The sequence below is a fragment of the Peromyscus maniculatus genome, chromosome 17 (genome assembly GCF_049852395.1).
Source record: "Peromyscus maniculatus bairdii isolate BWxNUB_F1_BW_parent chromosome 17, HU_Pman_BW_mat_3.1, whole genome shotgun sequence".
NCBI classification, from domain to species: domain Eukaryota; kingdom Metazoa; phylum Chordata; class Mammalia; order Rodentia; family Cricetidae; genus Peromyscus; species Peromyscus maniculatus.
In genome coordinates, this window is record NC_134868.1 from 26,529,609 (window position 1) to 26,660,466 (window position 130,858).

General features: G+C 44.1%; 1 protein-coding gene across 1 annotated transcript; it reads right to left on the reverse strand.

The window, feature by feature from the left end:
* Positions 1–11,576: 11,576 nt before the first annotated feature.
* Enpp6 (ectonucleotide pyrophosphatase/phosphodiesterase 6) lies at positions 11,577–107,459 on the reverse strand. Its single transcript, XM_006970896.4, has 8 exons — positions 107,119–107,459; positions 68,926–69,105; positions 44,052–44,163; positions 36,502–36,643; positions 35,898–36,077; positions 32,883–33,020; positions 16,986–17,109; positions 11,577–11,957 (listed from the first exon to the last, which is right to left on the reverse strand). The coding sequence occupies exons 1-8, from the start codon at positions 107,363–107,365 to the stop codon at positions 11,752–11,754; spliced, it is 1,329 nt and encodes a 442-aa protein (XP_006970958.2). The 5' UTR covers positions 107,366–107,459; the 3' UTR covers positions 11,577–11,751.
* Positions 107,460–130,858: the final 23,399 nt, after the last annotated feature.

The window sequence follows — 130,858 nt, forward strand, 5'->3', positions numbered from 1 at the left end:
GGCCAGTGTGGCTTGCTTTGTAATAAACCAAACAGTAAAAGGAATATGAAAGCACAAGGGACTCATGGGAACCTAGGGTTTAACTTTCTTTCCTGTTTGTGCAGTGGTGGGAATTGAACCCTGAGCCTTGTGCATGGTAAGCAAGCACTCTACCACTGAGATATATTTCCCACTCCTTGAGAATCAAAAACTGGAAGAAAGGAAGAGAGTTTGCTGTAGCAGGAATCTTAGACGTTCTTATTAATAAAAACAAACCTGGAGTCAGGTATGGGGGTGACCGCTGGAAGATCAGAGAAGCAGAACAAGCCACAGCTTCCTCACCTGGCCAACTTCTTAGCTGATCCTGTTTCCTCAGACTGGAAGCCTCTGTGTCCTCATATCCAAATGGCTCTCAGCTGAACTGTGCTGCTCAAACCTAAACGCTTAACCAGCCAAATACTTAACCAGCCAAATGCTTCTAGTTTCTGGTCTTCATGCCTTAAATACCTTTCTGCTATCTGCCCTCACTTCCTGCGATTAAAGACGTGAGTCACCATGCCTGGCTATTTCCAGTGTGGCCTTGAACTCACAGAGATCCAAGCCTCCAGAAGGCTAGGGCTAAAGGTGTGAGTGCCACCATTTTCTAGCCTCTGTATCTAGTGGCTGTTCTGTTCTCTGACCCCAGATAAGTTTATTGGGGTGCACAATATTTTGGGGAACACAATACCACCACAGTTTGCTAATCAGAGTAAGAAAAACAAAACAAACAAACAAACAAAAACCCCAGGGCCTAAAGACAAGGGTAAGAGAGTTGAGAATGGCCCACCCAAGGGTTAACTGAAGAATTAGGTTGAGACAAGAGACATAGGGAGAAAATGAATGGCAGAGATTTATTGGAGGTGGAATTTGTATTTTAATTCTGTAGGAGCAAGGCAGGCAAGAGGGCTGTTTAAGAAGATAAGCAGCATCGTCACCTTTGTGCTATGGAAGGGGTTATCCAGGAGAGGCCAAGAGCCAACCAGAGGGCACAGAAAACGGCGGGAGTTAGGTACCAAAGGAAGCCGCAGACCAACTGCTAAAATCCACTAGCTGGACTTCCTGCCTCCAGCCCTTAGGCCTTGAGCTAGTGTGTCCTACTGTGATCCTTCTGTTTGCTCTGAGTTCCTCTTTATTTCTCTTAGCAACCATGGTATTTTGTACCATGAAATCAAAGATTCATTCTGCCCAAGCATGGAAGAATGCAGTGACTGCAGTCTAGGGTCAGTGAAAACAATACCCAGATGTTTCCGTGTCTCTAGCCCCAGAACACATCCATCCCAGTGTCTTGGAGGAAGGAGAGGGCTGAAGAAAATGATGAGCTGGATTGACTTGAGGCAATTTGAAGGTCATGTTAATTTCTTCCAGCTGCCATGACAAATTACCACAAATGGGAGTGCTTAGGACAATGGGAATGTATTCTCCCAGATCTGGAGGCCAGAAGTCTGAAGTCGAGATGCTAGAAGAACCATGACCCTCTGAAAAGTCCATTGCAGAGTCCTCTCTTCCTGCTTCCTAACTAACTTCTGAGATTGCTGGCAATCTGTGGCCAGCTGTGGCTTGCAGCTGTCTCCAGTCTCGGTCTCTGTCATTACCTAAGCACTTTCTCTGTATCTCTGAGCCCCAATTTACCCTTCTGTATAAAGTATATCTGTCATTGGATTAGGACCCGCCCTAAATCATGATGGGCAACTAAATTGATGACATCTGCAAAAAATCCTATTCCCAAATTAACTTACACCCAGAGGTATCTTATTGAGGATAAAGTATGTTTTGGGGAAGACAGTTCATCCCTCAAGGAAGGGTGTGGGCTTTTTGCTATTGTTTTTCTACCAGTTCAAATCTCTTCTGGGGCGCGGGGCAGGGGGGGGGAGGGCTCACTCCACATGGAACAGCATGTACCAGTGCCCACTCAAGAACATTAAGTATGTTATGTAGCTGCAGATCTCTTTTCTAGAAACTGTACCCATCCATCCATTCTCCCAGAGTTTGATGACCTAGGACATGACTGACACTGTCCTAGGGTCTGATGTGGAAAGATAAGAAAGCCACTCCAGACTCCTCTCTGAACAAATCAAGGATTTATCCTTTCAATTTTCCAACAGCCAAGTAAACTTTTCTGGTTAATTTCATGTAGTTTAAGAGTCAGAAATCAATCTTTCTGTTGTTGTCGTCCAAAAGTGAAATGACTCTGTGTGACTGGGAAAATGTAATTATATAGAATCGGAATTTATTTATAAGGGCTTCTGGAAAGAGTGTGGAGCCCTACTTGAAGTTCCTGAGTCTGAGCACACCAGGGAGATAGTTGAAGCCAGCAGGGATGGGGGCCCCTGAAGGAGGTGAACTATGTGCCACTACCCTCCAAATCTCCAGTTACAGGGGCAGCTGGGATCCTGATTGTGCAGGGTTACCCAGAGTCCTCTTGGATTACCATGGAGACAACTGGAACCAGCAGTGATGCTCCTTTGGAGCTTCTCTGGAAACTTCCAGAAGATAGTAAGCATTCAGAGAGTAACACCAGAGCCACCCTGTCTTTGTGCTCACTTCTCTCTCTGGAGCCATCAAGTGTGACTCCTCTTCCACTATCATGAATCCTTAGATCAATGGTTCTGTAGCTTTCCAACTCCATGACACATAATATGTCAAAGCTGAGGGGGGATTCTCCAGGATCATGCTTCCTAATGATAAATTCCAAGCACTAGCCTAATGTAAAGCTTACAATAAAAAAATCCTGCCCAATCTCTCAGCTGTTACCCCATCCTATTAGGATTTTGTTACACTATAACCTGCAGGTAAAGTTCAACATTCATTAAATGAAATAAGTAGTTGTTGTGGAATGTTTCTTTACATTGTGTGAAAATGTGTCACTGTGATTGGTTTAATAAAAAGCTAAATGGCCAATAGGTATAGGCGGGACTTCTGGACAGAGACAACTCTGGGAAGAAGAAAGGCAGAGTCATCAATGGACACAGAGGGAACAGACATGCAGGAGGAGAAGTAAAAGCCAGCCCTGGTGGCAGCTTCTGTGGCTGCGAATCCAGCAGTGAGTGGCTGGCTACCTTGTGATCTCATGCCCCAAGTTGGATGCGGGATGAAGTGCTTATCTAATTATTCTTTATCAATAAAAACTCGGGAGTCAGATTTTGGGGTGAGAACCTCAATGATCAGAGAAGCATCAGAACAGTGACCAGTGACCTCCTCTATCTCTCATTCCTCCATCCAAAGGGTCAAGAACCTCTCTAAGCCCCGCCCTACTACTTCCCGTGTGTCTCTATCTGACCTCAGTTCTCCAAAACCTCTATGGTTAATTTTGGTCAGCTAGTAGCTAGATCGGCCCTCTGAAACCAAACTTTATTGGTAGTCACGGGAGTATCAGAATGCTATCAAAATATCACATAAGTAGTCACCATCTCTGGCTATTGCCCAATGTACCAAAGGCTGATGGTTTCTACTCATGCTGCAAATGGGCTGTTCCACACCCTTTAATAATTACTGACATGACATGGTAAGCATAAGGCATTCATGAAAATGGCTATATTTATTCCCCAAGCCATCAAAAGTGAATTCATGTTATTTTGTATTAATATATTTATATTCATTTGCATGCCATTTAAAAAAATTAATTCCATGGCATTTAAAAAAAATTTAATTCCAAGACTTGAAAGCGAATTCAGGAAACCCATGGTATTTATGTTCAGGACTCATGGAAGGGTAATTTAATGCAAGTGGCCATCATGCACACTTCACCAAAATCCTATGCAAGAGAGTCAAGACACGTGTGAAGAGTTTGGCCATCTCCTGGGAGATGTTTTATTCCTTTTACCCCGAGTTACTGGTGTGTGAGGAGTGGGAATACATGACAAGCACTGCAGTGAAACATCCAGTTTCATCATTCAGACCCAGAGCTCCAGCTATCCCCTAGGTCTGACTGAAACCCTTGCCTTTGTGAGCCTCTGATGCCCAGGATGGGCAAGTATGACTACCCTGTTGCTGTCCTCCAGAATGAGCCATGATTCATCTATAAATGGTTAGCATTTCCTACCTCCATCAGCTCTCTGTCAGTCTAGCCTAGTCCAGACTTTGCTACCACTGACCTTTCCGTAACAGATATCACTGTGACAATTAGGGTTTGAATGTGAAGTCTCCCTCAGACTCATGGTTTTAAACACTTGGCTCACAGCAGGTGGTGCTCTTTGGAGACATCCCAGAACCTTTGGGAATGTTGCCTAGTTGGCAGAAGTGAGTCACTATGGGGTAGGCCTTTGAGGGATACAGCCAAGCCTGGCTGCTGGTGCTGTTCTCTGAGTGCTGCCTACTGCTGGATGCCTTACCACACAGCCAACTCTCAACAGAGCCCCTCCCATGAGCATGCCTTCCATGCCACGGCGCCTTCATTTATTCCTAGAAGATAATTTGTCACAATGATGAAGAAAATAACTCATACAGTGACAGAAGCTACTTCTTGACCTTGTACCAGGTAGGAATATGTACTACGACCACATTTTTATGATTAAAGATGTTCCACTTTCCATTTATAGGAATGTAATACAGTTCTAAATCATCTGACTTCTCTTCTTGGCACCCATGAGCCACCCCCATGCTTAGAAATGACTTATGCCATTGGTGAATTTGAGACTCCCCTTCATCTCCACAAGACCTGTGTATACGAAGCCCTGCTCCTCTATGAGCCTTTGTTGGCAACTGTGTATGATTAAATGGAATGCATTAAAAGCTATATTATCCATTATCTATCAGGCTTATTGGAAGAAACATGGTTTTTCTCCATGAATCTGCTGAACCCTGTGCCTATTTCAGTGAATTCCATTTCTGTGTCTATTTCAGTGTGGAGATGGCAATGATTTGATTAGGGTGCCTTGAACCCTGAAATTCTAAACACTGAAAGAAAAAGAAAACGAAGAGAGATTTCTGTTCCCAAGGAAACTATAATCTGTTGTGATGGAAAAGGAAAATGTATTGTCGACAAATTTATTGTGTAAATGAATATGAGGAAATAGAAATAAAGGTGGTTGTGAGGTGTCACACTTTTCGTTACTAAAGGGGGAAGTGAAGAAATATAGAGTGGGGCTATATGAAGTTGTTGGAGATTAGATTCAAATAGTCTGAGGCTTTATAAAGTAGGGTAGGGGTGAGTTGGAGGGGCAGATTAAAGCGAGTGGAAAATGCAATAAAAAGCAAGTGAATTTCACACCCACTCACTGATACAGCAATGATAAACACAGATAAACCACACTAAAAGTGTTGACTTAAGACAGTGGGAAACCATTGAGAAGAGTAAGAGCAGGCCAATGGCCTGGTCTCAATTGCATGTTAGAAAGCCTCTTGACACAAGAGAGGTGTGGGAGCTGGGGCCTTAAAGGTCCTTGGGAAATGGAAAAGAGGCTATTGCACATTGGTGAAGGAAAGCCTCTGGGAGTGTTAGAGACAAGAGACATGTAGGCGCTTACTGATTTTTGTTTGTTTGTTTTTTTTAATGAAACCATAAGTGTACTCTGGGAAGTATTGAGTACATTTGAATGGTACAGTTGGATAGAGATGGATTTTTGACTCATTCTAGATTGTGATTGAGATGGCGCCTCCCATCCTAAGACAGCTAGAAGATGGTGTCAACTCTTTTGACTTGTTTGTCCCAACATTCTTCCAATGGATGTGCCTGATTTCAAGATCATCCAATGCTCGCTTTCTACAGAAGGTATCTCTCCTCAAGTTTATGAGTAATTTATTTAATTGTTGTGTACTGGGTAGTTGGACATGTAGAAATAGAAAAAAAACCCAAACTTCTGGAGTTATTTGGGTCTTTAAAAAAGAATACATATTTTTGTTCAATAGAAAGGATCATTGTAACATTTCTCTAAAAAAGTAGATCTGCTTTGCAGTAAAGAAATGGAGAAGTGGATATCCAAACAGAGAATGAGGTTATGTTCCTTTCTCACCAATATATATATATATATATATATATATATATATATATATATATATGAACTAAAGATGGATTTTAGACCTGAACGTCATAGTTAAAACTAAACAGTCACAGAGGAATTTAAGGAGGAAATCTTCATGGTTTTAGATTGAGCAAAGCCTTCTTAGGTATGACACACACAAAAAGCACAGCTGACTAAAGCTGAATTTCATCAAAAACTAAAAACATGTATGCTGCAAGGGATGCCATCAAGGAAGTGTGTGAGCCCCAGAATAGAAGAACAAGGGCTTATAAACAATATCTGATATGAAATTAGTAAGCAAAATATGTCAGTTATGCTTGCTGCTCAATACAGAAAAAGATAATTCAATGGAAAAAATGAGCACAAGATTTGAGTAGACATTTTTCTAATGGGCACATTAAAAAAATACCATGTTGCATCATTTGGGAAGCACAAATATAAGCACAATGAGATGGCTCACTCATTAAGATATCTTTAATCTTAAAATACTGGTAATTACAAGTGCCAGCCAGGGTGCAGAGAAAGTCATAGATGATTGGTAGGAATGTGAAATAAAGAAGTCAATTCAGAAAACTATGTGGCAGTTCCTCAGAAGTTTAACATAAAGTTGCCACATAATATTAGGTATATTCATGAGATACTGAAATATATGAACACCAAACATGTATATGAATATTCAAAACAGTGTTGTTTATATCTAAACAGGGAGGAAAAAAATAACATTCTGGTCAATGGATAGATAAATAAATAAAATAATACCTATCCACACAATGGGATGTAATTTATGAATGATGAAGTATGGATTCAGTCCATAATCTTTAAAACATTTTGTTTAGTGAAAGAAGCTATCCACAAAAGTCTGTTTATAAAACATCCAAAAGTAACAAAGTAACATCCAAAAGTAACAAAGTAACAAAGCTGTTGACACCGAGGTTTAGTGTTTGACAATATGTTGTTACCTTTGTGTCAACTGAAGATAGAGTCATTTTGAAAGAGGGATTTCAGCTGAGAAAATGCCTCAGTAAGACTGGCCTATAGGCAAGTTCCTTGGGCATTTTCTTGATTAATGAGTTAAGTGGGAGGGCCCAGCCCATTGTGATGTAGTCACTCCTGGGCAAGTGGTTCTGAGATGTGTAAGAAAGCAGGGTGAGCAAGCGAGTCAGCAGCATCCTCTTCCTCCTCTGCTTCCCCCAGTGATGGACTATTAGTTGAAAGTATAAAATTAAGTAAACTTTGTCCCCCTCAAGTTGCTTTTGCTCAAGGTGTTTTATCACAACGATAGAAACCTTAACCAAAACCGGAAGAGGGGAGGGAATGGATGCTAATCACTAATGACTAATGGGTGTGGAGCTGTGGTAACAAAGTGAGTTGTTCTGTGAAGCTAATTCATTGTGCACTTCAAACAGACAAGTGGTACAGTAAGTGAATTCAGACTCAATAAAGATATTATGTTTTTAAAAGTTAGGATTCTGTGGAAAGGAGAGGGCTCACAAGTCCCCACCCCTGGCTGAGGAGCAGTTGGCTTCTAGGGGAGGGAGAGTCAGTTTTCTTCCAAGGTATGACCCCTAGTGATAAGTGAACCATCCTCCAGTGGGTGGTCCACACTCATAAGTATGTGGGCGGCACAGCTGTACTCGGCGGGTACAAAGGAAAATGAAAAGAGCACGAAGTTTGGAGAGGAGGGGAGGTGGGGGTGGATCTGGGAGGAGTTGAGCCAGAGTAGGAGGTGATTAGAATTAAAGTACATTGTATACCTGTATGAAATACTCAAAGAATTAATAAAATATTACATTTTAAAAGAAAAATTAATATGCTGGATGCATTTTAAATTGAGTCCCCTACCCACATCCCTCCTTCCTTCCCTCCTTTCTCACCCTCCCTTTCCCCTTCCTCCCTTCCTTCCTCCCTTCCCCTTTCCTCTCTCTCTTCCTTCCTCCCTCCCTCCCTCCCTCCTTCCCTCCCTCCCTCCTTCCCTCCCTCCTTCCCTCCCTCCTTCCTTCCCTTCCTTCCTCCCCTTCTCACTTCCTTCCTCCCTCCCATCTAAATTATGAACCTGTGATAGACTACATTTAGCCCATGAACTATGGTGTAATGACATTGTCAACTGGGAAACAAGGAGAGACAGCAAGCCAAATGTGGAGAATTCGCTTAACTGGGGCAACCACAGACAAGAGAGAATATCAGAAGTTTAAGTCTCCCTGTTGACATTTATTCTTTTTTTTCCATTCAAAATATAAACATTTAAAGCACTGTACTAGGTGCTATTTTATGATTTCTGAGCAACACATATTCTCCTTAGTGTAAACTTGAGACCAAGTTTTAAATGTTTAATAACCAGTGGGCATTGATGATGCCTTCCTTTTCTGTAGCAAAAAATTTGTAGTAGCTGACTTTGGTCCATCACAAGTTGCTTTAAAAGGTAAAATACAAATCACACTTGGAAATCTCTTGACATTTACACAAACTCGAAACAGTTAGAAAATTCCACAAAAGAGCTGTGCATCTTGAACAACGTCCAAGTTGGTTTGATAGCACCGTTGGGATTCTTAGAACCACAAGGCAGGGCGTGCAGAAGCTGACTTTGCTATTGCTCTTTCCTCCACAAGTTTCTTCCTCCCCAAGAGTTTTCAGACCCTGCCTCCCACTTTGGTTTTGGAGGGATAGAAGCCTGACCCAAATGGGGTTGGTCAGTGGCCAATGTCAGCTGATGATCCCCGGAGAAACTGCCTAATTATGAAATAGTTCTCCGGGGATTCAGATATCCCGGGATTGAGTCAAAACCCATGTCTCCTTGGAGCAAGCCCAGACTTTCATTATTATGACTTACAAGTGTTGTCTGGGGCCCTATCCCTCTTACTCTGGAAGGGTTTGCGAGGTACTATCTGTGGCTGAACTCAGATCTGATATGGATTCCCAAAAAGTGAAGAGAATTGGGCCTTTATAATTTAAGACTCTTCTAGGCTTGCAAGAATTCCCTGGACCTATTGTAGTTTATGGTTAGGTCTTTAGAACTTAATTAAATTGGATTCTGGAGTTGAGGCACATGGGCAGAGAAAGTATCCCTTAGTCTCCTCTTTAATTTAAAGAACATCCCTTTCATTTCTCTGTGGTAGGTCCACTCAGTTATCCCACTCCTGGGGTTAGCAGTAAAGTCTCAGAAAACTTCAGGAGGAAGGATGTGTGTGTGTGCATATTCCCAGTACATCTTACTTTATAGAACACATGACATTTAGAGAAAGTGAAGGGTAGAGCCATAGCACCATGAACATACTGTATCTCATCAGAGGCTAAGCAGGGTTAATAGTGGGGGGGGGTAGATTTTTAACTGGGGAAAATAATTAGACTTTAAAGTAAAACTAAAAGGAAGGGAATTTCAGCCAACTAATTATGTCATCAGAATGTATGCGTTAGTTTTAGACTAAAGATGTTTTCCCTCAATTTTATTATTGACCTCTACTCAAGATTCCTTTGGTATCTCATTCATTTATTCAACATTACTTATTGAGAAATTATACTTTATCAGACAGAGATCTGAACTGCTGTTATACAACTTAAAGGGTTTTTAAGGGTGAGTGGAGAGAACAGAACAGACCAAGAAAGAAAAATGCAATAGTGTGTGAAATCTTATTATCCCCTCTTGATTTTAATAATTCACTTTTAATTTCATCACTTGAATGTCTCTCAGAAATCCTTCTGAAGAGGAAGTCAAGCCAGCTTCCTGGAATTCAACAAAACACCATTCTTGAGGGGAAAAGAAAACTCTGAACAATGGATATCTGTGTCCACAGCTCGTAGCAGTGCTCTGAAAGTACTAATTTGCTTTCAACCACACAACAAAGGCTGATTCGCCTCCTTTCCAGTTGATTCCATGGTTTGTTGGAGCTTTTAAAAACACATTACATAAATCCTTAGAAATCTTTTGTGAGACTAAACTCAACATTTTTAAGCAGTGATCTTTTGCTCTCTTGACTCAAGGCAAGCCCATCTTTACCAAACCCGGGTGCTGTGGAGAGCTGTTTCTGTCCAGGCAAGCACCAAATAAAAGCTTCCTCCTCCTGAGAGCTGATGTTTTATCTTTTCCCAACACAGTGTCACTGTTAGTGACTCATTTAGTGCCAACTCATTTCGAATGCAAAGCAACAAGATTCATAAGCTCCTCAACTTATGATGGGGTCACATCCCAATACACCCGTCATAAATTGGAAATATTATTCAGTCAAAATGAATTTAATGCAGCATCCTATAAAACCTCATTGTTTAGCCGCACGCGATGCTCTAGGATATTATGTGTTTACACCCAGGATCATGTGGCTGGTTGGGAGCTGTGGCTTGTTGCTGCTTCTGGCCAGCCTCGTGAGACAGTGTCACGTTGCATAATACTAAGCTGAGAAAATGTTCAAGTTCAAAAATCAGATTGCACTCTATTGAATGTGTCTTGCTTCCTCACCATAAAAAAGTATAAAAAAACCTAAGTCTAACCATCATATGTAGAGATGTGTGTGTATGTGTGTGTGTGTGTGTGTGTGTGTGTGTGTGTGTGTACACGCATGTGCACATGCACGTGCCTCTAATTGTTTAAAAATACAATCAACTCTTTTTATAGTCCTCTTCTGGACTCCTGAAATACAAAACTTGCGTTTGATATATCACCATTCCTAGCAATGAGTTAAGATTTCTAATGTTCGTATTATTATTGCTGAGACATCTCTTCCTTTTTTTTTTTTTTTTTTTTTTTTGAGACAGGGTTTCTCTGTGTAGCTTTGCGCCTTTCCTGGAACTTGCTCTGGAGACCAGGCTGGCCTCGAACTCACAGAGATCCGCCTGGCTCTGCCTCCCGAGTGCTGGGATTAAAGGCGTGCGCCGCCACCGCCCGGCTCATCTCTTCCTTTCTAAGCCTATACTGACAATATCAGGTATTTACCTGCCCTGCACCCTGACTCAAGAGCGAAAGAGCGGCAGTGTCTGGAGGAAGGAAGAGGTCATAGGCAGATGAACCAGGTAGGCAGATGATCAGTACACATCAATGTTCAGGGCCTGTGGTTCACAAGGCTTTAGACTATGAGAGATTGTGTAGTAAGCCTCACGGACCCTACAATGTAAGCACTCAATGAAATTGAGAAGCCATTTGTCTTCTCAGACTTTGAGAGAGGAAATCATGGCTTCCGCCAGTTCTGTGAGTTTAGTTGTTTTTTGATACTTGAATTGGTTGGTTGGTGATCTCTACTGGCCTGCTTGCTTTCTGAGACTGTGTTCTTAAAAACGCCATGCACCGGGGTGGAAACAGACAGCCTGTGTTGCTTTCCTGTGACTAGACCTCCTCTTTCCGGAATAGAAAAGACAGTGCAGAATTATGGCTGCAGATCCCAAGTATGAGCACTTGAATGTGAACAGGACACAGAGGGCCTGATTGATAGGGCAAGGCAGGATGAAAGGGACCCAGGAAGACTACAGGATATCCATTTGATGACTGGCTGTTACTGGGACAGACCACTGCTCACACTGTTGGTCTTCAGTAAGGATGTGCTAAGGAGAAAACGTGTATAGTGAAGTGAATGAAAAGATCAAAATAACAAACTTTTAGGTAAAACAGAGTTTAAAAAGTTTCTTTTTTAAAAGAAGGGACTTTATGTATATAATCATCCAAGAATAATATGTTTACAACTTCAATGGCCTTGATTGTGTTAATAAAGCTATTATTCGTAAAGAAAATGAAAACTGTCCCATGTTGGAGGCAGGCCTTACTGCAACAGTGCTTTGGAATGAGCGATATGACCAGTTATGCAAAATATAAGAGGAGAATCAAGACCAGGGCACAGTGGTTCAGTGGGGTGGATGGAGCTGAGCTGGTCTGATCCTTCAGCATGCATACCACCCTGGACCAGGACCCATTGTTGGGCAGTGGGGTGATGCCTGATACATTGCACATGATGTTGTAGACATCCACCGATCTGATGGGAGCAGCTCTGAAGTTGGACTTGAAATCTAAAAGGCGAAAACAGACAAGCAGACAGTCAGGACTGGTCACTCAGAAAAGGAAGGTTGACTCAAAGATGGAGAGATTCTGCTCAGGCTCTGGGAAAGTCAGCTCCATCGGTGCCTGTGGCTAAGTGACTTATAAATGAGGATTATAAATGTGGACGGCTATTGGTTGTGAAGGAACAAACCTGTTTCAGATTATTTGTTTATTATAAAGACGTGTCTCTGCCTAAGGAGCCTTCTGATTGGTTTAACAAAGAGCTATATAAATGACCAATAGCTAGGCAGGGAGGATAGGTGGGGTTTCTGGGGAGAAAGAGGAAGAGGAGGAGGAGGAATCAAGGCACAGAGGAGATGCTATTGAGATGCAAACCAAGTGGGACATGAAGAGTGGTAGAGAGGTAAAAGTCACATGGTAGATGTAGATTTAAAAAAAGTATGGGTTAATTTAAGTTATAAGAGCTAGTGGGACAAGCCTAAGCTAAGGCCGAGCTTTCATGATTAATGATTTGGGAGCTGGTTGGCTCAAGAAAAGTCTGTCTACATCCTTCTATGGGACATGGAGATGAGACTCTTCAAAAGACAAGTGAGCAGACAGAGTTCTTTGTGCCTAAGCTCCCTGTGCCTCTGTTGCAATGGAGCACTCCTGCAGAGGCAGACAGGCCAGCGAGGCTGCTCCATTTCTCTAGAGCACTGGGGAGCCAGTGTGGTCAAAGAAGGTCGACTCTTTTGCTGGGCTCTTTGGAAACGTCATGGATATCTTCTAGATCTTCTAGCCAGCCAGGGGTAATACCTAGGGTGCTTTCCAGAGCAGCCACCACAACTTGAGAATGTCTCTCTCTCTCTGCCATACCAAAGTCACAGTTCTATATGGCCCGTGAAGCTGTATAGTCTCCTGGCGACTGATAGCTCACCAGCAATGGCAATGTTGTTCTCAATATATTTAGAGAATTAACTGAACATTGCTTGGGAGCCTTTCGGGAACAGACGAAATAAGTTAGCTATAGGGAATATGAGCAAACTGGTATCGGAGTTGAGATTCCAGGGAAGACCTCAAGTGACCTATGGGGGTCATGGCATTGTGCCTCTACCCAGATCCTGTGCCAGCTGAGGGCATTAGTGTGTAAATCAGAGGCTGGTCATGCACAGTCCTTTCTCCAGGTGGCTCTCTAACCAATTGGAGTTACTTCCCTGTGGGACAGAAAATGAATATGGAGCCCTTTTCCTTTAGACCCGTGGTTCTCAACCTTCCTAATGCTGCGACCCTTTAATACAGTCCCTCCTGTTGTGGTGACCCTGGACCATAAAATTATTTTTTTTGCTACTTCATAACTATAATTTTGCTACTGTTATGAATCATAATGTAAATATGATTTTTCCTATGTGCTTTCTTATGGTCTTAGATGACCCCCGTGAAAGGGTTATTCAACCCCCAAAGGGGTCATGACCCATAGGTTGAAAACCACTGCTTTAGATAGTGACAATCTGAATACAACATAGACAAGCAATTTTTTTGGGGGGGCTCCAAACAAAATATCTAGCAAAATATCCCAAGCAACGTTAAGGCTGAGTTCAGAGTTGAGTTTTGATCCATCAACAGAGGCCTGTGCTTTTAACGTCCATCTTAGAGGTTTCAAGAAGGGACAGAGAGCTTGAGAGGTGGCAAGTCAGGCTCTCTATCTCAGAAAACAATCAGTTCACGTGTTCTGCTAAAGTGGTCAGATCTACTTAATTTTAAAAGACGCAAGCAAAGCATGAGAAAGTATCTTCTAGAAGCACAGTACTGACACCCATTCTCTTTTTGGAATTGTAACTATGGAAGAAAGCTAGAGACAGATGGCCCTGGCACCCAGTGTGTGAGATCTAGAGCAGCTCTTCAAGAAATGGGTTTTCAACTTTGGAGAATTAAAGTTGAATTCAGTGTGAGGAAGCATCAGCACTCTACAGGGCGTGGGAAATGGCACCTAAATCATAATGCCAGATACAACAACCATTATTATTAATAAATAAATAAAGTAAGTGGCATCAAGAAAAAAATTAGGGTTGAAAATATTCACCTTATAAATGGCTTAGAGGGCTCATTTTCATATGAGGGAAGGAGAACAAGGGTCTGAAATTGCTTTAAAGTATAAAAAAAACCTAGTTTTAAAAAATGAGAACATGGCTACATGGGAATATACAAAGGAGAGGTCTCTCAATGTCAAGGCAAATTATGTAACTGGATGAGGGTGGATGGTGGTGACATAGTATCATCACATGAACCCACCACAACCCAATGGATCAATGGAAAGACTGTCCAAGGATTATGATCCCAACTTTGCCTTGTCCTCCTGACTTGCCATGTGACCTGGATGTGAAGGGTCACACTGCTCATCACATGAGGCCAGATCATCATCTGGCGGTGGGGTGGTGCAAGGTATCCTTCTTTGATCTTTCAAAAATCTGAGTTTGAGAGAGAGAGAGAGAGAGAGAGAGAGAGAGAGAGAGAGAGAGAGAAATATATATAGAGAGAGACAGTGGAGATGAAGTTCTGACATACACCCCAGAGAGGATGCTCGTATTTGAAGTATGATTGAAAACGCGAAATTGTGTCCCATGCCTATGCCTGTCCAGAAGGAGGACACAAGACCTCTCTCTGATCTAGTTCATGGCTTTCTGTTCTCAACGCATGGAATTCTGAGCTCAAGTAAAAAGAATGCGAACTTTTAGAAAACTCCCCAGGAGATGAACAATACCTAGTCTGATTTGGAAGGCTTCCACCAAGTCCCACTAGCTCAAGATGACATTTTGAACCTAGATCTGGATCTAAGTTATTCCCACAAGCTTACACACGGACTTTGGGTATTAAAATTCATCTATTGAAAAGAGAAGGTCCCGTAGGCTCACGCTGTGCCCCGCCACCTTCCACCTTGGGCTGTAGCTCTGAGAGAGGTTTGCTGGCTTGTGACCACTTGCTGATTCCTGCCCCTGTCATGTCCTACTGAATACAGAGTTCTCCAGAACCAGATTAGGTAGTCAGTTGAAATTAGAAAATGGGATTAACCACATAGAGGCTATCTTCAGAATTATTTTCCTTTCTCTCTGCTGGACAGACTCACTGGCTTGGAAGGCTGGTATCTGGGCAGCCGCAATGATGCCCAGCCCTCCTCCCTAAGTGAGAAGCATGACGAAGCAGGAAGTGTGCACCTTTATCTGCAAGTGCGGCTAGATAGCTATTAAAGGGCTCTCTCTTAAATTTCCTTCCGAGTCAACAGTCGGTGTGTAAAGCTGTTTAATCTTTCATGAGAACTGGAGCCTGGAATAATGTGATGGTTTGTGAGAGGCTCTCAAGGAAACATTTTTGCAATTAGCCCAGTCCATTTTCATCAGGGGTTGTCTTTCTGTCTGTAAAATGCCGAGGGCTTTCCATTGGAAAGGAGCTGATGACAGAGGCTTCTGTTAATGGACAAAACATCCCTGGTGAATTTCACTCTAAGTCAGAGCAGTGCTGGGTATTTCATTTAGAACTTTTGATGCAGGGGCTGGATTGGCTTATGGTTTAAAACACACACGAGACTTGCTCATACACAGTCCCACAGACAACTGTTGAGCATTCTTGACCTTTCTTCTCTCTTCTGGGAAAGAAAGTGCTGATATTTTTTGACTGAAAATCCTGATGATTGACGTTCTCCCAAATGAAGGCCATGACCTGGGGATGTCTTCTTTCTGATCTACAACAGACCTCAACATAGTCCTAAAAGCTCCATTCTTAATTCCTCTTGCATTGAGGCTCTGCAAGGCCTGGGCTTGGCCAACAGGAAGCTCTCCTAACTTTAACCGGCCAATGGCCCCGCACTCAGACGTCCTCTGGTCCCTTGGACCTGTGTTAGGAACTCAGCCAGTGCTCTACACACGTTTGCCGTCACTGATTCTGATGCTGACTTTGGGATGTGAGAATCCTATGTGGGGTTAACTGCGGCTCACCACTACTGTTTCTCAGCCAAGCTCAGGCTCTTCACTGCACTTTTGTGGTAGGTGGGGTAAACGGAGACAGACAAAGCACAGAGAGTGAATTGACGTGGCCGGCCTCGCTCGCTCCTCCGATGAGAAGAGCAGAGCTCACAGGTAGATAACATATGATTGGAAGTGAATCGTGGACTTTCTTGAGCGGAAGCAGAAATATGCCTTTGGAATACAGATGTCAGGGGGAGAATGTTTAATAGAGGACTGGAGAGTAGTGGAAAGGACAGCTGTGAACTGGTCACCTGACGCCTGAGAGTCCTCGGAGTGAGTGACTACCCTCTCCTCCCTCACCCCTTGATGTCTCTCTTGGATGCTATGTTTCTAGCAGTGTGCCCAGTAGACTACTTGGTAAAATTTTCCAGTGTGCAGATTCACAGTGCCCCATCAGTTAAGTCAAGTGACCAAAGAGGCTCTCTTCATCTGTCCTTTCTTCCAGACCTTTGGAATATAATCTGACCAAGGAAAGGCCAGTAAATGTACTTTTATAAATATCTCTCGTCATTCTGGCTCATTCTCAGAGTCAATCTCAAGGTCATTTCTGAGCCTGCCCTTAAATACATCCTAGTTTATAGTTGGACTCTAAATGGACCCCCACAGGGGTGGATATTCTAGACAAAGCAGGGCTATTTAAGAGCCAGAGTCCAGGAAGCAATAGCGTCAACCTTGAGACTCACAGCTGTCAGCAAACTGGTGTTTGATAAGCCTTTCTGGACATATCAGATAGCTGTAAAATAACATCTTGATGAATTAAGTAAAAAATGAATCATAGACATGTGGAACACATTTTCGGCACCACACTCAGGATTTAAAATTTACAAGGAAAAGTATTTGGCCACAATTGCCAAACCAAAAAAGAATCTGAAAGGAAGCCCGCCAAAGATGCTTCATGGAGAGCGGCTGGATTTGCTTAGCTTGGCCCATAAAGAGGGTCCATAAAGGAACTGCTCCAGCTTTGTACGAGTGTGGTTAGTCCCTGTTAGAGCTGCTTCCTTGGAACGCTGCCTACGAGTATGCCGTCATCCCCTTGCCTACCAGGTCCGAAGGCCAGGAAGATGCCTCTCATGTCCATGAGTTCATTGTCGTATCCATGCCATCCACGCTGCCAGCCTCCCTTCTTGCCAGTGCTGTTCATCCAGAACGGAAGCACCTCTCGATTCTGAAATCAAGAAAGGCAGTGATAGTATATTTGTTCCTGGACAATTGCAATCAGTGGGCAAACGGATCCCAGTGTGGAGATTTCCTTATCAGTATCCCTGAGACTGGGGTCATCCAGCTTCAGCTAGACCACTTTCTACCTCACGTAGCTCCAACTCTTGGCAGCAGCCTCCTAAATTTCTGAACATCTCTGGCTAAGGAGGTATTTTCTTACCCAGAGACGAACCACATTGTGTAATGAGGTTGGGGACCACTAAACACAGCATGTTAGAGATAGAAGGGATGTTAGAACGTGTCTGTGGTCTAAAAGCCAATTTGCTCTTTATCCCGGGTTCCTGCCAGAGAGCTCCTAAAATCCCTTGGAATTTCCTGGATGATAAGAGGGGCTTTTGTTATCCCTAAGGAACCCCTTCTTCCCATTCCAGGCTCTATGCGGAGATGGCCACTGGGCTGGGGGACTAGGTAGCCTCAGGAGGGGGTGGTCACCTAAGGAACAAACCTCTGGATTAGAAGGTTTGCATGTTCGTTCCTGTTCTCCAACCACTAGAGAGAGTGAGGTTGTTGGCTTTCGAGTCCTGTCATATAACCGATGCAATATCTCATCCCCGCAAAATGACACCCCAGAGTCAACCCTGCCAAGCACAATTCAGACACCTTCCAAAGAATGAAAGCTGTGTGCCCCTCACTTCCTTCTCGCCCGGATGTGTCTACTTGGCTGTTCTCAAGTTGTGTCCTTCAAAGCAAAATTATAATCACAAGTGTAGCACTTCCCTGAGTCTTGGGATCCGTTCTAATGGACTGAAGTCAGATGGTGAGAACCCTAGCCAAATCAGGCGTAAGTGGTGGTAGCTTGGGGACCCAGGGCTTGTACCTGGCAGGTGAGTGGAGTCTTATACTCCTTATAGCCTGTGATGTCTGTTCTAACTCCATGCACTACTGTGGGGATAAAACTGAATGTTCAGGTACTGAGATGTTGAACGGTTGTTGGAAAATATGAGGTGTATAGAGTCACCTCATTTTGTAGGGAAGCAACCAGGACCCCAAGGGCTCCTTTAGCCCCTCCAGTGCCCCTTCCACAACACACACAACAGTCTTGTTCCAGTTCCACACTCAGGGACAACATCATACTCATTCTCCCCTGCTCCCTGTATTTAGTCATTTGAAGATGGCTCCCAAAGTCCTCTTCCCTAGGCCTCCTGTATCTCCACTTCCCTCAGCTACTCTCCACCTGGGGAAGGGTGTCAGGGCCACCATTTCCCTGTCATTTTCTTGGGCTCCAGAGGCCCAGTTGTGGTGAGAAGGAGCTTAAAGTTTTTGTGGGTCCCGAACAGCTCGTAGCCTGTCAAACACAGCCCTAGCTCTTTGTTGTAGACAGACCATGTGCTCCTGACAGTTCTGTGACCTTCCTGATGAGCAGAATTCAGCATCGCAAGTATCTCAAATGCAGGAGCAGAATCAGAACAGCACAATTGCCAGCCGTTTCCAGGGTAAGCCTCAAAGCTAACACTGGTATCGCGTATTTACTGAGTCACCCAGCAGACCCAGGGCTGACCGTAGTGTTTACAATCATCACAACATCCTACTGTGGACAGTCCCACCTTTTCTTGGCACAGAGAGGTTAAATGAAAGTCTCAGCATCACACAGCTAATAAGAGGTAGGGTCAGAGCTGGAACTCAAGTCTGTCTGTCAGTCATCACACGCGTTCTACCAACCTGAAGCCACAGCGCTCCTGGTAAAACCGGACCATGAACTGTCTTCTCCTGTCCTGGGTCTTTACCCACCACATGGGGCAGAGAGAGGAGAGTTTGGACTTGGATTGAGTATGGAGTTGGAGTTAGTTTTCTGCTCTCCAGTTCTCTGGCACCAAGTCGAAACTGTGTCACATCTCTGAACTTCACTCTCCCTGTTGGATGTAGGGATGCTCAACGCTCACCTTGTGGAGTTGGGGAGGCTGAGCTGACTATGTGTTAAGAACTTGGCACACAGTAGGTGCTCAACAAATGGCTGATCTGGTCACCAGATGCCACCAGCTGTGGGGCAAGGCATTCTGGTTGCGAGGTTGAGGTCTCTCTGCTTATTTAAACACAGCACACTGCATACTCCTCTGCTCTCACCCCATAAATCGCTCCTGAGCTTTTCTGCTTTCTAAAGGACACTTCTTCACAGACTCTGTTTCCGGGCTTTCCATCATGCCTCGGTCCTCCTCCTCCAGCTGCAGCTTGTAGTTCTGCACGGACATACTTTAACTGCACTGCTAACTTTTCGTACTGCCTTTTGTCTTTTGGTTTTTAGCTGGCTGTAGTGAGGATCACAACACAGTCCAATTTAGCTTCATCAGCTAACTTAATCTGTTGCTTTTCCCACTTTCTGTCTTCAAGGCAGCAAGGCTGGAAGCCCTAAGTGGAACGATTTGATTCTTCAAATCTCACTCGTGATGGGCCCTGTAGTAGGTCTGTTCCCCATAGCCAAGGGGAAGATGGACAGCCTAGCTTAAAAACTACAGTCTACAAGGCTACCATTTCTCACTGCACAAATAAATACAACGATAATCTTAGTCCTTAAGGTAATTGGGGAATTGTCCAATTACTGATAAATCACAGTTGTTTATTAAAGTGACAAGTTACCCCAAAGAGGGGGAAAAAAAACCGAAAAACTATTTTTACAGATATAAATAATAATAATGAACTGGTCATGTAAGCAGGGACTAATTCTTTTAAACTAAAGAGGTGGCCCAGGTGATATGCAAACACACCTTTAATTTTAAAATAATGGCTTCTGGCATCTTAGCATTGTACCTGCATCCTCTTCTCACGGCACACACATGGAATTATGCAGGGAGAAGGAAAATTCTAGCTCTGGGGGTCTTCCAGCTGCTGATTGAGAAATTGACCTTATCCGTACCCCTACCATGGACTGCCACACAGTGCCACCTAGTGACATGCTGGCGAGGTATCCAGGCCACCTAGATCTGGCCAAAGGTGAGAAACGTGTGTGTGTGTGTGTGTGTGTGTGTGTGTGTGTGTGTGTGTTGTCCGTCCATCCGTCCGTCTGTCTGTCTGTCTGTCTGTCTGTGTTGCACATGGCTGCAGGAGAGGGGGGCCACAATGAGGAGGCTGCAATGAGAAGCCAATCAAGAGGAGCAGATATCCCACAGCTCCTCCTCCATGACAGAACCTGGGGGACATCGCTGGTGCCAGGCCTGACCCCAAGGAGGCTCTGAGACGTGAGGGGCTTTTACACTGCTCGTCTCACGTGGGACAAGACCAGAGGAAAGCGACTGCCAGCCAGAGTGCACAGTCACAGGGCTTTCTACGCTCACCTGGGGGTGTGGCAACCCAGGACGGTCACCAGCCATCCCAGTGTGCTGTCACGGGGACTTGAGAGATTCAAGATTTCAGTTTTAAAACTGGACTCCCTCCCCCCACCCCCTCACCCCGGGCAAACCAGAGCAAGTTGGTGGCGCCGCATTTAACACTACATGTAGAATTCAATGATCATCATACTGCGTGCTCTTCCGGGCACTTCTGGTGCCTCCCAAGCCCCTGCCATGCCCATGGGCTGGTACAACGGACAGGAAGGCTCCCATTCAACATTCTGATCATTTCCAATGGGAAGGATCTAGAACTTGGCAGCACTATACAAGGGAACCCTGGGGAAAATGGGTGAGGGTTTTGGATTTGGACTTGGCTTCTTCCATTGCTGCGTGTACTCCTTTTCCAGCCTGCCACCAAGACCCCTATGATGCGCTAGACTTGAATTTGGGGTGTCAGAGGAAAAATGATACGAGTTGCAGTTTCTAGACCAGGGCTTAGTTTCAACCAAACTTGGCATTAATTAGGAAAAGTGGCATTCAAGTCAGAACCAGTAGGTGAGGTTTGTTCAGGCCTTGCTGGGGGCTGTTGCTTTGCCCTCCACCATGGAGGACTCCGTGGTGTTAATCTGCAGTGAACTGGAAGAATAGCTAGAGATGTCTGGTTGGGAGTAAGAGTGGAGGTGGGAGGGGATGTGAGGCCTGAGAGAGATGTCCTGCCCTGAGTCAGAGTAATGACTTCTCGTGATGTGGACATGTGACTGGGATGGATGCTCTCTGGCCGGGGGCCTGTAGTGTGGCCTCCCTGTGGCCTCCTTCTGGTTGATGCTTTTCTTCCCGTGGAGGCCACAGCTGTGGTGGCCAACTTTAGAAGGGAGCACTCACTCTTCATGCTGGTGGCTCAGAAGCCAGGCTGGGCATAGACTGCCCTGGGCATGTCCTACGTTCCACTCTTGGATGCTTGCCTTCTGTAGGTCTGGGCGCACCAGGGTTTGATCTGACCCATATTGGAGCATGGAAACCTCTGAAAGGCATTCATCCCCCCCCCCCCCCCCCCCGGCATCATTGAACGGTCATTCATTATTTACTGAAGACAGGCTTTGTTTTAACTCCCTGCCATCCATCCCAAGGTCAGATCATGTGTTTTCCATGTGGCTCTGGGTGCAGCTTGAGAAGCCCTTCCAAGAAAGGCCACAGAGCTTCAGGCATGGCATAATCAAGGATAAAGTTGGCTGGGACTCGGTGGAATAGCTGGGCCATTGGCTTTCTCTAACTGGGCTCTGCTCTCCTTGGCTGGGGCCCGAGGAGTACCGGTTGCTGGCTGTTAATCATCTTTCCTCTTGCACCACTGCTGTAAATTTGGATTCGGATCTGGAGTATCCCCAAAGGCCCGTGTGTTAAAGGCTTGATCTCCAGCCAGTGGTACCGTGGGCAAGGGACACAACCTTTAAGAGCTGGGCTCTGGGGAGAGGAAGTTAGATCATTGGAAGAGTGCCTTGGAAGGCAATATTTGGACCTTGGCCCCTTCCTTCTCTCTCTGCTTCAAAAGGACCAAAAGGTGACTGGCTCTCCTCTGCCATATGCTTCCCACCATGGTGTGATGTGTTGGCTCCAAACAGGATCGATGAATCATGGAACCATGAGCAAAAGTAAATCTTTTTGTCTTTTGTAGTTGGTTAACTCGGTTAGTTTGTCACAGTAACAGGAAGCAGACGAACAAAACCACTAAGAGTATAAATCTTTTCCCCCCTCAAGTTATTTCCAAAAATCTTGGTGCAGGGGAGGGAGGATGTTCTAGAAATTAAATTAAAATAAGTGAAACGTGAAGCATTCGAGGTGCATTAGAACAATAATAGAAATTCAACATGCCGTCAACATTCCTAGGTCACGCTTTTCACAAGAGCCTCCCTCTTCCTAAAAGAGAGGGAAACTATAGTTACGTAGTGTCATCTCAGAAGGAGAAGGAAGAGCAACAATGTCCCTGTCCCCGGAGGCACTGCTGAAAATGCCCGTGAGCCACAGCGTGTTGACAGTCTTGGATCTGTGCTAGGGTTAAGAAGGAGTTGTGCCTTCTCCTATTATCCATGTGTTCTGTAGCAATCATCTCCAACTCAAAGCATTTCTTCCTGGATGGAAGAGCCGGCGGGGGTGGGGGGTGGGGGGTGGGGGGTGGGGGAGGGTTGTGAGACTCAGGAAGCTCCCGACACTTACAAGGCTAAGAAGTTCAGAGCATTGGAAGATTCATGACAGGCCTCTCTAAGGTTGCCTACAGAGGCAGGTGATGGCTGCCGGGCGATAGGAGATTGCTGTGGGGGTGGGGGTGGGGGTGCAGCCGTCTGCTCGTCATCTATGGAGCTCCAGGGACACAGTGTCTGAGTCCTTACTCTTTTTTTTTTTTTTTTTTTTTTTTTTTTTTTTTTGGTTTTTCGAGACAGGGTTTCTCTGTGTAGCTTTGCGCCTTTCCTGGGACTCACTTGGTAGTCCAGGCTGGCCTCGAACTCACAGAGATCCGCCTGGCTCTGCCTCCCGAGTGCTGGGATTAAAGGCGTGCGCCACCACCGCCCGGCTCTGAGTCCTTACTCTTACTGGGGTAGGCTTTCCAGGCATGCAGCTGCCTTGTGTCACTTCAAGTCACTTGGGCTGTGCAACAGGTGACCAGCGCTCCTGTCAGTACCCCCAGGAACCTCACTGATCCGTGGAATTATTGCTTTGAGATATTATCAGTGCCCTAAGATGGGAAGACATTCGTTTGCATCCGAGGAAAGGCCACACTGCCCCAGATGCTTAGCTTTCATGCCACTGCTTTTTAAAAGTGTTCGGCAGGGTGTGTTCCTGGGTCAGGTCCCTAGGAGCCCCTGGGGAGCCGTGGTCTTAAACTTGGGTATGTGTTCACCACATGCAGCTCCCAAGAGATGTCCGAACAGTTGCTCTGTTTCGGTCTTAACAGGACGTAACTACTCAGCCTTGGTCCCCTGGCCTGACCCTGGAGAGTCTCTTGCCACACACGCAGCTTGGTCCTTGCCATGGGAAATACCAGGCAGCAGAGTCAGCAGGGGTCACGAGAAGCCGGCTAGAGTGAAGCGTTGGAGAGAGGACTGTGGACCAGGGATGGCTCTTCCTCTTTACTGGGATCTCATTTGTTGAATCATTGGCGGAGGGGTGCGGGGGGCCTGCACTCTCGGTTTCCACACGTGACCCCAGTCACTGTAGTGAGCAAGCTGTTCCCAACATTTTCCATCTGACTTCCTGAAGCTCAATTAGTTGGGCCTGGACAATACCACGCTCGCTGCCATAATCACTCAGAAGCCATGCTTCCCAGATTGTCTTGATTTCCCCAAATATTTTGGAGTAGGGCCTAACTGCCATTCAGCCAGAGGCTTTAGAATTGGGCCTGGCATGCCATAGCCTTTACTAGTCTTCAGAACAAATCTTTCCTCTATGGACAAATATCGGCCTCTTATAGATGCCCGGGCCTGTGCTGGCCCCATCTGTTTTAACGGACACAGGGATCCGGACGAGCAGCACAAAGCACCATGCTTCACGGTCCTTTTCCACGCTCTTGCGCCATCTTGCTTTTCTTCAGCTCGGTAGACACTTTTCCAGGAGAGGCTACGGACACCGGCCCTTGAGAGCTGGCTGCCGACCAGTGAGCTGACATGTCCTGTTCAATCTGGGGCTCATTGAAGCTACAACTGTCGCTCAGAGTTTCACCGCCTTCCCCAGTTGGCATCTTTCCTAGAGCTCTTAAGAATGAGTTGAAGTCTTGACTCAACCCTCCTTTCCTTGGTAATTGCTTAGCAACCCATAAAGCGAATAGTCTTCGAATAAGGAACCAATGCAACAGTCTAGGTGTTTATTCGTCTGTCCAATCTACTCACACGCACTATGGCTCCAGAGTACACTGCAGAACACATCCTTCCTGCCAAAGTCAAAAGACCTCATCAAAGACTCGTTCTCTAGGAACCTCCACTCGAGACCAGAGAGTCCAGAAACAGGCAAACTGGTACCCAGCAGAAGGATTTGTGATCTTAGGAAAGTCCCAAATGAGGACAATTAGGAACAACTGAGTGTATCGAGGGAGAGGGGGGCGTCAGCTGGACTTTGAAGGACTGGAAGGACTTTGTGGGAGTTAGGACAATCCCCGGATCCTGTTGGTTGCTTATGGGGGCGGATTGAAGGTATTTGTCTGCTAGGAAGGGCTTAATTCAAGACAGTTGTCACTGTCGTTGACTGAAAATTTTATATTTTTGGTTGTGAGCCTAGCCTTTAATGGCTGAGCCATCTCTCCAGCCCGACTGAAAATTTTAAAGCAAAAAGTTCTTGATGTATTTACAATGTGAAAGACGTTAAATGACTTCATGTCCCAGGACATTATTGAAACCTCCTTTGTGCACAGTAGGAGGCTCACTTAGCTTTTTAATGACCCTGGCATGACGAAGGAGGGTTTCTCTCACAGTTTCTTCCCACGCGTGGTATTGCTATTTAAAGGTTTATGAGATGAGTTCATCATTTCTGCATCTGTCAGAAAATGAATGGAACTGGAAATCCTGTTTAGTGAAATAAGCCAGATGCAGAACCTAGATTTAATAGTGTGTGTGTGTGTGTGTGTGTGTGTGTGTTACTGTGATAGAATTAGTTTTAAATGTCATCTTAACACAACCTGGAATCACCTGGGAGATGGGCTTCCAAGTATGCCTATGGGGGATTATCTTCATTTCACTAATAGATATGGGAAGACCTGTCCACTGTGGGTGGTACCCATTCCCTAGGCACGGGATTCTAGACTGCCTAAGAGTGGAAAGTGTGAGCTGAGCACTAGCATGTGTGTGTTTATCATTCCCTTCCTGACATCGTGACGGGATGCTTCAAACTCCTGACGCCTCGGCTTCTCCTCCAGGATGGATCATAACCCGTAACTGTGAGCTAAGAGAAACCCTTTCTCCCTGAAGTTGCTTTAATCAGAGTGTTTTATCACAGCAACAGAAAAGCAACCAAGACAGCCATGAAACTAGAAAGAGGGTCACCAGAGGGAGAACAAATTCTAAGGAGGGGGAGGGTGGTGGAATACATGTGACATGAAAACATTCAGAGGGAGAATGGGAACCAGCTAGAAAGATTAGGTGACAGAAGGGAGGGTGTGAACAAAGTCTAATGACACATACATATGAAGACACCATGATGAAACGCATTACGTTGTACATGAGTTTAAGAAAAATTTAAAATACAGAAGATTATCTCTAGTTAGTGAATCGGTACAAGAAATCCTGTTTATATTTATACTTACAACAGGATTTCCTTTGTTGTGAAACTACACATAAATGAAGACCTGTTTTGTTTTTTCTTTCTTTCTTTTTTTCTTTCTTTTCTTTGCTACAGTACTGGGGATTCAACCAGACCTTAGCTTTACTCCTGAGCTAGTGCAGATATGCTGAACTATCCCTCCAAACCCCCTTTCATCATTATTCTTTTTATTTTGAAGAAGGGTCTTCCTCTCTGTAGCCTAGGGAATTTGCAATCCTCCTGCCTCGAAGCATTAGCACCCGCGACCACCACCACATAGCTGGATTACAAGTCTGCTCTACCAGGATAGACCAAAGACTTGACTTTTGGCATGAACTGTGGTTACACCCCATTCCTTCAGATTTGAGGATCCTGTTTACATGCCCAGGAACACTGCACTTGGTTTCAGCTCAAGGCCCCCTTTCGGAGAAAGCTTCCCACCCTGTCACTCCAGAAATGGTCTTTTACGGCATTCTCCCCTCTTCTTTAGAATGTGTAACCTATTTGTAATAACACATTTGTTGACCCCTCTGGCCTGCACACTGAGCTGATTTTTGGCTCTCTCTCTAGGCTGCATCAGGCAGCCAGGGACTCCTGGTGGCTCCTCAGTGGAGTCAGCATGTTATGCAGTTCATTACATGAGTAGGCACTAAGCAAATATTTGTGGAGTTTGGTAGGCCCAGGGGCTTAATGGCTCAGGATGCAAGAGCAGACATGAGTTTGGTGGAAACTTCCCTGAATCATTTCTTGTATTGTCCCTGACTGTCTCATGCCAGGGATATTTGGCAGTACTGGATGTGTCTATTGGGTGCCCTTGGATGGCATCAGACATTGTGACGTCCCAGTCTCTCTGCTCTCTGGCCTAGCACCTGCTGAGGAAGGAGGCGGCAATATGGCTGCCTGAAAATCCAAATCGAGCGTGAGTGAAGGCCGAATCGCTCAGGGTTCTGATGTTCTGCGAGCCAGTGTGACCTCATCTGTTGTGGGATCATGCTTTTATACACTGGTTTAATAAAACGCTGATTGGCCAGGAGCCAGGCAGGAAGCACAGGTGGGGTAAGTGGACAAGGAGAATTCTGGGAAGAGGCAGGCTGAGTCAGGAGACGCCAGCCCACTGTCCAGGGAGCAGCATGTAATGGCACACAGGTAAAGCCAGGGAAAACATGGTGACATATAGATTAACAAAAATGGGCTGAGTTCAAGTGCAAGACCTAGTAGTCAGTAAGAAGCCTGAGCTAATGGCTGAGCAGTTTTAATTAATGTAAGCTTCTGAGTGATTATTTTATAAGCAGCTGCGGGGTCTGTGAGGCTGGGCAGGACTGGAGAAAACTTCAGCTACACTCATCCCCTGAGAGAAAGAAACAATATCCACAGAGGTTTTTTTTTTTTTTTTTTCCCCAGAGGAACTGGCCAGCACTTAGGGAGAGAGAGGAGATGGAGCACGAGTCGAGCGCTCTGCTTCCTGTCCTGAGGAACAGTGACTGGCTGGGGGAACCGTGGGCCTTGACCTCAGTGGTGACTCGTTTTCCTCTTTCTGTTTAGTCCCCTGGAAATACGAACACCTTCAGATTTCCGCTGGCTAAGGAAGGGTGGTCAGACCAAGGACAGATGTTGGAATCTAGCTTGTATTTGGAAACACCTGGAACAGAAGTGACCTCAGGAGTCACTGAGCACCTGGGTCACTCTGGATATTGGTACAATTCCTGTGACAAATTGCATCTGTGTCTCTGTCTTTTCAGTGGCAGCTCTCTAGGTGACCATAAGAAGAAATGATCTCTCAGTGGTTGTCTTGATCCTGTGAGAGTCTTAGTGAAAGGTGCTGGGTGCCACTGCCGTGAAAGCTCCACCTTACACTTTTGTGGTTATGGGATGGTAGCTGTGGGAACCAAGGCATGAGGGAGCGGTGAGGTTCTATTTTATTAGGTCCTAGCCAGCATCAGCTTGTCCTTACTCAGCTTTTTTCCTAATCACTTTGAAATGAGACCCAGTGAGATTGCATTCAGGGCTGAGACTTTGTCATCTGCAGATCTGAAGTGAGACCCAGCTCTGTCCTGCCACAGCACGCACCTCGGACAGGTGTGCAGGTTTACAGGGCAAAACACAAGTCTCTTTTTCTTCTGACTAGAGAGAAGTTTGCAAATGGAAATGTGAGCGATAAACAGTTCTGGTCCTGGGCGGAAACAAGGACGCAGAATGCAGTTTTCAGCGGAGTGTACTCAAGAGAGGGTCATAGACAGTACAGGTCTGTAGAAGAACGTCAACAGAGGTACTTCTGATTTTAGGACTTTTCAGAAAATGACTCCTCAGTGTTAGAGTAGGATCAGCATTTGAAATTTTTATATATGATATCCAGGAAATAAAAAGGCATATATTCAAGAATAGGAATAAAGTGATCATGGTAGGTTCACGCTATGGACCTAAGGTACAAACATGAATGACAGGGATACCCCAGTTTCTCTCAGGACACAGATGATGATGACTTTCTGGAGAAAGAGGTGCTCATATATGACAGACACCATGAACGACATGCGTAAATCTGACTGCGCTGAGAAGCCCTGAGATATACCAGCCTTCCATTTTTGTTTCCTTATGTCGCTCCAGGACCAACGGTACCCACAATCCAAAATGAGGAGAATTAACAGGAGGCAATTAGTTCAGGATATTTTTGTTCTTCAGTTGTTATCACTGACCAATGTTCATTTTTCCCCCATGGATATATTTATTATCTGATAAAAAGGTAAGTGTGCACCATAGAAACTTTGGGAAAGGAGCCATTCAAAATGCATGACTCAGGCATGACCAATAACAACTGGTGTGTAGTTCCATCATTGTTAGTTAAGTCAACAGGGTGGGTCAACACACATCTTTCAGAGGTAGTCTTATTTTTTTCTTGTCCGATTTATCTTACTTTTATTCCTGTCTTCTCTTATTCTACAGCTTTTATTTATTTTCTCCTTTGACAATTTTGTTATGTATACAATATATTCTGGTGCATTCTGGTTACTCTTCCCCCACCATCTATCTCCCACTCATCCTAGTACACACACACACACACACACACACACACACACACACACACACACACACACATTTTGCTTTACTTATCTGTCTATTTATTTATTTATTTATCTATTTTTGGTTTTTCGAGACAGGGTTTCTCTGTGTAACAGCCCTGGCTGTCCTGGAACTCACTCTGTAGCCCAGGCTGGCCTCGAACTCACAGAGATCCGCCTGCCTCTGCCTCCTGAGTGCTGGGATTAAAAGCATGCGCCACCACACTCAGCTCCTGTTTTACATATCTTTAATATCAAGTTTCCCTCTTGAAATCTTTCTTTTTTCTTCCTCCCCTCCTCCCTCCCTCCTTCCCTGTGTTCTTTCCTGCCTTTCTTTTTTTCCAGACAGGATCTCACACATCTGAGGCAGGCCTGGAGTTTCCAATGTGGTCAAGGATGACCTTGAACTTCTGATCTCCCCCTGCTTCTACCTCTGTGTGCTGGGATACCTGGTGTGTGCCGAAATGGCCAGTTTATGTGGTGCTGGGCATGGGATCCAAGGCTTACATGACAGGGCAAGCAGTCTAGGAGCTGAGCTACATCCCCAGCCCTAATTATAGATTTTAAAATCCGTTCATGTGGCTATCCATGGTGTGGATTCTTTTTTTTTTTTTTTTTTTAATGGGGTTTTCTTTGTTCTTAAGCCCACATCATGAAATACCTGGGCATCCTCGCTAACAGGTGACTCGTAGTTTTTAATAACTTAAATTAATGTGTGTGATACATACAAAAGTAATATATAATATAGTGTATGTAACCATATAACAGAAGATAATAATTTTCCGTTTTCATCCAGGGAAGCATGACTCAGCTCCCTTGCGTGTGGGGTGGGGATGGGTGGGGCCCAAGGCTGGGGACAGGAGGAGGCTTTTTCAGGCAGTCCCAGGCATCCCAGAGTGGATTGCTGATCTCCTGGGAAGTGGTGTGCCATGCCCTACGCCTGCTTCTGTAATGCTTTGTTCTGAGACTCCCGGTTTCTTAACCCCAGCTTCTGCATCTCTTTGGTTTTGTGACTGAGGTTCCTTATTCTGCAATTCAGTGCATCTCAGAAGCAAATCTCACCCCAGGCAGGAATTTTCTAGCCACATCAACCAGTTGATTGATGAGACCTTAGGGGAAGTTGCTAATAGTTTCTAGACAGGGGCAGATTTTCAGGGTCTTTAAAGAAACTTCACTACAAGAACTTATTGGGTATGTGGGTTTTTTTTTAAGACCTTGTCTTCATAATTACATACCCTTTCTTACAGAGAGGCCCTCCCTACCAGCATTCCATAATACTCAGGGTTCCACATAACTGCTTCTACCTCTAGTTTTGAAATATATACCAATATTCCATAACAGGAGATGTGCAGTGAAAAGTCACGCCATTTCTTTCCTGCTTTGGGGTGTTTTGAGAGGCCATACAGCTCAGAACTGCAGCAACTATTTTGTGATCTTGAAAGAAAAGCAGAATTACACAGAGCTGGCTCAAGGACTTGACTTCATCGAGTTTCTGGATTAAGCAACCATGGAACTGATTGTCTCCAGACTCAGTTAAATGAGATGGCAAAATTGTTATTGAAGCCATTGTTCAAGTGGCCTGTGACCCAGACTCGGTGGCACGTGCCTTAGTCCAAATACCCAGGAGGCTGAGGCAAGAGGTTAGTGAATTTGAGTCCAGTCTGAGCTATAGAGTGAACTCCCATAGTAAAGCTATGTGGGAAACTTCGCAATACTTTGTTTCAAGAAGCCAAAAATAAAAACAGAAAGGCAAATGGCTCCTGGCTTACAACCTAACACCATTTTAACCAGTACGCTCAGGTCTCCCAGGACTGTTTATATCACTCAACAAGATAGACATCTTTTTCCTGAGTGGACTACAACAAGATATCATATTTCCTTTATGGGAAGAACCTCTGCCAAACTGGAGGGAATCTCCCTTCCCCCCATCAGGGCATTTCCCTTCCTAGCTGGAATGGTTTCATAGTGCCTGTCCACCCCTGTGGGGACCCAAGGCATGGCCCACTGGAACTGCGATGGTATCTCACTAGCTGTCCACCCCTCCATGGTGATCTCTGGCTTTGCCACCCCTACTTATTTCCAGCAAAGTACCCCAAATCACCCCATAGCCTGCCAGTCTCCCCATCCCCCGCACTGTAGCCTCTCAGCCCTTGAACTAGACATGAGGAAGCAAATGGCAGATGTCTCCAGGCATGCTAACACTCTAGTGGCAGAGCACTGTGCATTAATCCTCACAACTTACCGACCTCCAGAGATTCAGAACGGTTCCCCCAGAATTTTATAAAATGCGAGATGTTTCAGAGCAAGAACAAACAAACAAACAAAAAGAAAGTTCTTTGCTGTGACTTGGGAGGTCTTTCTTGATGGACTGTTGTCAGTGGGTCTCTAACCAGGTTGCCTGTGTCCTCCACAGAGGGCCCTGAGAAACACGTGTGTTTGTATGCTACAGACTAGGAATATGAATATATGAATAAAACCGATTGTGTTCTTATTATTATTCTATATTGCTGTGTGTGTGTGTGTGTGTGTGTGTGTGTGTGTGTGTGTGTGTGTGTGTGAGAGAGAGAGAGAGAGAGAGAGAGAGAGAGAGAGAGAGAGAGAGAGAGAGAGAGAGAGAATGATACATGGCAAAGTTATTGTTAATATTCTGACCTGCCCCTTGGGGCCACCCTGTGTCCTGATGTAGAAGGAAAAACTTCTGCCCCTTCCTTCTGCTTTTTCCTTCCACAAGGTGGGCACCCCCTTCTCTCCCCCCTTTCTGTCTCTCTGCCTCTTTATCTTTCTATTATAATAAACTCTCCACGCGGATGTAGCATCTGCATTGTGAATGTCCACCCCACCGCCATGCCCGAAGGGAGTGGGTTGCCCACCAGCATCTGCCCAGCCTGGTCCCCTGCACGCGTGGGATACCCTGGCCCGGCCAGCTGGGGGTTTCCCATGTGTGCATAAATCATAGCAGTCATAGCTTAAAATATTCTCTCTCAGTCCATGTGAACCCCAAACGGGCGGACAAACTAAAGAGCTACATTTTAGTTCCCAGAAGTGGTGGTGTTAGAAGGCGTCTCTTGAATCCCTTTCTGTCTCTAGGTATTTTTGAAGGTTTCCTATGGAGCCCAGGCTGGCCTGGAACTTGTCCTTCTCTCTCTGCGTCCACCTTAGAGACTCTAAATGGCATGGCAGAGGACGGGCGATTCGGTTTCAGCAGAGCCTGACCGGCCTCTGCCTTCTGTTGCCCGTGGTTTCAACCAGATCTGCCTTGTTTTCGGTTCACGGTGACCAGACGTTTCTCTCTGTGAACACCCAGGAATAAGGCAGTCTTGCCCAATAGCTGACGTTCTTGTCCCAGAGCCTTTTCACTTCATGGCCTGCTTGTCGGTCACCCGCTCACTGGCCCAGATGCCCATTTCCACTGATGAGGAACCACTTCCCTCTAACATATTATTTACCTGAAGTCCTAGGCATCACTGCTTCAGCCACCTACTACTTAACCTTTAACCTTGCTGTTCCAGCGAAGCACAGCCCACCTTGGAACACATGTCTGAAGGAATGCTCCCTTCCAGAAGGGACTGGATTCTCAGTGTGACCATAGATTCCTCTGGAAGGTAGGACATGGATTCTGCTGAGCCTGGAGCCCAGGACGACAAGGAGGAGGAAGGCAGGCAGGCCTGAGGCCCATTAGGGCTTGGGCCCAAAGGGAAGGATAATCTCTGCTGTAAAAACCAGCTGGTAATTTGGGGGCCTGGGTCCCTGCAGTTGTTTCCTAAACATTTCTCTCAGGATGGAACCAACACAGGGCTCTCCTGGCTTTTCGCCGCCCTGGAGCAAGGACTTCAGATCACAGTAATTGCCCTGCTTTAAGCTAAACAGGTTGTGTGGAAGCTTGAGGAATTGAGTTCAGGCCAGTTTATTACAATACAGAGTATGTGGAGCAGCCATGAAGTCTAAATCTCGACTCTGGGTTCGCCGAAGCCTGTGTTCTCCTAGACGTCTGGTCCAGCCTTTTGATTTTCTAAACAAGGAAGCCGTGCCGCAAAGGACTCCTAGTGAAAAGCTCTCAATAATTGCTACTTACCCGTGGGCTGTGGATAGAATTTGAACAATGAGGGGAAGGGCACCGATTTTATAATTACCTCTGTTATGAACCACCCTTCGTCGGCCACCAAAGTCAAAGGAGACACGAATTTCCCTTTCTTGTAGTAGAACCTGCTGGGTATCGCTTCTTTCTCGTACACAGTCATGTGTTCCACTGTGCTGAGTTTGTGATATATCTGCAAAGAAAACCAAGAATGAGCTGTTTGAACACTCGTGTTACATCTGTGAGATAGGATATTTATCTATGTGTGTGTGTATACATATATGTATGTATATAAGAGAGAGAAATTAGCTACATTAAAATAAGATACTTTTTTTTTTCTTGAGAAGACTTACTAAGTAGCCTTAGCTGGCCTGGAACTCACTATGTAGACCAGACTGGCCTTGAACTCACAGAGCTCTCAGCCTGCCTTTGCCTCCCCAGTGCTGGGATTAAAGGTGTGTGCTACCACGTCTTGCAATGAGAGACTTTCGTATAGCTTGCAAATGAATCTGGCTTTATCTAGAGAGGCTGAAGGGAATTCCCCTCTAGGGAATATAATGAAAAGTTCTCATGTGTGTGCACCTGTATAGTGTATACACAGAATAAGCCAGACACATAGCAGAAGAGATAGAGCAAAGAGATAATGGGGAGAGATAAAGAGATACTGGTGCAGTTCTGGGGCAGACACCATAAAGAACAGTAAAGACAGATGCACCACATCTGCAAAGACGCACAGAAGACTCAGGGATCTCAGCCGGAGCAAAAATAATGTAAATTGTAGAAAATACCACAGAGATTCTTATGACATAAAACTCAAATAACCACACAACCTTACAATAAATGGTTACATCTTAGTGGTTTTTCTGAGAGGGTAAAACACTCATGGGATCAGGAAGAACTTTCAGGAAATGTCATAGGTCATGCCAGCATGCTACTTCTCTCAAAGATGAGGTGACCATGGCAACATGATCCTATACTCCTATACTGCTTACACACTTATATATATACATATATACATATATATTCTTTCATAAATAATCAGTGACTGGTGAACACATTACAAAACTTATTTGTCAAAATTCTATGCACTAAAATTAAGTGGCAATTGTGAAAGTGGCCGGCTGATGTTAAATACCACCAAAATCAGAGAAAAGATATGTGCTCTTTAAGTTGACATCGAGATTATATCCTACCCATACATGAATCTTAAAAGCAGGAGGGATTGTTTACTAACCACATTGCCAATTCCATAATGAAGATGTAAAGTCTATACACACTTCCAATATTTAGCAGAAACTTAAATATTTGTGGCTAAAATTAAAATCCACCTGCTGACGCTGGTTTGCTGGCCACCAACCAAATCAGAAATGTATTCCTTTATAATGAAATTGTGTTTATTCACTCACACCCTAAAAACAGTCTTCGTCGGGCTGCTGAGCAGAAAGTTGTTCATAGCTCCATGAATGAACCTCCCCTATTTGATTAAAAACGATGTATGCAGAATTATTTCGAATATGTGAAAAATCTGCTGATATACAACAGGTCCTGCAGATTGTTGTGACCCATCACATGACACAGCTGTCACCACACACAGCCTCCACTTTTGAACCATTACCAACTGCGATTGGCTGGCGGCAGTGTTTGGGATGCGCATCCTGCTGGAAGATGCTCTTCTCGGCTCGTGAGTGTTGATGCCCAAGCATTCTGGAGGTGTCACATGCCTAAGTGCCAAATTGGAGACAAAGATGCTCTTCCTTGCCAGGAAGAGGGAAGTTGCTTCCCAAGAACCTGCCAACGTGTAACATATTCTTTCCGTTTTCATATTTAGGGAGTTGCTGGGACACTGTGTAAACTTCATTTCCTGGCTGCGGAGCTCAAGGAAAAACATGGCGGTGGCGGGGGGGCGGGGGAGCATTTCCCTAGTGAATGGGGAAAGGCTGAGAGAGCAGTGGTATCACTGACAAGAGGCCTCAAATCAGGGCAGGCAAGGTGGTAGCAGGGCTGCCTCTGGGCCAAAGGACCATCGCTTCCACCAGGCCCCTCTGGCTAGTGTTCACAGGCAACTGTTTTGTAGCTATGAGGATGCAGGAAGGCGGCGGCTCCCAGGCTCCTCCTGGCTCCCCTGTGGCTGGCGTTGTCCCCTCTACTGAGAAACATAGATGCTTCCTGGCCCACGTCAGCTCCCCTGGGAGTGGACAGATGCTGCATCCATGCACTGGGAGGTGAGGAAGCAATATGAGCACACCATTGTCGGCCAAGAGTGGCACTCATTCCTCCTTATCCTTACCATCCACTGCCATCCCTAATTATTTTTTTTGAGAGGGTAAACATAGGTTACTGACTTCCTGAAAGGGAGTTTTGTTCCTCATCTGCACACTGTGGGAAGTTGACCACACCCTCCTAGGCACCCTCCTGTTTGATGATGGTCTTCCTAAGTGGCACATATATAGTCTCTGCTGAGATCTCAGCCTGCCTTCTGTGTACTCCCATAGGTTTTATTTAGGATAGTGTTCATTGCCGGGTTTCCATGTGGAAGGCAGAAGGGCCAGATTTGCCATTCCCTTGTACACAGTTGATAACAGAGCTGGGATCAGAACCTAAGAGGTGTGACCGTAAAGTCAGGGATAAACCCACGGTGCACATGTGGCCTAGGCTGTCTTCTTTAGTCAGCTTTATATCTCCAGCCCCCTTGGTGAAAAAGAATCAGATGCAGATCAGAGTGGCAGCTTCATTCTGAAGAGCCCGCCTCTAGCAGCGCCCTACACAGTCTGTCCAACAATAAAAGAGCCCTAATAAGGGCATGCTGACATGTGCCAGGCATTGTCTATCTCTTTTAATTTTCATTAAATTCAGTGGAGGTAGATACTGGTATAGAACAAACAAACATAGAAAATGAATGACCTTTATAAAGGTCACTTGGTAAGTGAATGGCAAGCTCAATCATCTGATCCCAAAGTCGGTGCGCCTATCCTGTTACACAGTTCATTATGAAAACTCTAGGAATAAGACAAAGCATAAATGAGGGGCCAATGGGGCCAGGTCACCTCCCGTCCACCACGGTGTGTCTTGCCTCAGAGTGTTTTCCAGGGGCTGGCCACAGGCTCACAACGGGCCCTCGGTCCTTCACCTGCTGCAGGTCATCCAGGCTGACGTACTTGCTTAGCTCAATCACTTTATCCATCCAGAAGATGTCAGTCATGCCATGGTCTGAGAAAATGATGACGTTTAGGTCATCCTGCAGGCCACGTTCCTGCGGGGGTGGACGGGAGCAGTCACCACAGTGATTGAAGAAAGATCCTTTCACACAAACATTCTTGTAAAGACCTGTTTTTAAGCTACTGATTAAAGGAGAACAGAGACTGTTAAAGTTGGAACCCACATTTAACCACCATGTCCAGGTTAAACTGGTCAATAGACTTACTAATATTACCACAAACCTGGCCAGCTCTCTAGTCAAGCCAGGCAAAAACCACATCTGGATGAGTTAAATCCCACTGACTATCCATGGAATAAGGAGTTGCTTGGTGCCCTAAAAAGTACTACATGAAGAAAAGAGAGCCTTACACTGGCCTAGTAAAGAAACTTTTAAAGGAAGTATGAAGGAGCGGCAGTCATGGAGATGATAAGAGGTGACAAGGGAAAATTCCAGATCAGTTGCCCTTGCTTTGGGTCACCTGGATCCACTTGATCATGTGCTGAAACACATTGTCCACTGCTCTGAGAGCATCTTTTCGCTGAGGCGATGAGGGGCCATAGTGGTGACCTTCCACATCGATGCGCTCATAGTATATGGCTGCTAGATCAGCTCGGCCACTCCTGGGGGGGACAGAGTGAGACAACCACAGTTAAAAAAGACCTCTGGCAGCTTGCTCCCTTATGACCCACTGACCCTCTGTGAAGGTATGAGAGCCCCCAAAGGGACCGCCTAGTAGACCAGTCAAAACCTACATGTCCACATAAACAAGGTAGGTAGATACTGAACTAAAGTTTCTAGTCCTGAGCAGTTTGGTGGCAATATTTGAAGAGTGTTTTTATTGGTCACCTCTTCTTCTGGCCAGACTGTATTGCTTTTCGTGTCCACAAAAATAGAAAGATGTCGTATGAGGCAGAGCATAGTCCTTATAACTCCCTTCTCAGGACCTGCTGGAACTGGAAAGTCAGGAAAGTGGAGGCAATTCTTTAAAAAAATACTGTAAAATTATTAGTGGACTTGAAGGGAGTCCTAATAAAATGCTAGATTGTGGGTCTGACTGACAAGAATATCAACAATGAAACCACAGCCACTTTGTCAGCTGTAAATAGATTGATTAGTCCTTAGGATCTACCATCCGCAGACACACACACCAGCCAGGGACTCAGTGAGAACCTGTGGCAGGCTAGCTCTCCTATAGACACAGAGTAAATCCCAAAAGTAACTGTCCATTTATGAACTCCAAAACACCCCCAGGGTCAGCACTGATGGTGAAAATCCAAACCGTTTAACCCCCATGGCTGGCCTAAGGATGGCCAAAAGCTAGCAATATAAACAAGAGTGGATAGCTTATGGAGAGAAGGAAGAATTCCAGGAAATGTTCTCTCGCCCTTCACATAACACTTTCCACTGTGATGTCCCCTCCCTAAGCTCTGGCTTTGCCTATCTTCCCATTAAGCACCCCAAATAGACTGGAGTGGTGTTGAGGGCGGTGAAGATAGTCTGATGGCCTCTGGGACTGAAAGATGAGCCCATGGAAAAGAAATGAAAGGTGGTCTTTTTTTTTCTGTTTGGACCTGTACAAGAGGAAGTATTAATATCCCATCAATTTGCCTTATTTCTCTTGAAAAACGCTGTTTTAGGCACATCTGTATACAGACACAGACACACAGTCACATAGTCACACAACATGCTTTCCCTTGAAACCGTCTTCCCACCATGAGCAATACAAGAGTGTGATCTCAGGGCTGCCAGCACCTTGGATCTTGCTGTCCCCCAAGAAAGAAGCATCCTCGTAATGCTTGGAGAGCCTGGTTTGCCTGGTCAGAGTCACACAGTATCCACCCTTCTTTCATATCTGTGAAAGTTGTCACCTCCTCCAGGAAACTTCCTCTGGTGTCCTGAGGCTAGATCAGGTGGCCCTGGCACATGGCACCATGCTCCCATGACTGTATGCTCTCTTCTGGGCCCTTTTTAGGTATAATTTTCTCCCTCTAAACTAGAGATTCCTTCACATCAGGAATGGGGATTTGTTCTCCAGGTCTCTCAGCTCAAGCCTAGCATTTGGCACACAGTAAACCCACTAAAGTTGTCAGCTAGGTGCATAGTAACAAGTACCCACTAAGGGGGCTGTTGACTGTGGCTGGGTTCTGTGTTGGTTGCAGCATCTGTCAAGAGCCCATGACAAAAGGGAACCATTCCACCCAGCCTGAGTGAACTTTGGAAATTCCTGGTGTTTTATGACAACTGACCAACTCCCAGAGAAAGGTCAAAGGTAACACCAGGAGACACCATCATTGTCACCCGGATGCTCTGTGTGGGTGGGTTGACTTCATTTTCAGGCCTGGAGCTATCGGGAAAACTGTCCTCACAAAAGAGCATTTCCAGATTTGCACAGGAAGAAGCAGACTTCAGAAGGTTCTAGAAGTTTCTCACTCCCTGGCAGATCTCTGAGAGACAGCTGGAACTTGGAAATGTAAACTGGGCCTTTGAAAGAAAGTCCATCCACATCTACTCTATCTTCTAAACTAGGGGAGAGGTTCAAGAGTATTCTCTGCCTGGCACCTTCTTCTTTATGGTCACAGACCCTTTAGTGATGTCGTTATGTTCCAGAGAACACTCTGGGGTGCATATCATTAACAGCTCCGAGGAAACGTTGGTTTCAAGCGAAGTGAAATTGTTAGTCAGATGTTCTTTTCTCTTTTTAGAAGAAAACAAACTGACCCTTCAGTAATAAGCCCCATTGCCACCCTCCTCCACAGTATGGATTGGGTTATGTTAGTATTTAGATTTTTCTCACAAATGGTATCATCATTATTCATACTCTCTAATGTGAGGATGACTAATTCAAACCTCCTGTGCATCTATACACAGTCAGGCACAAAAGGTCCCTCTAGGGCCCCATGAGTGTGGAGGTGGTAGGGAGAAGTCAGTACTAGGCAATGTGATTTTCATCCAAACGCTGAAACTCGCTCACGGTCCATGACTGGGAGGGCCCTGGCCTCTTCCCCCATCACTACATCTGAACACAATGGAAGCTTTCCATAAAACCTGTCCTGGAGATAAGCCTCCACATTTATCTGCTTTATGGACTGGCCTCTTAGACATTCCAGATGTGCTGGGTCATGCACTATATCATCTGTTTAGGGGTCCACACTTCCAGCACAGGCCCTAGATATGGCGGGAAATCCCACTTAATGCATTGGTGTCTTAATAAAGTGAGGTTTACTGTGGTATTGGAGTTTAATGAAATACACCCAGCCCTCTTCATTTTAATACCTACTGTTTTGCAGCGTACTTGTAGTGCACTGTAGCATAGGCTGGCTTCTCCAAGGCTGTTTATCACATTTGAAAATCTCCATGTGGTCAGAAAGCTGGAGAGTGTCACAATTTACCTGATGGCATTGTTTCAGGAAGCTGTCAACCTGAGATGCCAGGAACACTTGATTTGGGGTGCTTGTGTTACATGGAATACACACGCGAGAGGTTTCTGTGCTAAGGTTTCATTGATTCATTAGGGACTGAAGTCTCCCAGGGCTGACAGTTCCTGCCTGTTTGGAGTTTAGCAGATAAATTCTTGGTAGCCAGCTGTTTCCGATGTGGGTCTGGTCTCTATCACAGGTCAGCTCATTTGTTATGAGGTTGGGTGAGGCAAGCTGGATAGAAATGCCTGTGTGTCTGCCAGTGGCCATTTATGGCTTTGAGGTTCAGGAACCATGCCAGAAGGACATGTGGCCATCAAACCCAGTTCCCAGAAAGCTGCAGGGGGCCTCCAACCCTAGGGTTTCAGGGACACCCAATTCTCCCCTCACCTTATAATTCTGTCTAGATTGCTTTGCAATATAAAGAGTTCATAATGTCATATGCATTTTTCTTACTGAAGTAGGCTGGGAAGAGAGAGGAACTGGGCACAGAGAAATGGAAGCAATTTAAAAGTATGGTTAGTTATTGACTGTTAAGAAAGATGATTTAATATTTAGAAAGAAGAGCCCTGAAATGACAGTGTGACCCTTCAGTATCATCCTGGAACACTGTCCAATACACTTTCTTAAAAGTCACCGTCTTTCATTCGTGGTTATCATTCAGGTTCTGTAAACTTAGCTGCTAGCTAGCAGAAACCTGATAAAAATAAAATTTGAATTTTCTGATGGAGGAAACAACCCTGAAGTTATAGTTTGATTATTCTCAATGTTATTGATACTTCTCCATGTATCAATACCCACATCTCATCATTCCCCATGGTAGATATCAAGAGCAACATAGGTTCACGTAAATAAAGCCCTTTGTCCCAATGCTATTGATATTAAAAATGACACCTTTCCTTTAATCTTCTTTTTCTATGCAAAAAAGTCATCGAAATGCAAAGGTAGCATCTTACAAGGATATGGCAGGGCAAGGCAATGCCCGGGTCAAACACAAGTGTGAGCTCATCTCTTCCTGTCTGGACATGTGAAGCTTCTTGATCTGCCCGGACTTCTGCTGAAACACCCCTGGGTAAGAATGCATGGCAAGGTCTTAATGATCTCTCTTAGGGTCTGTCCTATCTGTCCCATGTCCATTCTCTCTGAAAGGCAGTTGAACTCGGTGCACAAGACAGATTCAGAGCAATGTATGTGTGTGTGTGTGTGTTTGAACACTTGTGTGTGGCAATTTCCAAATGCTCCTCAAATTATAATTAGGAATTTGAGATAGAGAAAACCTAAAGAACCTTAGTGCCAGGCAGGGCTATCTGATGGGAAGCCAAATCATTCCACAGCTTTGCCTAAACACACCTACCACAAGAATTAGATTCCTTTGTGCCATATGCACACGCTCGTGCACAAGCTCTTACATGCAAAGCAATCTTGATTGCTCTAGATTGTTCTAATCTGGCTAAGACTGTTGACCGCTTCATTCCTGAAGAGGACAGATTTGATTTTTGTGTGAATAAATGTGTAAGTATTGACTTACAAACATTAGTCTTCAGTCTGCTTTGTAAGAAGGAAGTGAAAGTTGAAGAAAGTGCTTCCTTTTTTGTTGTTCCTGGAGGACCCAGGTCATTCCCACTGCCTTCCTCAGGGAGTATCATCTGGCCTTTCCTTTCTCTCTCATTCCAAATACTACCCAGCTTCGAGACAACAAGCAGGAGTTTGCATCTCTGCTCTTCTCTGTCAGTCCATAAACAGAAAGGACCCGGATCATGTTAGAAATGATCTTTCTATCTACTATGTAAAGAGGTTGTTTCTAGCTGCCTGGTTAACTTTGGCAGTATGAAGACCCTGCCTCCCAACCCCAAGAGCATTAGCCTTGTTCAATCCTGCCCAGGTCTATACTGTCAAAACCCAGAGACATCATCTAGATTGCAGACCGTGTGAATGGCAGCAGTTCTCTACCTGTGGGTCATAACCTCTTCAAGAGTTGCATATCAGATATTTACATTATGACTCATTACAGTAGCAAAATTACAGTTATGAAGTAGCAATGAAAATAATTTTATGGTTGGAGGTCACCACAACATAAGGAGCTGTATTAAAGGGTTGCAGCATTAGGAAGGTTGAAAAACACTGGTCTACAGAGTTCAAGACCATGCACCTAGACTACCCGCCACATGAATGGTATTGAGTTGGGCAATGCGGAGCACCAGACCATAACATATGGAAGCCCAGTGTGAGGCCAACTCTGTGGACTTGCAGCTCTTTGTGGCCTTTTCTCTCTAGAGGAGTACAACCCCTTTGCCAAATATAAACACATATCTTACCCCTACCCCTAGGAACTATAGCAACAATCAGAAAATCTTCCCTGTTTCCAAGATAAAGATGCATCTCCCAGGGTCCTATTACCTTTGTCATGTTGCTTGACAAAGAAAAACAAAAGGCAAAAAAAACCAAAAAACAAAAACCCACAAAGCCAATACTTCTCTAAAGGAAACAGAACCCAATTTTCATTGCTCCAGCATTCTGGTGTTGTGAAAACAAGAATGTCTGCTTAAATTGATGATCACTAGCCTGGAGCTCTCATAGTACTCCTTGCTATTTTGCTGTGGCCTCTGGGTTGGGTACAAAGAGAGTCCAGTCCATTCAGTTCCAAACACGAGATAAATATGGGAGATACGCAAACACACTGATAAGCAGACTGTCCGACTACTTGGAGGTATTTATGTGACAATTACAACCCAAACTCTCCTATCTGCCATGGCAGGAGGATAGAGGGATGGCTAGCACTTGGGTCTGGAATACATTGGAAGTAAGCCTGAGTAGACATAGAGGAATTCTCAAGTTCCGGCACTGTTCCTCTGCCCTGTGTGCTGTGGCAGTCTGCTTTGCATTAACCGGACAGCAACACAATATGCCAGCTCTGCATGCACATGGCTCTCTAGCTCTTGTGGGCAAGAAATAAAAAAAGGCAGACGAAGTAGCAGGCAGCAGCATCTAACACACACGACACACAAAATATATAAACTGTACGAAGAACATTTGCTCATGTGAACTCTGCCCCCCTAAATGCCACCAGGATCAAATGACACGAATAAGTTTGTTTCTTCTTGATGGTTAATATTTTGAAGCCGTTTTCTCTTTAGCATGTCAATCATGCTAAAGCATTTTGTGACCTAAAGACCCTTCTTTATCAATTTCCCACAGGGAGAATGGTCAGAACATCAGCATGGGATGGGGTCCTGTTTTCTCCTTTGATAATCCTATGGGAGTGGCAACCATTTACTCCGAAGGTTGGTTGGGGCAGAAAAGGAAGTGAAAGTGTGGCATCCATGATCAGTCACCTCTGTACTGAGGTAATCTTACACCATGAGGAAGATTCCACTACTAAGTAGATACTTGAGTTACTAGGAGGTAACCTCACCCAGTTGCTCATCTCTGTACCTGAGACAGCTTAGAATGTAATACATAGTTGGTCATCTGTGTGAAAGACAGTCTCAGTCATAGCCATGCATCACTGTTTGGTGCCGGTGATTCATGAACTGGATTTAGGAAGGATGACCATTCACTTCCTGGCTGGAAACCATGATCTTTTGGAATGATGAAGGTCCTGCCCCAATCTATAAACTCTGATTCTAACTGTGTCTTCTGCTCTGACTCCCCCTAGAAAACCCATTCAGCAGCCAAAATGACCTCAAAAAACCTCAAGTCCAGGTCTAGAAATGGGAGCCCCCAACACCTCCTCCCTCCTGATTTCTAAAGCATACTCCCAGCTGGTCCCCCATCTTGGTGACCTGACTGCTTCCAGTTGAATTGAGGCTTTATCTTTGACTTGGTAATCAGTTCCCTGACAGACCTATGTGTTATTCAGGGGAGGGGAACTAAATCTTGCATGTTTCACACTCTGTGTCATTGTTCATGTGCAAGGGAAAAACAAACAAACAAACAAAAACAACTAAGCAAAACCAAAACCATTCCTTGTTCTAATACGCAACGTGCTTTGTACATCTCAAACAAGAGTGTTGAAAAGGCCATTTCCCCAAACACATCTGGTCACAGATCCTTCCTTAATGCAAATACTCCCTGATGTCTTTGAAATATACCTGCTCAGTAAATCATCAGTATGAAAATTCTGGAACTTATGTGGTTTCTCGAGAGTCTAACAACAGAAGAAGAAGGTCCTCGAGTCCTGGGGATTGCTAGCATCTCATTCACCATTTGCAAACAGTGCCGCTGTTCACAGTTACAATCCACTGGTCTCACCTAACAATCACTACATACAACTCTCTGAGATAGTATTACACCTAGGTCCAGGTCTCCCAGACCATTGTAGGACTTGCTGTTCATCCAAGAAGGCAGAGGAAATGGAGAGATTGCCCAGTGGTCAAGAGTGCTTGCTGCTCTTTCGGAGGACCAGAGTTTGGTTCCCAGTGCCCATGTTGGGTGACTCACAACTGCCTGTAACTCCAGTTACACAGGACCTAACTCTTCTCTGCAAACACACATGCACACACACACACACACACACACACACACACACACACACACACACACACACACAATCTGTTTGTTAAAAGAAAAACAAGGAAGAACACCGTTATGGCTGAAGATCTGGGACACTTACTTTAATGAGTCAAGAGCACCACTGATTGCATCGGCAAAATTGATATCTGTTGGGACGGTTTTATATTCTAGGCAGTAAGTTGGTCTGACACCAAGAATCTCCACTTCACAGCCTAACAAGAAAAGATATGGAAAATAGTTATTGTCTCTAACACTTGAAGTAGGGCTATGGACCTATTCCATAAAACAAACATCAGTCAAAATATTTTTGTAAATTTTCATAAACTAAAATATATTCCTGGTAGGTAGCACATTTCATTATATTTTTGCTTCAGTAGAGTAGTTTCTCAATGTCATTCCAATGTAATACTGGAGTCCCATGATAGCTACAAATTGGACAATAGAAACAAAACATATATTCATTAGTATACCAAAATATCTCAATTTTTTCTCTAGATTTTCCATAACTACCATCGTCTAGTCTAAAGTCCCCTTGCCTATTCAAGAGACTTATGTCGAATAGTACCTTGTAGCCAGATAATAATAAAATAAACATTTCCCTATCCAGTTATAAAGACTAACTGGAATATAGAGTGGTAACAGCAAGCCAATTTCACTGAGTTAAAGCAAGAGCTCTGAGCTGGCCTTCCATCTCCCAAAATGCAATAAATAAAAGAGTCAGAAGCTGGGTGTGAATCTGCTCAAGTTTCTATCCCAGACTCTTAGACCAGCAGAAGTAGTTGTCTTCAGGAAGGGACACTTAATCAGAATATCAGAACACAGAGCAGCAGAGGGGTGAGCCAGCCTCAGTTTACATTTGTTGAGCAAATATTTATTGGCGTTTGCTATGAACTAGTGGCCCTGTTCAGGCAGAGGAAACAAAAATGAATCAGCCAGGGTCTCCTTCTCCAAGCAGTCCAGAGTCTAGTCTTATGAGAAAGAGAACAACAGTGTGCTGTGTGAGGTCTGAAGTGAGGTGCCCACTTCCTGGGTGGTGTTGGAACTCAGGAAGGAGCATTATGTTTCTCTTTAAAGTCCTGCTTGCATCCCTGTCCCCGACTCGGTGTTAGAGACACAGCCAAGGTGATGGGGGCTGGAGGGAGGAGGGGTTAGGGTGGGTACCAAGGCGAAGAAAGCAGTGTGAGCCAGAGTTCAGAGGACTTCAAAACAGTTAAGCACCGTGAAATGCCAGACCAGGAGAATCAGCACACCAGATGTGGCTCTAGCTTGCAGCCCGGGGAAAATGATTTCTGAGTGGAAGTGAGTGAAAGTGGGAGACGTAGAATGCAGGGGAGGAAAAAGTCTGCCAGGAAACAGGTTGGCAGGCACTTTTGAGTACGTCTGCCAGGTGGCTCCAGGTGATGCAAAAGGTAGCAGAGCAGCTCCTAGGAAGACTCCCCTCATTAGCATATCATCATTGGAATGATACCATCCAATGATTGGAATAGTCTGTGCGAGACCTTGTCTGTCTGCCTGAGATCTTGGGTTCAGGGAGGGCCAAGAGGTAGGCAGTTCTTCTTTCCTGGACATGCTTACGAAGACGATAATAAATAAATAAATAAATAAATTAAATAAATTAATTAATTAAATTAAATTAAATTAAATAATAAAGGTGTAGTTTAGGAATGAATCTGCCCACAGTTTCTAGAATACTAAGAAATGCAAGGGGAATACTGACCGCCTATTACCTTGAATACCTGTGTTTTGTCTCTCAACAGTTACTTGTAAATTTTGATTGTCGTCTCAAAGCCTTTTGTTCTGTATGTACCCCTTTCTTAGTGCCAGAAACACAGCAGACATCATGTGCCCTTTCAGAGTTGAACCTCTATCTGCAATGTGGCCAGGTGGCTGCTTTTCACGTTTCCAGTATGTGGGAGTGGGAATTTTGAAGTAATGAGACTTTGATCATTCTCTTATAGATGAACAAATGCATGATTTTTGTTCCTGACAGGTTAGTACAAACCACGGTTTTTTTTCTGTTGTTGTTGTATAATCAACAATAACTATATTTGCTAAAATTATCAAGCATGTGTTCTCTTGATACTTTCATTTGATTAAAATTAATCTGGGCTTAACACTGATGTAGTAATATCCTTCACCTGAGAAATTAACTCTTGACCTAGGTTAAAGTAGGATACAAGCTGTTTTTTTTTTCTGGTTAATTATATCTAGACTTCTGTAATAAGTACAGACAATATGTAGGAAAGTGGAGATATTATTACAATATTAATTTTTTTAATCTTAAAAATTATGTAAGTATATCCCAGATATATTGTAAGTTTAGTTCCAGGCCATTGTAATAAAGAAAATGTCACAATAAGGCAAGACATGTGCATTTTGGGCTTTTTTATGCCTATGAAATTTGCATATGCATCATAGTATAATTAAATGCCATGTAGCATTGTTTATAAAAGATATACCATATATAACTTTTAGTTTAAAATTCTATATTTCTGAAAATGATCACAATCACACAAAGTTTTAGAAAATGGTCAATGGATTAGTTTCCACAAAAGTGCAGTATCTGTGAAATATAACAGGATGAAGCACACACACACACACACACACACACACACACACACACACACACACACTCCTGTAATGGATATTTCTTAGTTGAGGACCATGGTTGCATCTTACAAAAGTCTTTGGGAGTGATAGGGGACTACAGATAAATTCCACTGAAGTGCACAGACTCTACACTGAGTGCCATGTGATCACACATCAGATAAAGCGGAATTCTGTAGAACAACAAATGATAATGGGATGTGTTATGGAATATTTGTGCACTATGTGAATATATATTGCTGTGATTGGTTTCATAAAGAGCTGATCGGCCAATAGCTAGGCAGGAGATATAGGCAGCACTTCCAGGGAGAGAGAGAGAGAGAGAGAGAGAGAGAGAGAGAGAGAGAGAGAGAGACAGAGACAGAGACAGAGACAGAGACAGAGACAGAGAGAGACAGAGAGAGGAAGTAGGAGATGAATCTAGGAGCACAGGGGATGCCAGAAGACACTGAGGAAGCAAGATGGGTGGTGTGTGACAGAACATATATTAAAGAAATGGGTTATTTTAAGTTATAAGAGCTAGTTAAAAACTAGCCTAAACTAAGTCCAGGCTTTCATAATTAATAATAAATCTCCATGTTGTTATTTAGGAGCTGGCTGGCAGGCAGAGAACAATGTGTTACAGGGATGGGCAGTTCTTACAACATAAGGGGAAGACAATGATATGGCCAGTTTATCAGATTGTTTCTTGGTCGTATGGGTTAGATGTGAAGTATCCCCATGAAGGCTTATGAATTGTTGGGGGAGTTCGGAACTGTTTGAAAAGGTTCTAGAACTTCTAGACAGTGAGGTCTAGAAGAAGGAAGGTCATTGAAGGCAGGTTGTTAGGGGTCTCTTGTCTCTGCTCCTTCTGATCCCTCTGTTTTCAGTTGCCAAGAGTTGAGATGCTTTTCTGCCACATCTTCTGACCCTCGCCCCATTGTTCCAAAGAGCATGGAACCAAGAGGCCATGGACTGAACCCTCAGAAATCATGGGTCCTGGTTATAGAGCCATAAGCTAATGAAGCGCTAAACCATGGAATAGTAAAGTATAATGAATTCCAAGAAGAATATTACCTATGTGAAAGTCCTTTATTTGAAATGAGATGTATATTTAAAATGTTTAAATATGATAATCTAAATCTAAAACTCAGAATATCAACAAAAACTGGGGAGAGTGCCAGGGAAGGAAGGCAAGTGTTTTGGTTACAGATAAAGCAGAAGATGAATTATGATACATCTCACCCTAGACATTGCTTTAAAAGATATGGACATGCAAAGGGGTGTTGGATGAATAACTACTAAATCACTAAAAGAAGAAAAATAAAGCATCAGATTTTAAACTAAATATTAAAGTTCATAAAAGTAAAAAAAAGAGGGAGGATTCAAGCAGCAATAATGACAAAAAAGGACAAAATCAAGGATTTTAGTTTTCAAACAAACATGAAAGGTATGAAAAGCCAGAAGAAGCCATGACTCCACATAGACATTTATGTGTTTAGATTATTGCTCATGTGTCATGTACATGCACACACAAAGGATTCTTAGTAATGTACGTACAAGACTTTGACCTTAATGGAAATTAGTTCAAGATATAATGAATAGTCTGCCATGATGATTCAGTCTGCAATCCTAGTACTTGGAAGACTGAGCAGGAGCATCGGGAGTTAAATCCAGTTTGGCAATTGGTTATACAATGTTTGTGGCTAGTCTGAGTTACATGAGGCCCTCTATCAAAGATGTAAAAAGACAACAAATAAACAAACAGAATTAATAAATAGAGACACATGGAGAAGTTGGGTGTTAATATTAATGGAATGAACTAAATAGATTTGAATCTTTTTTAATCCTATGAGCATAGGATGTAAAATTTTAAACACAACTGTTAGGCAAACAAATCATATTCTGGTCCATAAATAAAGTCTCAGTGGTTCCCAAAAAGCGGAAAAGTTCCAAACATGATGCATACAACCTGAACACAGGTAACAACATTAGAAATTTAATCATAATAGTTAACTAAAAATAAACCTAACCACTTACAAATTTAAAAGAAAACTGCTATGTAAATCAATGTACAGAGGAAATGAAAACTTCATTGACAGGCTACTTATTAACAACAGTGAAAATTCTATACTTCACAACTTCAAGGAACACATTTTCACTTAGGCCAGAAGAAAATCAAGAATATTTCTCTCACTGCTATAATTTATTGCTCTGAACATGCTTTTCATCAAATAAAAAATAGAAATAAATTTAGGAATCAGGAAGTATGACCCAGAGTGTCTGTATGACAGTCTTTACTAAACTTTTTGCAGGGTTGAGAGATGGATCAGTGATTAAAATTCTGGCCACACAAGTGCAGAGACCTGAGTTCAAATCCCTAGTGTACACAACTACCAGATGGTCATGATATCCTGCCTTTAATTCAGGTAACTAGAAGTGGAGACAAGGGAGTCCTTGAGTAAGCCGGCTAGATTAACTAACATTATTGGTGAGCTTCAGGTCCAACTGAGAGACCTTGCCTCAAAGAACAGAGTAGAGAGCAACTGAGGAAGATTCACAATGTCAGTCTCCAGCTTCCAGATACATATGCATACACACATGCCTATCACACACACGTACAGTTATAAAATATTTTACTCTATGACATAGTACAGTATTATGAACATTCACAGTAGAAACAAAAGTGTGACCAAACTGTGAGCAATGGGCACAAATACTTATTTTCTTCTGTTCTAACCTCTATGAGTATTTTTTAAAAGTTGATTAGCAAACCACAAGTTTACATTACTGTTCACTATGGGTCATGACCTGTGTTGGAACAGTTCTAATAATAACATCCTCTTATCCAGAGGATACCAGACCTCTGTAGATACCAGAAATGACAGAAAGCATAGAAACCTTTATGTAAACCTTTATGTAAAATTAACAATGGGCCACGAATGCCAGATTATATTGTCTAGTGATGTTGTCAGCCACCTTAGTTTGTGTTAATGCACTGTATAATGTTCATATAACAAGATTGCCTAACACCACATTCCTCAAGATACATTCTGTCTTCAGTTGTACTGTAGATAGATTAGATAGATGATAAAGATAGATAGATAGATAGATCAATAGATAGACTGATTGATAGATAGATGACCGATAGATAGGCTTATGACATTTAATCTCTAAATTAGTCATGATAAGAGATTAAAAACAATAATAAAATGGAACAATTAAAACAATATCCTATAGTAAAAGAGGCTGGCTAAAGAAACCTGCTCTACCCCTGGCCAACTGACTTGTGAAACCAACCAATCACAGAGCAGGACAGCAGAACCCTGGCCCTGAGGCCCAGGACTAGGGAAAGAAACACAGCCTGGGTTTGGGACCCGAGCCAGAGAAATAAACACTTTATCCCCAAACCCAGAACCAAGGAAACATGACTTGACTCTGAAACTAGTGCCAAAGAGACACTCCTGGTCCCTAGAATCAGAGTCAGTGAAAGAAATGTGCCCTGGCCTTAGAATTAGTATCAAAAAGCTAAGTAAGGCCAGTGAAAGAAACACAGTTTGGCTCAGATCAGAACCATCTCTGCTCCTGGTCAACTGACTTGTGAAACTAACCAATCACAGAGTAGGACAGTAGAACCCTGGGCCTCAAGTCAACCCCTGGTTGACTCTACCCCAGGACATCCTATATAAACTGCCCTGCCTGGTCAGTTTAAAAAAAATAAGAGCTGTTATCTCCATCCTGGTAGATGCAGCTACTCTCCTGGACTCCTCCTTCCCAAATAAATCTCTTTCTCAAAAGAGTTTTGGATGTGAAGATCTTCATTCACTGGCATAGAGAAGATCCTTGCTGAGACATCCCTCAGTGGACAGAAAAAGGGAAAACTGAAAGAGCTGAAAAAGTAACACTTTTCTCCAGAGCCAGAGGAGATTGCTAAATTTTTGCAGGGGTTCCCCCTTTGCAGTGTGAAGCAAAAGAAGCAACATCTTAGTCCAGAGAAGCAGAGCTCTGCTAGGCAGCCCCCTTAAGTGGGGGCTGAGTAAAGCCCATCTGTAGCAGCTCTCCGGGAGAGGGGCAGGATTGCTATTTCCTGTGGGGAGATCATCCCCCATCACACCAGGTATAGCCTGACTCTCCTGAACATTCAGAATACCCTTCCCTGCAGAGCTCCTGGCAGTTCCAGGCCTGACTCTCCGGAGCAGTCAGAAAAACTTCCCTTCCAGGTCTGAGCTGTCTCTTTGCAGCTCCAAGTGTCCAGTACACCTCTAGGGTAGAGTTGTTGTGAGCAGCTCAAGGTGTCCAGGATACCTCGTCCTCCAGGGCTGAGCTGTCTCTTTGCAGCTCCAGCCATCAGAGCTGTCCTAAGCAGCTCAAGGTGTTGCCTGATTCCCCAAGTAGTCAGGATACCTTTCCCCAGAGTTGCAAAACTCACATTTTGGTGCCAAAACCTGGGACCAAACCCATAGAGTTGCGACAAATTTACTTACACAGAGTACCCTTCTCATTTAAAGGAAGTACTTCCTAGCTTTTCTTCTCCCTATATCTCACACCACCACTCTTATGCTTTGGCTTCTTTATTAAGTAAAATAAGAGTTACATGATTACAAGCACTGAGATACTTCAACAGTCCATCTAGTAACCAAGATGGCTTCCAAGTGATTATCTAGTGGGTAACTGACAGGGTGAATACACTTAGGCAATGGGGTGATGCTTATCCTGAGAAGGACAAAATAAGACATCATGAGATTTTTAGCTCACCAATGCTGTATATATTAAAACTCAATAATAATTTCTTTCTTGACTTTTGCAACTAATGCTTTCATATAGCAGTTGACAAGTACCTAAAATAGTGGGAAGGAATGCTCTATGAAGCTTATATCTCAGAATGGAGTCTTCAGTCACTTCCATCCACTGAGGGAAAGGTTATAAAGCAACATTCTGACCATTTTTACTATAGTCCTGCTCACTTAACAAACCACTTCTAGGAACATATTGTAAGAATATGAAGTCATAAAGCCTGAAAGCATATTTATGTCTAGCAAAAGAAGGGAAATAAACATCATACAATGGCCACAAGAACACATCTTTGTGGCTGCCTTGATAAATCATTTTTTGTAAAGATCCAAACTGAAATCAAGTGGAACTTCCCTCCCCTCAGCCCATCTTTTACTCTAGGAGGAAAGCTCTCAGCAGCTGCCTCTTCAGGAGGGGGTGGTCATGTGACCCAGCCCTGACTTGGAGGTCTACTGAGGAGCATGAGGTGGGGAGCTTTGCTTCCTTATGAAAGGTAAAGAGGTACTGCAGGGGCCAGCCCCTCCTTCTGGCATGGAGTGCAGGTTGTGAAGATAGAATCCTGGACTCATGGCAGCCATCTTGAAAATAATGACATAAGAAGGAAGAAGATTCCAAAGTCAATATACTAAAGCAAAGCGCAAAGTCCCAGGGCATGCACTTTGAAAATGGCACTGACAAGCATCTGAACCCACATGCAATACTTCTCATGTGGTCCAAACAAGTCCCTTTGCTGCCCACTCTTAGTCTGTTCTCTATTATTTATAACACACTTCCTAATTGGTGATATAAAGGGAATTTAGATATCCTAAATATTTTCATATGGCTCATTCAAATTGAACTCACTTTTGTAAAAGAAGTGTCTGTTCTAAAAAACCAAATGTTGATGTTTTAGTGATAACTTTCCAACTTCTTTCTAACATACCAGTGAGAACACCAAAGTTCCATTATGTGGTTGCTGTATTTATCCATTCTCCAGCTGCTGAACACTCGTTTGTTGCCAGTTTTTAAATTGCGGATTATGCGGACATAAATATTTTCACATATGCTTTCTGGTTCATTTAGGGGAGCGTTCCTGTCGGAATATGTCATGAACAGAACTGTCAGGATTGAGTGTTATGGTATGGCTCCGCTCCCATCGGCACTTCCTGGGATAACATTGTTCCACTCCTATCAATATCGGGATTTGTTATTTCTTTTTAAAATTAGCCATGTTCCATGTTAGTGTGTGTGTAGTTAACCAGGAATAAATTCTGTTAAAGTTTCACGTGGATGCTCCCCTTCTCTCCCCCCATAGCAGCCACCACCTCATGTGTCCTGCTGTGGTCACACTAGCTTGCACCATGTGGGGCTGGGGCCTAATGACCGTCCCATAGCTGCTATCAAAGTGGTGATGACACACACATATGTCTGGCTGAAAGAGCAAAGTAAAATGAGGGATTTTGCAAAGAAAGAGGGTTTAGAGTTTATCCCGGAAGTGTTGGTTTTGTTTGGGAAGCACGCCTCTCCTATGGAGAGCCTCCACCAGGGAGGGACCAGAGGGGCTGAAAACTGCACTGGACTTTGAGTAACTAAAACGTTAAAGGGCTGAAAATGAGGGTGGATCCACCCCAGTAGCAGCACTGGCAGATGAACTGAACAGCCATCTGTAGCCCTTCTCCCAAAGGAAGACTCTGAGGCAAGAACAGGCCTGCCCACCACAAAGGAACTCCTGGGGATGAGAGAGACTTCTAGACCATTGTGTAGAGTTGGAGACTGGATTGCCTTGGAGACCCAAAGATGCTAGAGATGCCAGAGCCATGGGATACCTCTGAGGAGAGCTGCTAAGAGGGAATGGAACCAATCCAAGAGAAAGAAGAGTATTGCAGTCAACAAAGATAAAAGGAGTTGAAGATTTGAAGAGCATTTTGATATCAGACATGGAGAGGCAGAGTTTGGAGTTTGCCCAGATGGTTTTTGGTCTTTCTTTGGCCCAGTATTTCCTTATTTTGCTCTCTTTCCTCCATTTTGGAATGGTAATGTATATCCTGTGCCAATATGTTGTATGTATGTGATCTGCTTTTTTATTTTGATTTCACATGGGATTACAGTTAAGAGATTGCATAAATCTCAGAAAAAAACTTGGAACTTCAGACTTATAAATAAGTTTGAAACTGTTATAGACTATGGGAGCTTTTGAAGTTGAACTGAACGCATTTATGGCTACAAGCCTATGGGGGTCAGGGAGTGGACTGTGGTGATTTGAAAGAAAATCATTCCCATAGAGAGTGGCACTATTAGAAGGTGTGACTTTATTGGAGTAGATGTGGCCTTGTTAGAGGAAATGTGTCTCTGTGAGGATAGGCTTTGAGATTTCCTACACTCAAGTGATACCCAGTATGGAACACAGTTCATTTCCTGTTGCCTATGGATCAAGATGTAGAACTCTCAGCTCCTTCTCCAGCATCATATCTACCTGTACACTGATTAAATGTTTTTCCTTTATAAGAGTTGCCATGGTCATAGTGTCTCTTTAGAGCAACAAAAACACTAAGACAATATCCACCAAGATAAGACCCAGCAGGCATCCTAAGATTTCAATAAAGGACATCATCTGAGGAATAAGAATTAGGTAGAAATAAACAAAGGTGAAAGTCTTCATAAACACGAAATTGAGTTTTGAATAATCTTTCTCCCTCATTATACTATGGATGGGATGGTCTAAGAGACATCCATAAGTAGTGGCACATGCTTTCCAGAAGAACATAACATACAGAACATCATATGATATCTGTAGGTTTTCATACACAGTATGCAACATTCAATAAAAATATAAGAAAATAAGTGTTGGCCACCATTCCCAAAACAAGAGGAATAAATTAGACAACAGACTGAACTCTACAAGCAACCCAGATATGAGTCATGCACTTCAAAAGAACCGTTGTACAAAGAACAAAATGGAAGTTCTCTAATACACTAGAATCGTTTTTCAAAAAGATAATTCTAGGATTGAAGATAGTCATCGAAGTCAAATGTGGAGAGGCAAAAGGCAGAAAGACAGAAAATAATGTAAAGGACACATAGTGATAATGTATAGGAAAATAGAGACAGAATGGGAAAGAAGTGATATTTGAGAGAAAATGATTAAGAAAAACTTGAAACCAACAAGTGACCCTAAACACATATTGTAGAAGGGCTATGACTATCATCCCAGCCAGCCGTTCAGGAAGTTGAAGCAGGAGGATCACAAGTTGAAGGCCTGTTTGGGCTATGTTGTACTTTCATTTCTGTTTCTATGATAAACTACCACAACCAAAAGCAACCCCTTTTGGGGGAGGGAGGGGATGGAGACAATTCCAATAGAGTCAATCCATGAGAGGGAGTCAAGGGAGGAACTCAAGGCAGCTAGTCCATCCACAGTCAAGATGAGAGAGAGAAGACAAGCATGCCAACCTTCCCCACTCTTGCTTCGCTCAGGGCCCAGCCCATGAAATGGTACCACCCATATTCAGGGTGTGTCACCCCTGCCCTCAGTCCTCACAGGGATGCATTCCCCAAAGCCAAATCAATACAAATAATTCCTCATTGAGACTCTTCCCAGATGATTCTGAGTTACGATAAACTGATATTTATCAGTAGCCATCCCAGGCTACCTAGGGAGTTTGAGGCCAACCTGGGCAATTCAGGCAGATCCTACTTCAAAACAAAGTAAAAATAAGGAACCATAGTGTGTGGGAAAGCACTAGAATCCAGGAAGGCCCTGTATTCGATTCCCAGCACCACACAGAGAGAGTGCTGTGTCGGGAATGAGAAGAAAGAAGAGATGAGCTCCAGAACTGTTGAAAACTAAAGACGACGAGGAAAGCTTAACATTGGCCAGAGACCACTGCTCAAACAAAGTACTATCGGAGAGACAGTCCAGAAGTGTTGGCATGGAGGGAGAGAGTGGGACGGCAGCCTCAAAACGATGGAGCAATCATCAACCTAAAACTCTGGAAACGCTCTTCCAAAGTGGAGCTACAACAGAGATGTCTAAGAATCAACACCCAAGAGCATTTGGCCTGAGAAATGGCTCAGCACCATGTCCTGCCATGATGATAATGAACTAACCCTCGGAAACTGTAAGCTAGCCCCCATTAAATGGGTTCCTTTAGAAGAGTTGCTGTGGCCATGGTGTCTCTTCAGAGCAATTAAAAATCCTCCCTCTCAGGTCTTGATGCGTGTGTCCAATCTACTGCATGAGCACAGATACATCAGCTGTCCCGTATCTAGTTATGCCTAGAGAAAAAAAATGTTTCCAAACTACTTAGTATGTCTTTGTACCATGTTCAAATTCTAACAGTTTTCAAATATTAAGAACATGACATTTTATTATAAAGACATTTCTTAGTTCAAGGAACAAAGAAGCTTTTAAAAGCTAATATATATCCATGGCTGAAAATGACTAATCTCTCAAATGAGACAAGTTCAGAATCAATATGGCTTCTCCTTGTTTAGTCTGAGTGCTAAGAAAGTTGTTCACACAAATCCATGGCTGGAACTAGGATCCATTAGTGCCAATGTAATTTACTTTTTTAAATATCAAAATGTGATCTAGCATAAACTTTGAAGCAGTATTTCAGTTGACAATTCAATTCAGTTTTTCTTAAATAACTTGAAGAGCAAGTAGTAGCAACTACTTATTTTTTCATAACTTTCCAAATACGCCAGTATTTGAGCCGTGTATCTGTTTGGTGCTGGAAGTTTTTATGCACTGTCAGGAGAGCACAATGTGCCTTAGCGAGATTCTGGGTAAGAGATATTCTTTCTTATGTAAGGTAAGAAAAAGGCTTATACCAGTCAGAATAATTTTAATATCAAATATAAAACTTAGAGGGGGGGTCTATAAAATACTTCATCAAAACTAGTCTTGTTCTTGGAGTTGCTTGGAAACCCAGTTTGAAGAGCTCAGAAGTAGGAAAGGAAGTCATAGTACCAAAGTGTAATGTCCAAAAAACAACAGAACAGGAAGTGGTGTTGGGAGCTGGTGATGAGAAATGGGTTATGACTGACAGTCCACCTTGAGGTCATTCACAACCCAAGTTCTGTAAGCACAGCAGAGAGAAATAACCATCCCTGCAGGGCCAATGGAGCATTATCATTCAAGGTCGGAGATCCAGACAACGGAGCAAGAAGTCCTACCCCAACTGAATAATGTTCTGAATGCAATCCCGAGGGTGCCATTAGTTTGGATGAAAGCCGTCTACCTTCACATGCCTCACAAAATGGACCGGGTAAGTAGTCAACTAGACAAGTCTGGGGCAAGGAAATCCTTCTCTGTCAGTCTACCATGGTCTTGCCTGGATGAGCCCTCAAAAGGAAAAACATTGCACCTTACTGGGCATGCTCAAAGCCACGAACGAATAAACGGCTAACAAAGGAAAGCCAGTGAGCAAAAGACAATGGCCGTGTAATGGAACAGGGTGTAAATGAAACCGGTGGTTTCGGAGAGAGCAGAGTTAATTACTGCTAGGTGGATTTGTGTGGGTGCTTTGTTTTGTTCTCTTTGGTCTTTGTCTGATAGGAATCAGCAGACTGGAAGAGGGTGTTGTGTGGATAGCTCTCTAATCAGGAGTCCGTGGACTCCTTCTGGATCTGCCACAGGCTCACTCTGGGATCTGTGAGTGTGGGCGAGTATTTCTCAACTTCCAGGCTGCTACCTCCAGGCCTGCTTCGTGGTTACTCAGAGAACATGAAATTTGCTCCACTGAGGTCACTACAGGTTACCCAAGTAGGTCTGAGGGAAGTATGAAGTCTTGGACTGTTGCCTCAGGGGTCTGCAGGGAAAGTCATGGCCAAGGCATGGTCTGGAAGTCAGTTTTTGTTTTCATGAAAACCTTGAGGACATGATCTCTCCTTTTCTTCCATCCTTTTCCTCACTATTACTGGTGAACTTTGAGGGGAATTGTCCTTAATTAACGTACAACCATCAAGACCTACTCTTGTTCTTATTAGACCTAGCTTCTTGCTGAGTAGTTGCACCTTCTACTACTGATTGTTCTGATAAGAAAATAAATAGTAGGAACAACAATCGAGGGCCACCACTATATTTGCGCACTTTTGTCCTAAATATTTTAAGGCAGTTTTTCTCATCTTTCACCTATCAGAAGATTATTTTAATATACTTATTTTTTTTTTCATGACAAGACCTCATCGCCCCCAATAAACTATCCAAACAAATATGCGAATCCAGCGTGGACGATGTGTCATGTAGACGCAGCATCCTTGGGGAAGGAAAAATTTTCAAAGCACTACCCAACAGGCTTCCCTCAAACCCTGTTCTTTCCTAGCTGTGAAAACAAAACCCTCAGACAGAAGTGAATGTCCCCACGCCTCTCTGGGGGGCCAACCATCTGATCCCCTAGTTCTAGTGCTTTTTTCATCGCACGCACTGTTTTCTTCAATGCGCCTGGCTTCCTGGCAACTCTCTCCAAGGACCACCAACCCGAGACCATAAACATCACATTTCTCCCAGCTTCCTAGAGCACAGGTCTCGCCTTCCAAGTGGCGTTCCCGCTTGCCAACTTTGACACATCTTGTAACAATAACTCCTGTGAGCTGCATTTTATGTGATGTGAGACAGGTGTGCAACTGTTGAATACATGTCTCAAGAGAGCTTATTAAAGCAGCTAAGCCAATTAACTCTCATAGAAACACGCAGCCTTTTCCAGGAAAATACATCTGAGGTACAGGAGCTTGTGGGAACAAGTCTTTGGAGGGAAGCATGGCCTTTGATCTCAGAGACCCTTTCCCCAGGGCTGGCCTGGTCCCAGAAGGCCCAAGTACTATTGTAGGTCTCTTCTGATGTCAGGGGGAAGGAGGTTGGCTGTGCCGTAGAAGACTGGCCGTGTGTACAAAGTGAGAGCAGGCTGAGGAGGACAAACCAGATGAGAAGCAGCTCATCTGTGACACTTGAGTCCAGGGGCTTGACAAGAAGTGCCCAATTGGGTATAAAAAGTGACTAACAGGAAGCCAGGGTGAGAGGGTAAACATGCTCCACAGGGCCAAGGCTCTGCTTACTAGGCCAAGCAGGTCAGAGCTGGCTTTAGATCAGGAAAAAAGTCTTCTAGACCAGGGTCAGGGACTATCCTCCTCCCAAGGGGAACAAGATGAAGATAGAGTGGCGTCTATGAGAGTCATAGTTCCTGAAGGCCCCTTGGCGTATACTAGAAACGACATCTTCCTGTCTGAGGTAGTTGCGTCAAGGATATCTCACTCACAGGACTGTGAAAGGTCTTTGGGACTCCTCCCCACCAGGGAAGCCATGTGGACTTCCTGCACTATGTGGCGATCCCAACCAAAGTCTCCTTCCCTATGGAGACCCTGAAAGAGAGAAGGCAGGACTTACTTAGAATAAAACAAAACATACCGGGCTAAAGAGATGGCTCAGCGGTTAAGTGCACTGACTGCTCTTCCAGAGGTCCTGAGTTCAATTCCCAGCACCCACATGATGGCTCACAACCACCTGTATTGAGATCTGGTGCCCTCTTCTGGCCTGCAGGCATACATGCAGGCAGAACACTGTATACACAATAAATAAATTTAAAAAAAAAAAAAAAGAATAAAACATCCCAGTGAAGCATTTTCTTGCACAACTCATTTGGGTTCCTGGATCTCTGGCCCCTGCTGAGAGATTCCTTCCCATCCCTCCCAGTTCAGTCTGTGTCCTGTCAGGTACCAGCTCAGGGCAATTTGCAAAGGATTTGGAACCAAATAGGATGGATGATGGTTTGACTTGCTTGCTTCCTGGTTGTATGTTCTCTGAGTATTGATTCTCTCGGCTATTCCCTGAGCTAGGGAGGGAGATGGACAAGGAAACATTTCCCTAGAATCCTTTACAGAGACCCTTCCAGGAAGAGGAATTATTCCTGGAGCACCCAAAGGAGCCGGATGCTCACAGCAGTCCAGCACCTTTTCTTGGGTACCCATGGAGATGGGGCAGCAGACCTACTGTGTTCCTGAGCCCCAACATAACATCAGCATCTGGTCTGAGCCAGATGAAATCGAGGTGAGAATGAACCTCGAACTCACAAATTCACAGGCTGGTAGGATGCCTGGAACCCAGACACAAGTCTGGGGAAGAAGCCATCAAGCTCTGAGGATGATGCCTGGTCTTGCAGCACACGCATTCCTTTCTCGGTCAATCTCAAAGCCTGTAATCCCCATGCTAGCTCCTCCTCCGACTTAGACCAGCACAAGGATGATTGAGCATTATATGGCCCGGGATACTGCAGCTGCAACTGTGCTGGAAACCTCCTGGTCAGATTAGGTGTGAGCAAAAGGTGCTGGAGCAGCAGAGAAAGGCTGTCTGAGTGCTGGCTGTGGTCATGCTGTGTGGAGTGATTACTTTTTGCATACCTGGTGATGTCATCAGACTCTAAGCTGCTTGGTAGCAGGGCTACATAGCACAGCCAGTCTGTATTCCATGCAACAGGAATACAGATCACACAAGAAAGTAGTCATGGAATGAGGACATTAATGAATAGTATACCCAAGTGACTCCGAATTTCTTTTTTAGAGATACGTTTTACCAAGTCATTGCAAGCTATCCCCTGCATTTCCAACATGCAAACCCCTAAGGCATAGCTGTGACAACAGAGGGTGGTGAGCGCAGATGGAAGATCTCTGGTAGATGTCCTCCAATACATGGAGGCATTCCTCACTATAGGTCCTTAGAGGCCAAGTGAGTCACTCAAGAGTATATAGAGTGACATATACTTTAGTTGAAATAAATTTAGAGAAAAGCAATTTGACTGAAAATAATTTGCTCAATACACAAATTAGATCAAATCAGCTTTTGAACAATTATCCCTGAGTTTCCATAGGGAATAAGTTCCAGTTCCCTTTAGGATAATGGTATAGAATACTATTTTAACTAGGCAAAGATGTGGTACATTTGTTTCTGCTGCAGAATACTACTTTATCTGGGTAAAGGTGTGCTACATTTGTTTCTGCTGCATTTGTTTAATGGTGTAAAGATGTGTTGCATTTATTTCACCTTGCCTGCCTAAGGCACCTGATTGGTCTAATAAAGAGCTGAATGGCCAATAGCAAGTCAGAGAAAGGATAGGCGGGGCTGGCGAACAGAGAGAATAAATAGGAGGAGAAATCTAGGCTCCAGAGAAGAAGAATGAGAGAAGAAGGAGGAGGAGAGAACAAAGATCACACCCAGGGCAAGAAGCCAACCAGACATAGAGAAGCAGTAAAAGTAAGATATACAGAAGGGAGAAAGGTAATAAGCCCTGAGGCAAAACACAGATGAAGAGAAACAGGTTAGGTTATAAGAGCTAGCCGGAAATGTGCCTAAGTTAGGCTGAGCATTCAAAACTAATAAGTCTCTGTGTCATGATTTGAGAGCTGGTTGGTGGCTCAAAAGAAAAAGCCTGGTACAGGATAGCACACTACTTGCTTAGGTCCCTACCAAAAATGGTGAGTTACTCACATTTAACCTATGTTCACCTTCTGTGAGCTTGCTATCCTCTACAGATCACAGGTAATGCCCAATACAGTGTAAATATGTACATGTTCCTGGAAGGTGACTAATGGTGTTGAAAAAATGTTTAGAATATTTAGAAATTAGTTGGAACAACTGTAATTGCTTTAATCTAATCTGGATATGTTGGAGAAATTTAACAGCTATGAAATTCGGAGTCTACCAATGATGTCTCGGGAGTTAATTGCATGTTCTGTTTGCAATCCCTATAAAGTTCAATGACCTAAATCGGCAGTGATGCCCACTGCTCTCCTGAAGTCATCCTGCCCATTTGGTCTTTGTACACGTGTCTGTAAAGACATTTCATTTGGTGTCACCTGCTCAGAGAAACTGTCCCAATCCTACCGGATGAGAATGGCATCATTCTTCCCTCTACTATTCTTTTCCTGACTCTGTCCTCTCCTCTTGTTTCTCAAGCTACACATCCCTTTTGGTTTTCTTTTTGGGCTCATCTTCCTCTTTCTGGTTCACTAAGAATGAAATTTTCTCAGGGCCATGTTTGAAATTAGTTGGAACAATCTGAATTGCTTTAGTCTTTCGCTGGGTGATGTCTTTATACTCAGAGCTTAACTGACCAACACACCAACAAAGGGATCCCCAACTCTCTTCCTGAGCTCCAAACCTGCCAATTGACCTCTCAGAGTAGACTTAGAGGCAATGCTCCTCTACCTCCAAGTCGTTAGTCTTTTAATTTCAGTAGAGAATCGCCATCCAGATAGTTCTATAAGCCAGGAACTTAGTGTCACGCTTATCACTGACTGATGCCTCAACCCCAAATCCAATCCACTATTAAGTCTTAGCATTTAATTTGTAAATATGTCTCCCAAGCAGCAGTGCCTTCAATACCAAGTCTATAGTCCAAGCTGTGATCATCTCTCCCCTAAGTCTACACAATAACTTCCTGCATTGTCTATCTCCACTCATCCATTCTCTCTAACATCTCCATTCCATCCTGTACTTTGAGATGTGGAATAACGTTCTGAGCCTAGGCTTCTGCTTGACTCATCCACATCACATCTAGCCTCCCCTCTTTCTTGAAACACACCTGAAGGCATGCTCCTCCTTCAACGTGTGTGCCCCTTCCTGCAAGCACCCGGATTCCTTCTCTTTACTTGTCTCGTTTTCCTGTGAACTTATCTCTTTCTCCAGGGACTCCTTTGATAACCTTCTCAGAGAATGCCTTATCCCTTACTAGATGGACAATATACTTGTCGTCAGGGTTACACCTTTCATAATTGTGCTTCTCTATATGTTTGAGTATTACAGAACCATCTGTAGATGTAAACAACAATCTTATTAAAATAAGAAACACAGAGCCAATGTAAAAGAGAAAGCTGAGAGGTCAGAGCTCAGAGCTAAATTCTTACCTCCTGTAGTGCTCCTAGCTTCCCCGAGAGAGAGCTTCTTCCTGTTTGTCTGTCTTTAAATAGTCTTTCTGTTCTGCCTTCTCATTGATTGTAAACCCAACCACATGACTGCCTCGTCACTGCCTGTAAGTACCGCCCTCCAGGTCTTAAAGGCGTATGTCTCCAATACTGGCTGTATCCCTGAACACACAGAAATCTACCTAGCTCTTCTAACCACCACGCTCTTGCTATGGCTCTAATAGCTCTGACCCCAGGGCAACTTTATTTATTAACATAAAATTAAAATCACATTTCAGTACAAATAAAATATCACCATAACCATCCTCTCTCATCTTCTGGGGAGTAAGCTCATGGCAGGAAGGCATGAGTGAGGACCTGTGTCCATTTTAGTTCCCGGCTGTCTTCTCGGAGCTCATTCTATAGCCACAAGTCACACCCTTTAGAGATGCTTTATAAGGGAAGAGCTTTGCCACGGTTTGTGATAAAGGAAGTTCAGCCCTGGAATTCTCTTTAAGACTTTCTGCTGAACATAAAAGATGCAGCAGAGAGGCTATAAGCTCTTTTGGCCAAGCTACCATCTTACTGGATGTGGTTGGACAACTGTGAAAATGTTAAGGGCTGGGAGACAGGCATCTGTGAGCAGGAGTGCCAGGAAGTGTTACTGTGAGGTCTCCGCAGTAGAAATGGCCAATGCTTCGGAGTCCTGTAGAATGCTCTAGAGGATCACTTATGGAGACAGTCTCACACTTGGAATGGGGAATCTGTAATCTTTCTTTCTTCCTGACACAAACCATCAACGTCAGTGCTGGGGAGCTTGCAAACTTCCTGTCAAAGGATGACGCAATGTGATACCAGCCTGGAGTCTAACAGAGTTTTGATCCAAGCCTACCCTTGCCAGAAAGATTAGTGACAGAGCCTAGCCCGCAGTGGATACTTTGATGGACTTTTGCCATGCTTATATAACAAATAAAATCCATTTTATACCACAGGTATGTACACGCTACTGCATCAAAAACTACTTGCAGTTCTGCTGCGTTCTTGTGCACTACATGATCAATAATTATAAACGCAGTATGTTTACATATACATATATATTTAAAATGTAGTTATTATTGTAAAGAGAGAGAGAGAGTGGGAGTGCACCAAGGCATAAATATGGAAAGTAACACAAATATCTAAAGCTACTTTGAAGGGCTGATTCCCTCCTCTCACCTTTATATGAACTCAGGTCCCCAAGCTTGAGTTACCTCACCAGATCTAGATTGATGTTTCTAGGAAAGGAGACTGTCTGCCTTTTTTCTCCTTCCCTTCCCTTCCCTTCCCTTCCCTTCCCTTCCCTTCCCTTCCCTTCCCTTCCCTTCCCTTCCCCTTCCCCTTCCCCTTCCCCTTCCCCTTCCCCTTCCCCTTCCCCTTCCCCTTCCCCTTCCCCTTCCCCTTCCCCTTCCCCTTCCCCTTCCCCTTCCCCTTCCTTCCTTCCTTCCTTCCTTCCTTCCTTCCTTCCTTCCTTCCTTCCTTTCTTTTTTTCTTTCTTTCTTTTCGAGGTTATGGAGATTAAACCTAGAGCCTGGCACATATCAAAGATGTTCTTTGCCACTTACTTATTTATACCCTCAATTCTCAAAATTGTAGTTTTCATCAGTTTCCAAAAGAAGTCCATAGTTACCAAATGATGGAGCCAACAAAGTACAGACCAAGGCTTTTTCCAGTTCTAAAATGACATTCATTGCCAAGACTAATGCCCAACTGGTGACTGTATTGGGAAATCTGGTGACCATTAAGATTGTTTGTGTGTCAAATCTGTAGTCTTACAGAGCATTGTTTTTTTTTTAAATAAAAATAATGGCAATTTTTATCCAGATGTTTGGTGTAGTGTACACAGAGGCAATGGTGGAGCTATAATGTTGGCTCACACTTTTTTTTTTGTGGCAGATGCTTGACTTCTAATTTGGCCTGTGTCCAAGTGACATGCATCTAAGGTGAACTTGACAGAAGGGTATCACTGTGGCACCATGGCAGGGTAGATGAAGGTACTGTAGGTAACCTGTAACTCTTGACCAACATCTAGCATGTTCCTCTTGATAATTCAAATAAAATCACTGTGATTATAACTGCCCAAACTGGATCTGAGTGGAGTAGAAGCTGCCTACAACACTTTTCTAGAAAGAGAGGGAGAGAAGGCTGGTAGCCATGTGTGTTTTTCTACATAGAAAGTAGCTTATCGGCCAAAACACTTGAACAGAACAGGAAGAGGGAGTGGCATTGAGCCAAGGCACACCCAACATCATCCTAGGGTAAATGGGTGGTTTTGGTCAAGTCTTCTTGGCAGTAGGCTGTTGAAAATTAACAGCAAAGTCCATAATGAAGGGACACAGAATTGGAATGCCAACCCTTAGTAGGCAACTAAAGAATAAACTTAAAACCTGCTGCCACCGTAAGGTAGGACTTGTGATATGAGGAGCTCAAATGTTCTTCCATATACAACCTTATCACCTGCCCCAATTCCCTGACTTCTTCCTCAGGACAGACAGCCATCTACCTTTGAGTTGCTCTTCAGTATCAATTGAAGATTCTTTCTGTCCTTCAAAATAAGATGTCCTTGACATCAAAACGTGAAGTTTGTGACCAACATGTAATTAGTTCTTAACCGTCTTGGAGCCCCAGTGGGTGGGTCCCTGTTGTACTATTTCTGGCTTATTTCAGCCTGGAACTCTTTCCTGAGACTGGTTTCCTCTTGTATAACTGTGTGGCACCGGTGGGCAGAGCTTTGAAGGCTCTGGTGACAAATATTAAATGTCTTAAGATTGGGGCTGAGGGAGGGTGGACTCTTCCCCGTCACTCCATTTTTCACCCAGTTGCTTTATCTACCTGACAGGAAGGCTTGAACTCCTGCCATGTCTAAGTTATTCTTCTAAACACTGACTTAATGGCAAGACTCAAAGTGTCATAACACAGCTCCCCGAAGCAATGAAGACTGTCCAGGCCTCACCGAGAAGTCTGTACAATGTCCCATCAGAAGTGGAAAAGGGAATAGAAGGCAGAAGGAGAACAATAAAAATCCAGGCATGTTTAGAAGACACCCGTGGTGCTTCACTTCATCATGTGGAGACAAATGAGCACTCGTTAGGTCTCTGTCTGAGGCTGGAAGGCACCAGGGAGGAAAGAGAATGGACAACCGTGACCATGTCTCCCTCAGCCCTTTATTGGCAGGGATGAAGGGGGCTGGAGTATTGCAGCCTGGGCTGGGCAGCCTGTACTCAGAAAAACCTCAGCGGGGTACTCAGTTTCGAAGGACTAGACAGTGTCTAAGAAACAACAGACTTTTCGTCTCATTTATACAAAGGCTTCGATCCAGATCTTTGGCTAACCTCCATGTGGGTCATTGAGGAAAGCTCTTTTTAGTCTCTTTTCTTCTCACTGTTAATTCCATAACTGCTAACCAGGCAGTTTTACTGTGTCTATTAGCTGCTGAACTATGGCTTGTAAGGCGTGATGGCCCCTTCTTACCCATAAAGAGCTGTTCTGGAGGAGGAATACGATAGTGCATAGGGAAATGCCTTTGAGATTCACCACTTATTCAGTGACATATAAATTAAGATTCTCCCAGATGAAAGAGAAATAGTGCCCTGTAAGACTACGGTAAGAGCTTTGGAATATGACCACTTTCGGATTTCCTGCCAGCTTGCCATAACACTGGCTTCTCTGGCTACACCTCCCACCATTGATAGGGCTGCGTGCAAACGAGGCGTGTGGATGGGGTGTGTGTCGGGGGTGACAATTGTTCAGGTGGTGCCTTTCAAAACGCTAATTATTTAAGGTCCACAATAAAAACAACAAAGCCAATCATATACCACCGTGGAAGGTGGCTACGCTGTATTGTGGCAATATTCATCTTGGAGGTCCTTAGGCCAGTGACAAACCAATTGTCATAACCTTCTGTGCCTATGCATGCAGCCTCTTGTATTCATTGATAATAATGTTTCTAAAAGTAACCTTAATGTTACACAAAGTGTTCTTTTCTGTTTTAGACCTCAGCATATCCGGCTTAAATCTGAACTTGACCCTTTAGACAAGTCTCCCTAGATTGGCCTATACTTCCTTAATCTAACAACAGTCTTCACAGCCTCAGTTGGGTCTCTATTTTAGATAAAGGAGTACCCTTAAACTTTTATGTTATGGTTTGAGCCACAAATGTTCCCCATAGATTCATCCTTTGGGTGCATGTTCCCATGGCACTATTTGGGGATGCTGCAGAACCTTTAGGAGATAGGACCTAGTTGACAGTTGTAGGTCCTAGGAGTTGGCTTTTGACAGTTACAGTCTGGTCTCTGGTTCTAGTCTTGCTGTCTGATCCCTGGTCTATGTGATGTACATGGCTGTTCTCTGCCATGGGCTCCATCAACCATAATGTTCTACTCAAGTGCATGGTGCCGAGTGACCATGGACTTCAATCGTTGAAACCAGGAGTCAAAGAAAACCCTTGTTCTCTTAAGTAATTTCTGTCAGATATAGTTGGCCACAGTGAGATCAAGTATAACTGATTCTTCCTCCCTTGATCCAAAGCATCTCATGTCAGTCTAGGTGACTGATGGTTTAGGCACAGAATCCCTGGTGTCCCTCTGAATTTATCCCTGTTGGTGGAATAAGCCAGTTAGTTCTTTGGCCCAATTTGGATGCAACGCTGTGCGTCTGGCCTTTGTGAGCCTCCCTGTGGATGCTTGTCCCTGCTCTGTGACAACTCACAAGGTTGCATCACAGCTCAGCAGTGGGGCTGCCTTCTGCACTCTCCATCTGCTGTGTCCTGTGATCCTTTGAGATCTGCAGCGCGCCCTGAGCATCTCTCCATGTGGCCACCTCCAGACAGCATCCACCCAACTCCTGTAGAAAGCCCACACCCTCGGTGCAGGCCATCTGTGACTCAGCTCGGGATTAGTCATTTTTCCCTCCACTGTCCCCCACGCCTGTCAGCAGCCCTCTCCCATAATCCACTGCGCTTTCACAATTCTCTCATCTGTTCCTGCTCCCCCCACCCCCGGCCACCCCAGCCCAAGTCAGTGAGATCTCTGCTGCTTTTCTCTGCTTCCCACCAGCCTACTGTTCATTTTTCCCTGCATTTCCTTTAGGCTTTTACCAATAGCTGGCTCCATGATGATAAGAATCAGTCTTATAGCCTTGGGGGAAAGTGCCATAGCCATGTGCTTAATTCTTAATGATTCAGTGGACAGGATGACCGTATCCACTGGCTTTCCCAGGAGCCAAGACAGGTTGTAGCGTTACTTACTTCGTTACAGTAAAATAGTTTTGCTTCCCAATTATCTAGGTGTATCAAAAGGAGTCAACAGTAAGAGGTGTCATCTAATTCATTACCAAACAGTTGTGAGTCCTTTGATTTTCCATTTTCAATGCTGTGAGGAAAATTAAAGGTGCATGGAAATTCAAGATCTGTTGGATGAAATTCTCAAAGAATAAATAAAAACATTCTTTCTAAAAAGTGTCTAGAAATGGTATTCAGCTCCTTTGTAAAAGTCAATGAGCACACTGAAATTGATTTCTCTTCTATATTGAAAATGTGGCACATGAAATTCAAGCGTACGACACCGCAATAGGGGACCAGGAAATGACATTGTACCTGCGGATGCTATAAAGCCGAAGCATGGAATTTTCAAGATGTGTCACAGAAAATCTTTGTCATTGATGCATCTGGTAGGATTACTATCCAGGATATACAAAGAACTCAAAAAAAAAAAAAAAAGCAACAAGAAAACAAGCAACCCAGTTAATAAATGGGATAGTGACATTAACATATAGCTCATAAAAGAAAAATGCAAATGCGGGGGCGGGGGGATCAGCCTCATTAGCTATCAAAGAAATGTAAATTAAAAATGTACTGAAATTCCATCATATCTCAGTCAGAATAGCAGTCGCTAAAAAAACAAAGAACAAATAAATGCTCGCAGAGGTGTGCATAAAAGGGAATCCTCGTTCTCTGCTGGCAGGCATGTAAACTCATCTAATCCCCCACGGAAATGAGTAAGGAGCCTTCCCAACAAGCTAGAGATCGAGCTTCTGGAAGACAGAGCTGCACCACTCCTGAGCGTTGATCCAAAGACTTCTGAGTCTTATCCCAGAAACACATGCATATCAGTTCACTGCAGTGTGATTCACAAGAGTTAAGTTACAGAACCAGCCTGGGTGTGCGGCAGCAGAGAAAGTTAAGGAACTGAGGAAAAGGCAGCATAGATACATGGTGGTTTCTATGTCATCTGTGGTAAAATGGATGCAACGGGAGACAAATGTACTAAGCAAAGTAAGCCAGCCTCAGAAAGACGGAGATTGTATGTTTTCTCTCATTTGCGGTCCCTGCTTTTTATAGTCACTGAAAGCCATGTTTATATACATTAAATAAAAGTAAAACTATCTAGGGGAACAAAGGAGATTAGTGTTAGAGGGGAGAATAATGGGGTAAAGAGAAGGTAGTATAGTGGGTAGTGAGGGACAGAGGAGGGAATTCATGCAATATAAAATATATACCTTTAAGAAAATTTAAGTTAAATTTTAAAAATTCCTAAATTTTTTAATGTGCCCTTAGAACATAGTTATTAAGTAAAAATCCCATATTTCAATCAGGGCTTGGTCTTCAAAGGACTCTGCTTTATTTTCTTGGGCAGACCTCATGGTGTCTGAGATTTGGAAAACAGGAGGGGCCTGGAGGTCAGCACACTCACCTGGCCAGTAATACATGTAGACCTTCCTCCTGGCCTTCATCAGAGTGATCCACAACGGTTCCGACCCATTCCACCAGAGCGGCAAAAGGCTGTCTTGGTTGACCCCGATGTCGAAGGACTTGTTGGTTCTGGAATCCCACATGTGGTTCCCGATCATCTGGTGGACCTCACAATGGCGGCCTGTGGGGATGAGGGAACACATGGTCACTTTATTCTTTGTTTTTAAACTTTGTTTAATCCGATTGCAAGAGCTTCTCATGCTCATTTAGGAACGAGAGAAAGTTCCACAACGTGTCCTTTTCTTAGATGATGCCATGGGGACGAACAAGACAGGCACCATTGGGTTCAAGGCCAGCCAGGTCTACACACCAGGTTCCTGATCAGCCACAGCAGTGTGATGAGTCCCTGTCTCAAAAATAAAACAGATATCCAATAGCTGATTGAGAGTGGGATCCTTTGCACGAAGCTAAGCCTTTCCAACCGCTCTGTTTTAAGTTACACTGAGGAGACCAGTGAGATGGTTTAGTATGTAAACGAGCTGGTCACCAAGCTTGAGCAGCTGAGTTCGATTCCCAGAACCTACATAGTGAAAGAAGAGAACTGGTTCTCTCAAGTTATCCTTTGACCTCTGGTCCTCTGTGAGCGACACGCGACAGACAGACAGACACACACACACACACACACACACACACACACACACACGCACGCACGCACGCACGCACGCTCGCACGCACGCACGCACGCATGCACGCACCACATTTTTTCATAGCCTGATGGCTGCATATGCACCAGCCTGGAAAGAGTGGATTATTGTGACAGGTGACTTAGATTCTACATCCCTTCCAGTCTCCTCCCACAAATCGGTGGTCCAGCTGTGAGGAACATGATTCTCTCCTTTCTTGGGAGAGACAAGTTACTGCTTCAGTGGTAAACAATGATCCACCCTATAACATATGGAACCAAAGAGTGCAAAACAGACTCCAGTGTGTGGTGGGGAGCAAGGAAACACCCCTCCACATGGAGTGGGTTAACAAAGCGAGGGCTGGCTCTGTTGGACAGAGCTCCATCCCAGAGAAGAAGCCAGAAGTGAAAGTCGCAAGCGCTGGGACTCTTTGGAACATTAGATTAAATTATTTATTTTAGAGCAATCTGTTACATCTTTAAAGTTAAAAATAACACAAACATTGGCGAGGGCATAAAAAATCGCTGCAATCTGAGCGAGTCATTCGGCACGGGGTGGGGTGGGGGAAGACACACTTAAGCAAGCCCTGCAAGCAAGTGTAAGCAGAGTAGTGTTTTCTGTTTGTTGCTGTTATTTTTTCTAGTCTCCCAGGCCCCCCCAAACCCGCCCCGTTTTTAAACAAAAACAAAGGGGAACTACCAAGGACAATGTTGGAACACTGAACGCCAAAATTTCTAAAAAGGGGAAGCCCTCTTTCCCATCACAGAAAGCCAGACATTGCGCAAACCACGCTTTACATGTGAAGTCCAAAGATCTAAAAGAAAGAGTTTTTCCCCAAAGCTGTAGCATAGTATTTCTATCCCCACTAAGGGTTTTGCTTATGAACTAATAAAATTTCAAAGTGAAAGAGAACAGAGACGCTAGAATCATCAAGCAATTTTTCCATGGTTAAGGAATTTGACTTGCACTTATTGAACACACACACACACACACACACACACACACACACACACACACTCCTATCTATCATATACTGTGATAAGCATAGAGAGTCAAATGTGAAGCATGGTCTCCATCTTCAAGTGGTCTTTAATTTAATACCCAGCAGAGGGTCTTTGCATAAACGAGACTGGTTTCCAGGGACCCAGGAAGCCAGGAAGGGGACCAGACTGCAGCTTCCCTTCAGACTCATGACCATCAGTGATGTCCTTCTTGCTAAGGAGAAAGGGGAGTATGGTCTGACTAGTTCATCAAGTAGAAACATCTTTCTTCTTGATTCAAAACGTCTAGTTCAGGAACGTGGAAGCCCATTAAGGAGCACCACCCCACCCCCCGCCCCAACCCTCCAGCAAAAGCGCTTACGAGTTCTTCCTTTAGAACAATGCATTCAGACACTTATCTTCTTTAATGTCTGTTCGCTCATGTTTCCATGAGGCAATCATGAGAACGACCACTGCAAAGGTACTTCACAGAAGATGCTCAGTGCCAAGAAGCACAAAACAATCAAATTCAGTTTCTAAAGTACTTTAAACAACCGCCGGACGCCGCGTCCCTGGGCAATCCCCTCTTCCTTAACCTCCGTCGCCAGTGCGCAGAATCCAGAGTCCAAACCCTCCCACCTTCCTCGGCTCTCTGCTGTCTAACTGAAAAGTTAAGAGGGGCTTCCTGTACGCTGTAGAGCTGTTGTGTCTGGATTGAGAAGAGGGAAGCAGGGAAGGAAGAAGGAAGAGAGAAAGAGAGGTAGGGCCGTGAGAGCCTTTCTGGGGGATCCAGCCATGCCACAAAGAACCACCTCTAACTCAGCTCCGAGGTTGGGTTTTTTGGAGGACTGCCCTTCCTGTTCAAAGGCTGAATGGCAGGTGCCGGGCCAGTCCCCAGGGTTAGCCCTTACTTGCAGAAAAAGCTGCCTTCCTGAAAGCCAGCAGGAGGCTGGACGGCCCTAGCCCATCTGGCCCTCTCTCTTCTCCCCCAGCTCAGCCTCCTCTGCTCCCAGGAGCACAGCGACGCTGGTGGCGTGTGCTTGGAGCAGCCTGATGCCTGACTCCCGCAGATTTCTTTACCTTGCCTCCCTCTCTCTCTTGCAACTCATTCTTGTGATTTTATTGCAGGTGTGTGTGTGTGTGTGTGTGTGTGTGTGTGTGTGTGTGTGTGTGTGTATGTGTGTGTGTGAAAGTGGTAGCTGAGAAAACAGAACAGAACAAAACAAAACACAGTGTACCAGCTTCGCAGCCTACAGAGTGCTTCATCTCCATCTTCCAGCCTGACCCATATCTATTTTTACACATCGGCAGGGTTTGATTTTTTCCCCCGTTTTGTGCTTTCCACGGAGCCTTGCTATGGCTGGCTATCTGGAACAGTTACCCAAAGCATTAGGAGAAACTTTCTGCAGCACAGTTCTCAGTATTTTCCAGTAATGATGCAAAGTCTTATTTAATGTGTTCTGGTGCCATGGCATCACCAGAGGCTTTCTAGCCCTGCACCAAATTCCATATTTCTACTACTGTGGAATTCAACAGCCTTCACAGGACACAGGAGAAAAGAGGCTCTGTGAACTGTATCTGTCACTGGTGATGACCAAAACTGTCTCTTGGCTAAACTTTAACCCGGGCTCCTCTTCCTCTGAGCCTTCTGTTCAACCATACCTGGCTTCAGCTTCCCTCTTGTGGAGTCCATTTTAAGCATGAATACTGCTACTTGGTTTGGGGAGAAACCCAGACCCCCATCCTCGCTTGCTTCCCAGTTGTGATAAAGCACTGGCCAAAGGCAACTTAGAGGAGAAAAAAAAATTGTTTCATCGTAGAACTTCTAGGTCACAATCTGTCCCTAAAGGCTGTCACAGCAGGAACCAAAGGCAGGAACCTGGAGGCAGGAGCTGATGCAGAGGCCATGGAGGGTGCTGCTTACTGGCTTGCTCCCCATGGCTTGCTCAGCCTACTTTCTTATACAACCAAGGCTGAGCCCTCCCACATCAATCATCAATAACAAAAACGTCCACATATATTCCAAATACTAAGTGGGATATATTAAGAATTCCTTATCGATTATCTAAGGGTCAGGTGTAACTGCATGCCCTGATCACCTCACTTGTTGCCATGAAGATCATCTCTTTCTTTTTCCTGTCTGTGGTCACAGCAGGACTAAGGAGCAGCCCAAAGAAACACACACAAGGCACACGAACATACAGCCTAGTCTGTCTGGAAGCGTCAAGGAGAGCTCTTCAGAGGAGCCAGGACTTGACAGGTTAAGTGAGGTTTCCAAAAAAAAAGATTCCTTAGAAAGGAATGAAGAGCTGAGATACAGGTTATTTCTAAGACAAAATAAAGATGCTTGCTTTTTTTTTTAAAAATCACACTCGCTGATGAAAATAAGGATGTGACTCTCTTGCTTTGAACAGAGCGGTACCCTCAAAGCTCTGCTGGTTCAGCACACTGAACAGATCCAAAGCTGGACTCCCTCAAGATCCCGGCAATAAACCAATAATGCCATTTCATTTAGGGCTGTCTAGTGGAGAGGACTAGAGTGGTCAATGGTGAAACCACACAGAGGTCATCACTTCCATCTCCCAGGACTAAAGAGCAGGAGGAAGGATGTGATCATCAAGGACCCTCCTCTAGCTATCAAAACCCCCTTCCGTAGGCTATAGGTTCACTACGAAGGATGAAGTCCCTCCCACACACATGGACAAACAGAATCCAACGGCTTTTAAAAAAAAATTTACACTGATAGCTTTAACAGAAGTCCTTAATATCAGAGACCACATGGGCCGTGTATCCCCTGATCACAGACATGTAAGTTTCAGGGTACCACTGGCACATCTCTGACAGAACTGGAAGGGGCCTCAGGTGGCTTCTTTCCTCCGGGACCTCCTAACACTTGATCCATGGGGTATGAGTTAGTACTCAGTTGAGTTGTCCTCCTTTGTGCAAGGTTTTGTTTTTTCTCAGTTTCAGCTACTCAAAACCAACTGCAGCCTAGAAACACGGAATAGTCTAGAAATAAGCAATCCGTAAGCTTTAAGTTGCACACTCTTCTAAGGCTCACTCTCAACACAAGCACCGCGATACTGAGAAAGTCGATGGATAACATGGTTACTAAGGAACTAAGAAGGAGGCAGGGTGCCGAGCAAGGAAACCCTGAACGAAGGGATGTCTCTCATCACCAGTGGGAGAGAACACACGGGTGTGAGAGTTCATCGCATACCCCCAGCCGTAATTCAGACCGGCTTCCTAGAGATCCTTGAGGAACATGAGTGCTATGCAGTGAGAAAGGGCAGGAGCGGGAGCCCCAGAGCAAGCCCGAGAGAGCTCCCCAACAGAACTGTTATTACAGCTGATTGTGACAGTCGCTCTTTCACGTTAGTTGTGATCGCTAGCCTCTTCCTGTGCCTGGTTTATAAACCACCCTTTCTTCTAAGTCTGTATGGAGGAAGTAGCGTGGCATGTACAAAGTTTAATCCTGTCCAGTGTTATGACAGGCATCCACCGGAGGTCTTCGAGCACAATCCATGCTTGATGCCCCCCTCCCAAAAGAAAAAAAAAAAAGGATGTGGTATGGTTTTTGTGGCTGCTTTTAGGTGATCTATGAAACTATCACCCTCAAGCAATGGGGGAACTCAAGGGAACAAATCAGGCCGGAGGTGAAGTCTGCAAGATGAGCCGTTCCCCTGGGACATCTTGGGACCAGAGGCTGGAGTGAGGGTCTGCTGGTGTGGAGTTTATAACAGAGTGGAGGCAGGGTGGGGGAGGGGAGTGGGGTGGGAAATGGAGCTTGGCTGCTGTTTGCCGGGTAGTTTGGCCGCCATTACCAGTCCTTGGCCACCTTGAATGAGGCCCGTTCCAGCTGCTTTGGCCTTGTGGCGTTCGGCGTAGCTCCCAGACACAGACATACTTCTGACATTTGCTTTTCAGGAGGGGAAACTAAAGAGTCACAGCGGCTGAGTGCTGGGGTTGGGGCACCACATCCGGCGAGAGGGCAGAGCGTTGAGGTCAAAATGAATCTCTCCCTCAACATCTCCCAGACCCTACCGCCAGCCCACCCAGTCCTCCAAGCACTGGCCACTTCCACAGCAATTGACGCAGACACCAAGCTGTCCACGTGGAGGCACACAGAACTCCAGAATACCAGGCAGACTGTGATCCTGTGATCTCCCATAACCAACCCCCCCGCCGCCGCCGCCGCCGCCGCCGCCGCCCTACACACAGCACCCTTGTAAGTACCTCTTACGGGTGGGATGCTGCCAGACAAAGGAGACCATGATCTCAGGTTTCCTTTCCCTCTGGAAAGAGTCCAGCTGTGCAAAGAGAGGCTCCCCAAAGTTCTGAAATCTGGGGTCTCAGGTTAATGCATTTTAGACACTGGTCATATATACACGTTCCCTTACACTGACATGGTGTCAAGAAATATCTTTATATGTCCAATTCCAAGCCAGGCAGCTTAAGGATATGTTATGTAAGTCAGATCGTTCCACATTAGAGCCCTCGTAGCACACATCCTCTAGCATTTGGGAGGCTAAGGATTAAGTTAGACTCTGTTTAGGTTAGTGAACTTTTCGAATAACTTCCTTTCAGCCGAGACATGTGAAAGAATTAACCACGCTTTGCTCCAAGCACTGAACTTACAAATTGAAATTTGCATTACATATCACCCCGGTTGGGAAATAATATCCTATTTTCTTAACTTGTCCGAAGATGGAGTTTAGTATGGCAAAGAAGTCATTTTGCATGAACCAGGCAAGGTTAAGTTGAAACAGGAAGCTCACAGTTTGTACTTCTTTCAAAGTGCCTACTGATGTGTATGCCAGACGGGGTCATGATTAGAGTGAGTCACAAATATTGCAAGTCCAAGATGGCAGGATTTGATTATAGTGTGAAGTGTAAGGACTGAAAAAAAAAACCAAAATGTTAAAAGCGATTTTTCCTTGGAGACATTCACACCCATAGTTTTGAGGTCACTGGACAAGGTGGTCGGGGAGCACTGTTTCATGATTCCATAGGGCCCAGTAGCATCGAGCAATTCCCTAACAATGAAAACATGGAATAAAACTAATTGTTTTCTTGCATAAGAAGAAAACTGAAAGTTTTGGACTTCTGCTTTGAACCTTTTTCCTTTTGGAAGGTTTGTTTTTAATCAAAGCCCGGAGATACAGCTCAGTGATGAAGTCCTGGGTTCAATCCTCAGCACAAGAGAGGGGAGGCTGAAAGAAGTCTGGGAGAATTGTAGGAACCAGAGAGGCAGAGGACACCAGGATGACACAGCTCACAGAATCAACTAAGCAAAGCTCATAGAAACTGAAGTGGCAATCACGGAGCCTGTATGGGTCTGCACTGTGTCACCTGCCTATGAGTTATAGCTTTTGTTTTGTTTTGTTTTTTGAGACAGGGTTTCTCTGTGTAGCTTTGGAGCCTGTCCTGGAACTCACTCTGTAGACCAGGCTGGCCTCGAACTCACAGAGATCTGCCTGGCTCTGCCTCCCGAGTGGTAGGATTAAAGGTGTGCGCCACCACCACCCGGCTGGTGTTATGGCTTTGGGCTTGGTGTTTTGGGGAGATTCCCGGTAGCAGGAGTGTGGCGGCGGGGGGGGGGGGGGGGGGGGGGGGGGGGGGGCTCTGACTCCTTTCCCTGCTCTTGAGACCCTTTTCCTCCCTCTGGGTTGCCTCGCCCAGCCTGGATATGAGGGTTTGTGCCGAGTCTTATTATATTGTGTTCTGTTGTGTTAGGTAGGTAGCCCTGGGAGGTCTGCTCTTTTCTGAAGAGAAACGGAATATCTGGACACCGCAGTACTCAGAAAGTGGCTGAGTTCATTACAAGTGAAAAGGGATTTCTTTGGACCCATTGGTGTCTTCTCAAACAATAGTAAGGGGGTTGGAAGGAGAAATCACTCATTTTGATCACCTCTCCTCCCGTAGATGGAACTCAGCCAACACCTGTACCTTGGAGTCCCACCAATAGCCTTCCTCTGTGGTAAAGCTGCCAGCTTCCTCTCTGAAGGGCTCAACTTCTCTCTCTTTCCCAGGGCCATCAGTTCCCTCAAACTTATGGAGACGGTGACTTGAGACTCCCAGGCTCCTGTCCCTCCAACACTGCCTGGCTGCAGGAGGTGGGACCCCCCTCTTTCTTCCCTAGGACGGGAGGCCTCAAGCCGGAGGGAGTTCTCCAGCTGTCTGGCCTAGGGCAGGAGTCAGCAGTAAGGACAGGGAATTTAATTAACGAAGAACAAGGCAGAGTTAGGTCTTGGATCCAAGCCACGTTCTCCAGTCAAGCTTTTAATTGGTCCACGGGTAATCTCTAAAAAGGATGATCAGATTCCAAATCGTCACCCAAGTAACCCGCGACACTAGCAATTGGTATATAAAAGCCAGCTCTTTTAGGAGCGTGAACTAACAATGACTTCAATCAAGTATCGTGAACCAGCCAATCAGCCAAACCCTCTCCCCTTATATAGAGAGAAGCACGTGGAAGAAAAGTCTTGTTGGTTGTTTATTAAACAGCAGAAATGCCATTTCTCACAGTTATGGAGGCTGAGAAATCCGAGATTGAAGGCAGCAGATTTGGGGTTTCCTCACACAGAGGAAAGGGTGGGGAGGGGTCTCTCTTGGGTCTATTCTTTCTTTCATCAGAACACTAATCATATCTGAGGGCTTTGTCTTCCTCAACTATTCACCCCCAAAGTCTCTACCTCCAAAATCATCTCCTCGGAGGTGAGGGCTTTAAGGGACATAAAAATTATCATGACCCCATGAGACTCTGATCATTGTTTCTTGTGCTAGCTTGCTTTTAATGGCCAGGTAGGTGAGGCCAAAACAGTGGTCAGTCTTGGTTAGCTATTTCGCATGATTTCGGAAAGACACTGACTAGTTCCTTGTGAATTCTGAGGGTTTTCAATACTCTAAAGGGAAATGCAGCACACCCCCCCACCCCTGTAGCCCCCCAGATTTGGGCTGATTTCATTGTTCTTTTATCTGGGAGGCCGCAGCAGGGAATGTGGCCCTGTAGCTTCAAAGCCAGTCTCCGGATGACTCGGCTTCTGATATTTTTTAAGATTAAAAACATGCAGAGCCTTAATTATGACCCAGCTTGTTACACCCTACATTTATCATTATTTTTGTTTTGTTTTCCAAGACAGGGGTTCTCTGTGTAGCTTTGCGCCTTTCCTGGAACTCACTCTGTAGCCCAGGTTGGCCTTGAACTCACAGAGATCTGCCTGCCTCTACCTCCTAAGCGGTGGCGGTGACACACACCTTTAATCCCAGCACTCGGGAGGCACCCTATATATATATTTTTAAAGAAAGTTCATTGAAATGTTTTAGTGTGTGTGTGTGTGTGTGTGTGTGTGTGTGTGTGTGTGTACGTGTACGTGAGTGCCATGATGCACATTGGCAGTCAAGAGGACAGGTTGCTGGGGTCGGTTCTCTCTTTCCACCCTGTGAGTTCCAGGGCTTGAACCCAACTCACTAGGCTTGGCGGCAGACACTTCTCAGCCACTGAGCCATGTCATCGGCCCGTAGAAAGCTCATTTTTGTCAGTGTGATTCATTCAGTTTGTTGATGCTAGATGTTGTGAAGGTGATATAATGCTGGCCTATCTAAGCTCACTTTCTCAGGCCAGAGACTCCCATAACACCCGACTAGCCTCTCTCCCCGTAGTCAGGAGTTAACAGCATTCCTATAGCTAACGTCAGCATCACAGCCCATTGTAGCCATGGCTTAGATGTCCCAGTCAGCGGCCGGCAGTGATCAGACTAGAAACAGCTGTACTTGGCGTAGACACGGGACCAGCTTAATAACATGGGTGCATTGTGTTTCCTGGGTGCAGTGCTGAACGATAATTTGCCTCGGGGCTGAGAGACTCAACTCGGTGCGCAATTCAGCACTTTGGCAGGTGTGGGAAGTGTCTTTTTGTTGCACCGATAATTTCAGGATTTCAGTTAAAGGGATCCATAGAACTGAAAAGGGACATCGTGTATGTGTGTGTGTGTGTGTGTGTGTGTGTGTGTGTGTGTGTGTGTGTGTGTGTGCTGGTTTTTGTTGTTGTTTTAAGTTAGCTAAGGCAGCACGAAGAAGTATGAGAACGGGAATTCAGGACCTGTGAGTAGGCTGTGGCCTCGCGATACTTCTGGGGGCCAATAGACTGAAGCTGAAATCCTATCCCTGTTACTCATTAGCCCTGGGACCTCACCCAACCCGCTGAGCTTCACCAACCTTAAGTTTTCCCATCCCAGAGGTCTTGTCTTTCCTTTCCTCTCCTCTCCTTTTCTTTCCTTCCCTTTCCTTTCTGTTTTCTTTAAGCTCTGAGGAACCCAGGGCCTTCCATAAGCAATGTCTTTACCACTGACCTACGCCCATAGGTCCAATTGCTTAATTGAGAAATAGCTATCGCCACGCCTTCTAGCAGGGTTAAATGATGGTTGGTAGATGTCCAGGGCAACACAGGGCATCTGATATCTGCATAACTGTTAAAGGACTGCCTTATTGAGCAGGGTGTACTTGTAAATGGTATCTAGGAGAGATGGTGATAGGCTGTATGTTTTTTACATGGTATTTACTTCCCAATCTCCCTGAAGGTAAATCAAAGAAGCATTACTACCCACACTTTACTCTGGACAGACCAAGAGAAGCTAGAAGGATGGAAAGAAAATGCCAGCTAGACTCAGTAACTGACCAAAGAAGGGTTCAGCATAGCAGTGAAGGCATCTATCCGCCTGAGATGTGAGAAATGCCTGGCCTGATACTGCCCTCTACTGGTGGTAAAAAAAAATCTCCACTCCTCTCTGGTAGCCAGATTCCAGCTTGCTGAGCCTTGCCTTTTCATTGCCTGTCTTGAATATTCCTCAAGATTGGCTTGGGACTATACTACACATGTCAAGAGTACTGACCCAGATAGTTCCTGGAGGCCAAGGAAGACAGCATTGGGACTTTACTGGTTTTGACTCAAGTCATCATTCTGTGTCCTCACTCTCTCAACCCACCACTCTAGTCCTTCCTGGGCCTCGCGTTCTTTCCCAGGATATTCAATTCTGAATGTGTAGCTTGGTGGCTGGGCCCTGATTTCCTCCCCTTCTCTGGCTCCTTCTCGATCGCCCTTTCCAGATTTTTCCCTCTATCTGTTCTCTCTGCCTGCCAGCCCCGCCTGTCCTTTCTCCTGCCTCGCTATTGGTCAGTTCTTCATTAGACCATCAGGTGTTTTAGACAGGCACAGTAACACAGCTCCACAGAGTTAAACAAATACAACATAAAAAAAGCAACACACCTTAAAATGATATTCCCTAACATCTGTATTTATAAAATCTCATCTTTGATCCTTTTCTATTTTGTTGGACATCCAAAAATTGAATTATGCAATGCTAGAGTTCAGTGGATACTTTTAAGAACCTTAATAAACACTTCTCAGTGGCTCCTCCAAAAGGGGTGCGTCTCTGTATATACTTCCTCGAGCAAATCAATTTCACCACCTTCTCTGTCCTCTTGGATTCTATTACTTTCAACCTACAGCTTTAAAGGCCAAAGAATTAAAGTGAGATGACTTTGTTTATTTGTTTGTTTATCAAGACACAGCTTTTCTGTGTAACAGCTCTGGCTGTCCTGGAACTTGCTTTGTGGACCAGACTGGCCTCGAACTCACAGAGATCCATCTGCCTCTGCTGAGTGCTGGGATTAACGGTGCCTTGTGCAAGATTACATTACTTTCTACTTAACTGTTTTAACTGCATCAAGATTTGGATAAGCCTTTGGTGGTCACTGTGACCGTTGGTGAAATCTGAAGATTTGAATGTGTTCCCTGGGTTTTCCAGTAAGGGAGTAAGTAAGTCCTCTGGGACTCATTCTCAAAAGGCAGAGTCAACATTAAAAAGGCCACCAGGGACATTTTTGAACACTTGCCCATTCCTGTGGTATTTACTGTTTTCAAAGCATGGTGTCAGGTGCTGGGAAAAGCATAAGAATGGAGAGGTGACAGGATCCTGCTTTGGGGGGCGGGGGGGGGGAGCGTCTGACAGTACCATACTGGTAAATGCGGTGCAGGGATCATGTGAAAAATACTAGGAAAGTACAAAGGATACATGAGGGCCTGTGCTGATCACCTATTATAGAGGACCCTGATGATTGTAGTTCTCATAGCTCTGAAGAAAATAGATTGGAAGGAGCCATACTCTAGTGAAAAGTCAGGAATTCAGAAGCTTTTGTTCATTTGGAAATAATACAGGGACTCAGCCAAATTGTCGATCATCTCCGAAACAACACACGGCATGCTAGTGCTTCAAGCCTGTTCTAAGCTAATGAAATACGCAAGATGTAGTGTGCTGGGGACACACCTAATAATAACGGGTGACAGCGGCAACTTTCACTACGTGCCACGCTCTGTGCTGAGAGACTTCCAGAATTCTCACCTGATAGCAGCATTCTGTGGCAGATATTGAACATGCCAGAGAACTAAGACTTGGGAGAAATAAGCTCTGCTTCCTCCATTATTAAGTGGTAAAGCCACTGAATTTCAAGCCCCGTGGTATCTTGAAGTATTTTACCCTGTTTGTAGGCAGAGCTTGAGGCTGAACTCAAACCTTCAATCATGTGGTCTAAGCACCCTACCTGCTTAACACCAAGCTCCACTTCTAAGTCTTCCTCACTTGACCTTGCTGCTCTATGCATTTCTACGGTTTGGAGACCTACGACAGGAGAGCGATGTTGAACATGGTCTTTGAACCACGTCACGGAGTGTGTAACCACATAAGCTTTGCACTGAAGGAGACCCACAGTGCACCCCAGTTTCACAGGTTACCTGCCGGCCATCTCGAATGACTCCTGGTGTCTTCATCAGAAAAGGAAGGGCGTGTAGTAGATGCTTTTGCTAACTCCGCTGCCTTCTTGGTTCCACTCAGTGATGACTTTGAAGCTGGAACTGCACTGACAGGAAGTAAATGATCTACCCAAAGCATTGCTGAGTGACTCATGGGTCATCACGTGACACTCTTGAACAATCCACTGGACCCAGCACTTGCTCCAAAACCTTCCCAGGTCTCCTAGCCTTGCCTTGTGCTTCCCAGAACTCTTCTCATTCTTCACCCTGTGGTATTTAGATTGGGGTCCTGACCTCACTCTAATCTGCCCCAGCCTTAAAAACCTCTCCATTTTCTCTTTGCTTTGTCAGAGGAGGTCAGCGAGTCCCTAGTCCCAAGTGTGCAAACCCTTAAGCCCACACCCATCTCCGTACTTGAACAAAGATCAACTCCTCTTTTCAAAGTCAGGGCACACGACCAGTATCTTAGGTAGAGGTTCTACTGCTGTGATAAAACATAACGCCCAGAAGCAACGTCAAGAGCGAAGAGTGTGTTTCAGTCTACATCTCTCGGGTCACATTTCATCACTGAGAGAAATCAGGGCAGGGTCCTGGAGGCGGGAACTGACGCCGAAGCCGTGGAGGATGCTGCTTAACTGCTTATTGGTTTGCTCAGCCTGATTTATTATATTACTCAGGGCTACCTGCCCAGGGAAGGCACTGTCCCATTGTGGGCTAAGTCCACCCACATCCATCATTAATAAAGAAAACGTCCTGCAGAGTTGCCCCCGGGCATCTGATGGAGGCATTTTCTCAAGCGAAGTTCCTCTTCCCAAATAACTCCAGCTTGTGTCAAGCTGACAAAAAAAAAACTGACGAGCACAACCATACCATATCAGGCATGCTGTTATTTCTTTCAGAATCAGGTGTACAACTTATGAAAATGGACATGTATTGTTCGCTGACTTAATGGCAGCTCTTATTTTCCTAATTGGAGAACTCAGACCTTTCCTGTTCTCTTCTTTCCTACTCCCCCACGGAGCCTAGGTTAAGTGGTAGAACAGCTTCATTTATGCCTTCTGTTCCAGAGGAAAGCATTTTATCACACAACTGGGAAGGAGCAGAATCTTCATCAGACTGTGAGCCTACAAGCTGTCAACACTGGGTCCAGGAACGAGGCAGTCTCTAAGTGGAACGTCTAACAATGACTAGGAAGCTTGAGATGTGTTTTCAATTGGGGCTGCTGAGGAACAGGCATCTCTCCCACAACAAAGGTAGTCTGCACCCCCACCAGCAAACATAGAACAAAGCTGGGCTACATGAGAAAAGGGACCAGGGCAGGCACAGGAGAGATGGTTCAGTGCTGAAAAACACTGGCTGCTCTTCCGGAGGACCTGGGCTCAGTTCTCAGCATCTACATGGTGGCTCACAACCATCCATAACTTCGGTTCCAGGGGATCTTATGCCTTCTTCTGACCTCCACGGACACTAGTCACATACATGGTTCATAGACATACATGTGAGTAAAACACTCAGAATTATTTGTATAATTTCCCTCACTAACCCTCTTGCAGTAGGCACAACTGTTACACTCTTTTAAAATCAGTGAGTAGAAAGAAGCGCAGAGAAGTCGAACGGTCTGCTCCCATCTTCAGGAGAACAGCGGCCATTCTGACACGGAGGGGCCTTTGAGCTGTGTGATGTCCTGCCTCCCCACGGGGCCACACGAGTCCAACCTACTCCACACCAGTCTAGAAGGCGGAAGGACTTTGCCAAGGAGCAGAGCACTCCTGGGAACCGACAGGCTGCGCCCACTGAGCGCTGAGGAGTGGTGTTGATATCCTGAGTACTGCTGCATCAAAGGGGTCTACAGATAATCGACAGAGCCGACCGAAGCGTTTTCAAGGTGACTGAAGAATTATAAGGGCAATTAGCACAGGCCTAGGAACACATCGGAATTAAGAGAAAACAGTAAATACCCCACCTCAACTGGTTCCTTTTGCCCCCCAAAAGCCTCCTTTCTGTTCTTACCATCACACACATTCTATCATTCTCTTTGAGTTCTCTTTGCTCCCTTCCATGAAGGTCCCCTTTCTAGTTTTGTTACCTGCACACCCCCTACACACACACACACACACACACACACACACACACACACATACACACACACACACACACATACACACACACACACACACACACACACACTAAAATGTAGGATCCACATATGAGAGAAAACATACAGTGCTTGTCTCTCTGTGTCTGGTGTATCTCACTAATTCAGTGTTCCCAGTCACACTCATTCTCCTGCATGCATGTAGGAGACATGTGCATGTGTGTACTGGGCATCAGTTGCTGGGGGCCTGCTCCCACTTTTTTCCCCAGGGTACTCTTGAGCAGAGAGAAATGAGGAATATGTAGATAGAAATATAGAGGAGAGAGACAGATAGAAACACAGGACAGCCTCGGGAGGGCCTGGGTCAAAACCCACTGGCCCCTTCTGTCTCTGCTAAAGGGCTTTTAAAGGAATGCCAAGGGGTGGGGCAGAAGACCTCCCCCCCAGCACAGCCAAGTGCAGACCATCTCAAACACCTGGTGACCATGCATGGTCAAGCCATCTCCTAATTCAGCCCTGCTGGGTAAAGCAAGCTCAGATCTCACTAGGAAGCTTTTGTGGGCTCCAAAAGACAGTTCATGGTTAATTTTAACTGTCAACTGAAAGGACCAGGCAGACACCATCACAGGCTGCTCAGCCTTCCTTCAGAGATCAGTCCTCAATTTCAGTTTCCTGAGACTTGAGCAAGCAGTTTCTAGGAGGGCCATGAACAAAAGACATATATTCCTTGCAGTAGCTCCCTTTCTGCACATACTCTGACTGTTCAAGGTTCGGCCAGCTGTTTACTCTCTGGGACCCCTTATCAACTTAGAGCTATGTGCATGGGTCAATGTGACAGCCTGGGTCATTGAACCAGCCCTCACAGTCAGTACGTGCTAGGCCAGCCAGCCCCCATAGCAGCTCAAGGACAGAGCCTGGGACTTGTCCAGGCCTGTCCAAAAATGGTAACTGTAACCTCTAATTAACCTTAGCCAATTAAAAGTTACTAACATGATTGCTACTTGCATAACCCAATTCTGAGTCTGTTCCTATGTAGTCTGTAGACCCCAAGCCCCCCTTGCTTTAAAATCCCTGCCCCATTGCTACTCAGGGTCTCTCCTGCTTTGTTGCTGTGTCAGACAGACAGAGAGTCCCAAGTTAACTCGTAATAATACAAAGACTCTGCTTTTGCATCATATTTGATCTCTTGGTGGTCTTTAGGGGACTCTGGGTACAACACAACTTGATACATGCTAGAATCACCCCAGAAAAGAATGACTTAATGAGGGATTCTCTAGATCAGGTTGGCTTAAGGGCATGGCGGTGAGGGATGCCTTGATCACATCAGTTGTGCTGTGAAGGTTCACCCATTGTGGACGGTACCCTCTCCCGGATGTAGGTCATGAGCTGTACAAACGTCGAGAAAGTGAGCTGATCGCAAACACGCATGCATCTGTTTCTTCCCTCTCTTGCCTTTGGGTGTAATATGACCATCTGTTTAAGGCTTCTGCCTCCTAGACTTTCTTTGTTGGGATGGGCTATGACTTGGAGCTGCGAGCTAAAGCAAGTCCTTTCTCCCCTCCGTCACTTTTTGTTGGGGTATTTATAACATCATCAGAAATGAAAGCATGGCATGTACGGTTCTTGCCTTTATGTTTCCCATTGGTACAAAATCGGACGTTCAGGCTGACGGTATCTGATTGTATTAGGAGATACTGACTACATAGAAGTGTGTGGACTTCATTCACACGGCCGGCTACTGAGAGTGTGGCGGGACCTTCCTAGAATCCCAGCACTTAGGAGGCAGGGGCAAAGATTGGCTTTGAGGCCCCTCTGGGATCCACAGGGAGACCCCGTCTCTTCACCACCATCCTTAGCTGCCAGCTGTTGCAGAATGGAGCAGATTCAGTTAGAATATCATGAGTAGAGATACTTTCCACCATTGATGGACATGTTAGAAATGTTGATGTAGAAAGGGATGTGATCCCAGCATGCGTGGAGGCAGGGCTCATGAAATCCCAGCCTTATCTAAGGAGATATTGGTGATAGACCTCCTCCAAGATGCTGGGGGAGGAAGGGACAGTCTGTTCTCTTCAGGGATTTGGTCCATGGGTGTCTAGCCATGCTTCAGGAGATGGTCTCACACCTGTATACACTCAGGCAGCACTCAATGGACTCATGGATAGGGGTGGGGGATACTACATACTTGCTCTCAGAAAAGGATCCGAGATTTTAATTTTTATACACATATGTATGTGTGAGTGTTAGTATAGATTGTCAAGCCAGAAGGAACCATTTGATGAGAAAAGAAACTGTAAGGGGAGGCTGGATGAAAGAATAAAAAGATGGTAGCAAAATGCTTGGGAAAGAGCACAAGGCAGGCCACCGGGTGGAGGGAAGGGACCAGCAAGGGGTAGAGCATCAGACGTTTGGGGAAGAGGATATTGGGAAATAGAGGATGGGGATAAGGTGTGAATGAAAGCATCAAAAGAAAACTCAACTTTGTACATCATTTTTAAACTTTTTTTTTTTTTTGAGACAGGGTGTCACTGTGTGACCCTGGCTGACATAAACATCACCACGTAGACCAGTCTGGCTTCAAACTTATGGAGACGAGCCTGCCTCTACCTCTGCCTCTGCCTCTGCCTCTGCCTCTGCCTCTGCCTCTGCCTCTGCCTCTGCCTCTGCCTCTGCCTCTGCCTCTGCCTCTGCCTCTGCCTCTGCCTCTGCCTCTGCCTCTGCCTCTGCCTCTCTGGGTGCAGGGATTAAAGGCAAGCAGCCATGCCTGCTTGAAAACTAAGTTTTAAAAAGACAGGACAGTAATAGACTCCCAGGTTACCCAGTGGGCCATAACAGCACTCAAAAAGGAGAATGCCAAGCATAAACGGAGGCAGGCAGCAGGTCTACACAGGATGCTGTGTGAGCCGGAGGACAGGAGAGCTGTGGGAGCCGCAGAACAGTCTCCCTGGGAGCACTTGGAGGGAAGCTAGCCTTGGTTTTGGTCTTCTTGGCCTGGACTGTGAAAGAAGAAATTTCTATTGCTTTAATGTGCACACTCTTCATACACGCACACACACACACACACACACACACACACACACACACACACACACAAAGGGGGAGAGAGAGAGAGAGAGAGAGAGAGAGAGAGAGAGAGAGAGAGAGAGAGAGATATTTTGGTAATTTGTTGCTGTGACTTCAGCAAACTCACACTAGAACCAAAGGACCCATGTTACATCTAAGAAAGAATAGAGAAAATGGAAGAACGCATGGACTAACAACAGCTAAGAACCTGGAGCCCTAAGACAGGCCTGAATTGTATAAACCACGCTGGCTTCGAACTTACAGAGATCTGCCTGCCTCTGCCTCCCAAGATGACATAACGATGGTCCCCAGCCAATCAACAGTTTGGTTTACCAACTTTCAACTTCTTGCTGGTGCGTTTGCTAGAAACCTCACATTAAATTTTGAGCTTTTGCCAATCCCCCACATGGTAGATTTGCTGGGCAGGGCCTATAGGCCAAAGCTCCCTGTCACCCACACAATCAGATAATCAAACAAAGACACCCCCCAGCATGCAGTTACTAAGCCAAGATGTTCCTCTGTAGGGTAGGTGTATCAAATGTATTTCTAAACTCACAATATTTTCCATTTGCGATTGGTGTATCAGGATGTAACCCCATCTGTACATAGATCATTATATAGCTGGTCACTTTGCAGAGAAACCGGTCAGAACTAGGTACCCGTTTTGCTCAGTGGTTGGTCATGTTGTGTCTGGTGGCCGCGAGTCTTCAGCATTAGCGTGACAGATCTGGGGACATCCGCAATGACTGCCCATCAAGTCTTCCTCCAGCAGCAGGTGCTCTGAGCAGCATGTTGTCACAGACACTATCCTTGTTCCCTCTCAGATCTCATCTCCCAGTCCTCCCAGCATTCCTTTTGGCTATAGCTGTTAGGCTCTTGGCTGTCCCTCCTCTGTCCCAAGGGTATGCCCGTCTTACATCCCTTTTGCCCGTCCTGTTCCCTCTTTGTGATGCATTGGTTTCAGATAGCTGCGTGGTCAGCTCTCTTCCTTCCCTCAAATCTCTGCTCACAAGTTTATCTCATCAAGGCATCTCCAGAGCATGCTGGGGGAAAGGCCCTCTCCGGTCATTCCTGCTGCTACCACCCATTTCTAAATTTTCCCACAGACTAGATTACCTCTTGATATTACAACTTTTGTCTTCAGCATTTTATAAGATTATAAGTTCCTTGGAGTTTGACACTTAGCCCTGCTTGGTTCATACATATACACACGGCCTAGAAGAGACTATTTCTGGATCTGTAGAAGGCAATAGATAACTTTTTGAATAAATGAACGATGACAACCCATTAAGTAGGCATAGCAAGCACTCTGAAGATATTGATGGGTGAATGGATGAATGAATGGATGGATGAATGAAGAGTGGATGGATGAATGAATGGATGGATGAATGAAGAATGGATGGATGAATGAATGAATGAGTTGGTCAGGACTTGTCCAGAAGCTGGAATACAAAGCTGAACAAGACTTTGTATTCCCAGTCCCAAGGAGCATTGCACTCTTTAATAAGAATTGGTTATTGGATGCTAGAATCATTCATTCATAGGAGCAGGAGCATCTCCTTACAGATCACTTATTCCATTTTTAAAGGAGCCTACACTCACAGAACATCATCTCAGGAAAAAACACAATGAGGAACCGGTGGAACAAATCCAGCGGTCTTTTTTTTTTAATTCGTGCATTTATGTTTCAATTCTGGAAGCCAGGTCTGGGTTGACATTGTGTCTTCAGCCTTTCCTAATGGTGTTTCCTTAAGAAAATATTATCTCAGGTTTCCTTCTGTGGGGGTAAATTTCAAGACTTAGAAAGCAAACATTTTCTTAAGCTATCAACCCAATTCTACTTAGTCAAATCAAATATCGCCCTAGGTTTGCATTTTAAGCTAGGAAGGTAATTTCTTCATCATTTTCACACACACACACTCCACCCCTGAATTTATTTGAAGTTCTAGAAACCAGATCAGTAGCAGCGTCCCTGGGGTAGCACGAGCTGGAAGCCTTCACCCTGAACTTGTATCTGTCTTGCTAGTCTGTAGGCTGAGGTATTGGGAATAACCGCCATGGGCCCGCAGACACTCATTTCATGGAAGAGGTAAAGCAAGTTCAGGAGAATCTGCATGGGAAAACTGTTGCCACACAGGGTGTGGTGATGCCTGTACGTAAATCCCAGCACTTGGGAGGGTTGAGCAAGGGGATTGCCATGAGTTCGAGGCCAGCCTAGGCCACAGAGTGAGACCTTGTCTCCCAAAACCCAACTAAGGGACAGTAACATGGCTGAGTGAGTAGAGATGCTTGCTGCCCAAAGCTGAGACTTGACATCAGTCTCTAGAACCTACCTAAAGAGAAAAACTGTTTTCACAAAGTTCTCCTCAGTCTTCCGCATCAGGATATGGTGCATATATACACCCACTCATACATGTTAAGACACACATATACACTCACAAATGATAACTATTTCTAAACCCTAAACAAACCAAACGAAAAATTCAGAAAGAAAACTGATTCTAATTGTCCCAGATGTTTGAAAATTTAGGAACAATTTAGTTTGAAGAAAAAGTAGTTCTTATGAGAAAAGATTTAGAAAAATACATCAGTAATTTTACAGGTGAAAGAGAATTTTAAAATAAAGATTCCATAAGTCCACAACTGTGAAGTTAAACATGAATTGCCTGGGCCTGTGAATAAAGCAGCTTTTGCCTTTCCTTGTGTCTTTCTGTGATGAGGGGCCTCTCCTTTCCACGCAGAAGTCAGAGCTTGGTCTTATGGACACAGCCACTTCAAACTGACTAGAAACAGAAGACTTTAGGGAGCAAAACGACAGATAAGTAAGGAAACACATGTGTTCGCCACTATTTCAAAAGTTAATTTCCTGAACTATCCCTTTGCCCTCCACCAGGGTGTCCACTTGATCTTGGGTCCAGTGACTTCACCAGGGTGTCCACTCGGTCCTGGGTCAAGCAGAGACGAGGAATTCAACAGCTCTGCTCCGCTAGGGAAGTAGATTGGAAGTTGACATAATAAATAGTTCCTTGTGTGCACATCAAGGGATCCTTCTCCCATCAGCCCTTGCTTCACAGCCATGCCTCTGACTAAGTAGGGGTGATTCTACCGGGAAGTGGGGTTGGTGGTGGCAGAGGCCATTTGATATCCCCCAAAACAGGATTCAACTTTGTTCCTCAGGGAAATTGATAATGAAGAATAGGGTTTTAAATAGAAAATTTTGGCCTAGGTTTCTAACCCCACAAATCCTACCTCAAGCCAGAACTCCCCCCCCCCCACCCCTTTTCTTAAATTATAACTTGAGTTTTAAGTAGAAGAGGGTGCACTCAGACTAAACTTAGGTCTTGAAGAGTGAATGTCCAGCCGTGGGAATTTATCTGCTGAGGTTTCTGCTCAGTGTAGTGGTGATAGACGTGAGGAGAGGTAGTCACAGGGCTGAGCAAAAGTCAAACATGTCTAGAGGGAAACAGACCAGAAAGGATCAAGATAAAAAGGACCCTGGCAGTAACCTTTGAATATTCTCCTTAGACTTCACTTCCCTCATTGGTTTAAGAAAACAAACAGCATCCAAAGTGTTTTGCTTTATTTTTTTTTTTTAGAAAACAAAATTTGCATCTCTCCATAGCCCAGACAAGAACCTGTGTCTCTTGCTTCCAGTCCATCATGACTCTCATCACAAGAACTTCTTCAAGGAGTAAAGAAGCAAGCAGTTTGCTGCCCTAGATTACATGTGGATGTGGATAGGGAGGAACAGGAGGGCTAAGTCGCTGGATTTGGCAGCCAACAGAGAGATTATAAAATCCGGCAAAGTAAAACATGGGGCAATCTTGTTTTGGCAGAAGTATTGGCTTTTTATTTCATGCTGTTAAAAATTTCATATTCTCCTGCTGACCACGAACCATCTGGAAGTAGGAGCTGAACTAACACAGAATATCTTCTACCTCACACCACGTTGCCTCAGGGAACTGCTGTTCCTGAGGATTTTCCCAGACTCTGCCTTGCAAATGGCTTAAACTCCCAAAGCGAAAAATCTCTTGGGTGATATGAAAGAGCTGTTTTTAAGCTCAGGAGTGCTGGGTCACTCACCAATCTGGAATTTTCTATAAAGGTAAACTGTGGGGCTTCCATGGCCTTGAAAGAGTTAGCAAAACACTTAATTACATCCATTCCTGCTTGGAGGTCCCAGAATGGGTCCTGGGTTGAGTGTGGGCTGGCACTGGGCAGAGAGGGCCAAGGGAATCAAACAGCTGGGTCTGAGGTGGCCTTCTGCCACATTCCTTTGGACTGTTCCTCAGCTGAAATTGTCACTTTAATAGATGGGTAGCAAGGCCTTTCTTTGTGCTAGGTGTGGGGAAAGGAACAGCTAAAAAAAGAAACTGTTTGGGGTAAAGAAGCTACCAATGGCTTTATAGTAAAAGTGAAGGAGGGACTGGAAAGACGGCTGGTAAAGGTTTTGGCGACAAGCCTGGTACCTGAGTTCAATCCCCGGGATCCACATGATGAAAGGGGAGAACTGAGTCCTAAACACACACACACACACACACACACACCACACATACACACCACACACACACACACACACACACACACACACACACACCACACACATACACACACACCACACACACACACATACACACACACCACACACACACATACACACACACCACACACATACACACACACACATCAATGTAGTTTTAAAGCAAAGAGTCTGTATTTATTTTGAGTTTCTGCAAAGTATCAGAGAGCATGATGCAGGCTGAGTGGGAAGTAGAGTGAGTCCAACGCTGCCCTGACTGAGACTCTGTGCCATCCCATGTCCCCAAGATCAAGTGCAAGAAGAAGCCACTAGCCTAAAGCTGCACGTTGGTGGTCTGGGTCAGTGTCCCAGATGTGGATTATCAAAAGAGGCTTGTTTAAACCAGTTTTCACAATTGTACTGCCTTGGCCGTTGGGAATAAGTAGCTGAGTGTCTGAGGTTGAATCCTCTCTTTTATATTCAACACCAGGCACACTTATTGTTCACATTGTCCATTGAGACACACAAAGGAAGGTTTAAAAATGCATGGAGCCATGAAGTTGCTTAGCCTGGAGGAAGCCTGGCAAGGCAGTGATTCTTGTCCTGTGTGGACAGTGCAGGATATCTGTGTGCACAAGGCAGCTTTAAGATCTCTGTCTGAAGGAGAGATGCTTAGGACAGTCTTGCCCTGCAAACCCCGTCCTTGGAACCAAGAAGGAAGAGCCACATGACGCCATGGGAGGGGGATAGGATTTTGTGCCCTTGTTTTTTCCACCTATAGGCTCTGTGATCATGGACAAGTAACTCTGTATCTCAGAGCTAGGTTTCTCCATCTGTAAGGTGAGAACAATTGTCACTATCCTACAGGGTTCCTACGAGGGCTGCATTTGAATGTGTGTAGTACTTACGATGGCATGGAGTACTTATATGCGTATAGCACTTAGCATGACACACCGTCTGGAAATCCTGTATCCTGCTTGACTAAAGTGTCTTCTTGTAACAAAGGAAGACAATCAGAATGCTGGTGAACATAGGCTGTCCATTGTCTTCTAAGAATGACTGTCCCCACTGAAAGTGGCAGGGTAAAAATGCTAAGCAACAGAGGGGTGGTGGAGCCCTCTGTCCCAACTCTGATATACTCACTCCCTGGCAACATGATATTAGAGAAGTTACATGTCTTCTCTAGAATTGCTTTATCCTCTATAAGGATCCCATGTAACTTCCCAAATGCCTATAAAGATCAAGACCGGAGAGGAAGAAATACCTGCTTTTATTTGTAGAAAACATGTTCTTGTGTGCAAAAAATCCTAAGGAATCCATAAGAATATTTGAATTAATTTAAAAATCCATGAAGGTAGCAAGACACAACATCTACAATAGATCTCTTGCATTCTGTATACTAGGAAAATTAAAATAGGAAAATAATTCCATGCACAACATCAAAAGAACAAAATACATAGGCATATTTAACACAAAATGCAAAACTAGTACAATGAAAACTACAAAGTATTGTTGATAGAAACTTTAAAGAAATGGAAAGACATCCCATTTTCATGGATCAGAGGATTTATTAAGATATCTTCCCAATTAATCTAAAAATTCAATACAACCCCTATTAGAATTCTGATTGGCATGCTTTTTTTTAAAATTTTGGTGTAAACTGACAAGCTTATTTTAAATCACTATGAAAACTCAAAACAGACAGACAGACACACACACACACACACACACACACACACACAGAACTTAAAAAAAAGAACAAAATGGGAAGACAAACATAGTGCTCTTAAAACCACTAGAAAGCTGTGTGGCATTCATAAATGACATGATCCTTACATAAGAATACATATACATAAGTGGATTAAAATTGCGAGCCAAAGAGTAAACTTCAAAAAATTATTTTGTAAAATCAGTAGAAAAAGAACTACCACATACTTTGTTTTCTTTCTTTCTTTTTAAGTTCAAAATAATTCACAAAGATAAACAGAGTTAGACATATAAAGGCCTTAGAAGAAAATGCAGGGGACATCTTCAGGATTTTGGGTTAGACAATGACTTCTCAAATGTGACAGAAAAAGTATAAATGGTGATTTAATAGGCTGACAAATAAGACTCCATTCACATTTAGCTTGTACTTCAAGACATTCCATCAAAAAGGCAAAAGACAGCTCACAACTTGGGTTATAAATCATGTAACCCATAAAAATTTGTACCCAGGGTATACAATGAACTCCTACAGCTAAAACATTTCAAAAGACAATCCAACTTTTTAAAAGGATTTAAATAGACATTTCTCTTATGAAGTTATCAAATATCCAAAAAGCACAGGAAAAGATACCCAACACCATCAGTCATTAGGGAAATGTAAATTAAAACCATTTTTTAAATGAAATTTTTGAAAATGAAATATTGCTTCATCTTCCACAAAAAGGGCTGAAAGAGGAAGAAAGGAAGGAAGGAAGGAAGGAAGGAAGGAAGGAAGGAAGGAAGGAAGGAGGGAGGGAGGGAGGGAGGGAGGGAGGGAGGAAGGAAGGAGGGAAGGAGGGAGGGAGGGAGGAAGGAAGGAAGGAAGGAAGGGAGGGAGGGAGGGAGGGAGGGAGGGAGGGAGGGAGGGAGGGAGGAAGGAAGGAAGGAAGGAAGGAAGGAAGGAAGGAAGGAAGGAAGGAAGGAAGAAAAAGCAGGCTTCATGGTTTGCAGGACCTGCTATAAAATGAAAATGTGAGAACTCTTTCCAGAATTAAGAACTTCAGCTAGAAGAAAGGATACTGAAAGTTTGCACCACAAAGAACTGATGAATGCTTGTGGGGGGGGGGATGCATTTATCCTGACTTGAACATTAAGCATTGTATGACCTTCTAGATGGTTCCACTTCCTTTCTTATCTGAATCTCATCTCTGTTGTTGTTGTTTTTGCTCTTTACTCTTTTGGGGTGGGAGCAGCCACCCAGGTTCCAAATAAATCACACATGGAGGCTTAGTCTTAATTATAAATGTCTGGCCTTAGCTTGGCTTGTTTCTTGCCAGCTTTTCTTAACCTAAATTATCCTATCTATCTTTGGCCTCAGGGCTTTTATCTTTCTCTATTCCTGTAGATCTTTTCTTTCCTTCTTACTCCATGTCTGGCTGTGTAGCTGGGTGACTGGCCCCTGAATTTTTCTTCCGTCCTCTCTCATTCCTTGATCTTTCTTCTAGATTTCTTCTTCTATTTATCCTCTCTGCCTACCAGCCCTGCCTATCCTTTCTCCTGCCTCACTATTGGCCATTCAGCTCTTTATTAGACCATCAGGTGTTTTAGACAGGCACAGTAACACAGCTTCACAGAGTTAAACAAATGCAATAAAACAAAGTAACACACCTTAAAGTAATATTCCCCAACACATCTCTATTTCAGTTTGCACACCCTGGAAACAAACAAAAAAAAAGAAACAGCAACCCAAGTATGGTTAGCCATGCAAGAGCATACAGCAATGATGGCGGGTGGGGACAGGCAAAAAAAGTCCAGAAGCACCGAGAAAGACTCCCATGCTTCTATCCATGGTCTTAGAGGATGCCCAACCCTGTTCCCAATTCAGATACCTGCATTTGGTGTGCTATTACTCTAACCAGCTCTGGGACCCGAGTCTTGGCCTCTGTGTCCTGTTCTGTTCAATAAGACAAAGGCACCAGATCCTCCAGAGCACTTCCTGCATTTCACCTTTGGGATGCTGAATGTGTCTGGGGAAAATTTGGACCAGTCTGGGACCACCTGGTAGAGGTGGTGGGGACCTGGTGAGTGTGTCCCAGGTTAGGCCCCCAGATTATGCTAGTGAGTGATTGAAGAATACAGTATTTGAGGTTTTATCCAAAGCATCAATGTTTGTTTAAGATTTCTGCCTTCAAGCATTAAAGCAGAATGTTTTCTCAATGTTTCCACCTGTGAAAGTCAAGCATTTAAACATACAGTTTTTTTTTTTTTTTTTTTTTTTTTTTTTGTGGAGAGTTAGACATGCCATGGAGCCAGAGAGTGTATTTGTTTAATTTGTGTGCAGTATCTGGAAGAAGACAGCAAGTCCCAGAAGGCCCTTAAGCAAACTCTGGGTGTGTCTCAACCACTACACCCATAGATATGGGGACTTCAGCTGCTGCCCCATTTCCTCAGCCCAATATCTTTATCATAGACCATCAGTACCAGTAATACACTGCAAACAACTTTCTTTGAATGCATGAAGCGGGTCCAAGTGAAGTTGTCGCAATCATAACCAAGGCTGCAAAATTTTATGGATTGTTGTCCCCCATCTTAGTTCGGATTTCTATTGCTGGGATAAAACACCATGGCTAAAAGCAACTTGCGCAGGAGCGTTTACCTCAGCTTACAGCTCTTCATCACTGAGGGAAGTCAGGGCAGGAGCCTGGAAGCCGGAGCTGATGTAGAAGCCATGGAGAGTGGTGCTTATTGGCTTGCTCCACATGGCTTGCTCAGATAGTTTTCTTACAGAACCCAGGACAACCTACTCGGGGCGGCACCACCCACAATGGGCTTGGCCCTTCCTATACCAATCATTTATCAAGAAAATGCCCCACAGGTTAAGCTGATATAGGTATTTTCCCAGTTAGGTTTCCTCTTCCCAAATGACTCTAGGCAGTGTAGAGTTGACATAAAATTAGCCAGCACACCCATGCCCCTGGCTCCCTCTGTAGCCCTTAAGACTCTTCTTGGAGTATCACTACTGGATTTCTGACATCTACAACACCTTTAGCACACACTGGACTGTCACCAATGCATAGTTGACAATCCTTTCAGACACATGACTAGCATGCTACTGTGGCTTATTAAAAAATCTCAGCTAATTGTGGCATCATCAGGAAAAGAGGCTTGACTTCAAACTCCCTTTCTTGGCTCCTCCCTGGTCTACCAACTTGTCCCATGTGGGTCACTCTAACTAGGCATGTTGGGTTCAGCAGACCTGGCTTCTCACAGCCAAAGGTGACGGGTGAGTATACCTGGTCCAACCCATTTACAACCCACAGCACATGGGCTGTGGGTCTGTTGCAGATGCTTGGACACATCCTCATGACTATGGATTCTTCCACAGACTGAGCAACTACAGAGGCACTACCTCTGTAGTTTCTTCTTCCAGGGCCAAAATATCCGAAGTATTCCAAACCACAAGTCCATTTATAATTCCAGGGTGTGCAGCTCTTTGTCTCAATGTCTGCCTACAAATCACTCCAAGACCTGACTATTGGACTTTCTCTCCTTGTTCTCAAAAGGGCTGAAGATATGTGTTGGTTACAATTGAGAGAACTGTCCAGGAAGAGTCAAATGCTACCCACAGGACCTGAGCCTCAGACCTGCCCCAGGTCCCTGCCTGTTTAGATTGCGGAGACAATGGCGCTATTCACCCAAGGAAACATAAGAAGGTGTTGTTAGAGGGGCTCTGAACGGAATGTTAACTTGCTGAGTCAGGCCCCATCCAAATTAACTTCAAGTCATTTTAACCCATTTTGTTGGCACAGGATCTCGGGATGAAGCAGGTCCTGAGAACAGACCAGTCTAACCAAACTCCCAGAAGCCCTAGGAAAAGGTATGTTGTCCTATCAATCAAAAATGGGCTGGAGCACACAAGACCAGGGCTAGATCCGCCATGGTTTGTAGACCACAAGGGCTCTATTTGGATACATTTTTCTGGGGGTAAAAATGGCCTGATGTTATTATAATCAAAAGCTTTCGCCACATTTTAAGGCTTTGCCCAGTGCCCCACCACTCCCTCCTTCAGGGAGTGGGTTTCCAGTGGACCAATGCTATATAGTAAGGACTTTCCTCATCACCATGGGAGGCTGAGAGAAACACAGTTTTTGAAAAGTGGCACTTCAGTGTGGAGAGGTCGTTGACGGGAGCTTAACTAATCATGTGCCGGGAGACATTGTTTCTTGTAAATACTTACATCCCTCTCTTCTTCCTTCAAGGCATAAGGTAGCTAGAGCTCTCTAGGGCTTCTGTTGCCCCACACTTCAGCTACCCAGTGTGCTTTCAGAAGCCTCATCGGGGCTCCTTCCAGAGATGGGGTTTCCCTTTGGAATGTGGAAAGATGCTCTTGGGTGTTAGCTGTGTGTTCGTGAGAACTCTTCTCTCTCAGATGCATGGGAAGCAGAGAGAACACAACTCGGCCCTGGAAACTACTCAAACCCCCTTCCCTTAAATTCTTTTACATCTACCACCCCAGCCGGTCAGTAAGTGCTTCCTCAAAGGTAGTCTTCCAACTCAAGTCTCCCCCTTCACGAAAAAAGAATGCTTAAATGCTTGTGAGGGAAAGAAGGGATGGACTCACCGCCGCATGATCCTCCCTTGGGTTTTCAAAGTCTTCCACCAGGCACATGTGTTGTTTTTAAATTTAAAATAAATTTACAAACTCTTCTCTTTTGTATCCCCCTAAGCCACACCTAAATGACAAGTGTGTTTAACCTTTCCTCTTGACTTCTGATGTTTGCTTCTCTTGGTCTATGCCATGACCCTCCTATTGCTGAGCTCTTTATTGGTGTTTTTCTTTGAATATTTGACTCAAATTTAATTTCCTACTTAAAAGTCTTTCTGCTTATCTTACAATATTTAATTCTATACCAGCTTCTCTATGAAAATGGTCAAGATCCTTGTGACTCCCGATAACAGCGACTCCTTCCCAGGTCCGGGCACCTGTCTGCATGTTGTTCAAGTTATTCCGTTTTTAGCTTTAGGATAGCTCTTGTTCTGGTCTGTGGTGGTTTGGATGAGAATGGTCCCCATTGGTGCATGAGTTTGAATGCTATGTACCCAGTCGGAAGAACTGGGACAGGGTTAGTAGTTGCCAGACCGGAGTCAGTCAGTCAGTCAGTCAGTCAGTCAGTCAGTCAGTCAGTCAGTCTCTCTCTCTCTCTCTCTCTCTCTCTCTCTCTCTCTCTCTCTCTCTCCCTCCCTCCCTCCCTCCCTCCCTCCCTCCCTCCCTCCCTCCCTCCCTCCCTCTCTCCCCCTCCCTCCCTCCCTCCTTCCTTCCTGCTGCCTGTGAATCGGGATGCAAAGCTCTCAGCTCCAGCTCCACTGCATGACTGTGCTCCCCACCATGATGATCATGGACTGACCCCCTAAAACTATAAGCAAGCCACCAATGAAATGCTTCTCTTTATAAGAGTCGCCTTGGTCATGGTGTCTCTTCACAGCAACAGGACAGTAACTAAGAGAGTCTGCTATTTCATTATTTCACTCACAAATCAGTCTTTGACATTTTAGGTGTCTTCAAAATCCCCTTCTCATCTAAGCTTGTTAAATGCAATAAGATCTACAAGTTTCTCACTGCAGCTATATCATTTTTAATGTATTTGTGGCACACTATATTAAAGTTAAAAATGATCCCTGGCCCCCCTTATGGGAGGACTGTATATCTCACTATGGGCATCAAGCTTGGCAATGTGATTCACCTCAGTCATTGAAATGTGAGCACCTGTGATTTGTGCCACCTCTGAGCAGAGATTTTAAACAGGCTGCTTCGTTCTACTATTTTCTCTCCCATGAAAGTACTAAGTCTCTTCTAGAAGGTGGCTTTCTTCAGCCTGGGTCCCAATGTGAAGAAAAACGGAGGCAGAGTCAATTCCTTAGGCCAAGTTCCTGACTGAGGAAAAAATGACCGTGTTTCTGGTACTGTCTGGATTTGCTTGTTACTGGAACACAACTTAGGCTGACCTTGCTGATAGTTTGTATAACGAGCACAGCTACAACAATGGTAATTTAACACAGATACATTTATCTTCACAATAAACTCACTGACTTATTTTTACTTTGTCTGTCCTACCACTAACAAACAAACAAACAAACAAACAAATGACATTAAAACCCAAGACTGATCAAATTCTGAAAGTCAAAATATGGCAAAATAGATTAAATTGTGTGGTGGTTTGAATGAGAATGCCCCCTGACCAGGCTCATATATTTGAAGGCTTGGTCCCCTGTTGGTGAACTGTTTGGGAAGGATTAGGAGGTGTGGCCTTGTTGGAAGAAGTGTGTCACTGGGGGTAGGCTTTGAGGTTCAAAAGCCCGTGCCATTCCCTGTCTGTCTGTCTGTCTGTCTGTCTGTCTTTCTCTTTCTCTTCCTGCTGCCTGTGGATCAGGATGGAAAGCTCTCAGCTACTGTTCCAGCAACCACACCTGCTTACATGATGCCAAGCTCCCCACCATGATGATAATGGAATAACCCTCTAAAACTGTAAGCAAGCACCCAATTAAATGTTGCCTTTTTTTTTAATGAGTTGCCTTTTTCATGGTGTCTCTTCATAGGAATAGAATAATAACTAAGATAAATTGTGTATTTTTTTTGTAGCAAATGCCTCACTCTTTCCACTATACCATGTGTTCTAGGTATCCTTCAACAATATATGTTGAAGCTCTAGTCCTCAGTACCTACAAATGTGACCTTGCTTTGGAGAGAAGTAAGGCCTGTGTCTCAGTTTCATTTCTGTCGCTGTGATAAAATATCTTGATGAAAAACAACTAAAGAGAGAAAAATTTGTTTCATTTTACAATTCTAGGTCACAGTCTATCATTTTGAGGATGCCAAGGCAGGGAGGGACTTCAAATATCTAGTCACATCACGTAACTAAAGACCAGAGAAAAATAAATGTGCACATACTTGCTTGCCTGCTTGCTTGCCCGCCTGCCTGCCTGCCTGCTTGCTTGCTTGCTTGCTTGCTTGCCTGCTTGCTTGCTTACACTCAGGTCAATTCCTCTTCTCTTGTATAGCCTAGGGAGTGGTGTCACCCACAGTAGGCTGGGTCTTCCCACATCATTTGGCATTAACAATCAAGACAACCTCCCACAGAGCTGCCCACAGGCCAACTCAGTGTAGACAACCCCTCATTGAGATTCTCTTCCCAGATGATTCTACATTATCCTGAGATGACAACTAAAATATCACAGCCTTTCAGGAATAGCAAAATTATTGTGATATCATCAGAGGAGTGTCCCTTCCACAAGGAAGGCAGCAGATACGAACAGGTAGAATACCATGTGACAACAGAGGCCGAGAGAGCTCTTACAGACCAAACAATACCAAGGATGACTGGCAGTACTAGAAGCCAAGAGAGAGGCCTGAGCCACACGCACCCTAGAACCTTCAGAGAGAACATTATAGGCTTGACAAGCAGATGGGGAGAATTCTGGGAAGAGGAAGGCTGAGTGAGAAGACGCCAGCCCGCCGTCCAGAGAACAACATGTAATGGCACACAGGTAAAGCCATGGAACACGTGGCAACCTATAGATTAACAGAAATGGTCTGAGTTTAAGTGTAAGAGCTAGTCAGTGATAGGCCTGAGCTAATAGCCATGCAGTTATAATTAATATAAGCCTCTGTGTGTTTACTTAGGGGACTGGAGTGGGAGAGATTTGTCCTGACTGCCGGCAGGCTGGGACACAGGAAATCTTCCGACAACAGAACATAACCCTGTCACCGCTCTAATTTTAGACTTCTGGCCACAAAAACTGTGAGGAGATCAATTCTAGTTGATGTGAACCACCTTATTTTTGTAGTCGTTGTTATGGAAGTCCTAGGAAACTCAAACGCTACCAGTGCCTTAATTTCAGGGCAGAAGTCTCCAGAAACTCTCACAAAGTAGGGTTGGGAATGGATGCAGCCTGTCTGGAAACCCTCAACTCTTCCAGCGACAGACAGGTGTCAATCTTGTTTGGTTCATTTACAAGGTCATAATAGGGTAGTTTACACAAAAGAATTACTTTTTTTCTCAAGTTCTGGAGGCCAGAAGTCCAAGACCCAGGTTCAACAGGGTTCACTCATCTGAGGCTCAGCTGTTCCAGTTCAGGAGGGTGGGGAAAGATGCAGCTGCTGCCAGAGCTTTGGGGAAGGAGGCAGAAGAGGCAGAGGGACAGCCTTGGGGGCTTTGAGGGTGCCGGGAAGAAGCAGGCAGTTCGATGTGTCTTGAGACGGGCACACAGTTGGTTCAGTAAGAATACCCAAATGACAGATGTGAAGCGGCCTGGGGAAGGTGGTCAGAGACAAGGTAAAACAAGAGCAGCTTGGAGCCCCTTTTGTAAGGACTCTCGCTTGAAGTGACAGTGGACTCTCTGGAAGGCTTGACAGAAGAGTGACACAGACAGATGCATGTTTTCCAAAGACTTCCCTGGTTCTTTCACGTGACGATAGGACACAGAAGAGCCGGAGCAGGGAAGTGACTCTTGGCAACCATGGGCGTGGTTTCCACCGGACCCTGGCAAGGAGAGTGGAAGAAACACAGACTGGGGATGAACCCTGAAAGTTCAGGGGACTCCGGCCATGAGAGAGAAAGATCGGGAAGATGAGGAAGAGCTAGGAGAAAGGATCTAACGGTCAATCAACAAAGAGGAAGTAGAGAGAACAGAGCGGGGCATGGGGACACATAGATGGGCTGCCAAAGAGGGGGAGCATCGGGGTGACAAATGCTGGCCTTGGGCCAGGTCCTTGAAGTGAAGAACGGAGCCTGGATCTCTAGGATGTCACTTGTGAAAACAGAAGCTTAAGGGGTTGGTATGAGAGAAAGGGACAAGAGAAAAAGATGCCCAGTTCCAGAACACTCACTAGTAGAGGCATTTAAATGTGAGGAGCTTAACATCCAGGGTTAGTGGTCTTGCGTCAGTGCTGAATTCCAGGGCAGAGAGGAGAGGAAGCCAAGGGTGTTGTCTCATTCTCCCCGGTGCTATGGGTGAATAGAGGTTCATGGACTTCATGCCTTACTCCCACAATGGCCTGAATTCTGCAAAAGCCTGTGAATGGGTACTTTTCTCAAAATGTGATTGTTTGAGTACTTCCTATACTGATCTCCTTTGGTCCAAGTGATGGCTGGTTTTAATTTACATCAGGCATTTTCTTTAAACTGTAGGGAAGCCTGTCTCACCATGCAGTCTGTTAGCCCTAGCATGCTGGGTCCTTGGTATCTGGTAAGAATTTACATCACATGCAGTTTCTGGGCGTGTGATAGGAAGCACACTGGCACAGATACTAATGAGGGACACTTAGCGCCCTGGATTTTGCTTTGATCCCCACAAAGGATTTACAAAGCATCCTTACTCAGGTTCTTGCCGCCTCCTGGATGCATCCTGAGGAGCCCCTTGTCCTGGGTCTCAGGCTAACTCTGCTCCTTACCTTCTAGCCGGCTCTCCTGCTAACATCCTGCTAACACTCAGCCCGCCCCTCCCTCGATTCTTATTTGCTGTTTTTAAGTGTAGGAATGACCGCTTCAGCACATTTTCATATCTTGGCAGACTTTTTAAAATGACTACAGAGGACACTTCTGGGCCACTTGAACTTCTTAGCCAAGCGTTTCAAAAACTGACAAGCATTCCATTGGCCTTAGCAAAACAATGCTATGTTACTCTGGATAGCATTTTCTCTGACCCATGACCTGGATTGAACAAATCACTCTTTTTCTCTCCATTAATTTTATGTGAAATCACCATGTTAAAAGTGAATTTGCCTACCAAGGAAACTCTCATTTTCCAGAAAGATCCCCAGTAAAACAAACTTAAGCAGAATGTACTCTAACCACATTGAAACCGTGGTTGCATTTTAACTAACATTAACTTGATCCACACACACTGAACTTCAGATTCAGAATATGCAGAAAGGTAGATACAGCAACATAAGCCATGCTTCTGCCTATTTATGCCCACTCAAATCTAAGCTTCGCCTTGCTTTCTCATAGCCAGACACAGAAGAGCTTATCTGTAATCCCAATCGCCAATAAGGGGGCTGAGGCAAGATGATCAAAAGCTCGGAGCTAACCTGGGCTACATGGCTCAGTCCCAACAAAAATGCTTCCTCGTGCTCCTGTGACTAGAAGAAAATTCTCTTCTCTGACCTGCTTCTGGATCCTGTCTGTTTGTGTTAGTCCAGTTTTCCCCACCCTGACCCCCGACAAGCTCACACCCAAACAGAATACTGTAGCAAAATACCCCAGGCGGAGTGGCTTAAACAGGATAAACTCATTCGCAGTTTGGGGGCCAGAGGTTCAAGCATAAAGGGATGCCAGATTTGGTTTCTTCTGAAGTTTCTCTTTGAACCTTTCCTTGTTGTGGCATAACCTTGCCTTTTCTCTACACGCACCACACACCTGGAGTCTCCTCTTCTTCCTCCCCCTCCTCCTTCCCCTCCCCCTCCCCCTCTTCTTCCTCTTTCTGAGACAGAGTTTCTCTGTGTAGTCCTGGTTCTCCTGGAACTCATTCTGTAAGGTCAGGCTGGCCTCGAATTCACAGAGATCCACCTGCCTCTGCCTCCTTAGTGCTGGGATTAAAGGTGTGCACCACCACTTGCCTGGCTTGGGGGAAAAAAAAATACAACTTTTTTTCTTCCTTTTCTTATAAGAACGCTGGTTATAGTGTAACAAAGCCCTAATCTAATGCTTCATCTTAACATAATCACTCTTTGAAGACCTGATTACAAACCTAGTCACATTCTGATATAGTGTGGATGGGAATGCCTCCTAGAATTTGGGCAGCGTATGGACAACTGAGCTCACAATACATTGTGATATATTTTAGAATATAGTAGGTATCTATTCTCTGAGTGACTTTTTCCCTCAAATGCAGTGTACACCTCCCTTGGTGAAAGACCTTGTTTTAAGACTCGGTGATTACAGCAATCAATCGATTCATCTTCTTAATCACTATCAGAATTTTGTTCACAATCATCCTGTTGGAAACACCTTTGGGGGCTGGGGAGATAATCAGCACAGTGGCTTCTTCCTGTTAGACGGGGGCAGGAGAATCTCTGATTATAAATAACTTTATTTACCACGACATTCCATTGACTACTCTAGAAAATTCTGTCTTGTGCATTTGTTAATGTCTGTATAAAAGCCTCCCTAGAAGGTTGTATTGATCTGACTTTTGTTACTACCATGAAATGTCTGAGGTGGAGGATTTTATAAAGAAAATTAGCTTGTTTGGTTTACAGTCCTAGAGGCTGTAAGTCCCAGATTTGGGTGGTTCCATTGATTTGGTCTTTGTCAAAGTCCTGACAACACTTGGCATCATGGCAGTAGAACACGAGGAAGAAATAAATCATATCTCATGTTAGAAATCCAGAGAACATCCAGGGATCGGGCTCGAGTTTCTATGGTAATTTAATCTTGCGAGACCTCGCCGATTCCATGAGAACTACATTAATTTCTCTCCTGAGAGTGGGTTCCTGCGTTGATCCAAGGACTTCCTGGTAGTCCTTCCCTCTGAGAGCTTACATAGCGTATCTCAACATAACTACACGGAGGACCAAGCCTCCAGCACATGGAAGCCTTGTGGAGCACGCCACATCTAAACAACAGACGGAAGACCAATCCTGAACATCCTGAACTCCCGTACATCACTCACTTCCATTCCTGCATCCAGCAGCACCTGAAACCCAGGAGAGATCTAGGCCCTGCTAATTCATCTTATTTTACACTGGAGTCGAGGACACAGAGGCTGAGGGCAATCAGAGGATTGTCAAAGTCCTTCCTGCAAGGACTCCAAGTAAGTTTTTCTGACTCCAAGGCCAGCAGTGTTTTCCTTCCAACAGTCCATTATCCTTCATTATGTGAAATTAAAAAATATTAAGGGCTTTTGATCTTATGCACACTAATCCACGTAATGAAGCAAGAACAGCTTCTCTCATGAATTCTGAGAAATCCCAACAATCTATCTTTGGGTATGATCTACCTAACAATTTTGTTGGTTTATAAAATGCTCAGATGCTCAAACCATATGCTTAAATAGAATTGTCAATGGGTATATTCTTCCTTAGAAGCAAGCACAAATGGAATTTCTTGACATCAAGTGGAAAAAAAGTCTAAATTTGTCCTTTGGTCAGTTACTGGACAGTGAAAATGATACAGGTAGATTTCATAGTCTGAAAATTCTTCCCCCAAACTGTGAGTTTACTCCTCAGGTGCAGGATGAATCATATCCAAAGACATCTCAATATAAACGTGAGTCTGGCTGGCCACAGCCTACATCTAGTATCATTTCTAAAAAACAAACAGAAAAGACTTTCAAATCAGATAATGTATTTACCATCTAAAAATCTATAGACAGAAGGTATATGTGGCCTCCTCCTCCTCCTCCTCCTCCTCCTCCTCCTCCTCCTCCTCCTCCTCCTCCTCCTCCTCCTCTTCCTCCTTTGGCTAGCTTTATTGTCAAAATTAGGATGAGAGCTTTGTGTGCTTGGCGCTATAGTCCTTCCCCATGGGATAGCTTTCTCTCTGGAGACTAGTAAGAAACACAGGCTGAGGATGTACAATGCTCATGGGATCACTTAGCCCATATCCCCTAGAGACCTATAGCCTGAAAAGAAGTGTGTATATTTGCTTTACAGAGACTTCATGCAAACTCATCCTGTGCCATGTCAGCCATGTGGGTCTGAAAAACAAACGTCCATGTCACTGGCTCCACGTCTGTGTGGGTTTGCAATAGCCCCTTTTTACTTACTGGGGTCAGACTTTACAAACCAGATTTTGTTCTTTCTCCACTGCAACTGAAAAAGCTGCACGTGGCAGCTTATGAATTGTGTCTCCCAGCAGGCTCTGAAAGACAAGTGGAGGGAGGTGGCCAGTATGTGTGACACTCCCCATGCAGAATTGGGTTGGGACACACAATAGCATCTATGTGTAACCCAGAAGCCTGCAAACTGCTTCCCAATGAGCAAGCAAGTGAGCATGGACTGACAGACCAAGGGAAGGCCAATAGTCAGTCCTTTGTTAACTGTTTATCTTAGAGACTGGTTTATCTGTTAGTTGGGGAAACAAATAAATTCCTTGCTGTGTGCAGCCTGAGTTTTTTCTTTCCCATATCTTCATTTCTAATTCTCCAAAGTATATATTCCCTTTAATCTGGGGGGTCAGCTCATGGTGACTTTGTGTATACCTAGGACACCCATACAAGACAGAAATCCCAGGGTTCCTGGCCCCTTTCTGTGACCATCATTTATTGGATTGTTTCTATGTTTGGAACACACAGTTGAAGACACCATTGCATATTTTCAGACTCTTTTGGCTTTGGAGTTCCATAAAGCTATTTAATGAGATATCGCAGTTCTCAAGTCTTGTCTGGTAATGTAATTTCAAAGTTCTCCGTGAGTTCAGAGCACATGGTGAAGTCTCGCAATGACTGCATTCTTAGCCTCCCTGGATAGCTGGCTGGAAAAAAAATTTAAAAAACCCCAAACTTTCTGAACATCTCTTGCTGATTTTGCAAGGTTAGATGAAAAACAAACAAACAACAACAACAACAAAAAAAAAAAACAGAAGTTAAGAATCATTACACAGCTCAGCCTTCTGGAATCACCTTTGACATTCAGGCAATTCCAGATGGAGGGAGGTCATCTTTAGCCAAATCCACTTTTCCCAAATGAGCAGTTGGAATTTTGTCTGTTTCTTTAGGGGTTTGTGCTTACATTTTGCCAACCCCCCCCCCCATTTCATAGATGCTGGGCAATCTGAATTCCACAACAAAAACAATTCGTCTCTGTATCATTTTATAAGGCCCCCAAAAAGGTCAAAGCAGAGGGTGGCATTGCTGGGGAACACTGAAGAGTGTGACCTAAAATGTGTCTTCCAAGTCATCTGGAAATGAAGTTCCCTGCCGAGGGATCCAGAGAGTAATGGTCACTGTCTTACACATTGATAAGTCAGTCTGCAAGAATCCAGACCGCAGGAAAGGGACGGAAGGACTTGGGATAGATTCCCAGAGACCTGTCAGTCTTCTACACCTGAACTTAGAAGATGCGATGTTATTATTATTATTTTTTAATCTATGAAGCAAACAACAATAACCACTTTTTTAAATCTCCAATTTCCGTTTTTTGTTATTGTCCTCTCTTCTCTTTACAGACAATGCAAAATCGTTCCTTGGGAGGACATTGGTAGAAAAACACAGCTATGACAAAATGAAAGAGTTAGCTGGGACCGTATACTCCTGCACATCCCTCATGTCCTGAGGGACTCAGGACATATAAACATTAAGATTCCCAACGTCAGAGGGCATCTGCACCCTCCTCTCGAAGAAGTGGACACGGTAGGTACTCACCGGTCATTAGCGTGTAGTAATTGGGGTAGGAGAGGCTGGGGAAGTCTGGAGTCAGGTAATCCACTTTGACTCCCCTGTTCACAATCTCTTTGAAACCAGGCAAGGACGCCAGGACCTCCTCACTGATGTAGTCTGAGCGAAAACCATCGAGGAGAAACACCAGGAGCTTCCGGTGGGCAGCAGCTGGCCCTGGCCACACCACACTGAGCCCAAACACCAGCAGGAAGGCCCCAAGCTTTACTGCCATGCTGCCAGAAGCCTGCCCGAGCCAGCTGGCACCACTGTCCCCTTGCAAAGTCCGAGGATGGAGAGCCTGGAGCTGTTCTGTCTTCTAGGGGCTGGACCTGGAGCTGCTGGCCTTCTTAAGCCAAGTTCACTTGCAGAATTTAAAGGAACAGCACTCCATTTCTAAAAACCTTTCTGCTCCCCCTCACAAAGTCCAGAGACTGACTACCTCTGGATAGGCAGGATTCCCTAACACCCTCGAGTTAACAAGAGAAAATACAACCTTATTGTTTTTAGTAGAATGTTCTATAAATATAAACATCCACCGAGAGGCAGAGTCTTAGAAGATGACCAAGTCAACGCTTAAGTTTGTAATTGTGCTGGCCACAGGGAGGAGCCAGGGAGAAGGGAAGTCTGCAAACTTGTACTGCCTGATTTAAACCTTCTGACCTCTTCACTGAACCATTTAGAAACCCCGAAGTCTTAGGGGATAAACTAGAGAATATGTTCAGGTGAGCTATTGTGAGCTATGCGGTCTTGTCATAGCCACAGCCTTCAAAAACAAATTATTTATCTAGGTCTCCACTACTGACTTTTGTCTTCGTATGCCCCTAAATGCAGGGTTGCTGTTTTTATTTTTCAAGTGCAAATAAACCCTTGGTGCCTGGCACTCACCTGGAGGGGGAGTTGATAAAGAGAGGCGCTACAGAGCCAGAGAGAAGATTCTAGAATGGTTCGGAAGAGGTCAGGCCTAACAGGCTGGACTGAGGCAGCATTGTTCATGAGGGTAAAGGGGAGATGGAGGATGCGGCTTTGTCATGGTAAAAAGAGCTTGACACAACCAAGCACGTTCCTACACAGGAATAAGTAGGCAGAGGAGCCCGTCACAGGAGGAGTCTGGGAAGGAGAAGAAGGTCCAGTTTATCAAGGAGATGGCAAAGACTAAGTCTCCAGGCCGCAGGAACCCTCAAGTGGTTCTTACATCTGGTGCAACATTAAATGAGATGTTTATATAAAAGCTAGTAATATATGTGTGGCCACAGAGCGACTTAGAAAATATTGGGTGGTATTAGTGTTATAGGGTTGCTTGGATCCCGAGGAAACCACAAAGGCTTGGTTAGTCTGTGGTCACTCTCATTCACCTTCATGGTTCTGACTGGCTGACATCCTTCTCCTGTGTCACCATCCCTGTGTTAAAGTCAAACCTTCACGTTGGCGCCATGGATAAAAAGAAATCAGCCAAATTACATCTAGGTGATGCAGAAAACAAGGAAACTTCATTTTTTTCTTTTCTCTAATAAAAAGGTCATGCCTTTTGCAATTAAACTCATTTTTTATTAAAACTAGAAAAAGCATAGCTTACTCATAATGTTTCTTAGTTTGAAAACACAATTTCATTCTTGTTTTGTTTTTTTCAAGACAGTATTTCTCTGTGTAGCCTTGGCTGTCCTGGAACTTGCTCTGTAGAGCAGGCTGCCCTTGAACCACGGAGATCTGCCTGCTTCTGCCTCTCGAGTGCTGGGATTAAAGGTGTGTGCCACCACCTCCTGGCTACACAATTTTATTCTTATCTGTTTGTAATAGTAACATATTATCACTTCACTAAACAGAAAAGACAAGACATGAAAGAAGAGGATGGGGAAGAAAAGAATGAAAAATTGCAAAGATGGGAAGGGAAGGGAAATATGCTAACAGCTGCTGGGTGCCCAGCCCTGAGCATTGTGCATATTAAAAGACCTTCTTCCCAGGAAGAAGCCAAGGAAGCTGCAGACTCAGCTGGACCCTGAAACCTGAGTTTTGCTAACTGGACAAGTCCACATATTTGCCTTGGGGTTACCCCTGGCAACTCACGAGCTTAGGAGAGCTTAGGAGAGAATCAGGTTCATACTTTTAAAATGAGCATAAAATGACTGCTACATTTCTCTGTCCTGGTAGAGAGTGGACGGTTTTGTTCTCTAGTTTGGCTTTTCATGGACGGTTTTGTTCTCTAGTTTGGCTTTTCATGGATGGTTTTGCTCTCTATTTTGGCTTTTCATGGATGATTTTGCTCTCTAGTTTGGCTTTTCATGGATGGTTTTGCTCTCTAGTTTGGCTTTTCATGGACGGTTTTGCTCTCTATTTTGGCTTTTCATGGATGGTTTTGCTCTCTATTTTGGCTTTTCATGGACGGTTTTGCTCTCTATTTTGGCTTTTCATGGATGGTTTTGCTCTCTATTTTGGCTTTTCATGGATGGTTTTGCTCTCTAGTTTGGCTTTTCATGGATGGTTTTGCTCTCTAGTTTGGCTTTTCATGGATGGTTTTGCTCTCTAGTTTGGCTTTTCATTTTGGCCTTTTGCTCTCGACAACGTTGCTCTGTTATTATTGTTAAGAATTCAACACTTCACGTGTCCATGTTTTCAGTTTCAGTCTCCAGTTTCCCGCTAAAATACTGAGTTATTCATCCGCTCTTGGCAACATTTATAATAACTGGCTTTTGATAAAGAGAGTTTTTATGTTTCATCAAGATAATTGTGTTTTCTGCTAAGTTTGTCAAGGAAACTGAGTCTTCTCTTAAAGATTTTACATGCTTACTAATCTCCCTAGCTTGTCTTGGTGATATGATACCCAGGATTAGTTATCCAGTTTTCAGTTTACACACTGACTCCTTTGCAGTCTTCTCCATTTCCTTGGTTCCACTTTGTCTTTTAATATGTTGGTTTTATCTCTGCTTTAGGTCTTGTCTTACAAGTGTTTAAATTGTATTATTAAGATTTCCAATGTATTTATAAATTCTGCTCTTTTCTAGCTAATTAATGTAACCTATACTTTTACTAAAGTCTTTCTCCTTCCTATAGTTTTATTTTGTTGCTTTTCTTCATGCTTCTTGAGAGCAGAATTCATTATTTGCATTATTTCTGGTTTAAGTAATCGGTTTTATTATTTTAAAGTAATAATGTTTATTATCATGCTTTTTCTTGTATGAACTTTTTTTAGATATAACAGGATTGATATATAAATTTCCAATTATCACTAGAGTAAAAAATGTCTGAAATTAATTCATTCTTTCGATGGGTAATTGCCAATTTTTAACTGAGTGATTTCTGAAACTGAGTCTTAACAGACTCAAGATTTATTTAAAAAATCTGTTTGTCTTCATATGCTTTATCTAAATCAGTGGTTCTCAGCCTGGGAGTCATAACCCCTTTTGGGGTCAAAGGACCCTTTCACAGGGGTCACCTAAGACCATCGGAAAACACAAATATTTACATTACAGTTCATAACAGTAGCAAAATTACAGTTATGCGATAGCAATGAAAATAATTTTGAGGCTGAGGATCCACAACATGAAGAACTGTATTAAAGGGTTGCAGAATTAGGAAGGGTGAAGACCACTGCTCTGAATGTTATACAACAGTTCATTTTAAGTCCCTGCTCACTCTCTAGGACTGGTGTGTCTGACCCTCCAGGTTTCCAACAGCCATAAGACACCAAGACTAATAAAGAGGAAGGGCCTTCAAAAAGAGCCCCCTTTCCATGTTCGCCTTTTCTCCAGGCCAGCTGCTAGGACCTCGGACTGGTGAGTCGCCTGCTGTTTTTATCAGAGAGGTCATGGAGACCCAGCGGTCCGGCTGTAGTCAGTGTACATTCTGTAAAGATCAGGGTAATTTAATTACAGAGAAAAGTATCCTCGAGGCTTCCAAGGGAAGCCACATAGTCAGCAAGACCTGGACCCAGTCCAGATAACACAACTGGATAGAAAAAAAAAATTAAAGGCGTCCTGGGGATGCTCCTTAGAAACCTACTTATAATAGATCTCTAAGGGTCATCCCTACACAGTCCTGACTGGCGATGATGATGATTATGATGTTAATTTTTGGCTACCCACATGGTCTTAAATACCAAGGAAGAATGTATAACCAAAAAGTAAATTACTTAGTTGTGTAACAAAACACATTTCTACCAACCCCTTCCCAGGATTCTCATCCAAACCCTGTTCAGCTAGGGACCTAGTTCCCCTAAAGACCTACAGAGGTAGTCATTCATGTAACTAGCTTTAAAGAGGACCTATTCGGACTTATTAAGTACCCTGATAGCTGTCAGACTCTAGGGAATTACTGTCAGAATTTGCTTTCTGTTGCTGTGATAAAACACTAACCAAAGCAAAGGGAAAGGTTTATTTGGCTTACAGGTTACCGGCCACCATCTCATCAAGGAAAGCCAAAGCAGGAACCTGGAGGCAGGGACAAACAGAGACCATAGAGCAGCGGTTCTCAACCTGTGGGTTGCGACCCCTTTGGGGTCACATATCAGATATTCTGCATGTCAGGTGTTTATGATTTGTAACACTAGCAAAATTACAGTTATGAAGTAGCAATGAAAATAATTTTATGGTTGCAGGTCATCACAACATGAGGAATTGTATTAAAGGGTCACAGCATTAAGAAGGCTGAGAACCACTGCCCTACAGGAACGCTGCTTCCTGGCTTCTTCCTCATGATCTTCTCAGTTTGCTTTCTTATATATCCCAGGACCACCTGCCCAGAACTGACACCACCCACAGTGGGCTTGGGCCCTCCCACATCAATCATTAATCAGGAAAGTGTCCCACAGACTTGTCTACAGGCCAATCTGATGGAGGCAATTCTCCAATTATGCTTCCCTCTTTCCAAGTGACTCTAGTTTATGTCAAGTTGACAAAAATCACCCAGAGCAATTACTAACTGGGCGAATCTGTCCAAAATAAAAACCCAGTATTTCAGAAAATACTCACAGTAAAATATCAGAGAATAAATTAAGACTTTACATTTTCTTTTCAGAAAAGACCCCAAGAGCGAGTCCCAAATAAGTAAATCTAAACCCATGGCCCATATGTCTTCTGCTTCTGACTTTTGGAATTGTTCCACCGGGGAGTTACCCAGTAACAATAATACTTTACCTTTGCCCTAGAAGCCAAATCTGGGATCTAGCAATGAGAGAATCTTTTTTTTTTTCCCTAACAGTCCCCATCCAGAAATCACCCAAGACAGGACTGGATTTGAGAGACACAGGCCTGTTTTTTAGCTGTAAAAATTGCTGATGGCTGTCTACTTCAGGCCTGTCATTGTCTCTGGGTACTCCTGGAGAGAGCAGTGTGGGCCACTTTACTACAACTCCTGAATAAGGTGTTGGGCTATTTTGAATACACTAAACCATTGATTCCCCCCACCCCCACTGTCCCAGGAGGGGGAGGTTTCCAGATATGAAAGTGGAGACCTTTCTCTCCTGATCTCTCATTGGTATTCAGTTTGGAAATTCAACCTTGAATATTTGGGACATATATTGGGATTCTAACTCTGAGCACAAACTTTCTTTAAAAATGTGGGGGTGGGGTTGGTAGGGGAGACTCAGAGCTGAAGAAACAGCTCAGTGGTTCAGTGCACTGGCTTTGAACCAGTGTAGGAAAATAACATAGACTGCAGAAATAGTACAAAGCACACCTAAAATGTAGGCTAGCACAATGATCCCACCAGACATTGTCCACTCTCACATCTGAATGTTCTACCAGAACATTCTTTGACCATACCTACTCTCACCCCTCTGGTTTAATTCACAGCACTTACACAGTGGTTCACGGCCATCTGTAACTCCAGTCCCCAGAGCCTGATTCCCACTTCTGGCCTCCATAGGTATCACACGCTGTGGTGCATGGCCATATATGTGTAGGGGAAACACCCATATGTATAAACTAACAAAAAATTTTTTTAGAAAGTGTCTCATTTTGTGTGTTGTTTCCAATGTGCAAAAACAAAGAAGCATTTGTTTCTTTTAGAGAAAATCGTGTGTTGTAGATATTCCTCGATTTATGATGATATTATATTCCGAAAATCCCAACCTATGAGGCAGAAGTATCAAAGGCTGAAGATTCAATTAGTACATCAGACCTACTAAACACAGCTCAGCAACACAGTGCACCACAGTGTCATTACATCACATCAGGAACCACAGTGTGTCTGCCATCCAGCTGTGGCTTCCCATCAGCTCTCCGGTCTTTGTGATCTCTGCTGAAAGAATTTAGATGAGACACACAGAGCACAGTGTAGAAGACATGTGGGGTTTGTTATAAAGTGAAGCGCTCGCAGGGGCTGAGGGCGGGCAATGGCAAACCAAACCTTTATCGAGGGCACATACTCAAGGCTGAGAGTCGGTATGACCAAGGTCATTCTGGTAGAGCATTGTGGTAGTTTGAATGTAATTGGCCCCCATAAGTTCAAAGAGAGTGGCCCTGTTAGGAAGTGTGGCTTTGTTGGAATAAGTATAGCCTTGGAGGAAGTGTGTCATTGTGGGCTTTGAGGTCTCCTTTGCTCAAGCTACAACTCAGTGTGACACTCAGACTCCTTCCTGTTGCCTGCGGAACAAGATGTAGAAGTCTCACCTACCTCCTCAGCACTATGCCTACCTTTCATGCAGCCTTGCTTCCTGCCATGACAATAATGAACTAAACCTCTGAATTGTGAGTGAGCCTCCGTTAAATGTTTTTCCATTATAAGAGTTGCCGTGATCATGGTGTCGTTTCACAGCAATAGGAACCCTGACTGAGACAAGCACTCTTTCAAAGGGACGAGAGTGGACAATGGCTGATGAGGTCGTTGTGCTAGCCTACATTTTAGGTAGGCTTTATACTGTTTCCACAGTCTCTGTGTCAGTTTCTACAGAGGCATTTTCCTGTGCAAGTGATCAACAAACTCTTTTGAGTTAACTCTTAAGAGGGAGTTTCTCTATCAGAAAGCCTCTGGATAGACAGAAATCTTATCAGGATTCTACAGTCAGCTATTCATGACGTTTCAGCAGCTCAAATATATGTCTCAACTCTGGACCACAGATCTGACTCAGATTCTATTCTTTTGACGGGTAATCAAAGTCCTACAGTATCCATTCCTGGTTTTACAGGCAGCTGATTATGAGGAAGGGGGCCATCCCTAACAACCTTGGAGTCTGCTAATACCTAACCATCAGGTACAATCTGACTGCTCCTATTTTACAAACCAGGAAGCTAGGTCTGTTTGTTTGTTTTTCCAGTCAGGGTTTCTCTGTGTAACAGCCCTGGCTGTCCTGAAACGTGATTTGTAGACCAGACTGGCCTAAAAATGGAAACTAGGTCTTCCAAGTTAAATGGTGTGCCTAAGAGTTAGTTAACACCAACAGCGCATTGCCGATTCCCAGCTTTGAGCATCACACAGCATACTGCTGACCTTGGGAAAGATTGAACTCAGAGTTCAGTTTCCAGTGGATTTGTATCACTCAGATAATTGTATGTGTACATTGAACAATTAAAAGGCAGCGAAGATCTATATAGAAAAGATCATAGATTCACCTTACTAAAATTGAAGTTAAAGGAGCTAGAGTAAAATTAGATAGATGGACAGACAGACACATGCATATATACATACATACAGAGAGAGAGAGAGAGAGAGAAAGAGAGGGAGAGAGAGAGAGAGAGAGAGAAGAGAGAGAGAGAGAGAGAGAGAGAGAGAGAGAGAGAGAGAGAGAGAGAGAGAGAGAGACTTGGGTACCACCACTTACAGCAGCACACAAAGACTGAGCCTGAACAAGATCATACCATCACTAGACTTCTATTTTGAGAAACAAGCTTTAGGGCCTGTAAGATGGGCTCAGCAAGCAGAGGCACTTTCCACCAAGGCTGGCCCTGAGATCAGTCCTCGGAACTCACCGAAGGAGAGAATCAGCTCCTGAATGATTCTCTCATTGTTGTCCTTGTTAACCTCTGACCTCCAAACGTACACAGGTGAGCATAAATACATAAGTGCAAAAAAAAATTAAGCTGTGAGAAGCAGGCATTGGAAGCATGGAGGCAATAATACTGCAGGTGAAAGCAAGAACAGTAATATCCATGTCCTGTAACACAGCGAACTTCACATGCAATCACCAGCTAGAGCTCTTGGTAAGGCTGTATGGTGGTGTGATTATAACAAGGAATAGGTATTTGGTCCCGGCCCACAGCCCCAGGAACAGAGCTTCTAAAATGGAGATCTTCCATAGTCTCCTGGCCCTCACATATCTTCCCCAATGCCACTGTATACTCACCAACCTGGAATCTCCACTGTGAGGAATTCTTATGGCGTTCTCATATGCAGGCATGATTGATCGATAGTCACTATGGATGATTAACCCACCCGGTAGTCCCTCTCCCTTACCTCCATGAAAGAAGAAACAGAAATTTCCAACCGTCTTATTACATGCTTCTTCTGACGATCAGCCCCATTCTCTAAGTACTATCATAAACTCAGGCGTGGTTGAAAAGAGCTTATTATGAATAATTTAAAACTTACCCCTCACTCCTCCCATTGTAGAAATGTCCAGCTTTAGGTACTCTGTGCCCATTCACTGGAGAGGGCACAGTTCAGAACAGCAAATGGGAAGAGCTGTATTTTGGGATAGGGTTAGGCATGCCTCTTCTGTTTGGCAGTTCTGAACTGTGCCCTTTATGGCAAAAGGGTGTCAGTGAGTGGTTCCCTAAGGTGCTATGGCCATCATAGAAAATTATCAACCCTAGGAATGGGTTCCAAGAGCCCATACTGATATCCAGTCAGTTACAAGGACAAGGGATATTCTTGGACTTTCCAATGCCATCTGAAGTGGAGGCAGTGTTGTGAGACTAAGCTCTTAACATCGAGGTCTGTGTTAAATCCACATAGTTAACATTAAAATAATTTAGATTATGAGACAGTCAGTTGATATTTACAAAGAACCAGAGAATTTTTTTTTTCAGTATGGAAAGAAACAAAAAGTACAGAAATTGTTTTACAGCTTGCCTTTTCTTTTTCTTAAAGGATTTTCTTTTTTTTTTTTTTTTTAAACTATGTGGTGGAGGGTGTGGACACACCAGTACAAGTACGCACAGAGGCTAATGGTGTCGGGTCTCCCTGAAGCTGGAGTTCCAGGTGAATTGCCCAAGGTGGGAACTGAACTGTATCCATTGGAAGAGCAGCAAATGTTCTTAGCTGCTGAGCCATCTCTCCATCCCGCAGCTAACCTTTTCTGAGGGGATTTGTACCTCTCTGACATAAAGGAAATCATGGTTTAGAAGATACTAACAACAGATAACCTATAGTACTGAAGATTAAGTGAAAACCTAGGTTTCTGTGATAGTCTTCTCTTTGGAGGAAAGAGAAGACATTCTGTCACTGAAACTCAGAAGGCAAACACAGCCTGCGTTAAAGAAAAAAAGTCTAAACATCCTTAGTTATCTTGATTAAATTGAGATGGGAAAACCAAAACATCACCATTAGAATTTGAAAGAAGCAACTGTTGAAGGCATCGCTTACTGGTGAGTGGTGAAATTATGGAGAAGACCAAAACATAAGGTAATATCAAAGAAACACAGGAGCCGACCTGAACGAACTTTCAGTGATTGAAAGCAGACAATTTAGACCAAAGAACAAACAATGTTATATTGGAATATAAGCCAACATATAAAAATAAATACGGAAGATCGACTGGTCTAAGTAAATAACTGAATTTTGAAAAAAAGGATACTCCCCATCGCAGTAAGAGAGATACCATCCCCACCTCCTCTTCCTCCTTGGTGAGGGTAGATAGACTGATAGACTCACTGCCAGAAATAGAGTCAAAAGGGAAAATAACTTTGCAATGGAGAAACCTGTCAAGTGTGACGTGGATACAGTGTGGTGACTAGTCTGAATGTTGATGTCTTTGAGGTGAGAGATGCCTACATTAATAATGAATATATCTGGGTTTATACAAATGTTTTCAGAGGGGTATAGATGAGGGTGATGTTATAATCAAGGCTTTGATCCACTGATGTATTCTGATGGAAATTATGGATAGAGAGGCCTTGTTGGAGTAAGTGGGTCACTCGAGAGACCTTCTTCACTGGACATATCTTCTCTTGCCCCTTTCTTTGTTCTGTTTCCTGGGTGCCATGAGTCAAAAATCCACCCTAACACCGGGCGGCGGTGGCGCACGCCTTTAATCCCAGCACTTGGGAGGCAGAGGCAGGCGGATCTCTGTGAGTTCGAGGCCAGCCTGGGCTACCAAGTGAGTTCCAGGACAGGCTCCAAAGCTGCACAGAGAAACCCTGTCTCGAAAAACCAAAAAAAAAAAAAAAAAAAAAAAAAAAAAAAAAAAAAAATCCACCCTACCAATCCATCATTGGTGTGTGAAAATTCTGCTACTGCAGCCTAAATAAGACCTTCCTCCCTTAAACTGTCAGTCATTTGGTTATAACATGCACAAATAACTGAAAAACTAATTGAGGAAGGTTGCTGTCACCTGGGATGCCACGAGGGTGTCAGAGGCCTCCTTATGTAGTAAGGTGTGAAAGGTCCTTCATCACCGGTGTTCTTCCAAAAGTGTCATAATCCCAGTCTAACCATGGGAAACAAGCCCGGAATAGGAAACACAAAGGAAGACCAAGAAGTTACCACAAACCAGAGGCAACGGGGAAGACATGACAACTGTATGCAATGTGGAATCCTGGATGAGCTCCTCAATCAGAAAGGATCATAAAAGGGGCCTGTGGGGATGGCTCAGCAGCTGAAGTGCTTGACAGGCAAGCCCGGGGACCTGAGTTCAATCCCCCAGAAGAACATAGAAAAGCTGTGTGTGGTGGTATGTACCTGTGATCCCAGTACTGGGGACAGGAGCATCCCAGGGTTTTGCTGGCCATTGGTCTAGCCAAATCATCCTGCTTCCAGTTCAGTGAGAGACCCTGCCTCAAAGAATAAGGTGTGCAGGCATCAAGAAAGATGGATGTCAACCTCTAGCCTCCATATGCATAAGAACATCTGTGTATCCACATACCCCGATGCACACATGCTCACATAGATAAACACAGACACACACACACACACACACACACACACACACACACACACACACACAGAGAGAGAGAGAGAGAGAGAGAGAGAGAGAGAGAGAGAGAGAGAGAGAGAGTTCAAAAATTTTTTTTAATTAGGGAAAGTTTTCTCACTAAATCCAAGTGAACACCAAAGAGTTAGTTAATACTATTACAACAATGCTAATTTCTTAGTTTGGGCAACAATACTATGTTTTATCATAGAGTTAAAAACAAAGTTTATGGGAACCATCCACATTGTGCTGGAAATCCTTCAGGAAATTTAAAAATTTTCCAGAACACAAAGTTTTGTTTTGTTTTGTTTTTAATTGAAATTAGAATCCTGGTCATCAGTAAGAGGTCACAGGGAGGATAAAAGTGTCTTTCAAAATACAAAACAATAGAGTAACAATTGCCCATTGTTTAGGAGCTAGGAGGGATGTCTTACTCAATGTGTTATCTATCCAGCTACCTTATGAACCAAATCGACAATTACTTGCACCTTGCCATAGCCAAGTGTCTAAGTGTCGTCGCTGAAGCAGGGGGAGATTTTCTGTAGTATGGAGACACTTTCATTGTCCCAGTGACAAACAATTTATAATCCTTAACCCAAAGCAAGCAAACCAACACACTCACGTTCGTTTAAGGAACCCCCGGAAAGTGTAGTCACTTGAAAATATAAGCTCCATTTTTCATAGGACTTTGGTTCGGTCCATTTGCCTGGGGAGGATGAATCGCTAGCCTTGCCCGACGTTGCCTCACGCTGCCGTTGTAATCTGCTCAGCCAGTAAAAACAGATGACGCTGATTCTCAGAGCTAGCATGTGGCTCGTCGATATTCCTTCCCGGGAAATAAAGGTCTATTTCAAATGAAAATGCGGAGTCTCTAATGCATAGTCTCCGATGGAACTGGAACTACATCAGGGGTATGGAGCGTTTGCAAAACCAAGTAGCACCGGCCGGTGAGTTTGCAGGTGCTCAGCGCTGACCTTTAGACCTCTGCTTCTGCAAACTTACCAAAGAGCAGCATCGCCCCACTCAGCAGCCCTGAGGGACCAGTCGCCATTTTTACCAGTCCTTCATCACTTACCTTGGTCGTGCTCCTTGGCTTCTTTCTATGCTTCAGTTTCCCTCTCTGTACAATGAGTGAAACCAGTGCCTTTGCCCATGGGGTTGTTTTGAGTACAGAGTGGAGAATTTTTTTCAGAGTGGGTAATTTTTAAGTAAAGAAAATCCCTGTATATGTGGTGTCTGTTCTAGTTTCATCCTGTTACTGTGATCAAACACTCTGGCCAAAAGCAGCTCAGAGGAGAAAAAGGCGGGTGGAGCTTACACTTCCAGGTCACAGTCCATCGCGGGGAGAAGTCAGCACAGGAACCCAAGTAGTTCCCTGAAGGAGAAACCACAGAAAATACACTGCTTGGCTTCCTTATACAACCCAGATCCACCGCACAGGGAATGCTACCGCCACCTTCGGCTGGGCCCTCCTCCGTCAATCAACAGTCCAGACAAACCCTACAGACGTGAACATCCGGTAAATTGACTAGGCAGTCACCACTCCATTGAAACTCTTTCCTCAAGTAACTTTAGGCTGTATCTTGCTGTCAGTTAATGCTAACTAGTACAGTGTCCAGATGACTGCCATTGCTTGTGGGGGTAAGTGGAGACAACCTCCAGTGCCCAGATTTTCCTGATGTTTCAGGTCCCGCCCACCTGTCCTACTTGAGAAGATAAATATCCTGCACGCCTGAACCCATTTGCAAAACTCCAGCGTACGTATTCCACTGTGTCCTTCGGTAAGCTTCCTTATACATGGAGATAGGTCCATGGATATTTATTTCAGCGCTGTTTGCCAAGACAAAACATTACAAACAATTCTAAATATTAATTAACAAGAATATGTATAATTGATAGGTGTCATACATTTTCATACAATGGAATCTTACATAGCTATTCAAAAGAGTAAATTAGATAAATATTTAGTTTTTGGTTAGCTCTCAAGGCCAACATCCAGTGCTATAAACCAGTTGCAGTCAGAGGCATGCAGCAAGCATGTTAGCACACAAGTGTACAATACTCGATAACAACAGCAAATGTGCAAGGGAAATCCGACAACGTGCTGCGTCTTTGAACATCATGTTCCATTTATTTGAAAAGTTGACAATCTATTACAATTCCGCACACCCAAAAGTTGGCTTATGGACGCCATTTGTATTATGCCTTTTGCAGGCCAGACAGTGTTATAACATTTTTTAAAAAATCAGCAAGTCTTGGTGATTAATTGAACATGTGGGTGGTGAGGGAGAGGGAAGGCCATTTGGATGACTCCCAAGGTTCTGTCTTAGATGACAGAGGAGTGCCATTTGTCAGGATCTGGACTGTAGGGAAAACGCCATCTTTAAGCAATCACCCATCACATAAATTAGAAAAAGGAGGGAAGTTAAGCTAATTTAAACCATGATCCAAGGTAACAAAGGAACTCTATCTTCCGCAGAGACCGAGGGAGGTGATCTCAGCACAACAGAGAAGAGCAAGCCATTCTGAAACCCGCCTCAAGCTCTCTGATACAAATGACCCCGTGTTCTTCCTTTATGTCTTTGCCGGATAAATAGATATCATCTCGGAAGAGGTTGATTGATTGGTTGATGATATCCACTAATTATAAAAGAGTTAAAATGTAAAAAAAATCATTTAAAAGTCAACCAACGTGCTTGGTATTGTTTCTTAGGAGAAGTGGGGGACTGGATGTCACATGAATATGTTTGAGTTCCCATTTAAACTGTGAAACTGGAAGGGAGACACAGAGCAGTGTGTCAACTTAAAACATCTTGATAGGAGATCTGCACATCTTGGTTGTGGCCGAGCGAGAAGAACCACTCTGAAGAAGGGACAGAATTAGCAGCTTCAAACTCTTTCCAGAGTCGCAGACTTCTCATCTGGCAGAGAAAAAGCTGGACTTCACATAGGCAGAGGAGTGTGCCCTTGGGAACACAAAGGGAAGCCGGCAGGCTCTTCGACCCCCCTCAACAGCACCCTTTCAGATTTCCGATTTATCCCATCTCTCTTTGCCCTCACCATCTTCTAGTGTTTATTTTTGGTCGTGTCCATTCTTTGCTTTTAGTGGCTTAGGTATACATCTTTTATTTGAGACTTTTGAGACCACTGTGCTTCAGAAGTATTTTGTTGATTTGAGAAAGACCTTTTACAGAATCAGCTGTAATGGAGTCTGAGACATCACGTGGTTATCAACTAGTGGTTATTAATAATAGTAATTAAAATCAAGATCATTATTGTTGCAATAACCTTTTCCCTTTTTATCAAATATTGTTCCTAAAGTCTGAAGACCAAATACTTTTAAAAGTGTTTTTTTGGAAGCTAATCATATATTTGACAAAAATGTGTGTGTGTGTGTGTGTGTGTGTGTGTGTGAGAGAGAGAGAGAGAGAGAGAGAGAGAGAGAGAGAGAGAGAGAGAGAGAGAGAGAGAGAATAAGATAAATTTGATGTCATAAATAGCCTCAAATAAAAGCATGGTGAGTAAAATGCCCCTTAGTTGGTACAAGGAAAATCAGGATTTTCTATCAAATAAATGACTAAACATTGACTTCAGATCTTTGCTGTGTTTTTAGATGTTAGTTTCTAGAACACAGACCAGTTTTAGATTCACAGGAAACTGAGGAAGGTACCAGAGATTTCCTACATGGCCCCTATGCCACATACATAGCCCCCTTACTCTTTGCCTCCCTCACTGCATATATGTGTGTGTGTGTGTGTGTGTGTGTGTGTGTGTGTGTGTATACATATATATACACATATATATGTTACATTTGATGACTTCCATCAGCACATACAGGGTAATCATTTACATCCAGCTTCACTCTTAGTATAGTTTCTGTTAGTCTGAAATAAAAATGTTTGACATGTATCTGCCATTACATTACCATGAAGGATATTTTCACCTTCCTAAAAGTCATGTATGTTCCATATATTCCCACCCCCTCATCCCAAGAAAGCCCTTGCAACCACTGATCAACTTACTGTCTTCAAAGTTTTATTTTATCTAGGGTGTCATCGATGGGCAATGCTGCACAGTGGTTGGCTTCATTTACCCGGTCATATACGTCTTTCCACATCTTTTTACAGCCTCATACCTCACCTCTTTTCCACATAGACTGTCTCACTATCTTGACATCCCACTGTTTATGTGTCTCTTCACATGTTGAAGGACATCTCAGTTGCTTCTAATTTTTAGTAATTATGAATGGGCCTTACTTACTTCTGTCCCCCAAATTAGCCCAAAAATGGATATGAATGTGCCTTACTTACCTCTGTCCCCCAAATTAGCCCAAATGGACCATAGATTTAACTGCCAAATGCAACATAGAGAGCACAAACAATCTTTGATGTGGTACTAGATTTTTAGATAGAAGACCATCCACTTACAGGCTTGTGTATAAACATGAGTTTTTCTCTCCTGTGGGGAGATGACCAGGACTGGAATTGCTGCATTGAATGATAGGAATCTGTCTTCCAAATGGCTACGCCATTCTGCATTCCTGCCAGGAATGCATGAGAATCCCTGAGGCTCCAAAGGTCACCAAGACTTGGCAGTGGCAAAGTAGCTGCACAGTGGCATCTCACTGATGTCTCAGTTTGTACTTCCCTGACTACGGGATGTTGAGCATCCTCTCTCACGTTTGCTTATCCGTGACATATTCTTTGGTGAAATGTCTGCTGAGGTCTTTGGCCCATGTCTTAATAGGTTACTTGTTTTCTTTCTTTCTTGAAAGAAACATTTATTTACCTATTCTTTTATGCGTATGAGTGTTTTTGCCTGCACGTGTACCACAAGCTTGGCTTGGCTTGTGTTCTCAGTGGTTAGAAGAAGGTGTCAGATCCCCTGGAATAGGAATTCTAGATGGTTATTAGCCTCATGTGAGTGCTGGGAAGCAAACCTGGGTTTGCAAGAGCAGCAAAAGCTCTTAACTCTTGATCCATCTTTCCCCCTCTCTTGCTTGTTTTCCTAGTGTGAAGTTCCTTATATTTTTGCGATCAGCTCTTTATCATGTGTCTTTCCCAAATTTTAGTCCAAGTCTATTCTGTGGTTTGTCTTATCCTTCTCTTAACCATGTCTTCATAGAATAGAAGCAGTTAGTTTTAATGAAATTTGACTTGGAGAAACGGTTCAGTGGTTAAGAGCACTTGCTGTTCTCCCAGAAGACCTGGGTTCAATTCCCAGGATTGTGCAGCTCACAACCACCCATAACTCTAGTTCCAGCAGATCTAGCGTCCTCTTCTGGCATGTGAGGGCAACAGGCACACATGTGGTACACAGATATACAGGCAGGCAAGCACTTATACTCATAAAATTAAAAAATATGTGTTTAATGAAATCTGGCTTCAATTATTCATTTTATGGATTGTGACTTTGGTCTTCTATCTAAAAACCCATTACTACACCAAAGGTAATTTGTGCTTTCTTCTATATTGCATTTGGTGTTTAAATCTATGGTCCACTTTGAGCTAATTTGGGGAACAGATGTAAGTAAAGTCCATGCCTATATTGTTTGTTGTTGATGTTGTTGTTGTTGGTGGTGGTGTATTTTTTTTCTGTCTTGTCTTTGCTGTTGGCATGTAATGTGTCCACTTACCTCAAAATTATTTGTTGTAAAGAATTTTTTTTATCTCCTTCTATTGGCATTATTATATTTCCAAGAACAGTTGACTCTATTTATGCAGGTCTTACTGGCTCCTTACTCTCTTTCACAGATCTATTATTTCACAGTGCCACACCATTTTGATTATTGAAGTTTTATAGAGAGTTTTGACACCAGATAGAACCAGTTCTCTAATTTTGTTCTTCTTAAATATTGATTGGCTACTCTTTGTCTTTTGTCTCTATTCTGTAAACACTAGAATTGGCTATCCACAAAATAACTCTCTGGGCTTGACTGGGATTGCACTGAATTTATCATTCATTTGGGAAGTGACTGAGACCTTGACAACTGTCCCAGACATGAACATGGAATATTTCTCCATTTATTTAGTAATTTAAGAAACAGTGTTTATTGGACTTTCATATTTCTCACCCAATAGGTCTTAAACATATTTTCTTGAAGCTATGGTAAATGGTGTTGTGTTTTCAATTTAAAATTCTACTTATTCACTATCCGTTTATAGAAAAGTGATTGGATTCCCCATAGGAGCCTTGTTTCCAGCAACCTTGCTCTATTTATTCCAGTTCCTGTTCCTCTTCTTTTTAGCTTTTCTGCATAGGTGATCATGTCACCTTTGAAAAAGCATCATTTCAATTATTCCTTTTCAGTGTGTGGAATACCCTCCCTTTCTTACCAGGTTGTTAGCTGGTCTTCCTGCACATTGTAGAAGATGAGCCCCGAGAGCCCACTATGTTACCCTATTGTTCCTTAGCATACTAGGAAGGCGTTAAACATTATTAAACACTATGTTAGCTATAGGATTTCTATGGCTATTACTGTCAACATTAGGGACTTCCCTTTATTCCTAGTTTAAATTTGAGCTTTTATCATGACTAGCTATTAGATTTTATTAGTCTTTTTTCTGCACCTATTAATATACTCCTATAAACTTTTTTTGTTTTATGTCATGGATTCCATTAGTTGATGTTTTCCCACGTTGACCCAGTCTCTCCCACCTAGGATAAAATCCACTGAGTCATGATGATGAATTCTTTTTGTCCATATCTGGACTTGTTTTGCTAATACACCTGTAGCTCACAAAACAATGTTTTGGTCAACAACTACAATGAACTGCAGATATGATGGTGATATCACATGATTACAATAAAATGAAAAATTCCTATCACTTAGGGATAGCTTTGGCAGGGTCACAGCATAACCTCACATGTTTGTAATAGTGCTGGTGTGAACAAAGCGACTGTGATAACTAACAGTGTAAAAGTGTAACAATACATTTATATAGTGGTATACATTATATAGCTGATATTTTATATATTTATCTTACTTTTTGCTAAATCATTACTATATCTGTCTTCTACTGATATAGAAAAGTTTGTGGTTTATTGCAAAACTGTATGCAATCTCTCAGTACTCAGGAGCCTGAGATAGGATGATAGGGAGTTTCAGACTAGCCTAGGCTACATACCAAGGCTGCCTCAAAAATAAATAAATGGAATGTTAAATTAAACAGCAGTGTGCTATGTTCTGTTGCCAGGAACTTTGGATATCTTATGTTCATCTCTCATACTATGACACTTCTTGTACTTGGTTCAGTCTCTACTGTTCCCTCCAAGGTGATACCTCAGTGTACAAAATCCATTACCAGTGTTGGCAGTTAGAAAACATATCAAGTGCCTGGCCTCAAAATGAAATAAATGAAAAGTGATTAAGGACTATGAAGTTGGGAAATAAGTCATTAGCATTATTTGCTGGTCAACTAAGTCCCACCCATCATAGTTACAATCTTGATTAAAAAGAAGTAACAGACATTCCTAATGGATCTGCTTCATTGAAACATAGCCTGGCAAAGACTGAGAAGGGTGTGTATCAGATGTCTGAGAATTTCAAGTGACCTGGATTGAAGACCAAACACTAAAGGACATCCCTCTTCATGTCATATGTTCACGATCAAGGCAAAAGTTCATGATGTTGAAAGAAAACCGTGAACCATGGCAACACATTTTTCTTTATAAGTTTATTGATTATCTCAGGGCCCCCAAGACGGCTCAGTAGTTAAGGGCTTGCTTCCAAGCCCAAGGATCTGAGTTTGTTCCCCAGAACCTGCAGGGTAGAAGAAGAACTGACCCCAGCAAGTTAACCTCTGATCTCCACTATATCCCCAAAGCGCCCCCATATGCATGCACACACTAAATTAATAAATATACTGCAATGAGTTAGTTATCATGGGTATTGTGATGGCGGAAATATGAGCAGTAGGGATGAACATCAGTAAACTAAAGCTATAAAGAAGAAAATAAAAATAAAAACAACCATTAACAAGGAAAAATGAATCAAGATAATCATGAGAAGCAAATATTTGCGGGGGAGACTGTAAGTCCATTGCTAAATCAAAACTCTGAGGGCTGAGGTGTCTCTGAAATAAATGACACTATGAGCATGACACATATTAACCAGGAAAGAGAAAGAGCAGGTCCAGGGATGTTTCCACAACCACCATCAGCAGGACTGGAGAGCAGTTAGAAAATGTCCCTTGTCCTACAACCAAGAAAATATTTCATAAATACAGGGAAGGTCCCACTGTACCCTACACAGGGGTAGGGGTAGGGGTTGGGATCGGGGTAGGGGTAAGGGTAGAAGAGTTAGGTTAGGAGGAATGTGGTAGCAGGAAGTGAACTGGAGAAAGCCATGGGATAGGACAGTCTGCAGGAGGCGCCATTACTGCCTCTGGAACTCTCTGCTAATTGTGTATAAGTTATAGAGCAGGCAGTCCTGGAGACACACTGAGATATAAATCAATTTTTCAATATAAGCAGTCTTCTTGCCTCCCTGCCGCTCCTTACCCTTTGTCAACAAATTAAGTACATCTTCATACTTTATCATCGTACGAGGGAGAAAAAGGATGTGGCTGTATCTGTCTCTGCTCATCTCTAGCTAAGATTCTAAGACACAGTCTTTGGTAGACTTCCTTTTCTTACAGGAGTCTGGACAACACCTTTGTGCTTCCAATGACCATTTCCACTGTTTGCTGCTGAGTCACAGCAAGTCCCTGTCTCCTCCTCAGAGCCTTGCTATCAGATCCAGAAGGGGATGCCAACTTCCTTACTTGACAGATGTTAATACTAATGCTATGCTTACTTGCGCTGGGTCAGGTGGGGCTAGAATGGCCTAAATGATACCCTCTGGGACTCCATTTCTCTAGCTGGGACAGTTTGGCCACTGTTTATCTCAAGCTGTCCTCTCCATGCAAGAAACTGGACCACAACATGGCATTGTGCCCTGAGAGCCTGTTCTCTCAAGAGGCCCATGGCTTGAAAACATTTGCAAATATAATTTAATAACAGAGATTGTTCATTCTATTAAAAATAGTGGGCGCATGCCTTTAATCCCAGCACTCGGGAGGCAGAGCCAGGCAGATCTCTGTGAGTTCAAGGCCAGCCTGGTCTACAGAGCAAGATCCAGGACAGGCACCAAAACTACACAGAGAAACTCTGTCTCAAAAAAAAAAAGTGACTATTTCTAGACTCAAATACTGACATTAGGCAAACTTTGTGCAGCACCCACAGATCTTAGGATATGAAAGAGCTGTGAGGCATAAAGATCACAGGGTGAATATATTTATTCATTTAAATGTACACTACATATGGCATGAGTTTAATGTTAAATTGGACTTTAGAAAAATCTAATGTAACAAATAAAGCCTTCTACAAGTCTGGTGGAGCTGCTAGTTCTAGGAATGTGATGAACTAAACCCCAAGGCAGCTAAAACAGTGAAGGATTCCTTCAGCCGCTGCCTTGGTGTCTCTGGGAGCTGGCTCTGGCGTCCTCCCTGCTCCAGGGCCTTGGGATCTCTGTGGAAAGAAGTCACAGGAGACATGTGGAGGGGCAGAGTGGGAGACAGGTAGTGTTTATGACAGAGAAAAGTGACATTCTCTCCGGAGTGAGAGTGAGCGAGGGCCAGAGAGCTCATGTGCCAGCCTCCATTTTAGACAGACCCTACTTGTTCCGAAAGTCTCCGGGACAGAGCTGGAGACAAGGCTTAGTGGCTAGAGGGCATTGCCTGCTCTGGCAGAGAACCCGAGTTTGGTTCCCTGCACTCAAGTCAGGCGGCTCACAATCACCTGTCATTCCAGCCTCTGGCCTCGGGGAGCACCAGCCACAGACACCAACTGCTCAGCCCCCACACACAACGAAAAATAAGTTAAAATAAATCTCTAAAGGCTTTAAGACAGACATGGATCAAATACAGCAGTGCCCACTAGTAACAGTGGCCTTTGTGATGGGGATTCCAGGGATGACTCCGGCTGTATAAGAGTGAGAGGAAGAAATGGGGAATGTGATCTTAACCCCTCCTGCGTCTGCCCCTTAGACGGCATCCAGCCAGTCACTCTGCTGCTCACTGAACCTGTCGTCTGGACTCACTGTGTTTTTAATTAGCCATTCATTTGGTTTCCAGAACTGAGTTTTTTTCCACAGAACCTTTTTTTTTTTTTTTGGTTATTGTTACTGTTTTTCTTTTGTTCTCTCTCTCTCTCTCTCTCTCTCTCTCTCTCTCTCTCTCTCTCTCTCTCTCTCTCTCTCTCTCTCTCTCTGACACAGGCTCTTATGTACCAGGCTGTGGTACCTAAGGACGGCTTCAAGGCCCCAATTCTCCTGCCTCCCCCTCCTAAGCTCTACCATTATAGTAATGAGACAACCACACCCAGCTCCCTCTCTGGAAATGTAATAGAGTGCTCATGAATACCATATTAGATAATTTAGTTTGTGGGAGGCAAGCTCTCACGGCAGAAGTTCTATGTTTTAAAGTACAGTGTGTGTCTGGAGCAGATCTCTAGTAGAAGAAAACATGTCCTCAGCCTCTTCCAGCGATACATAATGGTGCCAGCGTTTAGTAAGCTGTTCGTCTTTTGTTTCAGACCGTGGGCCACAGTACCTGTTGTCGTGTGCATCTTCAGGATTTTGTTTTCCTATAGTGAAAGTCCTGGCAACATAGTGGGATTTGCTTTCATAAAACACTCCTATGCAGAGGAAAAAAAGAGAGATGCTTTGTTTTTTAAATGTTATGGCAACGGCTAAGATATTATAAAAACACACACAATGTACACACATACACGGATCACTCATTCACAAAATAAATACATTTTCAATGCTATTTTAAAAAAATTAAAAGCAAAAGAGCTTGAGAAATGGCTCCATGGGTAAAGGCCACTTCCACCCAACGGAAAGACCTGAGCTAATCCCGGATCCACGCTGTGGAAGGAGAGAATCGACTCCCGCCAATTGTCCTGTGACTTCCATGTGTGTGCTGTAACACCTGCATACCCCCCCCCCCACATGCACACAAAAGTAGTAATAACGTGTAATTTTTTTTAAAAAAAATAAGCAAATAATCAGAAACTGCCTCTACATTGCAGCGGCCACTAAGGGAGGATGCTCCTTGGAGAAGTTAGCAAGCGCTGCCTTCTGAGCTCAGGGGAGGAGAGTAGCGATTAGGTCCTTGGTTGTCCACCTGTTGAGCGGCCCTGGATACCATTCTTCAACATGAATAGTATTGGGGGTACCAGTACTCCACCCACCACACACACACACACACACACACACACATACACACACACACACACACACACACACACACACACACACACACACACTCAAAACTCTACCTCGATTCTTCAGAGCTGTCTCCCTCTAGTGACCAAAGGGTTTTCACATTTCTCTTTTAACCACGCAAAGGAACCTGAGAACATAAAGGCCTTACGTTTTGGTAAGACTATTACTCTTGACTGTAAGAATGGGAGCATAGCACATGACTTTACGTTTTTTTCCTCGTAAATCCTGGAAAGGAAATGTCGGTTTCAAAAGGTTCATGTGAAAAGAAGTGTGACTAATCAAATGAGAGGAACAAGGTAGTGTGGGTGTGTCGCCGGTACAGGTCAGAAAGCCGCACACACTCACGCATTACTGACACTGGTACAGTCACACAGACTCTAACTGTCAACTGGTACATCGTGGGCCCTGGTAACCACACCCACAGTTGTTATTAAGAACCTTTAAGTTGGGGCTGGAGAGATGGCTCAGAAGTTAAGAGCACTGGCTGCTCCTCCAGAGGACCCGGGTTCAATTCCCAGCACCCATATGTCTGTAACAACGGTCTGTAACTCCAGTGCTGGGAGATCTGACATGCTCACACAGACATACACGCCAGCAAAACACCAATGCACATAAAAATAAAAGGAAATAATAATAATAATAAGTAAATTAAGAAAGAGCTGAGAGACGCTGAATCACCACTGCTGGCTTGAGCCTGAATGAAAACTACCACGCTCCATGCACCACAGCATGCTCTACAAGGAAGACAGACCAGAGAAGACGGACTCCTAACTAGAGCCTCCAGAAACAGATGAGGCCCTGGCATCACCCAACTTCATCCCCAGGAGGCCTTTCCAGACTTCTGACATCTGGAGCCATAAAATAAAAACAATCTGGGTTGCCGGAAGCCACCTGACCTGCGGGGGTTTGTTAAATGCAGCAGAATCCTGTTCTGTGCCTCAGTTGTTATCCTGCAGGAAATGAGTTTGGGCAGGCTTTGAATTGATTCTTTTTCTCCACCTCCACCCCATGTGTATGCGAATGAGGGTGTGTGTGTATGTGATTATGTGTGTGTGTGAATGTATGTATGTATGTTTTGGCATGTCTGTGGGTGGCATGTCTGTGCACACGTCTGTGCATTCGTGTGAAGGCCTACACTTAACGTCCAGAATGGGCCTTGGTTGCCTTTCCACTTCACTCATTGAGACAGAATCTCTCATGAAACCCAGAGCTCACCAATGGGACGAGTCTCCTTAGACAGCTTGCTCTAGGCATCCTTCTCTGCCTTCCAGAAGCTGGAATTACGGTATGCCTGACATTTACATGGGTTTCTATGAGTCCAAAATCCAGTTTTCATGTTTCTGTGGCAAGCGCACTAACCGCTGAGCCATCTCCCCAGCCCTCAATTTATTCACGAT

Bases quoted from the DNA above. Each gene is read 5' to 3' on its own strand.
- Enpp6 (XM_006970896.4), bottom strand. From the start codon at position 107,365: ATGGCAGTAAAGCTTGGGGCCTTCCTGCTGGTGTTTGGGCTCAGTGTG. The intron at 44,164-68,925 runs GTGAGTGTGCTG...TTTTCTTGTTAG, and splicing joins CTACATGTATTACTGGCCAG to GCTGTGAAGTGGAGATTCTT. The intron at 17,110-32,882 runs GTAATTATAAAA...TCTTGATTTCAG, and splicing joins AAGGGTGGTTCATAACAGAG to AATCGAGAGGTGCTTCCGTT.